General features: G+C 42.6%; 3 protein-coding genes and 1 long non-coding RNA gene across 11 annotated transcripts; 1 reads left to right on the plus strand and 3 right to left on the minus strand.

Moving 5' to 3' along the window:
- Positions 1 to 2,748: 2,748 nt before the first annotated feature.
- TCHH (trichohyalin) lies at positions 2,749 to 9,858 on the minus strand. The gene is made up of 3 exons (XM_025452954.2): positions 9,824 to 9,858; positions 8,565 to 8,734; positions 2,749 to 7,592 (listed from the first exon to the last, which is right to left on the minus strand). The coding sequence occupies exons 2-3, from the start codon at positions 8,700 to 8,702 to the stop codon at positions 2,886 to 2,888; spliced, it is 4,845 nt and encodes a 1,614-aa protein (XP_025308739.1). The 5' UTR covers positions 8,703 to 8,734; positions 9,824 to 9,858; the 3' UTR covers positions 2,749 to 2,885.
- A 1,423-nt stretch (positions 9,859 to 11,281) lies between these two features.
- On the plus strand, positions 11,282 to 63,468 carry LOC112663936 (uncharacterized). The gene is made up of 3 exons (XR_003139447.3): positions 11,282 to 11,436; positions 61,011 to 61,508; positions 63,175 to 63,468. It is a non-coding gene; the product is annotated as an uncharacterized LOC112663936 (long non-coding RNA).
- On the minus strand, positions 39,352 to 45,062 carry RPTN (repetin). 2 transcript variants are annotated; one of them, XM_049095319.1, is made up of 4 exons: positions 45,026 to 45,062; positions 43,622 to 43,779; positions 41,887 to 42,922; positions 39,352 to 41,778 (listed from the first exon to the last, which is right to left on the minus strand). In XM_049095319.1, the coding sequence occupies exons 2-4, from the start codon at positions 43,757 to 43,759 to the stop codon at positions 40,103 to 40,105; spliced, it is 2,850 nt and encodes a 949-aa protein (XP_048951276.1). In that variant the 5' UTR covers positions 43,760 to 43,779; positions 45,026 to 45,062; the 3' UTR covers positions 39,352 to 40,102. The 2 variants fall into 2 exon arrangements, with proteins under 2 accessions (XP_048951276.1, XP_035556639.1); XM_035700746.2 differs by having other exon boundaries at positions 39,352 to 42,922.
- A 35,057-nt stretch (positions 63,469 to 98,525) lies between the features above and the next one.
- Positions 98,526 to 107,228, minus strand: LOC112663935 (hornerin). 7 transcript variants are annotated; one of them, XM_049095758.1, is made up of 4 exons: positions 107,184 to 107,228; positions 106,154 to 106,313; positions 101,558 to 103,971; positions 98,526 to 100,933 (listed from the first exon to the last, which is right to left on the minus strand). In XM_049095758.1, exons 2-4 carry the CDS (start codon positions 106,289 to 106,291, stop codon positions 99,466 to 99,468), a joined length of 4,020 nt encoding a protein of 1,339 aa, XP_048951715.1. In that variant the 5' UTR covers positions 106,292 to 106,313; positions 107,184 to 107,228; the 3' UTR covers positions 98,526 to 99,465. The 7 variants fall into 7 exon arrangements, with proteins under 7 accessions (XP_048951715.1, XP_048951714.1, XP_048951713.1 ...); XM_049095757.1 differs by having other exon boundaries at positions 98,526 to 100,805; positions 101,196 to 103,971; XM_049095756.1 differs by having other exon boundaries at positions 98,526 to 100,844; positions 101,196 to 103,971.
- Positions 107,229 to 119,366: the final 12,138 nt, after the last annotated feature.

Below are 119,366 nucleotides of genomic sequence, written 5' to 3' on the forward strand. Positions count from 1 at the left end.
AATAAAGGTCATCACATTAAAATACAGATGTTTCCCTAGAAACATAACCTCATCTTATATGATATATTAGTTTGCTAGAGCTATCAGTACAAAATGCCACATGCTGGGTGGCTTAGCCAACATAAATTTATTTTCTCACAGTTCTGGATGTTAGAGGTATAAGAAGATGTTGGGAGGGTTGGCTTCTTCTGAGGGCCATGAGGGAAGGATCTCTTCCAAGGATCTCTATTCTTAGCTTGTAAATGGCCATTTTCTTCCTTTGTCTTCATATCATCTTCCCTCTCTCCATGTCCAAGTTTTCTCTTCTTATAAGGACAGCATTCAATTGGATTAGGGCCCACCTAATGACCTCATTTTAATTTCATTACCTAAATAATGTATCTCCAAACATGGCTACATTTTAATGTGCTGAGGGTTAGGAATTCCCATATGAACCTATAGGAGGGACATAATTCAGCCCATAAAGTGGAGACCAGCTTTTCCATTACAGATCATATATATTCAACTCTCAACCCCATTTCCCAGTAGCAGCCAAGGTGATGTTAATAGAGCTCCCAGTTTATAGTTAAGCAGCCAGTTGCCCAATAGCCTCAAGGTTCTGCCCATGCACGTACATTATTTAGGTGGTGCAGGAAGGTTGGCTTGCCAGTATGATCTCCTGCCAATGAATAAAAGAAGAGCCATAGGGCATGTACTGGCTGACATTTTTTTTCTAACTACATGTTATTATAACTGTGATGAGACAATACTTTCTTCTTTGGAAATTGGCCCTTTCCTCATCTTGTAAAGTGCTGCAAGAAGCCTGTGGGCTTTGATTGTTTTTTATTATAGGTGAATTGTAGCTTATATGATGAGTATATATTTCAGGAGTATCCTGGGGCTGATATTTATAAGGAGGTGCCCATTGAGAGGATCCTGGAGAAAGCCAGTGAGGCTCTTCCAGGGTTTCCAGGAAGACTAAATAAGGAAAAGTTTACACTTGCCTTAAGAGAAAAGTAGTTTTGCAGTTAGAAATCATTTGAAAGAGATGAAGTTCCAAGGGCATCAGGGATTCCCAGGTTCTGCCTTTTGTGGGTATCTACTGTTTGTGTTAAAGTGAGGGAGACGCTAGTGCTCCTTGCAGAAATTGTCACCTTACTCTAGCAGAATGATTCTCAGGAGCTATAGGCTTAGCTTTTTTCTCTCCACCATTGATCAAAATGTTAAGTAACTTCGAACATCTCACCTGGGACCCTCACAATTAGAAACGATCCTATCCTGGATTAGGGTCTTCTTGGACTTATTCCTAGTTGCTAAGGTATGAATGCTGAATATAGACTTCAGCAGGTGGCAGAGGGGTGTTTGGATTTTTAGATAACAATTTTATACTTTGGTCTGATTAGTATTAAGCATCTTCTGATTGTGTCACCTCAGGGATATGCTGCTTAAGTCAACAGGTCACCTACAATTTCTGTAATATTGAACTGAACTTTCAGGCCATTTTCTACTATTGGCTTATCAGACATCAGAGACCAAGAAGCTGCTGTATTCTCAGAAGGAAGAATTAACAAACACATTATACAAACAATTTTATATATCATGACTAGTGAGTCCCTGAAAGAACGGAAAGCTGTGCAGTGAAGAATAAAAACCCCTGGAAAGAGAATTGTAGCTTGGAGATGGAAATAATGTAGGGCTCACCCTAACAGGAAAAAATGGTTGGGGAAAACAGATTTTTCCCCCTTTTTCATATTTAGACATAGATAATAGTAGCTAAATACCCTTAAATGGGAGCTTACATCAGTTAAAAACCATTAGATCTTGAGTTATTTAATGCTTAATAAAAAGAGACAAAAATAACTATTTGCCAAACTTTTATTGTTTTTTATATAGTCCACTCATTTCAACAAGAATGTCTCCAGCGTAGTATCAATAGGCCTCAAAGGATTGTGGGCTGATGGGTCTTGGCTCATCTAAGGGCCTCTACAAACTTGTCTTTCTGTTCACAAATTTTCCCTTTCCCTCCCACAAAATGCTGTTATCTTTTATTACTTTAAAGCTAAATATATGTTTACAAGATCCTGAGCAGGCTCCCTCTCAGTTAAAATGAACAAAGGTAGTAATATTCTTAACCTCATCAAAGACTGGGGGCACAGAACTGAGCACTACAGACTACGTAGACAGTTTTAAAATTTGAACTCTGGAGTTGTTTGAGAAACACCTTGCCTTTGCTTCATGAGATTTTAAGTGCTTGTGTATGAAAAAATTCTAATTCAAATTCCAAGTCTTGAAGCTAAGCCTTCTTCATAATAGATATTTCTTCCAATTAGGGGCAGATTTTATAGGGAATTTTCTGTAGAAGTCACTCCCCCTGTGCTACTCAAGGATTATAAAGATTCGGTCCCCTTGCAGAATCTGTGCTAATTATACCACAAAAGCGAGCCTATTTGGAGATAAATATTAATGTAGTTAATGTTAATTATCTGCGGGAAATGCCAAATGGAACATTAAAAATATCTAAACTCTCCCAAAAGATGGACTATTAAAGAAAGACCCAAATCTTTTGAATCCTAAATCATATTCTTGTTACTCTTGAAAGCAATAAATTAACGTTCCCCAAACAAAACTCCTTAAACAAATTAAATGATTTATATTTTTAAACAATGCACACCACATCTGCACCAAAGAGTAAAGACACCCTGCAGTAAAGAATTACTTGAGAAAGAATAAAGGCAAGGTACAAGGTATATGAAATGACTATAGTTTAAAGTTTTGGAAAAAAAAGATTTTGAAACATCAGAGAGTTCTCCCACAACCAGAAACATCTTGAGTTATTTGGTATCCAGTGTTTCCTCATTATCTTTTGCTGGAAGCTTTGGCAGGTGTCAGGATATTGGTAACATCTCTTAAGGGCGGTACTGAGATCTCTGCTCTTGGATGTACTCATAGAGAGGGCTGGAGCGCACCGGGACACTAGCAAACGGACGCTTGCCGGGCTCCAGAGCCTGCCTTCGGCCTTTGTCTCCTTCTTCCCAGACTTGGCTACGGCGCCTCTGATCCTCTCTCTGCTGGCGGCGCAGCTGCTCTTCCCTTTCCTGCAGGAGCTGTTCCTCCTCACGGAACTTCCTGTCACGCTCCTGGCGCAGCTGCTGCTCACGTTCCCTCCTGCGCAGCTGCTCTTCCCTTTCCTGCAGGAGCTGTTCCTCCTCACGGAACTTCCTGTCGCGCTCCTGGCGGCGCAGCTGCTCTTCTCTTTCCTGCAGGAGCGGTTCCTCCTCACGGAACTTCCTGTCACGCTCCTGGCGCAGCTGCTGCTCACGTTCCCTCCTGCGTAGCTGCTCTTCCCTTTCCTGCAGGAGCCGTTCCTCCTCGCGGAACTTCCTGTCACGCTCCTGGCGCAGCTGCTGCTCACGTTCCCTCCTGCGCAGCTGCTCTTCCCTTTCCTGCAGGAGCTGTTCCTCCTCACGGAACTTCCTGTCGCGCTCCTGGCGGCGCAGCTGCTCTTCTCTTTCCTGCAGGAGCGGTTCCTCCTCACGGAACTTCCTGTCACGCTCCTGGCACAGCTGCTGCTCACGTTCCCTCCTGCGCAGCTGCTCTTCCCTTTCCTGCAGGAGCTGTTCCTCCTCACGGAACTTCCTGTCGCGCTCCTGGCGGCGCAGCTGCTCTTCCCTTTCCTGCAGGAGCCGTTCCTCCTCGCGGAACTTCCTGTCACGCTCCTGGCGCAGCTGCTGCTCACGTTCCCTCCTGCGCAGCTGCTCTTCCCTTTCCTGCAGGAGCTGTTCCTCCTCACGGAACTTCCTGTCGCGCTCCTGGCGGCGCAGCTGCTCTTCTCTTTCCTGCAGGAGCGGTTCCTCCTCACGGAACTTCCTGTCACGCTCCTGGCACAGCTGCTGCTCACGTTCCCTCCTGCGTAGCTGCTCTTCCCTTTCCTGCAGGAGCTGTTCCTCCTCGCGGAACTTCCTGTCGCGCTCCTGGCGCAGCTGCTGCTCACGTTCCCTCCTGCGCAGCTGCTCTTCCCTTTCCTGCAGGAGCTGTTCCTCCTCACGGAACTTCCTGTCACGCTCCTGGCGGCGCAGCTGCTCTTCCCTTTCCTGCAGGAGCTGTTCCTCCTCACGGAACTTCCTGTCACGCTCTTGGCGGCGCAGCTGCTCTTCCCTTTCCTGCAGGAGCTGTTCCTCCTCACGGAACTTCCTGTCGCGCTCCTGGCGGCGCAGCTGCTCTTCCCTTTCCTGCAGGAGCTGTTCCTCCTCACGGAACTTCCTGTCGCGCTCCTGGCGCAGCTGCTGCTCACGTTCCCTCCTGCGCAGCTGCTCTTCCCTTTCCTGCAGGAGCTGTTCCTCCTCGCGGAACTTCCTGTCGCGCTCCTGGCGGCGCAGCTGCTCTTCCCTTTCCTGCAGGAGCTGTTCCTCCTCGCGGAACTTCCTGTCGCGCTCTTGGCGGCGCAGCTGCTCTTCTCTTTCCTGCAGGAGCTGTTCCTCCTCACGGAACTTCCTGTCGCGCTCCTGGCGGCGCAGCTGCTCTTCCCTTTCCTGCAGGAGCTGTTCCTCCTCGCGGAACTTCCTGTCGCGCTCCTGGCGGCGCAGCTGCTCTTCCCTTTCCTGCAGGAGCTGTTCCTCCTCGCGGAACTTCCTGTCGCGCTCCTGGCGGCGCAGCTGCTCTTCCCTTTCCTGCAGGAGCTGTTCCTCCTCGCGGAACTTCCTGTCGCGCTCCTGGCGGCGCAGCTGCTCTTCCCTTTCCTGCAGGAGCTGTTCCTCCTCGCGGAACTTCCTGTCGCGCTCCTGGCGGCGCAGCTGCTCTTCCCTTTCCTGCAGGAGCTGTTCCTCCTCGCGGAACTTCCTGTCGCGCTCCTGGCGGCGCAGCTGCTCTTCCCTTTCCTGCAGGAGCTGTTCCTCCTCGCGGAACTTCCTGTCGCGCTCCTGGCGGCGCAGCTGCTCTTCCCTTTCCTGCAGGAGCTGTTCCTCCTCGCGGAACTTCCTGTCGCGCTCCTGGCGGCGCAGCTGCTCTTCCCTTTCCTGCAGGAGCTGTTCCTCCTCACGGAACTTCCTGTCGCGCTCCTGGCGCAGCTGCTGCTCACGTTCCCTCCTGCGCAGCTGCTCTTCCCTTTCCTGCAGGAGCGGTTCCTCCTGGCGCCTCCTTTTCTCGCGTTCCTCCCTCTGCACCTGCTCTTCCTCCCTCAGCTGCTCCCGTTCAGCTGGCTTGGCGTACACTATGTGGCGGTGCCTTTGGCTTTCTTCATCGGGTTGCCACCTCCATTTTTGGTCTCGGCGCTGCTCCTCCTGGCGTAGCTTCCTCCCTTGATCCTCCTGGAAGTTCTCCAACCGGAGCTGCTTCTCCTCCTCACGGACCTGCTGCTCCTGCCCCCTCTCGAGTCGTCGGCGCTGCTGCTCCTCCTCACGGAACAGTTCCCGCTCCTGTGGCTCCTCCGCTCTTAGCTGCCTCTCCCGCTGCTCCTGCAAAGCGGGCCTGGCCGACAGCCTCTGGCGGCGCCTCTCGCTCTCTTCCTCCGCCTGCCACTGCCATTTAGAGTCGCGGCGCTGCTCTTCCTCCGCCTCCAGCCGGCGCACCTGCTCCTCCCGTTGCAGCCCGCGTTCGCGCTCCTCTCCGAGGGGCCGGGCCCCGCGCTGCCACTGGGCGTCCTCCTCCTGCGCCCGCAGCTGCTGCTCGAGCTCCTGGCGCTGCCTCTTCTCTTCTTTCTGCCTGCGGGGCCTGGAGTAAACTTTGCTCTGACGAGCTTCCGCTTCACTTTCCAGCTGCCACTGCCACCTTGGGGTGCGGCACTTGCCCCGCTCACGTGCCTCTTCCTGCTCCACCTCCTCCGCCAGCTGCTGCTCGCGCCTCTGCTGCTGCTCCAGGCGCTGCTCCTCGCGTCTGAGCTGCTCGCGTCTTTCCTCCTGCTCGCGCCTCAGCTCCTGCTCCAGGCGCTGCTCCTCGCGTCTGAGCTGCTCGCGTCTTTCCTGCTCGCGCCTCAGCTCCTGCTCCAGGCGCGGCTCCTTGCGTCTCAGCTCCTGCTCGCGCCTCAGCTCCTGCTCCAGGCGCGGCTCCTCGCGCCTCAGCTCCTGCTCGCGCCTTAGTTCTTGCTCGCGTCTTTCCTCCTGCTCGCGCCTCAGCTCCTGCTCCAGGCGCTGCTCCTCGCGTCTGAGCTGCTCACGTCTTCCCTGCTCGCCCCTCAGCTCCTGCTCCAGGCGCGGCTCCTTGCGTCTCAGCTCCTGCTCGCGCCTCAGCTCCTGCTCCAAGCGCTGCTCATTGCGCCTCAGTTCTTGCTCGCGCCTTAGCTCCTGCTCACGCCCGAGCTCCTGCTCCTCGCGTCTCAGCTCCTGCTCGTGTCTTAATTCTTGTTCGCGCCCCAGCTCCTGCTCCAGGCGCGGCTCCTCGCGTCTCAGCTCCTGCTCGCGCCTTAGTTCTTGCTCGCGTCTTTCCTCCTGCTCGCGCCTCAGCTCCTGCTCCAAGCGCTGCTCATTGCGCCTCAGTTCTTGCTCGCGCCTTAGCTCCTGCTCACGCCTGAGCTCCTGCTCCTCGCGTCTCAGCTCCTGCTCGTGTCTTAATTCTTGTTCGCGCCCCAGCTCCTGCTCCAGGCGCTGCTCCTTGCGTCTCAGCTGCTCCCGTCTCTGCTGCGGCTCGTCGCGCCGCGGCTCCTGCTCGCGCCTTAGTTCTTGCTCGCGTCTTTCCTCCTGCCGGCGCCTCAGCTCCTGCTCCAGGCGCGGCTCCTTGCGTCTCAGCTGCTCACGTGTCTGCTCCTGCTCGCGCCTTAGTTCTTGCTCGCGCCTCAGCTCCTGCTCCAAGCGCTGCTCTTTGCGCCTCAGTTCTTGCTCACGCCTGAGCTCCTGCTCCTCGCGCCTCAGCTCCTGCTCCAGGCGCGGCTCCTTGCGTCTCAGCTCCTGCTCGCGCCTTAGTTCTTGCTCGCGTCTTTCCTCCTGCTCGCGCCTCAGCTCCTGCTCCAGGCGCGGCTCCTTGCGTCTCAGTTCTTGCTCGCGCCTTAGCTCCTGCTCACGCCTGAGCTCCTGCTCCTCGCGTCTCAGCTCCTGCTCTTGTTCTTGCACACGTCTCTCCTGCTCGCGCCGCAGCTCCTGCTCCAGGTGCCTTTCCTGGCGCCTTTGCCGTTGCAGTTGCTCGCCTTCCTCCTCGAGTGCCCGCTCGCCTTGCTCTTGGCGCTCCCGCCTTTGCAGATGCTCTTCCTCTTGCAGCTCCCGCTGCGCCTGCCTCTCTCGCCTTTGCTCTTGATCAGGAAGTGTCTCTGGCTCTCGACCCTTGCGCCTCTGCAGATGCTCTTCCTCTTCCAGGCGCCTTTCCTGTTCTCGCCTCTGCAGTCGCTGCTGCTCCTCCTCTGCGAGCTCCCTCTCCAGTTCCTGTCTCTTCTGCCTGCGTTCTTCAAATTGTGTGTCCTGGGGCTCAAATCTCCTTTGGTCTTCTTTTTGCCTGGGATCTTGTAATGGGTTATCCTTTCCCTCACAGTTGGCCCCCTTCTCATCTAGCCCGGCAGCCTGGCTGAGGGCGTAATAACAAGCTTGAGCCACCTTGAAAACGAACAGGAGGAATTCGTTGAAGTCAACCAGCCCGTTACAGTCGCGATCCAGAAGTTCCAGGATCAGATCTACTGTCTCAGGGTCATGTGGTCTCTATGAAAAAAATGAAGACAAAAATTTTACAGTGCACTATTTACAAGTAGTAAACTTTCAGTCATAGACACAATGAATATTTTGTGATATGCTGACACTCAAAATACATTAAGAGCAATTAGGAAAACATCCAGTGTGTATCAAGTCTGGTCCCCATGTAAAATGTGAACACTTCATTTTAAAGCATACATTTGTTGAAAATTTTTGTAACTCGTAATTTAATGCTGATCAAAAGAATCCATGTTCTCTTAAGCTGGGTGAATAAGAATGAACTAACCTTCAAGAGAGAAATACAACGAAAATTTGTGAAGTTTAACAGCAGCTAGTTCTGTCTGAAATAGCCGGTACCCCTGCTTGATTTTTATCCCATGTTTGAAGACAGAACAAAACACTTATGTTTTGTTAACATGTTAACATCATTTTACTAGAGATCAGGCTGATTTTAATTGTTAAAATTTGGAAGTAAATTTAAGTTCCTTCCAAGTTTAGTTCGATCTGACATCTTTGGTGATAACTTCGCATGAACAGTTCATTCACAATGATGTTACCATCAAGTACATGAAATAGTTGCTAGCTACTTCCTTAGTATTCAGACTACAATGCCAGTTAAGTACCTTTAAACTCAGGAATGAATAAGGGTGGAGTGCCTAAGTGTCTCAGTGGGTTAAGTGCCAGACCAGACTCTAGGCCTCCACTCAGGTCATGATCTCAGGGTTGTGGGATTGAGCCCACAATGGGCTCCATACTCAGCATAAGTCTGCTTTCCCCTCTCCCTGTCTCCACTTGAGCATGTGTGAGGTCTCTCTCTTCAAATAAATAAATAAAATCTTAAAAAAAGAAAAATGAATAGGGAATGCAGTGTGGGGCTGTGATGGTATAAAATAGATAAAAGGTCATTATTCTTTGCTATGACCCCTACTGAGAAGACGTTTTAAACCCTAAATCAATAGATTTTCTTTTCTTATTTCTTACCCGAAGGACATCTCCAAATTCCCTTTCAAGGAGGTTCTTCAGGTCTTTCTTGCTTAGTGCTGCCCCATCACAATCATGTGAGGCATATTGATTAAACATTTCAGTGATATTGAAGATGCTTCTCAGAAGTGGAGACATTTTTTTTTTCTTTCCTTCACGTTCAAGTAAATCTAGGAGAATAAGAAAGGATCCAGAATCAAAACTCTGTTTCTGATCTTGGAGAGGCTTCATCCACACTATTTTAGTCAGAGCCCCAAATTTACAACAGTAGTTATTTTTAACCTTGGCTTTCAAAGTTTTTTTTTTTTTTCAATCTTTGAATACTTAGAATGGGGAAGACAGATTCTAAGAAATTTTAAGCCAGGAAATTACTTTCAGACTATCCTGTAGTCAGCTTTTGATTGTCCACTCAATCTGGATTATCCATATCATTTCCTTCTCTCTTTTCCTACTCCCTAGAATATTTCAGATCAGATAGTGAAGAACAGAAATTTAAATTTGATATGTTGCTACTCATAAGTATCTTCCTCTAAAGTTGAATAAAGAGAATAAGTGAAAGCCAAAAGGTAAAGGAAGATTTGAAAATATTTAAAAGTGAATAGAAGCCATGTAGATCTAATTGTGGCAGCAAAACATTTGGTGGTACTCAGAAAAATTAACAGGGAATATGGATTATTTTCCAACATTATAGAACATACAGGATCTACATGGATAATTCATAAGTCACCAGTTCTAAGATTAAACACCACTTCTTCCTAGTCAAAGATGGCATTATAATGCTCAGATATAACAATGGGGAAGATAGAATACATGTTATCTGCATCAACTCAGATATGTTGCAAATATTCAGTTATTGGCTGGCTTCTTTAGTTACTTCTCAACTCCAATACCTCAGATGTCATAAATACATGAAGATGGCCCATAGAGAGTAGAACCAATATAAAAAGAGTACTGAGGATTGGTGACTTTTCGAGATGACAGTTTTTAGGAAGATGAACCCCCTTAGAGTCACACATGACCATCCTCCAACCCCTGATGTGCAAACAAATTTATAGAGCTCAGAGCCTTGGGAGAAGAGCCATGTTTTCATTCAAGTGATGGTTTCAGCTATAAGATGGCATGGAGTTAGTTGGAGTATGACATCACTGTAAGATGCTGATCCTTTCTGGCACATAGACCCTCCTCATCCCCACCCAACATCTACTACAGCTGGAAAATGAATCATGCAGAAGAAGAAGATCCCATTGACTGGGACTTACCCACTTCACCAAAGGAAGCTGAGCCCTCGCTGACACTGCTGGCAAGTGTACTGGGCAACTGGGACCTGGGCCTTTTATAGGGGATTTAATTGTGCCTTGAAGAGCAACTTGGGAAGGAGACACCCACTCTGTGGGATGGCCTGATTCATTCCTAACCAAGCCCAGCTCCACCTCTGTCTCCATGAAGGACTTGTTTATCTCACTATTTGCTCACGTAGCTATTTGGCACGAGGTTCACAGACCTTGCTTTCTGACAGTTAAGGTACTCGTTCCACCTGACATGAATGGATAGAATATTTGACGGAATCTGTCATTTTCTTAAAGTGCTAAAATTAAACGATCAAAGAAATTAATGTTCAGAATCTTAATTATGACTTCATAAAAAGTAGTAAAATCTAAGCCATTTACTATATAAAAAATATAAATTCTAGAGTGGAGTTAAACAGGAACTTTAGCATAACTGATGAGAACCAATTAATATAGCAATTCTAGGATGAGAGGGTGTAAGGAATTGGTTTCAGTTTTTTTCTCTAAAATGCAAGTGGGGGGGATCCCTGGGTGGCTCAGCAGTTTAGCCCCTGCCTTTAGCCCAGGGAGTCATCCTGGAGTCCAGGGATTGAGTCCCCGTCAGGCTCCCTGCATGGAGTCCGCTTCTCCTTCTGCCTGTGTCTCTGCCTCTCTCTCTCTCTCTCTCTCTCTCTCTCTGTCTGTCTCTCATGAATACATAAATAAAATCTTAAAAAAATAAAATGCAAGTGGGAAGAAGTTTGCATTTGTATTTGTGGGTCTTATGATGATTTTCCTACAGATTGGGAATTGCCTCCTTGGTAAGCAATTTTGGCATCTGAAAAATATATTTTCATTAATTGTTCATAAGAGAACATGAAATCTATAAAATTTCATTCTTACATCTAAATGAAGTTTGCTCATTTCTTTTCTCATTAACATATCGATGCCCCTAGAGAAAAAGAGCTGGTGTAATGCATTATTGTAGATATAATCATCCTACTCAGCCTAAGTTGCTAATGATTATGACACCTAAACACTTGACTCTGCTTCTCCTGGAAGCACATTAAGATAATCGGTCATTCTAGCCCATTATATCTGTCAGGGCTTTCTCAACTCTGGTGATCATTTGCAATTCTCAGCATTGTTTTATTGTAAGGAACTGGATTTTATCCCTGGTGGTAGTGACTTCCACCCTTACATTTTAGACTATACGAAACTTTGGTTCACAATAGGTTTATGGAGACTATTAAATGATTCAATGGCTTTCAGCATTTCCATCTTCTCCTTTGTCCAATATAACCAACTATTGGTTTTCTGAATTTTGAGGAGACTCTGTAGTGCCCTTTAGTAGAATGTGAAGATTTATAACTTTAATCTTGGTGGCTAGTACATTATGTGCAGATTGGTCCAAATGGAAATAGAGTTGACTTCTATTTCTCCCCTCAGTTACTGCTATCCCAGAATTGGGTGAAGAGGAAAGTGGAAGTGGTAAGTCACCAGAAGACAATTGTAAGCCTGGCTCATTTCTGCATCCTTAAGGACTTCAGCACTGAATCCTATGATCTAGGAATTTTCCTGGAAATGTCACCATTTCTTGGGATCAGGTAGTAAACTTCATATAGTAGCTTCTTGGTGAAGAGTGAACATTTTTCTTTTTTCCTTTCTACTTAGGGGTTTATATAGTTCTCTTAATATTTGGATTCTAAGAAAGAACCATCACGAACATTGTGTACAATGTAGCCATGGATAATCTCAGAACCTCTTTTTGTCACAGAGGGATAGCCTTTTTTATGGGTGTCCTTCAAGGAATTCCCTGGACAAACCCTGTTTTATGTCTGATTCTGTTGTTATCTACCAGTGTGTGATCTGTTGGGAACCTCAGCCCAGGTGGTGGGATGCATTTGTCTGATTGCATTATCTTCCTGTAGTCAATACACTCAAAAGGAGACTAGACAGTAATCAAGCTGAGAAAAAAGGGAAAATATTAATCATTCTAAAATCATGGTTGAGCAAGCAAAATAATATAAAGGCAAACTTCCCAAAAAAGTGCCTATGAAGAGTCTTGAAAAAAATGGCTGAAATTGCTTTCATAGTAACAGAAAACTCCTCCCCCATTCTGATTGAAGCTTGATCTTTAATCCAATGATGGATTTTTACCCACTTTTGTTTAAAGTCAACACAACATAAGGCAAAATGTTTAAAAACTTGAAAAACCTAGGAGAATTAGTCTATCTTTCTTAATGTTCTTTGTACATCATCAGAAAAAATATAAGTGGATTCAAATGCTAAATTCTAAAATCAGATTTGATATTATTCTAATGAAGTGGCCCTCATTACTATATAATGTTCTTTTGTTTAATACAATATCATTATTTTAAAATCCTATTTTAAAAGAAGCTTCTGACATAATGTTTGAACAGGGAAATAATTTTTGTTTTCTACTTCCTTAAAAGGTTGGTAAATGCCAAAGAATGTAGAAAATTATCAAGTCCTAAAAAATTGCTTCAATCTATTTTTTTAAAAGAACAACTAGGAAAGGTAGCAGTGTTTACTCATCATGGTTAATCAAAAAAGAATAATCTGAGGATCCTCATTCTTTTTATAGACAGGAAATCTCATTATCTTTCTTTTATAAGACTGTACAAGGAGGCACTGAGAGGTCAGATAATAGTAACTATACTGACTGGCCCAGGAAGAACCCAAATGCCCCTGCTCCATTCTGCAAGAATGCCCTTCTTTATTAAAAGTTAATGCTGTTGGATTTAGAGCACAGTTACAGTACTGTACTGTTACTTGGCTTTGAGACTTGGGCTCTTCATTAGAGAGGAATTGAAAAGAGAAAATAAGATTCATATCACTCAGATGCTTTAATATGATGTCAATCATGAAGCCTTGTCCATGCTGAAATCTCTCAGGGTGGAGCTCTGCTGTATTAACAGAACTAAGGAAATATTAGATTTTCCTTGTCTTTATCCCAAGGGTGTTTGTCCCATTTTCTGTTGTCAGAACCCAGAAAAAGTCAATAATAGATTTGACATTCTGTGGCATTCTACTAGGACCAGGCAACCAAACCACCTGTCCTGGTTTTACTGGAAAACCACCAAAGTGGAAATTTAGATAAAGCATAGAAGGTACTAGTGTCACTGTCAGCCTAATGGGCTTCTCCAGAACACAATATGAGCCACAATAAGGAACTCTGAGAAAATGTCTAAGGAGGGTGATTTTATTTGTTGATTTATTTTTTACTTTTTAAAAGATTCATGTATTTATTTTAGAGAGAGAGCGAGCGAGCGAGATCGAGAGAGGGTGCCTGTGGGGGGAGGGATAGAGGGAGAGAATCCTTAAGCAGACTCCCTGCTGAGTGCAGAGCCCCACATGGGGCTCCATCTCATGACCCATGAGATTGTGACCTGAGCCAAAACCAAGAGTCTGTCACTTAACTAACTGACTGAGCCACTCAGATGTCCCCAAGTAGGGTGATTTGAGATGGCTTTAAAAAAATAAGATTTGTTTGGTAAGCTCTCTAAACATCTCTCCAATGAAGACTTTTTTCTTAAGATTATGTGTTAAACCTTTCAAGTTTTCCTATTGTTTCTTCTAATTCACTGATTCACTCAGTGGGACCCCATCTCTGCCAGTCTAAGACCTATGGTATTTTCTTTGAGGCCCTGTACAAGTTCCATCTCTTTCTTGACCTTTACATATAGTGATCTTGCAATTAAAATAATTTTACATAGCAAGCATTGTCAGCATCATACAATCTAGCACTAGTTAATGTGTATTTTCCACATTTTTTCCCTCTAATTTAATGGAGCCTTGTTTTGTCTTCTCAGTTAGGATTTAAATTCCTTGAAGGCAATACTGTATCTTTTACCTTGACTAGGTGTTTTGTAAAATCCTTGTTGGTATAATTTTATTGCATTGAAGCAGTTTAAATGGCTAGCAGGTCAGAATGAGATGGATTGCTTGATTTGGGATGGATTTCTATGGGTTTGGGGATGAAGGCACACACCATAATAGGAGTCAGCTCTTTTAGGGCCTTTCTAGTTTCACCATGTATGGGACAGGTGATGGAAGAGGCATTACCACTCCACTCCTTTCTGCCTTCCCACATGCCCATCACTTCACCCCTCTGTTAAGTGAGGAGATGTAAGATATGAATCCCTTCCTCAGAGGACAGCTGTGATAATTACAGCTTGTAAAGCATTTGTGATTCTTAGATATAAGAAGGCTAATTATTATGATCATTAATAATTCTTAATTTTTATCTTCTTTAAGGTAAATTATTCTTACTTTAATTATACCCCCACCCTGGTGGTAATTATACCTCTTAGAGTCAGCAGATGCTTTCATCTTACATCATGCCATGCAGGGTGACTGAGCATGGGTGCCCAGGGAGGGCACTTCTACCTTCTGCTCACTCCTGCTCTCAACTAGAGTAGTCAAGGACTCCTGGCTTTCTTTGTCATTAAAGTGGTCATAGATTTCAAGTGACTTGTTTTCCCTGTCCTGTAACTATATATCTTAATCTGTAGCTCCTCAATTTCACAGTGTTGGGATTTATCAAACGATACATTGAATAGGAAAAATGAATTTAATTTTCATAATTTGATGAATACTCTGAATAAAGGAATCAGGTATCTTTGGTTGGGCAGTGGAGACTTTATGAGAGAGACTTATAGAGAGACTCACAGCCACCAGATGAAAGAAAGGCCATAGCTTCTTAGGGGTCAAGGTGCTGTGTGACATTGTCTTTTGGACTTAGATCTGCTCTAGTACAGTAACAAGACATTCTTTGGGGTGAGATAAGAGGATTTGTACCTAATGAACTGAAAAAAAAATTTTTTTTTAAGAGAGAAGTTTTGCTTTTCACGGTAAGGTGTAACATAGAGGAGACTGAGAACTGAGGCTTTACACTTAGTAGAAGCTTTGGGAGTAAAAGTCGCAGCCTCCCAAAGGTGCAAAAGAACTGTCAGCAGAGGCAGGCATGCTCCAGTCTGCCTTAGAATGTTTTCTCCAGGCCCAGACATTCAATAGTCACTTGTGTCATGAGATAAGTACTGAGCTCTTCTCTTAGGTGTGTTGGTACCCTGAATCCCACCTCATCCTTGAAGTAAGGATGGAAGTGGAACAAGGAGGAGGCCAGTAATCAGAATTTTTTGGTTTTCATTCTGATGCTTCCCCTGCAGAGGGGCACATTGCTTCCCTGGTTAGCCTCTGCCCCCATTCCAGCATCCTTTCAATTGCCTTCCTTTGCTCATTTCTCTTCTCTTCTTTTGAAAATCATTTCCATTTATCCACCTCATCCTCAAAACCACTCAAAACTCAAGTAGGGAAATAGGAGTGGGTTGAAGGAACTTGGAGGGGACTGGTCATGGTTCTTGTCCCTTTGGCCCACAAGCATTAAGTCCTTGTTCTGTACCAAGCATAGTGCCAGACACTGCAACTCTAACCACCAGGTGCTCCACCCATCCCGTGATGATTTGGAATGGGACATGTTAATTCCAAAATAAATAAATAAATAAATAAATAAATAAATAAATAAATAAGTCTATGTATTAGTATTTGCTTGTATACTCAAAAAAGGTTTTTCTAAGAACACACAAAAAAACTAGTGAGAGCAATTACCTGTGGGAGATAGATGAGGAAGTATCTTTTTTACTGTCTACTTTCTTAGACTTTTTCGTATTTAAACCATGTGAATGTGTTATCTATTCAAAACTTAAATACATTAAAGGAACCTAGCTGGCTCAATGGTTGAGCATCTGCCTTTGGTTCAGGTCATGATCCTAGGGTCCTGGGATCGAGTCCTGCATAGGGCTCCCTGCAGGGAGACTGCTTCTCCTTCTGCCTATGTCTCTGCCTCTCTCTCTCTGTGTCTCTCACGAATAATTAAAATCTTAAAAAAGAATTAAGTACATTAAATCCCAAAAACAAAAGTTTAATTCCAAGAGTAAAGAGATGAAACAAGGAGAAGGCAGCTAGCAGAATATGAGATAGGGGAATTGAACATTTTATTCTAAGATGTAAAAGAGCAGAAACAGGAGAGTTTCTGGAGTTGACACTTTTAGGAGACAAGAATGCATATCATGTACTCAGTTGGTATTGCATCTGGCAAGATACTTGGTGATTATTTATTTATTTTTTTTACGTGCAATGCAAGGAAATAGCCTTTCAAATATTTGAACTTTAAAACTCATGAAAGTGGTTGCACACTAAGCATTTCATTTCATTTTAGCCTTTGAGCTGTTCTGTCAGATGTGTAATTGGAAGTTTTCAGATGGTTTTCTTTGAGGCATTCCTTATCTGCAGATGAAGAGTGCTGTGGATGCTACTTCTCTGGGTGTCTAACCAACCCCACCTGGCTCTGGGCTCTCAGTTGGCCTGCTCTCAGCTCTGGTCAGAGAGCGCATCATTAATGGCTCATCTATAACTGCATCGTTTGAAAGCATTTCCCAAATTACAAGAAAAAGTGCTTTCAGCAGCACAAATTAATTGAAGTGAACCATATCCTCTGTAGGTGTTGCAAATGGGGAATAATTGGGCTAAAGAGTCAGTTTTTCTGACATTAATGTAATTCCTCCTTTCAGTGCCAATATATTTCTAAGGCAAATTTGAGGGTTCTTTTGTCATACTTTTCATGGTGCAAAACTCTTTGAAAGTCTCTGAATGCAAGCTCTAAAAGAGTGCTTGTATAACCTTACCTTCCCCATGTATGTCCATAGCACCTTGTTCCCAGCTGATGAAAAACTTTCGGTAAAAACTTATTAAAGGGAAGACACTGTGCTAGATGAAAAGAAGACATCATCCTGGGCATTCAGAGACTATGATATGCCTGTGAAGTCTTCTTACAATCCACACATGCTCTATGGGTTAGAGAAGGAAGGCACTCCTGCTGGCTAAAATAGTTTGGGAGGGCTTCTGGGAGGAGATGGTGCTTGTTCTGAATAAGATGAGTGGATTTCAGGGGCACCTGGGTGGCTCAGTTGGTTAAGCAGCTGACTCTTGGTTTCGGCTCAGGTCATGATCTCAGGGGGGTGGGATGGTGCCCCTTGTCCGGCTCTGCACTCTGTGTGAAGTCTGCTTGGGACTCTCTCTTTGCCCTTCCCTCTGCTGTCTCCAAAATAAACAAAATGCATCTAAAAAAAAAAAGATAAGTGGATTTCAGGTAGGCCAAGTGGAATGAGGAGGCATTCTAGGCAGTGTGTGGAAAGCTGCAGAGTAGGAATTGGCAAAGTCTATTTTGAGAAAAAAAGCTGACCAGTCAGACTATATTGGAGAGTTTATCTCTCTTTGATCAAGGGCTGTGTCTAACTGGTTCTCTCATCTTTTATACTTACAGAAGAAATGTTGGTTTCATCCATCCATCCATTCGTTGTGGAAGGAATTGAATACAGTATCATAGAGGTTCCATATCTGGTTTGTTTGCTGCTATATTCCTAATACCTGTTATAGAGCAGGCACTCAGGAAATATTTGTTGATTGAAAGAGTGAATGATCTGCATTTATGTGTCATATACAAGACCATATGTAAGTGCTATGATCAGAAAGTAGCCCTGTAAGAGTTCAGAAAAAGTCACTTTAAAAATTATTTTTTATTTAAATTCAATTTAATTAACATATAGTGTATTAGTTTCAGAGGTAGAATTCAGTGATTCATCAGTTGCATATAACACCCAGTGCTCATCATGTCACGTGCCCTTCTTAACGCCCATCACCTAGGTACCCCCTTCCCCACCAACTTCCCCTTTAGCAGCTCTCAGTTTGTCTGCTAGAGTTAAGAGTCTCTTATGGTTTGTTTCCCTCTCTATTTAGAAGTCACTTTTTAGTACTTTAGGAAATTAGGAGGAAGAAGAGCACATGAGAGAAGTTGGGATGAACCATGAGATAGGAGGGAGTGCATAATTTTATTTTTTAAGTTTTGCTGGAAGTGTAAAATGGGTGGCTGGATTGTCCAGGACACAAGGAAATAAGATGGGAGGGCAAGAGTAGTGACAATAAAACTAATATCCTAGTTCTTTCTACACTGGCTTAGTCAGTGGTTTCTTTTGGAGAGTTGAAACAAAGGTTGAGAGAAAGAAATGATGTTCACCAAGGGACTAATTTCATATCTGTAATTTAAAAGCAGTTCCAAGAGTATCACCTGAGCCAGTCTGAGCTTCCTCTGCTATTATTATTCAGATGAGAACTTGACTAAGCAGAAATTGCAGCAGTGAGGAAAATTGCCTGGAGCCCCAGCCTAGGCAAGGCTTAAGTGGACTGGCTTTGCCCATATTTAGACAATGGTTCATGGAGGAGGATTCATCTTTCTAATCCAAGCATCTGCTGTACTTCAGCTTGATCTTCTGTACTCAGCATCATATAATCAGTTAAGTATAACTAAATTTACTGAGCACTGGCCCAGGTACTGAGAATGAAAATATGGATGAGAGATGCCTCTGTTCTACACCTCCAGTTTGGTGGAGTTTGGTCTATGTGGCATGGTGGAGAAGAAGTTATTTTGTATTTCTGTGACTGTCACTACTGCCACCATCAACATCACTGTGAGCCAGACAAGATAACAGCTGTAGTCTCTCATTCTTAACTAGTCTTGTGTGGTGAGCATGCTTATTCTCATTTTGTAGGTGGGGAGACTGAGGGTTTGAGATGTGAAGTGACTTCTCTAGGGCCGAAGAGCTGTCAAGTGGCGAAGCTGGAATTTGAATACAGATCTATCTGACTCTAAAACCCATGCTCTATACCATCTTCAGTACTCCTTTAATTCTTTGCTGCCTATGTGGAGGTGACAATACTTTGATACAGAAAGTAAGATATCAAGATAAAAGATCTTCCCTTTACCACTCCCCATCATGGTCAGCTAATGCTCTTGCCCCCTGCCCCCGCCCCTCCACCGTGTGGTTAGAACAAACACATGCTATGGGGCAGCCCTCTGCAGCAGATGTCAGTTTCCCGAAGGCTGTACCCTCAGCCACGAGTACGCAAAGTCGCGGTTTTTGTGGGGAGGTTGTGAGGATCTTGTTTCCCATGAGACATGGTGGTGATTAGACTAAGACAGCTTGACTTCTGTGCTATTTTCCTCCTGACAACTTTGTGTGAGGACACCAGAGGTGGCCTAGATCAGTCTGTGCAGCTGATGCACTGAGCCTGAGAGTGTCCTGTTATCAGATACCAGCACAGTGACTGCTGAATGTCATGTGCGCACCTTGCAGACTTCTAGCCATAGCTTGATTATAATCATTAAGATTTTACAGGACTCTGAATGTATTGCCAAGTGGCCAAGTGTTTTATGACCTTCTTTTTATTAGTTGTTCCCCATCCAGCCTAGCCTGACGGAAGGGCTGCCGCCTCTGCTTTCCTGATGTGGAAATAGATAGGGCCATGATGAGGTTAAGGTTTTTGCCAGAGGTCACCTGGCGGCTGAGCTGGTGTTCCGACTTGCTGGCTTGGCCAGATGTGGTCTGCTTCTTTGGGCCAATTTGTTGATGTGGGAATCAGGGAAATTTAGAGCTAATGAAATAATACTTTGGGGGGTCTGGAAGGTAGTAGGATGCATTGTTTGAAATTTGTCTTCCAGTATGAATTTTGGTTTTGGTGTCCAGAGTTGATGAATCAAAAGTAGAAGAGCTGTCATTCTTATTCCACTTTGCAGTTCTCACTTTTTTATGTGCTAACTTTTCCTTTACAATCTAAAAGAAAGGTTTGATCTTCAATAAGTGATTTCAAGTTCCAGACATTTACAGAGGGGCCCATGTTGTGGGTGGTTATGGTTGTGCAAATTACTGGGCACATGAGAATCACAAGGTAGCTCTCTTTTGTTTGGAGATAACATTCTCCTATGGAGAACTAGGGTCTCTAGTTAAAACATTGGTTTCGTGGAATCTTCCTAGGGAACCAGGTACTTCAGGCTCTAACATTAATACTAATTGGGAACTCCAAGTTAAGCAAATTGAAACACATTATTTATTATTTTTGTATGGTAGGACTTCTCAAAGCCTTGTGTGTTGTGAGTTTCCAAAGGAAGACTCTAGCAGAAATCATATCTGAAACTCAAAGACCACCAACTCTATTTTTCCCTTTGCTCTGTCTCCTGACAATGACATTCCATGCAATACCCCTGAGGAGATTCAAGCTGATATTCTCAAGCACACCCTGCTCAGATGTGAGCTCAGATGTCATCTACCTCTCAGGTGGTATACAGTCCCCTTCCTTCTTTCTGTGGCTCCTTATGGGACTTTATTGTGCTCTAGGAGTTATGGGAGGGGAAGAAATGCTCCCATAATTCTTTGGGAAGCATAGGTGAATGCTTACTCCACAAACCTTCTAGACCTGTGATCCTTCCTGTATGTACCTTCTAGGCATGAACTTGTACCCAAGCCAGGAGATGAACCACACATCTCCTGAATTGAACTTTTCATTTTTGCCCTTGCTCACTATGCCAACTATAATGTAATAAATAAGTATTGATTATGGGGTACGTGTCTAGACATAATTTATTATACAGGTCTTTGGAGTGCAGATCATGCAGGTTGTACTATATGATGAGCAACATTTTGAAATCATTTGTGCCAGTAATTTCAACACAATGGGAATGGCCTTGTGTTATCCCCACCAAATTTCCTCCAGAACTGTGCATTTAGATATTTTTGGTACATAGTAGTGTCAGGGGGTAAGAATGTGTCTTTTTAAGGAATAGTTAATTTTTAAATAGCTTCTGTCCGGCCATAAGGTAATGTGGGAGCTGTCAGGGTGGGGGCCAGGGTTCCTGCTGTAGGTCCAGCTTAGACATTGGTATTCTCTATGACCTCAGGTGAGTCACTTAAACTCACCAGGTCCTGGGTGTCTATGTATAAAATTAAGATAATGACTTCTGCTTCCTCCCCCTCTTGGGGGTAGGGATGCTAGAAGAAATGAGATCATATAAGCTTTGAGCCTAGAGAAAAAAAAGCAAGAAGAGAATTTTAAGTATCTCTATGTTTTTTTTTTTCTTCCCTTGACATCTATATGCAGAATCCTGGGAATAGATCCTTGGAAATCAGATCTCAAGAGGGAGAAATGAGGTCAAGAAGAGATGTCTGCACATAGAGTTGCTTATGGGCCTTTATAGACTCTTGCTTTCACTAAGTGTTGCCCGAAACATTACCTTCCTTGAAAGCACAGTGACTTGGGAGATTTGCTTCTCTGTTCTTTATCTATCTGCCTCTCTGTCCTTTATCTCTGCCCTTTATCTAACAGTTTATAATAATCGTCTGTAATTGTGGGGTCTCATTATCTTGTATTTCTGCACTAAATCTTTTTCCTATTATATGTCAGGATTCTGGCAAAGTCTCTTTTTGAAAATTGCCAAAAAAACCCACTTGCTGAAAGTGAGACATGTTTGTCGGATATTTGTTCTGCCATTGGCCTTTTCTTACCATGTGCCCAGGACATCTGGTGTTTTAGGTTATCTCTGATCATCAGGATCTGGCGTCTCAGAAGCTTTTGGCTCTCAGGAGCCTGAACCATTTTAGTGTTCTGCTATGTGCATGTCATTATGATGCCCAATTTCCTGAGGATGACATGGAGACAGAGATGTGATGGACTTGCCTGGGGCCACAGGGTGACTCATGAACACAAGGGTGAAGGAGAACACGAGGGAGAGATTCTTCTTCCCTGACCTCACTCTCAGTCCCCACGCTGTCCAGCCCACTCTCTTCTATGAGCTTGCTTGCTCAGAAACCCGGTTCCAGAGGCATTTTGTTGCCTCCTCCCATTCATCATTTATATTTGATGTAATTCATTTATCTAAGGCATTATTTAGCCCATTATCTCTTTGTGATGCTCACTTGGTTGCAAAGAATTTCCCATCTCTTGTTCTACTTAAGTCTCAGTAAGTGCAGCTCTCTACCTACCCTCCTTTTCTCTGGGCTCTGGGCTCTGTATCAGAAGCTTGGGATCATATCTGTCATCAATAAGTGCAGAGTGGTTGCTCAGAAGGGAAGGGAAACTATAATTTATTGAATGCCTTCCATTTGTCATGCTCTATATTAGATACAAAAATAAAATAATAAGTCTATGAGTATGTATTCATATTTGGCAGATGAGGAAAATGAGGCACAGAGAGGCCAAGTGACCTGCCCAAGGTCACATGACATTCAGCCCACATTATTTTTCAAGATTTTAATTGAGGTGTAAATGACATACAATATTATATTAGTTTCAGGTGTACAACAATAGTGATTTGACATTTGTATACACTGTAAAATGATCACCACAGTAAGTGTAGTTACCATCTGTCACCTTACAGAGTTAATAGAACATTATTAATGATATTCCCTGTGCTGTACATTACATCCCCATGACTTATTTTATAACTAGAAGTTTGTAATTCTTTTTTTTAAGATTTTATTTATTCATTCTTGAGAGGCACAGAGAGAGTTGGAGACATAGGCAGAGAGAGAAGCAGGCTCCATGCAGGGAGCCTGATATGGAACTCGATCCCGGAACTCCAGGATCACACCCTGAGCTGAAGGCAGATGCTCAACCTCTGAGCCACTCAGGCATCCCTGGAAGTTTGTACTTCTTGATTCCCTTTACCCATTCTGTACCCCCTGATCCTCTGCCACTTGACAACCATCAATTTGTTTCCTGTATCTATGAGGCTGTGTTTTGTTCTGTTTTGTCTTTTAGTTTCTACATAGAAGTGAAATCATGAAGCATTTGTCTTTCTCTGTCTGACTTATTTCACTTAGTGTAATATCCTGTAGGTCCATCCATGTTGTCTCAAATGGCAAGATCTCATTCTTTTTTATGACTGAGTAGTATTCTGTTATATAAAACAGAATATATATATAAAATCTATATATTATGTATATAAAATAATATAAACAAACATATAAAGTGAACATATATTTACATATATCTACACATATGCACATATACCATATATACCATATCATCTTTATCTATTCATTCATTGATGAATACTAGGCTGTTTCCATGTCTTGGCTAATGCAGTAATGCTGTATATTATATTGTAATATAGGGGTGCAGATATCTTTTCAAATTATTATTATTATTATTTTAATTTTTATTTATTTATTTATGATAGTCACACACACACACACACACACACACACACACACACACGCAGAGGCAGAGACATAGGCAGAGGGAGAAGCAGGCTCCATGCACCGGGAGCCCGACGTGGGATTCGATCCCGGGTCTCCAGGATCAGGCCCTGGGCCAAAGGCAGGCGCCAAACCACTGCGCCACCCAGGGATCCCCATATCTTTTCAAATTAATGTTTTTGTTTTCTTTGGCTAGATACCCAGGAGTGGGATTGCTGGATCATATGGTAACTCTATTTTTAATTTTTTGAGGAAGCTCTGTACTATTTTCCAATGGCTGTACCTATTTATATTCTCACCAACAATTCATGAGGGTTCCCTTTTCTTTACCTCCTTATCGACACTTGTTTCTTGTGTTTTTGCTACTAGCCATTCCAACAGGTGTAAGGTGATATCTCATTGTGGCTTTGATTTGCATTTTCCTGATCGTGAGTGGTGTTGAGCATCTTTTCGTTTGCTTGTTGGCCATGCGTATATCTTTTCTGAAAAAAAGTCAACTACTTTGTCCATTTTTAAATCAGATCTTATATGTTATTGAGTTGTATGTTGTTCTTTATGTATTTTGGATATTAACCCCTTATTGGATGTATGATTGACAAATATCTTCTCTTATCTAGTAGATAGCCTTTGCATTTTGTTGATTTTTTTCCTGCACTGTGTAGAAGCTTTTTAGTTTGATGTTGTCCCATTCAGCCCATTGTTTTTGTCCCTTGCTCTGCTGCTTTTGATTTTACTAAAAATCCTTTGTTGTCTACACTTTTTTAATTCACATGGTCTTAATTTTTTACATTTGTATAGTGATCTATGGCTTCAGAAAGTTATTACAAATTTTATTTTATTTTATTCTTGCAACAGCCATATGAAACAGGTACCACAGGTAATAATACTCCAGTTTTTTAGGTTAAGAAGTTGAGGCTCATAGAGCTTAGTGATTTGCCCAACATCCCACTATCTGGTGTCCAGTCTGTACCATATAATCTATTATCAAAATATTTTTCCTCAAGTACTATTTTTATTATGCTAATTTTCTGATTAAGAATCTTACAGTGGCTATATATTGCTAAATATACAATTAAAAGTCAGTTGTTCAACTCTCTTTGCCAGCTGGCCTTCCCCATCCATCATTCATTCATTCATTCATTTATTCAACAAACCTTAATTAAACACTTGTGATGTGTGAAGAACCAAGGATACAGAGAGGAATAATACCTGGTCCCAACCCTTGTGGAGATTACAGTGTGGTCAGGGAGTCATGCAGTCAAGCCATTATTTTAATCCAGGATAATAAAAGCTATGGTAGAGGGTGTCATGGGAGCATACTGAAGGGGCACATCACTTAGACAGTGGGCTTGAGGAGGCTAGCTTAGCGAAGGTGCAAGCTTGTACCAAATCCTGTGGAACAAGCCCCACAGGGTAGGGTGTGGGATAGAGGCAGGGATAAGAGGTGAAGGTGGGAAAGCTAAGCAGGGAAGATAATGAAGGATTTTGTGGGCAGAAGTAAGGAATGTAGACCTTATCCTATAGACTATGAAGAGCCATTATAGGATTTTAAGACAGGAGAGGACTTGACATACTCAGATTTGCATTTTGGAGAGGTTACTATGACAGAAACACTGAGAATGGGTTGAGGGAATGCTGGATAGGAGAGAGCAAAGTTATTTAGGTATCCATTAGTGAAATAGTTGAGAAATAAAGGCTTAAATCAAGGTATTTACAGCTGGGCTGGAGAAAATCATTTGAATCAGTTTTTAAGAAGCAGAAACACATAAAACCTGCTGAAATATTGGTTACAAAAGACAAGAAAGAGGAAGGAATCGGGAGGAGATCTGGATTTGTTGGGAGTCCCTGGATAGATAGATAGCAGGGAGAGGGAAATGACAGGAAGAGATCCATTTTGGCCATATTGAGTTTGAGATACCAGATAAGGAGGCACATGAAGCAATAGGACACATAGGTTTGGGAGCCAGAAGTGAAGTCTGGGCTGGAGACAGGGATTTCGAAACCATCAGTGGGAATGATATGGTGTAGCCTCAAGAAGAGATGAGATTGAGTGGGCTCTGTGTGTGTGTGTGTGTGTGTGTGTGTTTGTGTGTGTAGTACAGTGGTGCTCACCTGGGCTGCACATTATTAGAACCATGGCAGGGTGGAGGGACTTTGACAATCCAGATAGCTTGAGTCTCATCACAGTAACATCAGAAATTCTGAGAATGGCATACAGGTGCCTCCTCCCCACCCCCCTTTTTAAGGACTTGCTAGATGTTGAAGTGGCAGCCAAAGTAGAGAAGCACTTAGCATACAGAAACAACAGAAAGAGGAGTGGGAGGAAACAGAAAGGGAGGACCAGTTTCTGAAGGAGCCTAAGTTTCCTGAGAAGGAGAGAAGGGGTCTTGGGTGCTAAGTGTGTGAGGGGTCTGGAAGAAGGAGTGAACATCCTCTTTCACAGAGTCTTCAGTCACTTCCTAAAATGACCCTTTCCCACAAGTGCCCAATCTGTTAGTTATTTCTTGCATTAACTTGGGAGATGCTCCTCTGTATCTCTGCTCAAACCACTCCAGATACCCAGATTCCTGCCTTTTGCCAGGATGCCAGTCCACTTCCATTCCATGTATAAGACTTGGTTCAAAGCTCCTCCTCCAAAGATCTGATTAATTTTGCCAGATTCTAAAGACTTCTCTTTAAGTAGTCCCTTATACATTTAGTGATTCATCAGAGATGGCCCAGCTCTGGGACAATGCTAAGAGTTCTGGACTTGGACTCTGAAGATCTGGGTTCAAATCCTTGCTCTGCTACAAGTTAATTAGCTGACCTTTTGGGAGAAATCATTAAAGCTCACTAGTTTTGGGGCTCCTGGGCGGCTCAGTTGGTTAAATGTCCACCTTCAGCTCAGATCATGATCTTGGGGTAGTGGGATTGAGCCCTGTGTCGGGCTTCCTGATCAGCAGGAGCCTGCTTCTCCCTCCTCCTCTACCGGTACCCCCCCCCCGCCCCCACTTGTGCTCAAGCTCTCTCTCTGTCAAATAAATAAATAAAATATTTTTAAAATTAAAAACCTCACCAGTTTCTTTATCTGTAAGGTACTCATAGCTACAACTACTTTGAAGGGTTCATGTAAAATTTGTGTGTGAGATTATAAGTAAGATATACATATGGTATAACATTTTACACTTGTGAATATGTTGCTTTACAAGCAAAGCCTATGTGTGTGTGAGCATTCATTTTAATTTTTCTTTTTTTTTAATTTTCATTTTTATTTGCATTTATTCTATGCAGAATTTACTCCTGGGCCATAAGTTTTTGTTTCTTCAGGTCTTCTGGGATATCTTTTTCTTCTGTGCAACCTCTTATTCTGGTTTAGGAACAATCTGCTCTTTTTCAGTAAGAATCATCTCAATGTGGCAGGGAGAACTCATGCATGGGTTAATCCAGCCATGAGCCCTGTAGGTTCTATGTCACATCTTGGGGGCTTTGTTCACCTGGATATGCTCAATGTCCAGAGTATCTACATCTAAACTCTTAAGTTCAGCATTACTCTCTGTGTTTTTAAGCATGCGCAGTAAAAATTCAGCACTCTTCTTGGGCCACCCTCCCTGTGTCCAACTCCACTGTTTGGCCTGCGCACACCTACCAACTCCACCATTGTAGCGTCGGAATGGCACATGCTGCTTCTACGAAGTGACATCTTTCAGATACTTGGTGGCTTTTTGGATATGCGTACCCTTGATGGCCTGGGCAGTTTCACGCGTGTTCTTAAAGTGAACACAACAATTTGAACCTCTCGATTTGCATAATTTTGTAGGGTTTTCTGGGTCCAGCGAATATCGAACTATTTTCAGAGGTCACCTCGGGCCGCTCGGAGGAAGCGTTCATTTTAATTTTTTCTAATGGGATTACAAATTCCTCAGAGTTTATACTAAAAGGGGGTTTAGTGTTGTGGTTAGGCAGTCAACACCTTTTGTGGGATCATGCTGGTTAACTTCAATATCCCTGAGGATGTTGCTCCCTGATGACAGGTCTTCTGGACCTTGTACAGGGACTAAGCAGTCAGATGACAGCCTGCACAGGCATAGGATGCTATCTGAGTCAGTATCATCCAGTCCAGATCTGTGGGCTCCAAACATTTAAGAGACAAATCCTAGGTGTATGCAGGAAGTGGGAAAGGATTGAGGCAAAACCATTTGATGGCTCTCCAGCTTGCCCTGAGGAAAATCTAAAATCCTTAAGCCTCCCCAAACCTGCATGGTTAGTGGGTATGCAGAATGACTTCTTGAATCTCATTTTCTGTGACTCACCCCTTCCTCATTTTGTATCCACTTGTCTCTTTGCTGTTCCTGAACTCACCTGGCATGCTGCTGTCTCAGGGCTTTTATAGCTGCTATTCCCTCAGCCTGGACTGCTCTTCTCTAGGTGTTCATTTACTCCACTTCTTTAGATCTTTGCTCTGATGTTACTTTCTCAGAAGACCTTCCTTGACCACTTTATTTAAAATCATGACCCTCAATATGCCTTATCTTCCTCCACTGCTTTTCTTCCCTGTAGCCCTTGTAATCTGATGTAATATGGGTTTTATTTTTTTTCCTATTGTATCTCCATTATGATGTAAATTCAATGAGGACCATGTTTTTTTTTTTTTTTTTGTCTATTTTTTTCAGTATATTTTTCAAAGCTTCTGGGTCCCTGGTGCTTATGTGGTTCTTGAACATAGTAGGTGCTCATTATTTGTTGATGAATGAATAAAATTTACTTATCAGTGGGCAAGATATTTTGAATTGGTGGAGACCCAGTAGGTCAAGAAATCTGACTCCTTTCCTTACTCTGGTTTCCTCTTTGTTTCTTTATTAGGTTTTATTTAATCAATTATGGGGAAAAACTCTTATTAATTCCTGTGGACCAGTGGCTCTTTAGTTTCTTTTTTTAAATTTGGTTTTCTTTCAAGGGGAATAAATCGTAAAGAGGAGAGGGCTTTGGTAGTTTATTGAATCGTACTTCAAACTCTTTCCTCTTCTATCTTCTAAATGTGGCTTCTAGTCATCTGGAAATTTCTGCCTTTTTTGGGAGGGAATTTTCTAAAAAACAGTGGACCGCTTTTTTTGAAATTTAAAGTCAAATGAAGAGAGAAGAATTAGGACATTATGATGGTTTATAAATATGTAGGATTAACTCTGATGAGGTTGATAGGGTTGGGAGTGCAGTTTTTTTTTTTTTTTTTAATCCCAGAAGAGCCTGGACAAATTTGCAGAGGGGAAAGCACAATGAGCTACTTGTGAACTAACATCCTAATGTGTGTGGACGCTGTTCTCTCTGTCTCCACCTTTTCCATAGTGAGCATACGAGTAGTGACTGCATGGACCACTGGTCATACCCAAAGGAGCCACTGTGGTGTGTTTCACAAGCCCCTGGGTGCTATTCTCAGACACATGGAAAGCCTAAATGTGAAGTGTGGCTTCTTTCATTTCTCATCTGACTCACCTCTACCTCATTCAGCTACAGTATAGGTGGGAGTAAGGCACATGAGTGAAAATATCTCAGAGCTTTACCGTTTTTTAAACCAGGCTTTGACAGAGTGTGGGAAACCATTTGGCAAGGAGGCCAAGGCAGATATTATTTCTGCCTTATGTGTATATGTAAAATGATTGCCTTATATCACAGAATCTTAGAATTGGGTCCTATAGTTCAGTTTAGAAATCACCCAACTCAAGATCCATCTACTGCAGAAAAGCTTCTGCAGTGTGACCCTGACTGATAGTCACACTGTTTCTTCTTAGGCAGGGCTGGTGATGAGCAGATCACTACCTCCTAAAGCAGTAGACTCTGTTATAAATATAAGAATATTTCTCTTTAAATTGGGTAAAATTGCCTTCCTTTTAACTTTTGCCTATTGACTCTAGTCCTACTCTCAAGCAATGTAAAATCGTTCCTTATTTTATGTGACTGCCTTCAGATACTTGCAAATTCCTAATATCCTTTTAGATATTCCTAGGAGAGAAGTCCTTATCTTACTACTCTGGAAAGACTCAATGTTGCCCTGCTTCTCATTATGTCTGAACTGAGCAGTGCAGGGCAAAGAGTTCTATTTCCTTCCTATCTGGACACTACTTCTGTTAATTTAACCTAAGATCGTTTTACTTTTTTTTAATTAAAAATTTTTAAAAATTTAATTGTGGTAAAATATAAACAACATAAAAGTTACCATCTTAATTATTTTTAAGTGTATATAGTTCAGTACTGTTAAGTATATTCACATGTGTAACTATGAATTTGACTACTCTGGGAACCTCATATGAATGCAATCATACAATATCTCATTAAGCTTACTGTCCTTGAACTTCAACCATGTTGTTGTATGTGTCAGAATTTCCTTCCTTTCTAGGTCTGGATAATACTCCATTGTGTGTATATCTCATTTTGTCTATTCATTCATCCATCAATGGACACTTGGGTTATTTTCATCTTTTGGCTATTGTGAATAGGGTTGCTATATCATGAATATACAAGTATCTCTTCAAGATTCTATTTCAATTCTTTTATAATATCTGGATCATATGACAATTCTATTTTTAATTTTTTGAGGAACTGTCATACTGTTTTCCGTAATGGCTGTACAATTTTACATACACATTAGTAACGTACAGGGTTCCAGTTTTTCCACATCCTTGCCAAAAGTTGTTATTTTCTGTTTTAAAATTTTAAATAGCAGCAATCCTACTGGATGTGAGATGTTATCCCATTGTGCTTTTGACTTGCATTTCCCTTACGTTTAGTAATGTTAAGCATCTATTTGTTTGGCCTGCTGTCTGTTTGTGTACCCTCTTTGGAGAAATGTCTTCTCAAAATTTTACACACTTTTTAGTTGGATTGTTTGTTTGCTTGTTTTGCTATTGTTTTGGAGTTCTTTTTGTACATTTTGGATATTAATCCCTTGTTAGATATATATTTTGTAAATATTTTTTCCCATTCTGTGGGTCACCTTCCCACTCTATTGATTGTGCCCTTTGATGCACAGAAGTTTTTAATTCTTATGTAGTTCAATTTACCAATTTTTACTCTTATTGCCTTTATTTTAGTGTGGTGTTTTAGATGGTTTAATTTTTTTCTTTTTTTAAAATTTTTTTTATTTTTTAATGTTTTTGGTTTTATTTTTTCTTAAAGTAATCACAGTTCATTACTTTCCTGTTATGATGACAATCAATTAAAAGCCCAAGTCAAAAAAAAAAAAAGCCCAAGTCAGATGTATTAAGCCTGGTGACCTTCATTCTATCTCCTTACTTACATTTCTCTAAAACTTACTCATCCCTAATAACCCAGACCAAATGCTTCTTTCAGCCAGAATCCCACCAGTATTCCTCAGTTGGATGTAATTTTTTCTTTCTCTGGAACTTTGATTGATTATAAGCCTGTTATAGTATTATTTGGATTAAATGTATTGGTTTATATGAATTATATCCTTCAGTAGACTTTGAACTCACCAAGGGCAGGAACAGTTTTGTTTGTATGTGCCCACTATAGTCATAGCATTAAGTCTTATTTTAGCAAAGATTGGTGAACTTGGCATTTATATGCTGGATTCTGTCCATGAATTATGGAACTCATTGGGTAGGCTCTTTTCAATGGCTTGAGAGTCAATAAAGTGATTTAAAAACATGGACTCCAGAAGTCAGGCCTGGATTTGAATTCTTCTTCCTTTTTTTTTAAAGATATCATTCATTCATTCATTCATTCATTCATCATTCATTAGAGACACAGAGACAGAGAAGCAGAGACATAGGCAGAGGGAGAAGCAGGCTCCATGCAGAGACCCTGATGTGGGACTCAATCCTGGATCCCGGGATCATGCACTGAGCCAAAGACAGGCGCTCAACTGCTGAGCCACCCGGGTGTCCCTGGATTTGAATTCTGTTCTTATCATTTGAGGAAATTACTTAATCTTTTTATGCCTTGGCATTTTCATCTGTAAAATGGGGATGATAAAAAGAACCTAACTTATGAGGGTGCATAAGAGGCCTGCATGGTATAGTTGTGCCCAGTGCACACTAAGGGCTCTTGTGAGTTATTGGCTATTTTTCACTTGGATTTGCAAGCAGTTGTTTGTTCTATTGGACCCATCACATGGAATTGCGATAATCTTCCTGCCCCATAAATTATGAATTCTTGATAATGGACACCCTATCTCTGTAACTCTCCAATGCCAGCGCAGTCCTAGCAAATTATAGTTATTAGTGTTTGACTGGATGAATGAATGAATGAATTGGTGACTTAAACTGCATTCCCCATGTTCCATATGTAAATGCTGCTGTTTTTAGTAGGCATTGCACTCCGAGGTCTTATAAATGAATACTATGATTCATTGTATTCCCTGACTTGAGGGAAGTGTGTGGCAGACAGCATGAAAGATAGACTTGGAAATTATGAACTTTAAATTAAGCAAAGTAAATTAGAATAGTATAATAGAGGAATGAGAAAAGTAGGTGCACACAGGTGATTTGAAAAGGACATGACAAAAAAAAAGAAAAAGAAAAAAGAAAAGGACATGACTAGGGATCCCTGGGTGGCGCAGCGGTTTGGCGCCTGCCTTTGGCCCAGGGTGTGATCCTGGAGACCTGGGATCGAGTCCCACGTCGGGCTCCCGGTGCATGGAGCCTGCTTCTCCCTCTGCCTGTGTCTCTGCCTCATTCTCTCTCTCTCTCTGTGACTATCACAAATAAATAAAAATTAAAAAAAAAGAAAGAAAAGGACTTGACTAAACTATAAGGAGTGGCTTTATGGAGATGAAATTTGAAGTAAGAGTTTAAGGATGAGATTTTAAAGTTTTTAAAGGGTTGAATAAATCCATCTGCCTATTTAAATCCTAACCATTTATTAAAGTCCGGGGCAGAGACTCCCTGTGCCATGAAGACATTTATCTTGTCCCACCAGCATGTGATCTGCCCCTCCTTTGAGTCTCCGTGGTGTTTTACTTCTTATCACATACCACCTTCTGTTATAGCCCTTGGTGTGCATGAGGTGATAAAAAATGTTGTACATTGAATCATTATTACTTATATGCTTAGCTTAGTACTTGCCGCTACCCCTGGCTGATTGCAAGCTCTCTTAGAGTATGAGTTTGATATCCACAGTTCTTTAACACCTAGAATGTGCCGGGCACTATGCCGGGCACTCCACATGTCCTTATAGACATCCTATGGAGAAGATACTATTATTGGAATTTTATTTATTTTTATTTTTTAATTTTTATTTATTTAAAACAATTTTTAAAATAATAAATTTATTTTTTATTGGTGTACAATTTGCCAACATACAGAATAACACCCAATGCTCATCCCGTCAAGTGCCCCCCTCAGTGCCCGCCACCCAGTCACCCCCACCCCCCGCCCTCCTCCCCTTCCACCACCCCTAGTTAGTTTCCTAGAGTTAGGAGTCTTCCATGTTCTGTCTCCCTTTCTGATATTTCATTGTGGTTTTGATTTGTATTTCCTTGGTGGCAAGTGATGCAGAGCATTTTCTCATGTGTGTGTTGGCCATGTCTATGTCTTCCTCTGTGAGATTTCTCTTCATGTCTTTTGCCCATTTCATGATTGGATTGTTTGTTTCTTTGTTGTTGAGTTTAGTAAGTTCTTTATAGATCTTGGAAACTAGCCCTTTATCTGATACGTCATTTGCAAATATCTTCTCCCATTCTGTAGGTTGTCTTTGAGTTTTGTTGACTGTATCCTTTGCTGTGCAAAAGCTTCTTATCTTGATGAAGTCCCAATAGTTCATTTTTGCTTTTGTTTCTTTTGCCTTTGTGGATGTATCTTGCAAGAAGTTACTGTGGCTGAGTTCATTGGAATTTTAAAATGAGGAAACTGAGGCTCAAGTCACACAGGAACTTAAGTGGGGGACAAGATTGGAATTCACTTCTATTGGACTCCCCAAGTGCTGTTCTTCACTCCATAGCATGCTGTACAATGCAGATACATTGCATAGTTAGTGATGGTAGCTGCTGTAGTAGAGACTGATGAGGAGTCCATTTGACAAGTCTTACTCATTTACTGGGCAAACAGCGCCATATTATGACTATTCCCTTCTCAACAGTCTCATTTTTTTTTTCTCTAGACACCTCAGAACACAGGAAATCCAGTGATCAGTAGGTGGCACTAGAACCTCATCTGATATTTTTTCCAGTTTGCGGTCTAGGTGTTTTGCAGCCTCTGGAATATTTATTTACTGTCTTTAATCAGCTTGGCTGATTCACCTAGACATTTAGCTATAAAACCAGAGCCGTACAAGTTGAAGGAAATCTACATTGTAAATTGTATTGTGTCAACTCCTCATTTTAAGGATGAGAACACTGGAGCACATTATCAGGACAAAAAAATACCCAGTCAACGTGGCGTTAGTGGCAGTTCAGGACTGTAACTCAAGTTTTCTGATTCCCAGTTCGATGTACTCTTTCTCTGAGACTGTTGCTATCTATTTAATAGGTGTTGGTGGTGCCCTTTGCTCTCAAGAATGCAAGTTGCTTGTATGCAAAATGTATTTTGACAGTAGGTACTCAAAAAATGTTCAGTTCAAATTAGGCTCTAGCTGCTTGAGTAAGTCTCCCAGTAAGTTAAGCAACACCAGTGGCTGCAAATCCATTGTGCTGGGTTTTCAAAGGAGCAAGAGACTCATCGGCTTCTTAATAGCCTCGTAGCTTCAGTGGAAAGGATGAATGACAGCTGAAGCAACAGAAGAACATTTATGTATGACTCTGTCGGAAAGCAGAGGGCACATGGAGAAGCCTGAGTATATGAAAGTCAATAGAGCACCGAGGGAGGAAAGATTAGAGGAGTTGAGTTTGGAACTGATCCTTTGAGTTGGTGGATAGGTATTGTTAGGTTTGAATTGCAACGGAGAAGGGGGAAGGTGGAGTGAAGAGTGAGAAAATAGAATGGCCACAGTCTGGGACCCTGAAAATCATGGAAATTGTTGGTGCTCAGGGTAGATTATGCACCCCTCTGGAGTTCTATTTCAATGGGGCTGTGTCAGGAGGAGATGGGCAAAATAGGGGAAAGGGATAAAGTACAAGCTTCCAGTTATACAATAAACAAGTTACAGGGATGAAAAGTTCAGCCTAGGGAATATTGTCAGTACTATTCTAATGACAATGGTAAAAGATGGTGACTCCATCTTAATGATGGTGATCATTGTGTAATGGATAAAATGGTCAAATCCCTAGGCTGTACATATGAAACTAATATAACACTGTATGTCAACTATACTTTAATAAAAATATAGGAAAATAATAAATGGGGCTTGAGCAGGGAGGCACAGGAAACCTGAGAGAGAGAAAGGCCGGATCCTGGGTTGTGAAGGAAGATGGGAGGGATGCTAGCACACTAATAGCAGACTAGAACAAAGAGGACAGAGTAGTGGTGCCAGGCATGGAGGGAAAGAGCCATAATGTAATGGAGAGTCCATTCAGTTGAATTTAATTCAACAAGAACCCACCAAATACTTATTCTGAATATTCTGGGAGCTAATAATGATGTAAAGAATAAAGTGTGGACCTTTTACTGAAGGAACTTCTAATATAGTCAGAGAGTGAGAATGTTCACTGATACCTATAATAATGTAGAATGTGATGATGATCACAGAAGCTTTCCAAAGATGTTTGAAGACAAAGAAGAGGTTTACTATTGTCTAGAAAGGAAGGGAATCAAGGAAGGTTTCTTGGAGGAGCTGGTGCATAAGCTGGGCTTTTCAATACTATGTAAACATTTATTAAGGTTCTATTAAAAACAATGTCAAAGGGGAGAAGATGGTAAACACTAACTAAATAAGCAACAAGATATCAGATAATTTACTACTTTATATATGTCATCTCAACTTATTTTTAAGCAACTACTGGAATTTTTTTTAACTACTAGAATTTTTAATCCCGTTTTACAGATGAGAGAACTGAGATTTAAAGAGATAGAGAAGCTTTTCTAAGTTTTCTGAGATTGTGAAATCAGTAAATGGTGGATCTAGGTTTTTAAATACAGGTCTTCTAATTCTAAATCTCTCTCTTCTTAAAGAAGTTTATCTATCTATCTATCTATCTATCTATCTATCTATCTATCTATCTATATCTATTTATTTATTTTAGAGAGAGAGAGTGCGTGTACATGTGTGCAGTGGGGTGAAGGGCATAGGGAGAGGGAGAGAAAGTCTTCAGCAGTCTCCACACGAGCCCAAAGCCCAATGCACTGGGCTCGATCTCATGACTCTGAGATCAGGACCTGAGCCGAAGCCAAGAGTTAGATGCTTAACCAACTGTGCCACCCAGTTGCCCCTAAATCTGTCTCTTTACATATAGTTGGTCAGTCACTGTGCTTGGTGTCATAAATACAACTGAATAAGATGCAGTTGCTGCCTGCTAGGATCTCGCAGCTTGGTGTGGGAAATGTGCAATGTGATAAATTCTGCACTACTAATAGCTCCAAAGAGATGCTGTTAATTAATAGAATGGATACAATTTTGCCAGGTGGAGGCTTAGGAGAGTAGAGTGTTCCAGTGGAGGAAATGGTATAAGCAGAGGTGTGGAGGCTGGGCAATTGTCCAATTAGGCTAGAGTCTAGGTGGCATGTAAGGGCATATGGGGAATCAAGCTGGAATGTAGACTGAAGCCAGATTACAGAGGCCTTCTCTGAGCATTTGGTGGACACTTACACTCATTGGGCTTGCACCTTGAGTGCATACTCTTTTTGATGCAGAGGGCACGATGGTAACAAGACAAATAAAATCTGTGTCCTTATGAGCCTTAAGTTCTAGTAGAGGGAAAAAGACAATAAATAGGTAAAAAACCCCAAGATTACAGATATGAAAAATCCTGAGAACAACAAGAGAAAGAGGAGAATGTGACTGAGGACTACTCTTATGGACAAAATGTCAGAGAAAGCTTATTCTGGGAGGTGACTCTTTAGCTGAGACTTGAATGAAATAAGGAACCAGTTACACAAAGCTGGGGAGAGGACCCTTCCAAGCCAAAGAAATTGGTTCAGAGGTCTTGAGGTGGGAACCAGCTTGTCCTGCTAGAATCACAGGAGGAAGGCCAGCATAGTTGGAAAACAGCATGGAGTGGAGTGGTGTATGATGGAGTGTGGCAGAGCCCCATCCTAGGAAGCCTCTGGGAGAATCCTGGATTTTATTCTTAGTGTAATGAGAAACTGAGCCTTTTACCCAGGGGAGTGATCTGATGTGGTTTCCATTTCACAGAGGAGTAAGGAATCCCATCAGGAAGCTGTTGCTGGGTTCTAGGAGAGAGACAGTGGAGAGAGGGTTGAAGACATGGGAGATGACAAGAATGATGGGATCTAGTCTATACTGTATTTTGAGATAGAAACAAAGGGACTCGCTGAGGAGTTTGATTTGGCAGAGAGACTGACTAAAATAAAGAATGTCTCTCCTAGACTTTCACTTGAGCAATATGGATGGTCCTACCTAAACTGGGGAAAATTGAGGGAGAAACAGGTTAAGTCAAGACTCCTGTTTGAGAGTGCTAAGACTGAGATGCTATTTGATGTCCCAATGAATATGTCAACAAGATAATTAGATATACAAGTCTGGGATTTGGGAAAAAAGTACGGCTGGAGAGGAAGACCTGAGAGTCTTAGAAATAATGGCTATATTTGGAGCTGTAGGACTAAACAAGATAATCATAGTTAGAAAAGAGAAGGAGGCTGAGGAGTGAGCCCCAAGGGGAAGATGACTTTTACAAAGGAATGGCATCTTTCTGGTGTAGGTAGATTTGGAGGTCATATTGTGAATTAGCTTCTTGGTGTGCGTGATTCAGAGTTTAAGAGTAGAGACAGGGCTTAAGGGGGACGATCTTCTGTTTGGTCATTCCAGTTGAGGAAATTTGGTGGGTTGCTCTCTGGCTTAGATCCAGAGAGCTTCTTTTTTGCCTGCTGCAGAGCAGTCAGCACAGCTCAGTTGGATGTCTCCCTGCTTTCACACCTTTTTAGGGTGCACCTCCTTTCTTATCTTTTAGCCTGACGGCCTGGTTAGCCCCCAGTCCATGCTTATGTTGTACCTATGATGAGGAGTTACCCATATAAAATTTACCTAACTCCACTCCTGAAAGTAGCCATTTATCTTTATTCCAAACATCTCTCCTACTGGTTTTCCTCTTGTTTTCTACACAGAAAACTTTTGAAGCTCCTACTACTAACAGAAAAAATTCCAAACTCTTCATGGTGGATTTTGAAGTCCTCTGTGATCTGGTTCTGTTTGTCCTTCCAGCTTTGACTGTCTGCTTTCTTTTTTTAGTGTTCCCCTGAAACTTCCTTCACCATGTGGCACTCGTGCTGTTCTGCCTGCCTACAATGCCTAAATCCCTCCCATTCTTCACTGCCTCACTGACCCACTGAGAGCCTCTAGGAATCCTTAGCAGCTTATAGATTTTGAAACCTCTCAGCTTTGGGTTTATTCTCCATCCTCTAGTTTAGCTTTCTGGGGAGGGTCTCAGTTATAGAGAGCATTTGTGAAGAAAGCCCATCTTACCCCTGAACAATTATGCCATTTAAACAGCAGCCAACAGGGTACCTGGGTGGCTCAGTGGTTGAGCATCTGCCTTTGGCTCAGATCATGATCCTGGGGTCTTGGGATTCAGTCCTGCATTGGGCTCCCCACAGAGAGCTTGCTTCTCCCTCTGCCTGTGTCTCTGCCTCTCTCTCTGTGTCTCTCATAAATAAATAAATAAAATCTTTTTTTTAAAAAAGGAGCAGCCAATATATGAGCATCCCCACTGAGCCTAAGGCCCAAGGTAAGCCATGACCCTTCTCATCCCCACTCCTCCAGGATCATGACCCTAGCTTAGATGCTTTCCTCCATGCAAGCTTCTTTCAGCCCTTCTACATATTTACTTACTCCCTGCGTGGTGTCACGACAGCAATTTTCTTGTACTTATGACTTCTTGCCTTATTGAATGGTTGTTTGCTGTACACATATTTGTTACTAGATTATAATAATCTTGAGGAAAAGGGCTGCTGTTATAAGTCTATATATCCTTCCTATAGTGAATCCAATGGCCCTCAACATCCATTTTTATCTCCTTTTGTATTTTCTAGACTCCTTTGAAGCTAGGGTTCTGGATGTGAATTATGTGTTTCCAACTAGATGTGTTTACATGATATTTGGAAGGTACAGTGATTTTTGCTGTTTCTTTTGTAAACAGAGTTATGAAATATGGTTGTTGACTGGCAGATTTGGGAGCAATGCCAGCAGCTTCTGGATCCCAGGTTTCTGATTGCTGGATTACAGTTCTGTGGATGTCTTGAACAGAATAGTTCTGGAGTTCGCTTGCTGATTTCTAATAATCCAGATGTTATAATTCTAGGAATTAAATGTCCTATTGTTTACAATATCAAAAAGATTGCTGTTTCATTCATTGAGCTTTGACTGAGTAAGGGTTAAATTTAGCCTCTTTTGTTTGTTACTATGTAAATGTTACTATGTAAATGTTTAGTTGAATTTTTTCCTGAAGCCAGACTAATTTCCTCCATCTGCCCATCTATTCAGCAAAAGATTATGAGTGCCCCTGGACCTTGATGGCTGCACTAAGTGCTGAGCCATGCATAGTTGAGTAAGTTACAGTCTCATTCCCAGTTTGGTAGGGGTGGTAATCACAATAGTTTGTGTGCAAAAATGAGTGAGAATGTAGAGGAAGGAGTACTTGGAGTGTGCAGGAATGCTGCTCAGAAAATGAGATGTTTTAGTTGGGACACTGAGGATGCCCAGGTTTTTACCTGGCAGAAGAGGGAGATACTCCAGGCTATGGAATGGTATATTCAAAGACATGAATTAATGAAAAGACCATGGTATACTGAGAAAAGGTCAAGTCCTTGGTATAGCTAGAGCACTGGGTCTCCTAGTAAGGGCCTTTCATGAGACTAACCCGGGTAGGTCATCTGAGTCAGGTAACGAAGGGCCTAGATGTTATGCTAAGAAGTATGAACTTCATTCTAAAGTCCCTGGAAGCCACTGAAGAGGAGGGAAATTAAAGGCAGTGGAAATGGAGAAGTGGGAAGAGATCCAAGAAGTATGAAGGATGTAAGTCTTTGGCAAGACTTAATGACCATTTGCATGTGGAGGTGAATGAGGGCAAGAGTCAACTTTGACTCCTTTGTGGGAGAAGGAGATAAAAATATTTAGATAAATTTCCTTCGACTTTTTTTTTTGATTTGTTTTATATTGATTCCTCTTTTTCTTTTTCCTCTTCCTCTCCCTTCACTTCCTCCCCTTATCCTCCTCCTCCTTCTCCTTTTCCTTCTTCTTCAGTGCTCAGGAACTCAAAGAAAAAGGCATCTTAGAAGTCAAGAAATGAGGTCTTATTCTTGGAAAATGGCACCAAAGTGAAGACAGGGTAGCATGTCCCCATCATGAAGAAGGAAAAGAGTCATTGAGATCATTGCTCACCAATCATTTATTGGGTATATTAATACAATTCCACAGATTTTCTTTGAAGGGTTTTCAAGAGCTATGGATGGACAGTTTTGGCTTGTTGGAATTTGTAAGCAGATGACATATGCTTTCTGTTTTATATGATCAGAAACTGGGTAAGTATGGAGCTGGAACCAGTCCAGTCAGCTGTAGTGATAGCAGCTCAAGGGACAGCCCCTGTGGCAAAGGATGGGAAACTTGGCATGTTATGGACTTCAGAGATGATTCTCCTAGAAGCCTCTCACCATGTTTCATTGTAGTGTAGGCTATGAGGTTTGCAATTTCTGGTGTTTTGTTCACAGGAACCCAAGATCATCAAAGCCCAAGTGTCTTGTCTTCAGGCTATAATATATATCTTCAGAATACTTTTCCTGTTTCTGAACTTTTGGGAGAAGTTTCTGCTATTCAATGATCCAACTATGACCCACCTAAACAGAGGGAAAACCAGGAAATGATTTAAATACCCAAACTAACCAAAATTGGGATCTGATTATGTCTCCCAACTTACCACTCAGATTTAACTTAATAGAATACCCTAGAATTTCTACTCAAAGAATGAAAATGCCCTAAAAGTGAGTACTAGTATTCAAAAGCATCCTTGCAAATAGATATAGGAGGGAAGGAAGACGTACATTTTCAATCTCTTAAACAGAAGTAAAGATAAACTTGACATGTAGATTTCTTCTTTGGCTTCAAGTTGCTTTAGCTGTGGTGTGTGCACAGCCTAGTGCTGATTCCTTTTCTGATCTTGTACATAGTCATAGAGGGGATTGGGAGCAGGAGCTGCCTTGGTAGGGTAACTTCCACCCTGTTCTCTCCTTGGGAGCCTCCCACCCCTCTGGGTGGGATGGAGGGTCAGGTTACTGGGTCTTCCCTGGGAGCCTTGCCTCTGGCTATTCTCATTCATTTGAAATTTTTCTCTATTAGCACAGCCTTGCTCAGTCCCATAAGATTGTCGATCCTGGGACCCTTGATACCTTTCTTCCTCCTTAAGGGTTTGCCTATCCCATTGTTGCTGACAGTTTTGATTCTTGTCATCAGTTTCCCTGTCTCGACGCTGATAGGTGTGTTCATCTTCGTGAGTTTGTCTGTCTTGTGGTTGACGAGCCTGTTCATCTTCATGGGATTGTCTGTCTTGTCGCTGTTGGGTCTGTTCATCTTCGTGGGTTTGCCTGTCCTGCCTCTGATGGATTTGCTCACCTTCACGGGTTTGCCTGTCCCTCCTCTGATGGGTCTGCTCATCTTCGTGAGTTTGCCTCTCCTGTCCCTGATGGCTTTGTTCCTTATCATGGGTTTGCCTGGCCTGCGTCTCCTGTGGAGTTTCTTTATTCTCACAACCATGTCTGCCCCAACTTTGGCGGCCCTGCTCTTCTTTGGCCTGGTGGCTGTGTCCATCTCCATGACTTTGCCTGGCCTCGGCCTGTATGTGGTCCTGCTCACTACTACATGATTGCCAGTCACCCCTTTTGTAACTACATGGCCTTTCTTGCTGGATTTGTGCTATGAGTTTGTGTTGGTGGTATTGGCTATCCTCAGGCTCCCATGCCTGATGGCTATTCTGTTGCCCTTCCCTAGACTGGAATCTCTGCCCTTGATTTTGGGTTACTTCCTGCCCCAGAGTCTGTTGACTTGGTCTCCCTGACCTTCCTGATTGCTCAACATATGAGTCTCTGTTTGTTCCCTCACTCCCTTGGTGGTAACTATTTTGTCCTGTTTCCCTAATCTCTGACTGACTATAGTGAGAGCTCAAGCTCTGTCTGTCTGACTGATCATAATGATAACCCTGGCCTTGTCTGTCTGTCTGGCCATAATGAGAGCTTAGGCCTTGTCTTTCTGTTTGGCTATAATGATAACCTTGGCCTTGTATGTCTGTCTGACCATGGCCATGGTGAGAACCCTGGCCTTGTCTGGCTGGCTGACCATAGTGAGAAATCTGGCCATGTCTGTCTGTCTGGCCATAGTGAGAAATCTGGCCTTGTCTGTCTGTCTGGCCATACTGAGAACCTAGGCCTTGTCTTTCTGTCTGACCATAGTGAGAAATCTGGCCTTGTCTGTCTGTCTGACCATAGTGAGAAATCTGGCCTTGTCTGTCTGTCTGGCCATACTGAGAACCTAGGCCTTGTCTGTCTGTCTGGCCATAGTGGGAACTCTGGCCTTGTCTGTCTGTCTGGCCACACTGAAAACCTACGCCTTGTCGGTCTGTCTGACCATAGTGAGAAATCTGGCCTTGTCTGTCTGTCTGGCCATACTGAGAACCTAGGCCTTGTCTTTCTGTCTGAGCATTGTGAGAAGTCTGGCCTTGTCTGTCTGTCTGACCATAGTGAGAAGTCTGGCCTTGTCTGTCTGTCTGACCATAGTGAGAAGTCTGGCCTTGTCTGTCTGTCTGGCCATACTGAGAACCTAGGCCTTGTCTGTCTGTCTGGCCATACTGAGAACCTAGGCCTTGTCTGTCTGTCTGACCATAGTGAGAAATCTGGCCTTGTCTGTCTGTCTGGCCATACTGAGAACCTAGGCCTTGTCTGTCTGTCTGGCCACACTGAGAACCCAGGCCTTGTCTGTCTGTCTGACCATAGTGAGAAATCTGGCCTTGTCTGTCTATCTGCCCATAGTGAGAAATCTGGTCTTGTCTCTCTGTCTGGCCATACTGAGAACCTAGGCCTTGTCTATCTGTCTGACCATAGAGAGAACTCTGGCTTTTTCTGTCTGTCTGACCATATTGGGAGTCCAATTTTTGTCTATCTCTCTGACCATATGCTGATTCCTGATCCAAACTCCGAGACTGTCCATAATAAGAGCCTGATTCCTGTTGGTTTATTTGGCCATAATGAGAATTGTGAATTTGTTTCTCACTCTGATTTAAGGCAAAGATATATCCTTGTCTTTTAGACTGACTACTGCTAGATTTATGACCCCATCTTTGATCATCACAGGAGTCTCTATCCTGTCCTTCAGACTGACCATAGCGGGAGTCCCTACGCTGTCTCTCAGACTGACCATTGCTAGAGTCCCTATCCTGTCCTTCAGATTGACCATAGTGGGAGTCTCTATTCTGTTCCTCAGACTGACCATAGTGGGAGTCTCTATCCTGTCCCTCAGACTGACCATAGCGGGAGTCCCTACGCTGTCTCTCAGACTGACCATTGCTAGAGTCCCTATCCTGTCCTTCAGATTGACCATAGTGGGAGTCTCTATCTTGTCTCTCAAGCTGACCATAGTGGGAATCCCTATCCTGTCTATCAGACTGATCCTGGTGGACATCCTGGTTTTGTCTCTCAGACTGAGTACAGTGGGAGTCCTGCCTTTCTCCTTCATGCCTCTGCCTCTGTTGTCTACCTCTATTTCCTGGAAACTTATGGTCTCGTGTTCCCTCCTCCTCTTCTTGCTGAGAGATTCTATCGCCATATGACTTGTTATCCAGTTTATGATAGCAGGCTTGGGCCAATTGGAACACCAACAAGAGATATTCATGAAAATCAACATATCCATTTCTGTCTTTATCCAAGAGGCTCAGGATGGTTTCCACTGTGTCTGGGTCATTTGGTCTCTGTGAAAAGATTAAACAAAGAGCAAAATCAGCTGTTCTCCTGTAGATACTAAGATGTGTGCCAGTGTCTACAACCCAGCCTCTTCACTTCTGTATGAGCCTTCGTTGGTTGGAAATCATTAATCTGAAATGGCTTGGGCTTGGTTCTAGTCTTTGATCAACTGGTCCTCAGAACCTCATCCCTTGTTGGACCAGTTGGGGCATGATTATCCCATCCCATCACATGCTATATTGTAATTATTTTTTACTGTCTTCATTCTAACCACAGTGTGAGATCCTAGAGGGAAGAGAAGCTGGTTTTATTCATGTCTGCATCCCCAGTGCCTAGGAGGGTGCTGGACTGGAATAGGTGTTCAATGACTCTTTACTGAATGAATGAATGAGAAGACACGTGGACAGAAATCAAGACATGAATCTAGAATTTCTTCTGAGAAATGATTTCTGGTTGGAAGTTGTATTCCCTCCTATTAAGCTCAGCTATAAGAAGGTGTGTGTGTGTGTGTGTGTGTCTGTGTGTGTGTGTGTATGCCTGTGAACACGTGTGTCTGCTGGGAGAGAAGTACTGAGGAGCTGCCTGAAAATCATAGCTACAGGGTAGATGGAGCATGACCAGATCAAACAAAAAAAACATCAAGCCCTCGGATGCAGGTATCAGAATCACTCACACTTGACTTCATGGGGCCAGAGTCTGCATCTTACCCGGAGGATATCTCCAAACTCAGCTAAGAGCAGCTGCTTCAACTCCTTCTTGCACAGCAATGTACATTCCCCATTCTCTTTAGCGTATTTCTGGAAAACCTTGATCACAGTGAGTATGCTGTTCAGAAGTTGAGCCATTTTAGCAAAAATGAGTGAACCTAAGAGAAGAAGGAAGATTCTTTCTGTGTTTAAGATGAAGACCTGAAGACAGCATTCCCAGAGGGAAAGTGGCCCTTTTTGGTCAGGGAAAGAAATTTTAAAAATGACAGAGTCCCTTCTTATCCATATCTCTCACTCCCTTTGACCCACATTTAGGCTCCAAATATCATGCACTGCAGTGGGAGATGGGTGCAAACTATGGATCCCTGACTAGGAAGTAATAATTTCCTAAAAAGGAAAAACCTATGGTAGGTGGTTTATATATGCCGCCCCCCCACACTCCAGGTGGGACTTGATTGATTGAAACTCATTTTAGAACAAAAAGGAATGGGGGTCAGGAGATCCATAGAGGCAGGTCCAGAAGCCAGTATAGTAAGACAATTTTCCACCAGCTAAATAGACCTCACTAAACAGTCCTTAGTCTTCAAATGACTCTTGCTCAAGTGGAGAAGAAGGCTAGAGTCTTTTGCCATGGTTCAAGCAAACTCTCTGGGGGGCTAAATTCCAGCAAGCACTTTTGGCCTGGATGGTCATTTGGGATATGCTTATAAAATAGAATCAATTAGTATAAAAAGTATTACAGATAAAAATGGCAACCCAAATTAACTGCACAGATGATAGGAAGTGTATATAATCAGCTAGATTCCCATTAGCCATGTTGGAAGACTAAGGTCTTTTAGGATCTGGATCACATGATATTTCTTCCTGTGGCATAAAAATTCTAGTTACTGCGTTTATAAGCCTCCAAGAAGCCCTTATCTGCAAAGCACATTGGACTTCCAAAAGCATGCAGTGATGCCTATATGGATGCATGGCAAACAATGAATGGGACATACTGAGTTTCTTATGGCAATTCACCGCAATGAAACTTGAATGTTACTGTGGCCCTGTGGTCTAGAGCCTTAGACCCAAAGAGCCCTAAACTTCTAGGTCTTGCCTTACTTGCACGAAAGGTCAATGCTCCGCTATGGGAGACTAAGCTATCCACTGATAGTTCTAGCCCTCCGTTTTGGGATGCCCAGGACACGCTGAAACAAAGGCATGTATATTTTACAGGCTCAGAAGTGGGCCACCTCAGCTATCATCATAGTCTCAGATAGAGCCAAGAAAAGGAAGCAGGGTTCTACTCAAGCCTTTCATGCACAGACCTCCCCAGCCCAGCGCATTATAGTTGCCATCAAAAGCCTTGTGGATATTGCCATAACATATCCTCTCTCACACCCCCTCCATGAATGTTTTCCTTACCTGCTTGAGAAGGAATGAGCAGAAGATTGAGAAGCCAGAGAGGATACTGGAGACTTGAAAACCCATCCTATTTATAGGGGTTTTAATTGTCCTGCTAGACCATCCCAGGAGACACCCATTCTGTGGTAGAACCTGAATCACTCTGGGCCTGGCCCCAGCTCAGCCCAGCTTGACCTCTCCCTCTGTGGACTGTTTGGTTTATTTACTTCCCCTACTTACTCATGAACCTGTTTGTCATTCGATAGGTGATACTGTTCAGGTCTCAGCCCCATTTAATTAGGGGAGTGTGTGTGCGAGTGCATGCTGCGGGGGTCCCAAAAGATAGGTGTAGATTGCCTCTCTTTGTTAAGATTCATCCTTAACATCCTTGGTGTCACTTACCAAGACTAGTGGAGGTAAACCATACTGAAGAAGGATATTGATATGGGTCACTTTATAACCTGTCAGTGTAGGGTCTAGTGATTCTAGGCAAATAGCTACAATATAGTTCCAGGAAGAGATTTGTTTTAGGCTATCTTGCTTGTGTAGGCAGATATGTATATTTTAATCTGTTGACCTATTTTAATTAAAGCATTTTAAAAAAAATTTAACAGCTTTACTGGCTAAAGGGAGAATTGGATTCATGACCAATTTGGGGAAGGAAGGGTATGATGATGATGGAGCTGCCACCTTTTAAGATCTTCCTAAAAAAGTTACACGTGAATGCTATGGACTATGTGAATGCTATGATATCTGTGAGGAAGGATGCTACCGGGGACCTGGGTCACTGCTTATTCTCCACCTCTGTTCCTGTGATATGTCAGCAGTGTCTTACACATAGGAAATTCTCAGTAATTTTTTGTGGAGTAAATCAATTACTGATTTATGGAAGCATTGGAGAATCTTGTGTAAAGTGCAAAAACTCCTAGGTTTATCCCTACTTTCTACTTTTGCCTCACGTCTAGATTCCTCTTGGATTTTTTCCTATGTGTCCATACATTAGTCAGTTATTAGTGATGACATTTGTTGTTATTGTCTACATGTTCAGCATTCTGCAAGGCAGTCACAAAAGTGCAGAGATTTTAGTTCAGTTGGAATAAAGAAGCTTCATATAGGAAACGATTTTGAACAGCAGGAGCAGAACATGAGAAGTGTTGAGTGTCAGAACCTTGGTGTTTGTGTGGAGTCTTCATGGAGTAGGCCCAGGCTCCCTTTAGCAGGTGGGCTTTTTGTTGTTGCTATCAGAGTTCAGGTAGGCAGAAAAGAAAGCAGAGAAATCCTGGTGGAGAGAAGGGAAAAACCAAAGGTACAAGGCAAAAATTTATAGGGTGTGTTTGGATTGCAGTGAGCTGGTGAGTCTGGCTGGAGTGGAGGGTATACAAAAGAACAGAATTAGAGAATTTTAAAGCTGCAAAGGAAATCTAGTTACAGCCTCTTAATTTTACAGATGAGGAAACAGGTTTAGGGAGATGGAGGGACTTGCCAAGGATCCCACAGAGCAATGACGAAATCTAGGCTCAGAATCCTTATTTTCCAACCTCCGCCCAATACGCGTTCTTATATATTCTCTGAGACAGATTTGGGGTCTGCTTTAGGGTTACTTTATTTATTTATTTATTTATTTATTTATTTATTTATTTGAGAGAGAGAGAGAGAGAGAGAGAACAAGCAGAGGGAGAGGCAGACTCCTGCTGAGCAGGGGGTCCAATGTGGGACTCCATCCCAGGACCCTGGGATCATGATCTGGGCCGAAGGCAGATGCTTAACCTGAGCCACCCAGGTGCCCCTTTAAGTTTACTTTAAGTTTAGTTTTAATGGGAAATGGGAACCAGGGAACATTTTGGTCAGGAAAATGACATGGTCAAGAATTGTCTGAGAGAAGATTTTAATCTGCCTGCAGTAAGATGGCAAGCTGTCTCAGTTTGTCTGGGACTAAGGGGTTTCCTAGGACAGGAGACTTTCAGCGCTAAAATGGGGAGAGTTCTGGGCAACCTGGGACAGTCAGTCACTAGAGACTGTAGCACACAGGATGAATTGGAAAGAAGAATGTCTGAGCAGGAAGACCAGTTAGGAGTCTATTGTGTGGCCCACGTGAGAAAGGATGAGAACTTTGACTTGGAAATGGCAGTTCCAAACTACACGACAGTCGCTGGATGACAAAGGGAAAGAAAGGGTGCAGTTTGCAGCCAGATTAGATGAGGGGCAGGGAAAGTGGAAAAGTAAGGAGAGACTCAAGGCTTTAGGCCTGGATAGCTTGGAGAAATGTGGTGTGCCGAAGGAATGTGACTTCTGACAGGAGCCCGATGGGGTTTTATATTTGGCACTCCTTCCAGCATTCCACAGACTTTCTGCCTCTGGGAGCTTGCCATCTTCCCTCCTACTTGCACCCTCTGCTCTTTGGGATCTTTTGGCACTGGTTAAGACTTGCTTCAGTCTGTTTCTATATCCCGAGAGTGGGGTATATTAAGATTCTCTTTCTGCTTTTGAACCTCGACTTGTGAGTGCTATTCAGGTATGTCTCTTCTTACCTATTAGGAGAAAAAACCAAGATAAGATTTGGTGACCACAGAGGCAAATAAGGGAAATGGTAGTGGGATGGGTAGGGAGTAAAAGACAACAGCTATTACAGTATAATGGCAAAGTCGAGGACCCCAAGATGTTGGCATCTTCTAGGACTCCCTAGAAACTATTTGTTTTGGTTAGATGGGCAGTTCTCTGCCTGAATCTGCAGTGGAGAGAAAGATGATGTTCTTAATAGTAGGGTCTGCTATGTATGCATTCATTCAATGCTTAGTAAGTTCCTACAAGATGAGAGGAGAGCTGTGTGTCGCTAAGTCAGTCAGTCAGTGGGGATGTGTGAGCACGTGGAGGGAGGGCTCTTTTGTAGGCACTGAGACACAGGCACAGCCTTGGTTTTCTTTTTTTTTTTCTTTTTGTGTATTTTTTTATTGGAGTTCAATTTGCCAACATATAGTGTAACATACAGTGCTCATCCCATCAAGGCCCCCCATCAGTGCCCGTCACCCAGTCACCCCGTACCCCTGCCCACCTCCCCTTCCACTACCCCTTGTTCATTTCCCAGGGTTAGGAGTCTCTCATGTTCTGTCACCCTCTCTGATATTTCCTACTCATTTTCTCTCTTTTCCCCTTTAATCCCTTTCACTATTTTTTATATTCCCCGTAAGAGTGAAACCCTATGATGATTGTCCTTCTCTGATTGACTTACTTCACTCAGCATAATACCCTCCAGTTCCATCCATGTCCAAGCAAATGGTGGTTATTTGTCGTTTCTAATGGCTGAGGAATATTCCACTGTATACATAAACCACATCTTCTTTATCCATCCATCTTTCGATGGACACCGAGGCTCCTTTCACTGTTTGGCTATTGTGGACATTGCTGCTATGAACATTGGGGTGCAGGTGTCCTGGCGTTTCACTGCATCTGTATCTTTGGGGTAAATCCCCAGCAGTGCAATTGCTGGGTCGTAGGGCAGATCTATTTTTAACTCTTTGAGGAACCTCCACACAGTTTTCCAGAGTGGCTGCACCAGTTCACATTCCCACCAACAGTGCAAGAGGGTTCCCCTTTTCTCCACATCCTCTCCAACATTTGTTGTTTCCTGTCTTGTTAATTTTCCCCATTCTCACTGGTGTGAGGTGGTATCTCATTGTGGTTTGATTTGTATTTTCCAGATGGCAAGCGATGTGGAGCATTTTCTCATGTGCTTGTTGGCCATGTCTATGTCTTCTTTGGTGAAATTTCTGTTCATGTCTTTTGCCCATTTTATGATTTGATTGTTTCTTTGCCATAGAGTTTAATAAGAAATTTTCAATCTCACTGGGGTATGTCATACGTAGGCTCCTTCTCTGGTGTTGAAATTGCTGCTGTTTGATAGGGCATTGGGAAAGTTTGATTAGAGGGAAGAAGGGCAGGATGCAGAGACTAGAAATAACACCCATTTGAAGAAATCATGGAATGTACTGGGCAATTTTAGGCAAATTGCTTAACCTTGTTGTCTTGTGTTTCTTTCTTTTTTTTTTTTTAATGATTTTTCAGGCAATGTCCTTTATTTTTATTTATTTATTTTTTAATAAATTTATTTTTATTGGTGTTCAATTTGTCAACATACAGAATAACACCCAGTGCTCATCCTGTCAAGTGCCCACCTCAGTGCCCGCCACCCAGTGACCCCCACCCCCCACCGACCTCCTGTGTTTCTTTATCTGTAAAAGGAGAGGGCTGGATTGATCTCTAAGCATTTTCTTTGGCATTAACATTTTTAAGATTCTGTGACTCTAATCTTAGAGTTAGCAGGGGCTTTAGAGGTTTTATTTTAACTTTTCTATATTCATGAATATATTAAAGGCCTTAGAACTTTGTGTTTCTCAGTCTTCCTTTGTGGAAAAGGTAGGGGGATTGTGAGTGCTCTGTCGCTTACTTAGCATGTGTAATTTGCATGAGGATTTCCACTGTTTTTGTTCATTGTGTTTTGCTGCTTTTGTGTTTGTGTTGGAATGTGGCCTGGTGGTCTTAAAGGCAAGATGTTTTTCAGCTACGGTTTATTGAGGTCTTATTGTGTGCTAGGCTCTATGTGAAGCATTTTGTATATATTATCTTGCTTAATTTCCACAACTCCATGAGGCAGAGAATATTATCATCAATTTTCAAACAGAGAAACTGAGCATCAGAGAAAGATAAATAACTTGTCCAGGGTCATGCAGTCTCCAACAGTTGAGCTGGGGATTGAAGCCACACCTTCCTGGCTACAAAGCCCTTGTCCACAACCTTTATGTTTATACCATCTTTTGGAACAGGACTGGTGATTGCCCACTCTGAGAAAAATAGTTTTTCACAAAAGCTGAAGTAAGAATAAACTAACTTCCTAATGACATGCTCTGAAGGAATCCGACTTTGAAATGAGACCCTTCTGATGCTTAGCCAGTCAAATATTTATTATTTTCTCATGTTTCTTGCCTACCTAAATGGTTCCAACATGGAAGGAGCTTGTAATCTATTTGGAGAGACAAGACAAATACTTATAGTTAATTCTTTATAAAACCTACATATAAAAAGTACCCTTCTGTCTTTATAGTTGACAGGATAAGATGGAAGAAGTTCCATGTGTTGCCCATTCCTTTCAGGTCCTGACCCTGTTAAAGCCTTTGCTGTTCATTTCTCATGGGATGTGGATGTGCCTAATGGGTGTGACAGCTACTATTTTGAACTAATGGAGTTTTCAGGGAGTCTCCTTGCATATTTTGACCAAATCATTAAGGATAATTATCATGGAACTCTTAGACTTCCTTTATCCTTCTGTTGAGAAGTTGGGTGCCTATTTAATGAAACTAAATCCTCAGGACCCAGGGAATGGCTGTTTATGTGACAAAGAAAGGCCCCGTGTAACCTTGGGGCAGGCTCTCCATTCCTGCTTAGCTTTTGGAATGAAACAGGTAGATAAACTGCAGATGGGGAAAATGATCACCTTACCTGGAGAGGAGTGGGACTAATTAATAGGCATAAAAGTCTTTGAGATTTCTTGATATTAAAGGTCATTTCTTATCATATGCATAAAGAAGTTCTCATTTTAAAATCTTTCCTTGCAGGTGAATTACCCTCCTGTTAATTATAGGCCATCTCTTTATTAATGACATCTGTGAGAGTCAGTGGTTTTTGAAGGTAACACTAGTCTTAGTGATGTTTTAATGCTGTTGGAAAATATGTTGTGAGCCAGAGGAATGAGATGTTGGGTTCTTGGGGGTCTAGTGCACAGGTTTGCTTCTGGAGCCGGGCTTCCTACAGCCAGCCTGTAGCCCAGCTTTTTCTTCTACTGTAGCTTTTGTTTTTAGATACAAGAACACATCATCTCCCACCTTCCCAGTGTTTCAGGCCATGTTCTCCCCATGAAATGAACAAGAAAGTGTCATAAGTTATTGGTGAGCACAGCCTGTGAAGTTTTAGATAATTCCCTAGATTATAGTTAATCATGCTACAGACCAAAACAGATGTCCCCAAAGTCTTCCACCTGTGACCAAGATTGGATCATTCTGGTTAGGTTTCCAAGTTTTTTTTTCTTTTTGTTAAAGAGCTTTATTGAGTTGTAATTCATATGCCATACAACACACCCATTTAAAGTGTACCATTCAGTATTTTTTAGTATTGTGTAATCATTATTAAAATCTCATTTTTAGAATATTTTCTTCCATTGCCCCCCTCCCCCCAAGAAGTCCTGTGCCCATTAGCAGTCATTCCCTATTCTGCCCTCTTCTATTCCATGGCAATTGCTGATCTACTTTCTGTGTCTTTAGATTTGTTTATTCTGGAAATTTCTTGTAAATGGAATCATAGAATACGTGGCCTTTTTGGATTGGTTTGGTGCACCTGGCGTAATATTTTCAAGGTAGCACTGTGGCCATGTGCCTCCCTGGGGGGCTTGCACAACACTTGCAACCCAGTAGCCACCAAAGAACTCACAATAGTAGGCACATAATAAAGGTTTGTTGACCAAAAGAATGAATGTGTCCTGAAGTAAAGTGGGAGTAGAGGAAATGGGGTAAGGGAGATACATAAGCTTTGTAGTCTGTGAAGTTTCAATGGTATTTTAGGTATGATTAGCAAGTCACTTGGGGTTCTATCAAGGTTTTCCATTCCCTGACCTCCACCTCCTACCCCTATGTCAGCTCTTTCAGGATGGGAGGAGGTGAATTTGGGAGTCTGGGTATGTAGAAGTCAGTGCTCAGGCTTCCGCCTGTTCCCTTGTAAGAATGGTTAGATCTCCTTCTACTTTTCCCTACAGCTTCTCCTGGCCCCACACCTTGGTGCCCTAGAGAGTGCTTGGACTGAGAGTTGGAGACCCAGCTTTCACTGTGAACTTGGAAACAATATTTCTATTTTGTGACTATCTTTAAATGAGATGGGTTTGAAGCCATGACTGGTTGAGCCAGATGCCTTCCCACCTCTACCTGTCTGTGCTCCCTGAGGTCTCCTGGTACTGAGATTCTGTCCTAACTTTCTTTCTTTCTTTCTTTCTTTCTTTCTTTCTTTCTTTCTTTCTTTCTTTCTTTCTTTCTTTCTTTCTTTCTTCTTTCTTTTCTTTCTTCTTTCTCGATTTTATTTACTTATTTGAGAGAAAGAGCATGACAGGAGGGAGGAATAGAGAAAGAAGCAGACTCCCCATCGAGAAGGGAGCCTGATGTGGGACTCCATCCCAAGACCCGGGGATCATGATCTGAGCTGAAGGCAGACAGTTCACCGACTGGGCCACCAGGTGCCCTATCCTATCTCATTTCTTTTTATTTATTTCTTTCTTTTTTTTTTTTCTTGCCTCTCCTGGCCTCACCTCTGCTCTGGCAAAGTCTCTGCTCAAGAGAGGGACTTGCTTCTGTTTCCCAGGGCTGCTGTGCAGCTAGCAACACACCACCCTACCTCTAGTCTTCCCTTCTAATTTATTCTTCACACTATTCCCAGAGGAATTGTATCTTCTCAAGGAGGGGTACAGTTTCCTATAAGAAGAAAGGGTTTTCAGTTTTCCATAAGAATCAAGTTCAAAATTCTTAACATGCTCTTTGAGGCCCTCCACAGCAAGCAGATCTGTGGTTTCCTAACCACTGTGGACTTCTTGGGTTTCTCTTACTAAACCTTATAGTGTCCTTTCTATTTTTATTCACACTGCTTCTCCCCCTGAACCCACTCCCCCCTATTTCTATTAGATTTCTACCCATTTTATTAGTTTTTATTTAAAAAAAAATAAAGTAAATTCTATGCTCCACATGGGACTTGAACTCATGAGGTGCATATTCTACTGACTGAACCAGCCAGACATCCCAAAATTCTGCCCATTTTAAACACATTTAAATAGTTACCTTTTCTATGAAAGCATCTCCAACTCTTCCTCACCATAATTGTCTCCTCTTTGCTCACCCCCGCCTCGCCGCCTGCTTACTCTGTACCCCTTGCTCTCCGTGTTTGCAATGTTCTTTGGTATTCTGCAAATGGCTGTGTCTGTGTTTGCCTAGCTCACTTGACTTTGAGCTCTATGAGGGAAAAGATGGTATCTTAATTCCTCTGCCTGTCTCCTACAAGCTCTGCTTTGCCATTCAATTTTTAAAATGGACTCTTGGTGGCTTCTTTAGCTCCTGTGTCCCCTGTAGAATAGGATTTTGAAACACACAGTTAACCTCTCATTTTATGTCATCTCTTAGCTCTGTGTGCTGTTTCCTAAGTATATGTCTTACTTCTGAATTAGATGATGAGTTCTCTGTGGGCAGGGACCTTGACTTCCCTTCTTTGGCTCCCACTGTGTGCCCTGCCACAGTTGCGAGGCCCCCAGTGGGGCTGAACCAGACGACCACCTACCTCTGCAAGTCTGTGCTCCATGGGGAACTCTGTGTGGGATTTAGACCTCCTTTAGGTTTGGCTCTTGGGAATAAAGAGAATACTCTGAAAATTATAGCTCCATACAGTGTGGGGCAGGAATATGGGTTTGTAAGCTGTACTGGTGATGGACTATGATAGTTTCAGGAGTCCTGCAGAATGGCTGCTGGTATCTTGAAGGATTTGACAGAGAAAGAACAGAGGAGCAGTTTTAGTTTCCTCAGAAATAGCTGGGTGCCATGGATCCCAGGCTCAGCTAATGGGGTAGGATTTGGGCATAGCCTGGGAGCTGCAGCTCTCCCTAGTAGCTGAATGTATCTGTGATGCTGGTGAGCATATGTGAATCAAGTTCTAGAGCAGGCTGTGTGAAAGCAGTGTTGGGTGGGTGAGCATCAGACTCATCAGGCCTCCAGAGGTCATCTTGCCCTGCCTGGGCCCCAGATGGTCAGTGCCCAGGCCATACTCAGCAGGTGTCCATCCTGAGGCTCCCCAGAGAAGCTCATCCCTGTTTCTCATTTCCTGAGCTGCCAGGTGCCGTAGGATGCTAGATCCAGGGTCCTGAGAGAGCAGACAGAGAAAAGCAGGTGATCGTGGGGAATTACTACAAAGGCTTCAGTAAAGGGGAGTGATCCTTCAGGGGCCTTTGCTAGCAGATCACAGAAGGAGTTTTGGAGGTCACTAGCTCATGGCCTAGAGGCTTTGGTGGAGATTACCTGGGAGCAGGGAGCGGTGCTGTCCCCAATCCTCTGTGATTTGCTGTCTGGTTCCCAAAATGAGGGCAGTTGGTGCTTGAATGATACACCTATTTGTCACGTCCACCTAGCAGATTCTTGGCATAGTCAGGAAACAAGAGAGATTGAAAGCCAAGCCAGGGTTTTCTTCCTTATTTGCTCTTTCCTCTCTTCATTTATTTATCTTCTTGATAAAATGTTAAGTGAAGAAGACAGAGCTGTTAACAATGAGAAGGATTCTAGGAAAGGTTACAGCAGAGCTGGGGGCCAGGGTTAGGGAAAAGCAAAGTTACTATCATTAGTTCTCTCCCCACAGTGGGACCAGCCCAGACAGCACTCCTTTTCCCTCTGCTCCCATCTGCAGTGCCTCACCCCTTCTGTGTGCCCCAGCCCGACTCAGCTGCATTACCACATCCCTTTGCCATGGGTGCCTACCATCCCCTTTAATCCCTAACCTCTTTATTGTGGTCACAGATGCTCCACGTGGCCCCAGCACCCTGCAGGGAAGGAATCATTAGTTTCTTGCAGCATCCAGAAACAGCACACCTTACTATTTGTCAAAAGGAACAGAGAAGAGGGATTAGAGGAGGAAAAATGGCAGCAGAGGGAGAGGCCCAGGCAGGATTTTGTCTTGACACATTGCCAGATTGATCAGAGTCAGGAGGAGCCTGACTGCCTATCTGAGCATCTTGCATCTGTTTGTCTATGCAGAGTGCCAGCCTGCTCCTGCTAGTATGTAAGAGAAGAGGTTGGTAGTCCCCTTCACAAGGTGCCCTGGAGCCTGACTCTGCCATGCTGAGGTGGGCTGGTGAAGGTGAGCGCAGGGCATTTCCTGCCATCTGGAAGGACCAAAGCCCCTATACTGTGAGCCTCTCGTTTCACAGAACAGAGAGCTTCAAGTGCCCATGGCCTTCCTGCTTCTGAAAAGGGAAAAATTAAGGTTCCCGGAGAAGGTTGTGAATTTTACAAGGTCACATAGCAGCATGCAAGAAAGTCAATAGTGAAGCTAGAACCCAAATGGTCTAACACAGGGTATGACACAGGATCTTTCTTGTCCTGAGATTATGTTCTGTTCTTCTCTCTAATTACATTTACTAACCCAACCAGGCAGAAAGAGCTAGGGTCCAGGTCTGTGTGAGAATCCTAGTTTTGCTCAGGCTTGCTTTCTCACCCAGCACCTGGCTCAGGGGAGGTGCTATCAGTGGGTGTTCTGATCTCCTTCCTAGTGACCTGCCCATCATTTTCTTTCTGGAAACTTGCTGGGCAGCAGAGGTCCTGACCTCTTTGGGCACAGTGCTGACTATATTTAGGCCTCCATTTATAAAATGTTTCAGAAGCTCAAGTACTTTATTGGTAGAGATGAATTATTGTCACGATTTATCTACTACCCACCCACGGTGGGGAGATGCTGCTCTGAACCACCTGATTTGAGACGCAATGGAGGAACTTTGTGAGACTAATAAGGTCTGTGCTATTAATTTGAGTATTGCAGGTGTGGATTATGGAAAGTAGACCGTTTTAGAGAATCTGTCTCATACTATGCTTTCACCTTTGCCCCATAACCTGGTCCTTTGCAGTACGTTCCTAGCATCCCCTGTCAGGCTCTCATCAGATATGTCCTAGGAAGCCACACATCCTGCAGAGGTGGAGGTAGGTGGTTTCCACATGCAAATATCATGATTGTTGGATTGGGAGGACAGAGGGAAGCAAGGGCAGATTGTTTTCATCCTTGTTCAGTGACGATTATGATTTTGAGAGACCATCTCTTTAGTTCAGAAAGAGGATGGGAAAGGGACATGGATTTCACTTTTAGGCAAATGCAGGGTAAACACTCTTAGTGGGGAGGTGCATGAATTGCACTGTAGGGGAGTAAGGTGGCCCTGGAGTTAGAGGAAACGGCTTCCATTCCTGGGTCTGTGCACTACTGGCTGTTTGGCACTCGTAAACTGGGAGAACCCCTTCTGAGAAGGGGCTGATGTGTGTGCTGCAGCTGCCATGCACCAGCTGCTGGGCACCAAGTGTGTGTGCTCTGACTGCGGGGGCTGCATGTATTGACTCAGATGCAGTCGGCCATGTACCTGTGACCCTCCCATTCCACCCCCTGCCCGGGAGTCCAGGTCCAGATGCTGGATGAAGGGAGATTTGTGCCACTGGCAGCCTCTGCTTCATGTGGAGGCTCTTCTTTGGAAAGCAAACTACTGTTTGATTTTGTTATCAAACCCTGGCCCATGTCGATGTTCCTCTGCCTCAGTCTTCCCAGACGCAAGGAGCCTTGTCCACAAAGGCATCCAATATCTTTGTTCGAGGCTTATCTCAAGACACCCAGTAGCTGCCTTTTCTTTTCCTATCACTTAGTAGACGTCCACCTTTAGATTGTGAACACACAGAGGCTAAGGCAAAGTCCTTGGAACTCTGCTGGCACATAGTCAATCCTCGAGACATGTTAGCTGCTTTTAATATGATTTTTCTGTCTGTAAAAAGCTAGGCATGATACTTGGCACATGATCAATTGAACACTAACCCAAGTTATCCATAGGGAGGAATCGGCTCAGTGCTGTCCACATGATGTAGGAAGGGAGTCCAGAGGTTGCTGCAATGTTTCTTGAGGATGCACCTCAGCATGCATGTGTTGGGCAGCCTCTGCCTCTTGCATTGTATCCCAGCCTCCTCTGCTGAGCCGGCCTCTGGGTTGTACTCCCGCAGCACTGCATGTAGGCTTGCTTCTCCTTGCTGAACTGCAGGCCTCCTGAGGGCTCCATCTGTGGCTTATTTGTCTCTATGTCCCTCACTGTAGCACAATGTCTGGCACAGGGCACTTCCTCAGAATGAATAAACTTAAAAGGAGACCTAAAGGATGAGTGCCACTGAAGTATGTGCAACAAACGAACCAGGGACACTCACTCTTAGCCTGGGTTTGTATGCTGGCTCTGGCGCTAACGAGCTGGCTGAACCTGGCAGTGACTGGCAAGTAGTAGGCACTCAGTAAATGTAAGCTGTGATTATTTTTATCTTCATTAATATTAGGAGTCATTAGTTCCTGAAATAGCGAATGCAATGTTGGTCTCCACACTTTACATAAGAAACAATTGGCAAATTTCTACAAAAATTTAACCTTTGTTAACTAGGAAATGATGATAAAGAAACTCCTGTCTGACGGCCTCTGTCCCTGTTGTTCCCACCACCTGGAATGCTCTTCCTTCTGATAGCCATATGGCTTAATTCCATATTTTATTTAGGATTCTGCTCAAATGTCAAGTTATCAGAGAAGCCTTGCTAAGCCGCCCTGTAGAAAATAGCAAGTCATCACCTAATTTTCTATTCCCTTACTCTGTTTTATTTTTCTTCTAAGCACTTATTACTGCCACCTGGTTTGGTGAACATTTGCTCATTTACTATTTCTCTCCTCCACTAGAAAGTGAGCACTTCATAGCCCTAGTGCACACAGTACATGCTGTTAATGCCTGTTGATGTGATCAAATGGCAAAATTAAGTCTCTTCATTTACAGAGGATGACGGCAGGAGGGGGCATTAAGTGGAAGATTGTAAGATCAAGAAAGGCATATATTATATGAATATAGTCATGTCCACAAACACCTAACATAGACTTGGTCCCCCTCCCTTTAAAGCTTGAGAAAGAGAAAGGAAGGAAGAGAAAGAGAAAGAGAAGGAAGTCCTACTTCATACAACAGGCCATCATTTGGGGGAAACTCCTTGCTCCAAGAAACGATGCTAGCTGAAAAATAAGAATCTGTTCACAGATTTCCAGCAGCTCTGGGTACCATTTCTAACTGTCTGGCACTGGGGTTTCCACAGCTCCCTGCATAAAACTCTGGTGCCTTTGTTAGGGGCAGGCTCTAGGACGAATATATACACGGCTGCTTCCCAGCTGGCCATTTCAGATGATTCTGTGTACCCGGGTGACAAGAGAGAGAAATAACAGGGCAAGGGATCAGTGCTGCTGAAAGCAAAGAGGAGTGGAGAGTGGAGAAGAAGAGATTGCATTTCCTGTGGGTCTTCACGAATGGGAGACACAGGGAAAGAACCTGGAGGGAGTGTTCACATTTGAAAAGTTTGGAAGACTACTATAAGCCTTGAGCTAGAGTGGTTTATTCCTTCCATGGTTCCTTATTATCGAACAGGCGTTTATTGATAAGCTTGTTACACATCAGGCACTGTTCTAGACATGGGGGTCACAGCAGTGAAATCCTGGCCTCACACAGCTTCATGTTCTAGGATGGGGAGACTCATAATAAAGTGAGACACATTCCTAAGGTGTCAGCTGGTGCCAAGCACTGTGGAGAGAAAGATGCAGGGGAGGGGACAGTGTGTGGGGACGGTGGAACCCTGGTCAGGGACAGGTTGGGATTGTGACCGGCTAGCTGGGGGAGGCTGCTCGGAGAAGGTGACACTTGATAATGGTCTGAAGAAGGAGAAGTTTTCTGTCTGGTCCCAACCAGAGGTCCAGACAGTTCTCAGCAGCCTATTTACATTAGACTGTGTGCTTCTGAGCCTTGTTTCCTCCCTCCGTGTTTCCTTCTCTGGCCAGGCCGTCTAGTTTACTCAGTAAACACTGGGCACGGGGACACACCGTGAACAAGACAGACAGGATCTGTGCTTCTGTGGACCTTTCAGGCTGAAAGAGGAAACAAGTAAATGGTTACCCAACAGTGTGTGAGGTGCTGCCTTGGATGTTTTCAGGGTGCCGGGGCAGTGTGGAGCAGGGAGCCATCCCAGGCCTCCCTGCCGAGGTACAGCTGGGCCCAGGTTGGTCTTTTCTTCATTTCCAACCCTCTCCCCCTGCCTCCTTCCACACTTTCCTGTCTCAAAAGTCTCCCGAATTTCAAGTTGTTTCCCATCTTACATTTCTTGTTGTCTTAGGCATCATGACTGATTTTTCTTTGGCCTTCACTTCTCAGGTGAACCTAACAACTGTTGCCATCCATATGCTCACAAGAATGCAGGAGTGTTACAGCGGATTAGTGGCATTTTAGGATTAAGGACAGGATGGGATTTTAAAAGCTTTTAGCTCCTCCTAAATGAGGGAAGCTGCCTGACACAAAGCATTGTTAAGCCTCACAGATTTCCCTGTGGCAATACTTATGTTTCTCTGTGTGCCCCATACTGGCTACTGTTTGGGAAATTTGGGCACGACTGCTTTGGGTGTCAAGCACATATCTCTTGGACCTCACCCTTGCTCCCTTTTAGGGCCTTGTGACCACAGAGCTCAGGTATGTGGCATCTGATGAACTTGCAAGGGATGTGGCTAGTGTCAGGGACGTTTGTGGAAGGTCATCCACAGCTGCAGTGGGACGCGGTATAGATGCCTCTGTAGTTCCTGTCTTCTGCAATGTACCTCACTGATCAGGGACAGGGGCAAGGAACCCGGGGGCCTTGCAGCAGCTCCCCTTTCTCTGTCAGTGTCTCCGTATTCTGACCTAACTCCCGTTTCCAACTCCACCTCCCCTCCGGAATCCCCCTGCTCTGTTAGCATGGCATCTTTGCTGAGCCCTGGATGTACTTCCACACCTTCACTCAAGCAGCAAGCCCTCTGTGAAATGTTACCTCTCTCTTTCTGTAAATCTACTTTCACCCGTGAAACACCCCTGAGCCCTCCTTTGATCTCTCCCTGAACTGGAATTAACATAAAAACTTTAAAATATATATTACACACATTGGCACACCTTATCTAGCACAGTGCTTTGGTTCAGCAACATCTAGCACTGTAGAGGGGCCTCACCCTGGAACCAACCAGCACTGCATTGACTCTAGCCCAGTGGTTTTCACACTGTGCTCCTTGGAGCCTGGTAGAGGCCTGGTGGGAAGGACTCTGGTGCTTAGGCCCATTCGACAAGCTTGTTGTGAGCATCAAATGAGATAATGATGTGTACTTATTTATTGAGTTCAATAAATAAGTACACATCATTGAGCTCAATTATTGAGCTCACAACAAGCTTGTGAGACAGATAATATTATTACTCTCACTTTATAGACAGGAAAGTAGAGCTAAAAGATGTCAAATACTTTTCTGAGGTCCTGGAAGTAGTAAATAGCAATGGCAAGATCTGAACCCAGGCAGTCAGACCCCAGAACCTAGGGGCTTAACATTGCAGACATGCTGAGCTCCTATTAGGTTTAGAGACAGTCATATTATGTATTATTTACTTGCTGATTCCTTCACCAAATACTTATTAGGCACTGACTATATTCTAGAGACCTTAACATTATTAAAAAAATGTGTTAAAACTGCCTCACCCCTTTGGTGTCTGTATGTGTCAGTCAGGTCTTCCCACCTGGACTGCAGGCCCCTTGAGAGCAGCCCCTGTGTTTCCTATCTCTTTTTTGTCCCCTGCCTTTCTTTCTTGCTCACCCACTTAAATGGCTAGCAGACTGCTGAGTACAGATGCTCATCCAACTTGTTAACTTGATTGCATGGCAGCATCGATAGCCTGTGACATATGGCACAGATTCCCAGATTCATGGGGAGATTAGAAGTGATCTGGATCCCTGACCTCAAGCAGCCCTAACTACAACTACACCATTCAAGGAAATATGATCATCTAATTTAGGGTTTGGCAAACTATGGCTGTGGGCCAAATCATGCCTGCAGACTGTTTTTATAAGGCCCATGAGCCAAGCATGTTTTTTTATATTGTTAACTGAATGGAAGCAATGGAAAGAAGAACACTATTTTGTGATGTATAAAAATAATATGAGATTCGAATTTTAGTGCCCATAAATAGTTTTATTGGAACACAGTGATCTCATTTGTTACATATTGTCTCTGGCAGCTTCACACTGCTACTGAGCATGCTATAAACTGTGGTGCAGTTGTAACTCCGCAGTGTTTTGCGGGTCAAGATGATGTTCTTTATGTAATATCTCATTTCATTTTCTATCACCAGTGCACACGCATCATGTCTAAAAAAGGAAAAAGAAGAAGATATAAGTGAACTTCACAAGTCCTACTTTTAAGGTGCAGAAGAGCATAGCTTGCTGTCCTCGTGATGGGATTAGAGGGCAAAGTATTACATTTATTACACAGTGATGCTGCTGCTGTGCTAAGATAATATGATCTGAATCTGTATTGATGTTATCAGACTAAGCACCCATCACAATGTTCCCAACTCACAAGAAACAGAGGTCAGAAATATTAGGAAACTGAAATTGAAATATTTTATCACAGCAGAATTTCTTTACAAAAAAGTATAAGTGAAATCACAACTGAAGTAAATTTTTGAGCAGCTCTTTTGTTAGCCAAGCAAAGAGAACTTTTACAGTTGGCGAGTTAATTAAATCATATTCGGTTGCAGCAGCTGAAGAAATGTGTCCAGAGGAAAAAAACTACTAGCCTTTTGGCAAAGAGTGAGGACATTGTGAACGTCAACATCAATTATAAAAAGGTAAATAGATGGTTTTGAGTAATTTTATTTGGTTTTTGAGGAGTTGACAGATGTTTCTGATACAGTTCAGTTGTTTATTTGGATAGTTAACGCGGAGTTTGAAGTGACTCATGGATTCGTTTCTGGGGATAGTCTGTGGAGCAACTGCCTTCAAGGATGTTTTCAAAGTGGAGAAAATACTAATCCCCTAAAGTGGAATCTGCTACAATATATTACAACTGATGGTAGAAATACAATTGGAAAAGAAAAGAGCTTAGTCAGAAATTAAAAAAAATATTTTTTTTATTGAAGTTCGATTTGCCAACATATAACACCCAGTGCTCATCCCATCAAGTGCCCCCCTCAGTGCCCGTCACCCAGTCACCTCATCCTACCTGCCCACCTCCCTTTCCACTACCCGTTGTTTGTTTCCCAGAGTTAGGAGTCTCTCTCATGTTTTGTCACCCTCTCTAATGTTTTTAAAGCTCATGAAATTGTGGTGTTTAAAGTCTATGATTAATCATTGTGTTATTCATCAGCAGATACTTTGGACAAAATATTTTTAGTATTTTATGTTATTGAACCAGCAGTGTCAATGGTGAACTTCACTTCCTCTTGTGCACTTAATCATTCTCAGTTCTGTCATTTTTGGGGTCAGAAACAGAGACTGAGGAGACTTGCTTTATTGCACAACAGTTTGACGGCCTAACAGTGACCAAATTTTGCTGTGATGTTTTGAGTTCAAGGCTGAGCTTGAAATTTTTATAGAATGAGGAGAATCATCTTCATCCACTATTTTTTAACACAGATGGTTTTGGTGGTTAGCTTTTGTGGCAGACTTGATAATGTTTCTTAATGAATTCAATCTAAATTTACAAGACAAAACAGCTCTTTTTTTATTTTTATTTTTTTTTACAAAACAGCTCTTAAATGTGGAACAAATACTGTGCAAAAGTTGTTTCTGAGACAACTAACACTGTTTGAATCACAAGTAATGTCAAAGTGTTTCATAGACTTCCTATGTGTCAAAAGTTAAAATAAAAAGTGGAGTCTTACTACTATGCAAATTTGCGGCAGATGTACTTCTGAGCTCAAACTATAGTATTGGCAGCAGGGTTTTTTGGAACTTGATGCGAGTACAAAGGAAATTTCCATTATTCAAATTCCATTTGACTATGCAATGGAAGATCTTTCCTGTTAACCTTCAATTGGAAGAAATTAATGTAAATTAATTTAATGTAATAGCATGTTATAAGGCAAATATCAAGAGATGAATCTAGTAGAATTCTATAAATAACTTCCAAGTGATGACTATGCTGAATTAAAATCTTATCTATGGTTGACATCATATTTGGCAATATCTGTGTGTGAAAAGACATTTTAAAATATGGAATATGTAAGATCTCTTTATACATCAGCGTTAGCAGTATAACATTTGTAGTTGATTTGGACCACAGGCAACAACTCTGAACCTCCATTAGATGAATGATTACTTCTTAAAAAGAGAATTACATTTTTTTCTCATTGCAGATCTGTGTTACAAAAAATTGTATTCAATTATTAACATATTTTGAAATTTGTCAATAAAAATTGTGGAAATTTGTTTTCTCTTTTGTTATATACAAGTACCAATGTGATATCCTTAGGACACAAAAGCCTAAAATATTTATTATCTGGCCCTTTACAGAGAATGTTTGCCTACGTGTGATTTAATCTATACTGGAAATGTCCAAGGGACAACACAAACGAGCAGACAGTCACCAGAGGATCCCATTTCCTTTATGGTTTGTTTCTTGTCAGAAAATACATTTTCAAATCTCATTTTCGGGCTGGCCCTGCAGTTTATCTGATTTCCTTTGGTATCTGCCGTGTTGTCGCTGAAGAGCACGGTCAGCGGGTCATTGTGGAAATCAGTTTTAATTTGCTCTGAGTCAGTTCTATGCAACAGAATAATGGAGCCCTTTATTTGCAATAAAGAAACTTATGGGTTTAGTTGCCTGCATTTGCTAAACTGGTTTTCATTTATGGGAACTCTCTCCCTTTGAAGCCAGGAGGGTGGGGGGTGGGGTGGGAAGGGCGAGGTTGAGGACATCCCTTGGGGAGCCTGAAGTGGTTGTAGAGGGGAGTGAGTTCAAGGGCCCTTGGGCATACTTGCCTGCTGGAAAGAGAACAGAAGAGCCTCCTGTGCCAGTAGGGAAGACAGGGCTCTCAGCAGGGATCAGGTGACTAGAGCGCCTCTCAGTTCTTTCCCTGGTCTGGAGCTGCCTGTTTCTCCTTCTGTGTCCTGCTCACATTTCCTTTCTCTGTCCTTTTGTGTGTTTCTATTCAAGAAGGGGGGCAGAAGCACCTGGGTAGTTCAGTTGTTTGAGGCTCTGATTCTTAGTTTCAGCTCAGGTCATGATCTCAGGGTCATGAGATTGAGCCCCAAGTCGAGTTCTATGCTCATCACTAAGTCTGCTTAAGATTCTTTTCTCCTCCCTCTCCTTCCCCCTCTGCCCCTCTCTCTGCCACCTTACACGCGCTCTCTCTCAAAGAAAGAAAGAAAGAAAGAAAGAAAGAAAGAAAGAAAGAAAATCTAAAAAAAGAAGAAGGTGGGCAGTAACCCTATTTTACAGATGAGGAAATTGAAGCCCAGAGAAGCTAAGTAATTGACCAAGACAACATAGTCAGTGTAAGGTGGAGCCAGGACTTAAATCTAGGATTTCTACCTTTCAATCTTGTGCCCACCCCCCTGGGTAGCACTGTGCTGGCCATAGGAAAGGTTCTGAGCCCTTGTTGGTTGACTACCTGGAGGGTGTCCAAGAGACTTTCCTATTCAAACATTACTGTGCTGCCAACCCACCATTAGACTTGCTCACACTTTCTTGAGGTTTTCTCCCTTCCTTCCTTCCTTCCTTCCTTCCTTCCTTCCTTCCTTCCTTCCTTCCTTCCTTCTAATTTAAATTCCAGTTAGTTAACATACTGTGTAGTATTAGTTTTAGAAGAACAGTATAGTGATTCAGCACTTCCATACAACATCCAGTGTTCATCATGACAAGTTGAGGCACCTTCTTTCAAAATACGGATTAATATAGTAAGGCATTAACACTCTTAAGTGAGTTCTCCTTTCTTTCTTTCTTTCTTTCTTTCTTTCTTTCTTTCTTTCTTTCTTTCTTTCTTTCTTTCTTTCTTTCTTTTCTTTCTTTCTTTCTTTCTTTCTTTCTTTCTTTCTTTCTTTCTTTCTTTCTTTCTTTCGTTCTTTTCTTTGGTTACTCACACCCAAGCCAGGAAAATTAGTGTTAGGAATTTGGTGAATAGTCAGCAAAGGTTGTGAAAGGGTGAGTGAGAGGTATTGAAGTCAGATTTTTTCCCTCTCTCATCGCTTTGCTCAGGGTCCCTCAGGAATCATCACATGGGCGCTTGTCCTCTTCTGGGGCATAAGAGACATGAGTTTGAAATCTTCTAGGTAATCTCTCAAAAAGTGTGGGTTCATCTCTGTGCCCTTCCCCATAGCGGTGACCGGCCTATGCCTGGACATGCCCTTTGATCAAGGAGGCCCTCCACAGCCTGTCCCTTCCCAGGTGGTTCTAGCTTTGGGGAATATCTATCACTGGGAGATGCAATCTATTTGGAACCTCTGCTGTATGGTTCTCATTCTATCTTCTGGAACAATATAAGTCAAGGCTCATTAAATTCTTCTGCCATGTGACATCCACAAAACAGTTGCCCAGGTTCCCTCCTATACCTCCTATTCTCTGTCTCTACAAGTTTCTTTCTTACAACCTTTTCTCATGTGATGAGGTCTCCAGAACATTCACAACCCTGGCTGCCATCTCCAGATATGCTATAGCTTGTCAGCAACTCTCATGAAACATGGCACAGAGAACTGACTGGTGCCCATTCATTCATGTATGTTTATTCAACAAATATTTATGTGAGCTTGCTTTTTGCCAAACCCTGGGCAAGTGTCTGAGGATTTCTGATTTGTGGTACTTGATTGATACTCAAATAACCATATCCAAAAACAATAACAAGCTGTAATATATTCTGTGAAGGAGTGTAGCATATCTGGGAAGATTCCTGGTTACTGAAGGCAGCATTTAGGGTGATCCTGATGCCTCTGGCTGGCAAGTCCTGGGCTTTCACAGAGGGCCTAAGGATCACTTTGACTACCTGCTTCCACAGAGGGGGGAGCCATTTAGGTCCCTTCTGACCTGATGCTTAGTCATCACACTCATTCTCTCACCTCCACTCTCTGCCTCATCCCCTTTTCTTCTCTTTTGGGGAAGACATAGACAGAGATGAGCCAAAGTTGTATAAAAAGAATCTTTGGAAAGGCTCTGGTGATGTTTTGAGACATGGTTCCCAAGGCCCAGCTAGTTCTGGGAAATGTTTTGTCTGGATGGCTTTCATTTTTAATAGACTTCAAGGGCTTCCCCTAAGCATGATGTGACATTTGGTCAAGAAAGAATTTGAGATGTTTTCAGTGCCAAAAGGTGTTTTATTAAAGCATGGAGACAGGACTTCAGGGAAGGACGGAGCTGACTGAGATTATGAAGAGCAACTGATTATATACTTTCAGTTGAGGGGTGGGGGATAGAGAGAAAGGAAGTTTCCAAAAGGATTTTCATATATTAAAGCAGACTACCAGGATCCTGGATGTCTAGCTATTATCCAGCTGAGGTTGTTTATTCCCTCTTAATGTTAATGCTTTGGCATTAAGTCAGTTGCGTGTTTCTGGAGGAAGATCATACTGTCTTTCTCAGGTCTGTATCAATGGTCTGCAGGTTGTAAGGAAATTTAATTTTATCTACATTTCTTTTGCCTTTGTTCTCCTTATCAAGTAGAGACAGAGCTATGGTGTCCTCTCTTGTCTTTCCTATAGCCACAGAACACCACTTTGGGCCAAGGCTGGTTCCATTGTCCGAGGCGAGCCCACTGGCTGAGTCTGTATGCGCTGTGGCTGGGAGAGTGGCAGAGGTCAGCCAGGGGACAGACTGCACAGAGCACAGTAGTGAAGTGAGGCCCTGCTCTACAGTAACCTGGTCTCCTTTCCTTGGCTCACAAATGATAAGAGACCATCCAGTAACTACTATTATTTGTCACATTGTTGCCATTGTTATCATTATTGGTGGTACTACTATGCACTGATCACAGTGAAATCTGAAGAAGACTTTCATGTCACCCAGATACCTTGGGTCAGAAATAACCAGAAGGCATTATTGAAAGGGCCTACCATGAAGAGTAAGGCTTCCTTCAGATGAGAGTACAGGAGCTGGAGCAGATGGCAGGGTTCTGACCTCGCAGAGGATGGGGCATGTAAGGAAAGAGAAGGTTGAATGGCTGAATGCATAGACTTGAAAGGAATTTAATTTCAGCCCACATGGTGAGCCAGGGGGCAGGGGCCCACTCTCAAAGTTCTGTCTTGTCCTTGGCACTAGAGGCCTAGATTTGGGGTGGAAACTAGTTATTAGAAGGAAAGAGGATAAGGTGCAAAGAGCTGAGAATAAAATAGAGGCAAAAGATCTGGAAGAGAACATGAAGCCCACTTCAGTCCTCTTTCAGGTTCACCTGAAGTCAGGTGTAATGGGGGGAGGTGAACTGTTTGCTCCACCAAAAGCCTCCTGGGAGACAATTTATCCAGCTATGCTTTGGGGACAGTTGGGCAAGTCTACAGTGCCTCTCTGGAAGGAAGCACCTGTAAACAACCACCCTGAAGTGAAATCAATGCAAACTATTCTGTGGGCTTGGAAATTGTCTTATAAGAAGTTGTTAACATGGCGTGGAGGGATGTTGGAGTAACAAAGGCCAACAAAGAGGTTATTGTGATGTTTAAAAGAAAAGCAGAGTAGAAGAAGTTTGAATTTTTAGATTTCCATTAGCAGTATTCTGGGAAAGAGCATTCTGTTTCTTTAATTTAAAATCTCTCTCAAGGCAAAAATATTTTCTGTCCTGATTCCCTGTCTCCTGTAAGCGTGTGATAAGTGGTATTAGATTTCTTAGTGGTTTTACGCACATGGTAAGTATGTCCCAGTGCCTGGCCTGAAGATGAGGACTGGTGTCTGTTGTACGTGAATATTTGTGTTTGCCTCATCAGTCAGGAAATCTGAGTGTGGTTTCGGTGAATCAGACTTCTGGTGCTTTAAGACCCCAGGGGGGAACTCATGAGCTGGCTCCTTAGCCATCAGCTTCCGAGTGGAATACACTTCAGATTATCTCTCAAGGGTGGCTGCTATATTATGTGTTAGCTTCGTAGCTTTCTTGCTGGCCTGACCCCAACTGAAAGCTCCCACAAGTTCACTCTTATATTTGGCATTTGCAGTTTCTTGTCATGGAAATAGGCTTTCTAATAAGAGCCAGAAGAAATGGACTCACGTCCCAACTCCTGCATCGATGAGCATGGGGTGTTGGCCAGGACACTTTGCCTGTGTGTTTCTTAGTTTTCTCATGTGCAAAACAGTTGAGAGTGGGAAGGAATAAGGAGAGCATTGGTCCTGTTCAACTCTGTCAGTCCTGGCTCTATGATGTCCGGGAGGCGTACCTGTTCCTCCACATTAACCAGCAGCGCAAGCTCATGGAGTTGCTCTGGAGTCTGGCATTTTGAACTTGTCTTCCTGTTGACCTCTCTCCTGTGGTCTTCTTGTTGTGCCAGTTTTCAATCTGTTACAATTATGGTTAGAAATAAAATGAAACCATGCTTGCTTACCAGGTCCTTAAGAGACCCTTAGCAAGGTGAATGGGATGAGAGTTGTTCTCAGATCAAAGCCTAAGCTCTGAGGGAGGTAGCAGGAGAAGAGCCCCTAGGTAGTGGTGGTGGCACTGCAGCTGATGCAGGTGGCACCAGGTTAACTGGATTAGACAGGATATGTGTCACTTCTGTTCTAGCATAGAGAATAGTTTAGTATCTTGCTCAGGTCTGAGTGGAAAAGTGCTGAGTTGGGATCAGGGCAGCAGAACTACAAGATTGTATACTCCTGGGCATGAGCCTGCCTCAGGCTCAGATGCTTGCTTCTCCTGACTGCTTGTGACACTGTACTGCTACTGATCCTGGGTATGGAGTAGGCACATCCTGGCTAGTTCCTACAGTGGGCCTGATGGTGCTGAGTGATGTCTATTGGAATTGGGGGCAGTAAGTAGACTGACCTGCACATGGCAAGGTGGGCTCCCACAGAACAGGGTGGGGTTGGCCCTATTCTGGAGGGCTTAGTGAGAGGACAGTGGAAGTCAACACCTGGGGAAAACCTGGTTGAACAACATATATAGGTAATGCTGATACGGGAGAGCTTGGTTCTTGTCCCACGGAGCCGAAGAATGAATCTCACGGATAATGGAGAGTGAGTAAAGCAATAGAAGTTTGTTAAGCAAAGATATAGAGAAAGCTCTCTGAAGTGAGAGGGTCCTGACAGGTATACCACTGAGGGCTTGTAGGTTTGGCCTTTTATTATTTATTTATTATTATTATTTTTATAAAATATATTTTTTATTGGAGTTCGGTTTGCCAACATATAATATAACACCCAGTGCTCATCCTGTCCAGTGCCCCCCTCAGCGCCCGTCATCCAGTTACCCCATCCCCCTGCCCACCTCCCCTTCCACCACCCTTTGTTTGTTTCCCAGAGTTAGGAGCCTCTCATGTTTTGTCATATTCTCTAATTTTTCCCCACTCAATTTTTCTCCTTTCCCCTATAATCCCTTTTACTATTTTTTATATTCCCCATTTGAGTGAAACCATATAATGGTTGGTCTTTTATTGAAAGCCAACCAGGGAACCTAAATCTTTTTAACATATCTATTAATATCACCATTGAGTAAGGACTAGTGATAACATCTTTAATAGCTTACTTCCTTGTTAGGGTTCCATAATTCTCTGTTGGTCACAGATGATTGTCATAAAAAAGACACCTTCCCCATGCACACCCAGGGCAGGGGTGGTCTGGCTTGCTCCCTTATCTCTGGTTTCCTCACACCTCAGCATTTTGGGGATTTTTGTGGCCTGCTTCTGTGGCCCCCTACCTAGCCCTGCCTAGCCCTATTTGTTCCTAACTCAATGCGAGATGGGGGTGCAAAAACTAGTAACAGGTTTTCCACTGGGGTCCTCCCTGGTTCACAGTCCTTCAGGACAGGTGACTCCAAATCCCACTGTGTTTCAGCTATGTTTGAGCTGTCAATGAGCTGGTCTATGGGGCCCATCTAGCCAGGGTCCTGACTCTTACGAATGGAGCTCTGGTGTCTAGGCAATGCAGGGAGATGGAAATGAAGAGAGGACAGGGGAAAGGATGATGAGAAGAGGGAAAGGGGATATAAAAGGAACATGTATAAGGGATAAAGGAGGGAAGAATGGAGAAATGAAGAGATGGAAGGAAGGGGATGGAAGAGATTAGAAAGGGCAGCTGGTGATTCCTTAGGATAGTTGTACACAGTTAGGGGTGCCCAGGCCATGGATGTCTGTGTGCCTGTGACTGTTGGCTTCCTCAGATTGGCTCAGCTAAGCCTTACCCCATGTCATGTATTGTAACACCCATACGGGTCTTCAAACAGAGTCAGTGCCACCACTGGGGACATGTCTGCCATTTTCTAGGGAAGCCATTCCTTAGGGTAGACAGGTAACCATCCCACATGGACATAAAATCCCATATCTAGAATTCATGCATATCTCTCAAGTTTGTCACCACTGGAGCCAATTCAACAAGCATTCACTGAGCCTTCCTACATTTAAGTTACCTTGTGTGGTGCTGGGAATGATAGAAAGCCAAGGAACTTACAATCTGGTGGTGGTGGTGGTGGTGTTGCACTTGTGTAAACAGGACGAATGCGTAAATAGAAGAGGTGCGAGCCTGAACGTGCTGGACAGCCTCTGAGTTGCAGGTACCAAGAGTGCAGAGAAAAAAGAAGTGAATGTCTACCTGTAGGTTTTTCAACAGTGAGAACTGACAGGGGAAAGAGAAGTAGAAGTTTGCAGCTGACGACCTCTGCTGTGCCCTGAACAATGCTAACGTACTCCCGTGCTCCGGACATTAAAGGCACAAACAGGAAAACATATTTGGGCTTGCTGGAGCAAGCTGGACATTTCAGGGCTGAAATGAAGGCATCTGAAGGTATGACCAAGTACCAGCTGTGAAAAGTATCAGAGCCTGGGGTGAAGGCTCAGGGAAACAGAGGGGTGATTTAAATGTCCTTTCTGGGGGTGCCTTGGTGGCTTAGTGAGTGGTTAAGCGTCTGCCTTGGGCTCAGGCCATGATTCCAGTCCTGCAACAGGCTCCCTCCTCAACAGGGAGCCTGCTTTTTCCCTCCGCCTCTGCCCCTCTCTCCCACTTCTGTGCTCCCACTCTCTCTTTCAAAGAAAGACAGAAAGAAAGAAAGAAAGAAAGAAAGAGAAATAAGATCTTCAAAAAAGTCTCTTTCTGGATTCTTTTTTTGCTTGGGATGACTGAAGTGTTATTCTGTGAAGAGGTAGAGGGATGGGTGGTTTGATGGAGTCACATAATTATTTCCATGACATCTGTTTCCCTCTCTTTTTATTTGTATTGGAGTTCGATTTGCCAACATACAGGATAACATCCAGTGCTCATCCTGTCAAGTGCCCCCCTCAGTGCCCGTCACCGAGTCACCCCGTCCCCCTGCCCACCTCCCCTTCCACTACCCCTTGTTCATTTCCCAGAGTCAGGAGTCTCTCATGTTCTGTCATCCTCACTGATATTTTCACTCCTTTCTCCTTTATTCCCTTTCACTACTTTTTATATTCCCCAAAGGAATGAAACCATATAATGTTTGTCCTTCTCTGATTGGCTTACTTCACTCAGCATAATACCCTCCAGTTCCATCCATGTTGAAGCAAATGGTGGGTATTTGTTGTTTCTAATGGCTGAGGAATATTCCATTGTATATATAGACCACATCTCCTTTATCCATTCATCTTTTGATGGACACCGAGGATCCTTCCATAGTTTGGCTATTGTGGACATTGCTGCTAGAAACATTGGGGTGCAGGTGTCTTGGTCTTTCACTGCATCTGTATCTTTGGGATAATCCCTTTTTGAACTTGGTCACAGCAACTTCTTGCAAGATACATCTATGAAGGCAAGGGAAACAAAAGCAAAAATGAACTCTTGGGACTTCATCAAGATAAGAAGCTTCTGCACAGCAAAAGAAACAGTCAACAAAACTAAAAGACAACCTACAGAATGGGAGAAGATATTTGCAAATGACGTATCAGATAAAGGGCTGGTCTCCAAGATCTATAAAGAACTCATTCAACTCAACACCCAAGAAACAAACAATCCGATCATGAAATGGGAAAAAGACATGAACAGAAATTTCACAGAGGAAGACATAGACACAGCCAACAAGCACATGAGAAAATGCTCTGCATCACTTGCCATCAGGGAAATACAAATCAAAACACAATGAGATACCACCTCACGCCGGTGAGAATGGGGAAAATTAACGAGACAGGAAACAACAAATGTTGGAGAGGATGCGGAGAAAGGGGAACCGTTCCTCTTGGACTGTTGGTGGGAATGTGAATGGTGCAGCCACTCTGGAAAACTGTGTGGAGGTTCCTCAAAGAATTAAAAATAGACCTGCCCTACAACATCTGTTTCTCCTTCCTAGCCCTGGAGCAGTAGCTCATGGAGCGCTGGAGCTGAGCAGTAACCAGCCACTCAAACCTGGGCTCTAGTGGAGAGCCCGTCACGGATAAACCCAGTGTTCTTGGACTACTTCCGTCTCTGTTCCAGCTTCCATATTTGTTGACCAGGAGACCAACAGGGGAATCATGAGTGTCTATAGACACCTGGTGGCAGTTTAGAGGAATTACAGTCAGTATGCAGGTTCCTAAGGTATATCTCAGGCGTCCAAAAAACACTTCCTGGGTTTGGAGGCTGAGTCAGTCAGTCTGAGGGGTTCATCCTGGGAAGATGGGCTTCTTTTCTTTTCTTTTTTTTAATTGGAGTTCAATTTGCCAACAAATAGCATAACACCCAGTGCTCATCCTGCCAAGTGCCCCGCTCAGTGCCCGTCACCCAGTCACCCCAAACCCCCACCCACTCCCTTTCCACCACCCCTTGTTCATTTCCCAGAGTTAGGTGTCTCTCATGTTTTGTCACCCTCACTGATATTTTCACTCATTTTCTCTCCTTTCCCCTTTATTCCTTTTCACTATTTTTTATATTCCCCAAATGAATGAGAACATGTAATGTTTGTCCTTCTCCGATTGACTTACTTCACTCAACATAATACCCTCCAGTTCCATCCACGTTGAAGCAAATGGTGGGTATTTGTCGTTTCCTTTCTTTCTTTTTTTTTGTTATTAAGCAAATTGTTTTTTTTTAATAATAAATTTATTTTTTATTGGTGTTCAATTTGCCAACATACAGAATAACACCCAGTGCTCATCCCGTCAAGTGCCCCCCTCAGTGCCTGTCACCCATTCGCCCCCACCCCTGCCCTCCTCCCCTTCCACCACCCCTAGTTCGTTTCCCAGAGTTAGGAGTCTTTATGTTCTGTCTCCCTTTCTGATATTTCCCACACATTTCTTCTCCCTTCCCTTCTATTCTCTTTCACTATTATTTATATTCCACAAATGAATGAGAACATATAATGTTTGTCCTTCTCCGATTGACTTATTTCACTCAGCATAATACCCCCCAGTTCGATCCACCTCGAAGCAAATGGTGGGTATTTGTCATTTCTAATGGCTGAGGAATATTCCATTGTGTACATAAACCACATCTTCTTTATCCATTCATCTTTCGATGGACACCGAGGCTCCTTCCACAGTTTGGCTATTGTGGACATTGCTGCTAGAAACATCGGGGTGCAGGTGTCCCGGCGTTTCACTGCATCTGTATCCTTGGGGTAAATCCCCAGCAGTGTAATTGCTGGGTGGTAGAGCAGTGGTAGGTTCGTTGAGGAACCTCCACACAGTTTTCCAGAGTGGCTGCACCATTCACATTCCCACCAACAGTCCAAGAGGAACGGTTCCCCTTTCTCCGCATCCTCTCCAACATTTGTTGTTTCTCGTCTTGTTAATTTTCCCCATTCTCACTGGTGTGAGGTGGTATCTCATTGTGTTTTGATTTGTATTTCCCTGATGCAAGTGATGCAGAGCATTTTCTCATGTGCTTGTTGGCCATGTCTATGTCTTCCTCTGTGAGATTTCTGTCTTTTTCCCATTTCATGATCGGATTGTTTGTTTCTTGGGTGTTGAGTTGAATGAGTTCTTTATAGATCTTGGAGACCAGCCCTTTATCTGATACGTCATTTGCAAATATCTTCTCCCATTCTGTAGGTTGTCTTTTAGTTTTGTTGACTGTTTCTTTTGCTGTGCAGAAGCTTCTTATCTTGATGAAGTCTCAAGAGTTCATTTTTGCTTTTGTTTCCCTTGCCTTCATAGATGTATCTTGCAAGAAGTTGCTGTGACCAAGTTCAAAAAGGGATTTACCCCAAAGATACAGATGCAGTGAAAGACCAAAACACTTGCATCCCAATGTTTCTAGCAGCAATGTCCACAATAGCCAAACTATGGAAGGATCCTCGGTGTCCATCAAAAGATGAATGGATAAAGGAGATGTGGTCTATATATACAATGGAATATTCCTCAGCCATTAGAAACAACAAATACCCACCATTTGCTTCAACATGGATGGAACTGGAGGGTATTATGCTGAGTGAAGTAAGCCAATCAGAGAAGGACAAACATTATATGGTTTCATTCCTTTGGGGAATATAAAAAGTAGTGAAAGGGAATAAAGGAGAAAGGAGTGAAAATATCAGTGAGGATGACAGAACATGAGAGACTCCTGACTCTGGGAAATGAACAAGGGGTAGTGGAAGGGGAGGTGGGCAGGGGGACGGGGTGACTCGGTGACGGGCACTGAGGGGGGCACTTGACAGGATGAGCACTGGATGTTATCCTGTATGTTGGCAAATCGAACTCCAATACAAATAAAAAGAGAGGGAAACAGATGTCATGGAAATAATTATGTGACTCCATCAAACCACCCATCCCTCTACCTCTTCACAGAATAACACTTCAGTCATCCCAAGCAAAAAAAGAATCCAGAAAGAGACTTTTTTGAAGATCTTATTTCTCTTTCTTTCTTTCTTTCTTTCTTTCTTTCTGTCTTTCTTTGAAAGAGAGAGTGGGAGCACAGAAGTGGGAGAGAGGGGCAGAGGCGGAGGGAAAAAGCAGGCTCCCTGTTGAGGAGGGAGCCTGTTGCAGGACTGGAATCATGGCCTGAGCCCAAGGCAGACGCTTAACCACTCACTAAGCCACCAAGGCACCCCCAGAAAGGACATTTAAATCACCCCTCTGTTTCCCTGAGCCTTCACCCCAGGCTCTGATACTTTTCACAGCTGGTACTTGGTCATACCTTCAGATGCCTTCATTTCAGCCCTGAAATGTCCAGCTTGCTCCAGCAAGCCCAAATATGTTTTCCTGTTTGTGCCTTTAATGTCCGGAGCACGGGAGTACGTTAGCATTGTTCAGGGCACAGCAGAGGTCGTCAGCTGCAAACTTCTACTTCTCTTTCCCCTGTCAGTTCTCACTGTTGAAAAACCTACAGGTAGACATTCACTTCTTTTTTCTCTGCACTCTTGGTACCTGCAACTCAGAGGCTGTCCAGCACGTTCAGGCTCGCACCTCTTCTATTTACGCATTCGTCCTGTTTACACAAGTGCAACACCACCACCACCACCACCAGATTGTAAGTTCCTTGGCTTTCTATCATTCCCAGCACCACACAAGGTAACTTAAATGTAGGAAGGCTCAGTGAATGCTTGTTGAATTGGCTCCAGTGGTGACAAACTTGAGAGATATGCATGAATTCTAGATATGGGATTTTATGTCCATGTGGGATGGTTACCTGTCTACCCTAAGGAATGGCTTCCCTAGAAAATGGCAGACATGTCCCCAGTGGTGGCACTGACTCTGTTTGAAGACCCGTATGGGTGTTACAGTACATGACATGGGGTGAGGCTCACGGTGATATGGTATATGTTGACAAACTGAACTCCAATAAAAAAATGTAACCGTTACATGTATGTATTCCCTTGATTGTCCTTGTTGGGCTGGTCATTTCCTCTGATGTTAGTTATTCCAGAGTCTGTTTCATGACTTTTTGCAATATATGTATTATTTATTTAATATTTTTATTTCTTTTTTAAAAAAACATTTTATTTATTTAACAGAGAGACAGAGAGAGAGAGAGAGAGAAAGAGAGAGCAAGTGAGCGCACAAGCGGGGGGAGCAGCAGAGAGAGAGGCAGTTTCCCGCCTAAGCAGGGATCCCTATTCCTGGCTGGATCCCAGGACCCTGAGATCATGACCTAAGCTGAAGCCAGACACTGAAAGGACTGAGCCTCCCAGGTGCCCCTAATACTTTCTTTAAATCACTGATAACTGCTAACTTTACAACATGTTTGGAGCTAGAGAACATAATGCTAGGTGAAATAAGTCAGGGAAAGAGAAATACCATATGATTTCACTCATGCGTGGAATTTAGGAAATAAACAAGCAAAGGGGGAAAAAAAAAAAAAGAGAGAGACAGAAAGACCAAACAAGAAAGAGACTCAAATGTAGAAACACACTGATGGTCACTAGAGGGGAGGGAATGGGTTACATAGACGTGGGGATTCAGGAGGGCACTTGCTGTGGGGAGCACTGGGTGATGCATCACTATACCGTACACCTAAAAGTAATACAACACTGTGTGTTGACTAACTGGAATTAAGATACAAACTTAAAAAAGATAAAGCTGGTAAGCGGGACTGTTTAATTGCTAGAGGTTGATGTACCCATTTACTAGCTTAGTCCTGGATTTTTTTCGTCTTTAATATCCTAAAAATAAAACCAGATTTTATATATGGACACACAAAGAACTTACTCTTATACTTAAATAATATTTAAGATACATGGGATTTGTTGCAGCAGGTGTAGTTTTTGTCTAGCACGCGCAAGAATAAGTAAGTCAAACCCTGTTAGAGGTGTAGGTAGCAGCTCCACGCATCGCGAATCCTCCGTTTGGGAAACCAGTAAGTGCACCCCGATGTCCTGGGGGCCCCCGTGGCGGTGTCACCCCGCGCAGCGCACGTTATAGGCGTCCTTCAAGCTCGTGCACACACCTGTCCTGAGGTCTTTTATTAATATTTTAATGTGAATGTTTTTGCTGCTTTACTTAAACGGAAACATTTGGTTTTTTGCTTTGAAAACCTGTATTTTTAACACTTTTTAAAAATTTTTTATTTATTTATGATAGTCACAGAGAGAGAGAGAGAGAGAGAGGCAGAGACACAGGCGGAGGGAGAAGCAGGCTCCATGCACCGGGAGCCTGATGTGGGACTCGATCCCAGGTCTCCAGGATCGCGCCCTGGGCCAAATGCAGGCGCCAAACCGCTGCGCCACCCAGGGATCCCTGAAAACCTGTATTTTTAAAGGAAACTTACTTCATCTATAAAATGGTGACAACGGTGTCAGCATCAAAGGATTCAATGAAATACCACCCAAAGTGCTTAAAACAGTACGTGGTGTTACTGTTACTACTGTTACTGCTGTAGTTCTGGGAGGACCTGTGGCCCTTCAGAGGAGGCTCGGACTCTCTCCCAGAAGTTCCTGGAAACCTGACTTGCAGGCCAGCCCCCTTCCTGCTGTTTGTCCCCATGGCCGGGTGGTCCTCGCTGCCCTGGGGAGGTGTTCCGGCAACTCCATTCTCCAGGGAAAGGTCCTTTGACTGTGATTGCTTAGGCGGCAACTAAATAGAGCTGCCAGCAGATGGCCCCAGAGCCCCGTGGGCGTGTTTGCCCTTTGAGTCCTGTAATGTCACCAGGGCTTCTGGGACCCGCAGGATGGTACAGGTATGGGGGAAGGGGTGTAGGCATGCATGCAGCTGTGGGCAGGAGCCCTGGCCTCAGGGAGAATACAAATGATTTATTATTCTGCTCTTTTTCTTTCACAAGATTTTGGTGTCTATTGGACTCATTCATGTAATTCATTCGATAAACATTTATTGGATGCCTACTTTGTTCCAGACCTGTTCAAAGACTCGATGTACATCAGTGAACTAGAACAAAGATCCTTGACCTCACAGAGCTTACAATCTAGCAGGCAGCAATAAAGATAATAAGTAAATAAGTTATATAGTTTGTTAGAAGTCTTATGAAAAAGAAGAGTGTAAACTTGAGTGTATGGGGATGGGGTTGCTGGGATGGGCAGTTTGCAGTATTGAAGAGGGTAGGCTAAGAGCAACATTTGAGCAAAGATTCAGAAGAAATGAACTTAGCTAGGCAGAGATCTGGGGGAGGGGTGTTCTAGAGACTATGAAAAATTTGCAGCAGTTACACTATGTACCCTTTTATAGATAAGGTAGCAAGGCTCAGAGAACTGAAATGACTTGTTTAAGGTCTTAATTGGGGCTCCTGGCAAGTTGGTGTTCCTTACAGCCTCATTCCTAGCTCTGTGTTTATGTGTCAGATGACATTACTATTGTGTTTGCCAAGGTGATGGTGCCTTTTTGTAAAGCTGCACCATAACACAGCCTGCTTAGGTGATGACTCAGGTCAGCTTGCCATATTTCCACCCATTGGGTAATACCAGAACTGCCTGTGATCTTTCTTTTTAATACAATCAGTAAATATTTATTTTGTTGTGTGCTGTAGAGGCTAGAATTGAGGCATGGCCCCTGCAACTAAGGGACCAATGATCTATCCATAAACATTTTTGGTCTTCATTTCCTCTCTTCCATCTGCTTTCCCTATTTACCCCCAAACAAGTCCACTGATGATCTTCACTTACATCTTGGAATTGGAATTAGGTCTCAGACGTATTCACCCATGCCCAGACTCTACCCAGATTCCTTTTGCTGCTGGCTGATACACTGTGCCCCTCCTGGGTTAACTCTAGTCGTGGTTCTGCATTTCCTCCACAGTGTGTTGGACCAGTCTGTGAGACCAGGCTTATGCTTTGGCCTCTACTCCTAGCTTTGATTGGATGCCCTACTTTGACCCTTACTTAATTTTCCTCTACAACTGTGTCTTCACAGTTCTTGAGATGTGTCCACTTGACTGGAGACTGTGTCCTCTTCCTTGGAGACTGTGCTCCTTGGGCATTCTGCTTGGTCCCCTTGAACTGAGCCTGAGTCACTCTCTCAGCCTCCGGCCCTGGGAGCTCAGGACGTGTGCTGTGTCTCTTTCCTGCCCATTTGCCAGGAGATTGTGATCCCTGGTGTTAAAGTCCTGGGTATGGTGCTTGTGGGGCAGCAGTCAAGGACAGAAGGCTCCATGTAGGTAATTAATTGAGAACTAGTAGTTTGGAGGACAGGGGAGCTTGGTAAGCCTGTGGTGGATAAGAATGAGGAAGCCTGGGGTTGAGGAGCACGTAGAATTACAAGGTATAGGGGAGAGACCCACCAGGGTGGGGGGGGGGTGGCTGGGGTGTTGTGGGACAATGAGAGAGGAGCCTGAGTAGAACAGAGAGAGGGTGTGTTTGGGAGTGCTGTGGGAAGATGGTAGATAAGCAGGGCGGTGCTAGCACAGGGCTTGGAGCACCAGGTCAAGAGGGTTGCATCACAGCATCACAAACTATTCTTAAATACAGAAGTTCCCGGGAAGCTGGCATGAGGGCCTTAAGGACAACATGTCATTAGGACCTGTGTATCCACCTGCTTATCTTCAAGCATCTCCAATTTACTAGGTTCTTGAATGCTCCATATGAAAGACGTTCTTTTGGTTATCTTGTCACCATGCCCTGTTTCTTATTGCTTGCTTGTTTATTTTCAGTCTCATTCTAGCATGTCCTCTAATAAATGCTGCTAGACGGTAAGGATCCTGTCTGGTTCCTTTCGTGCCCCCAGAATGCAGTACAGCATCAGCTACTAAAGGCTCTAAAAATAATTGCTGATGGAATGAACACTGTAAGTATCTGTTTCTCAAATCTTGCTCTGTCTCCTTCTGGACGCTTGAATTCTGTTGGTGCTAACACCAGCTGTCTGGTCTGCACAGTTGGGAGCCTTCATGCAGACATGACTACAGAATCTGACTGCTCCTGAGCTTAACATGGGCCGTAGTCCCACTGAGACCTTGTTTTTACTCCATTATGACAAGATAACAAGGCACTCTGTTGCCTTTTAGATGTGAACACTAAAAGTATCAAATGTTTACATCGAGGGAAAAGGAGTTAGGATTCATAAGGAAGCAGGGCCAATGGCAAACTGTAAATTACATATATTTAACCCTGATATTGACTATTCTGATCTCTACAAGGGGCAGAATTACATAGTGGTTTAATAATAGTTTTGGCTTATGTTAGATTGCATGGGCTCAGATCTTGCTTCTGCCACTTACTACTAGCTTCGTGTCTTTGGAAAAGCTGCTTAACCTCTCTGTAGTTCTGTTTTTCATCTGCAAAATACGAGTAAGAATAGTACCTCACAGAATTATTGTGATTAAATTCTTAGCACATAGTAAGTGTTCTAAAAGGGATGGGTCTTATTAACTATTAATATTCACTTGGCATTTGAGATAACATACATTCTATAACCATTTTGAGCTGCTGATCTGAAACAGGCAGCCACATTTCAAAAGGGAATGAACTTTGAAAGATGTGACCGAGGGTCTGCTAGTGAAGGGAGGTTGGAATTTGTTGAGGGAGGACTGAGTTTCTGCAGGAGAGGTAGTGGCCAGGGAGAGGTCCCAGGCCTGGATGGGATCACTTTGGGCAGAATGCACATATGAATTCCCCAACACAATGAAGGAAATGTTACCACTTAGCTTTCTATATGCCAGGCTGTGCAGAAATCTAAGAGAACTCTGCTTCTACTCTGTTTTTGCCTTGTAGGGGGAGAAGGCAGCCATGTCTAAAGCCAGGCCTGTTATGACCTTGGTGGTTGGTGCCTTGTCAAAGCCCTCCTGTGTGTTCCCATCTTCTCCTTCCTCACTATGGCTCTCTCCCTGATTAGTGAACATAATGGGATGTTTCACTCTAAGAGTCGTGTTGGTGCCAAGGTGGGATGGGAGGGTTGGAGATTTTATCAAACTGGTTACCCATAAACCTTTCTTTTTCACCCCTGGGTTCCTTTGCCCCCACCATTTCAGGTACTCAAATATTGTCATCATCTCCTCTGATGAACAGAGCAATAGTGAATTTGATAACCAGTTATTTTATACTTTATTTATTTATTTTTCTTTAAAGGTTTTGTTTATCCATTTATGAGAGACACACAGAGAGAGGGGCAGAGACACAGGCAGAGGGAGAAGCAGGCTCCATGCAGGGAGCCTGACGCGGGACTCAATCCCGGGACTCCAGGATCACGTCCTGGGCCCAAGGCAGGAGCTAAACCGCTGAGCCACCTGGGCTGCCCTATTTTATACTTTAAAGTGATTTTCTTATGCTGAATTTTGAGATACTTAGAGATGAAACATTTTAGAGGTACAGAGACAACTATGGCAAATGTGTGCAGTATTGATGAGGTCTCTCCCAGGCCCTCTGGGCTTCCCACAGGTGTTCTCTGGGGCCCCCTCAGTTCAAACTGAGGGACTTGAGGGTGCAGACATCAGCATTCTTCTCTTCTAAATATGCAGGTGTGAGACGCAGACGTTTGTGAGAAGATGCTATGAGACAGAAGAAATATTTTTCTACTCCACCTCCATCCAGAATAGAAAAAAAGATTGCCTGAACATAGATGGAGGGGAGTTTGGAGAAGAGAAGAGCAGGATATAGCGTGTGAGGCTCAGGTCTTCTTCCCTTGCCCCAGGCTGAGTGTGATGGATGGTGATTTTTTTTTTTTCAGAAAGGGATTGATGTGTTTTCTGAATAAGGCCTTGATCAGTGTGGCCAGCTCTCTTTATACACATTCTATACTGCCCATAAATAAAGGAGTCTCTGTAAATGAATATATCCCGTATCAGTGAAGAACCCACTCTCTAAATATGGGCATGCCAGAGCTGAGAGGACACGTGCCTCCTTGTCTTAGCATTCCCACCATGCTCGCGAACCCTGTACAGAGGTGCTCTGGTTCTGTGGAGTAGAAGGTGGGTCTTGGCATGAGTGCTGGAGGAACTCAGCCCCTAAGTTTGCCTTAGCCTGAAAATGGTCTGAGAGGGCATTGGTGGATGTCCAGTGAGCCCTGCCTCCTTCCTGGGCTCTTGCCTGTCTTCTTTTCCTCACTCTGGTCCAGTCACTTTTCTGATTCTAAGAGGATGTAAGTCTCCTATATTGGTTCATCCCTGTCATGTGGGTCCACCCTGGACTCCTAACCTTCAAGTCTTCTTGGGTGGGCGCCTGTCTATTCATTCTTTGATATGTCTGCAGAGCTGTTGACGGAATCACAGTCAGTCACCTCTTCACCTTCAGTGTTCTGGAATCCTTCTACCTGCTCCCTCAGATCCTTTCACTCATTCAATGCAGACTTGATTTCCTGACTGTTTTGCTGATGTCTGGCCTGGTTTTGTGGTAATTTCTTTCAGCATTTCCTCCCCCCTGGAGTGCTTTTCAATACACGCCATCCCCAGTTCTTTGCTTATTTGTTTGCCAGTAAAACTTACCATTGCTCATTGATTGAACCTATGGTCTTGGATCATGGAATTATACCATTAGAATTTCAGTGGGATATTTGAGGTAACTATCTCTTCACCTAACTGAAACCAGGCTTTTCCTGAATGACACCGCTTTTCAGCGATTCCTGTGCAGGGCCCTCCTTCTCCCTCCACTATGTGTGGCCTGGAGATAGGCCGAGCATGTTTTCTGCTCACTGTGTGGCTTCTTTCAACTATCACTCCTCCACTGATGTACATACACTCCACCCTCTTACCTTCCTCATTTTTGGTTCAAGTAATCTCCTTGCCCTATAACCATATTCAATGAGAACTTTGGCACCTGTCTCTTTCCACCCTGGCTTTTGTCATCATTCTGGGAAACTTCAATAACCATGTTGATGACACATTGGATTCTTTGTTTCTTATACCCCATTGATTCCCACCTCCACTCTGTGTCAGCCACCCATTCAAATGCCCATACCCCAGACCTTGCTGCCACCCACGATCATTCCACCTCTGAAGCCATGAATCCTGAAATTCCAATTATTATTGTTATTATGTTTAAGTAGGCTCCATGTCCAGTGTGGAGCCCAACACAGGGCTTGAACTTACAACCCTAAGATCAAGACCTGAGCTGAGACCAAGAATTGTATGCTTAACTGACTGAGCCACTCAGACACCCCATCAAATTCAAATTATTGATCTCACAGCATGGCTTTCTAACTCTGTGACTCCCAGGTTCCCACTAAGTCCGTTCTTAAAAAATACTCTGTATTTTTGAGTAATTGCATGCCTCCCTCCCAGAATTAATACTAATATACATTTTGTCATATTTGCTTCAAGTCTTATTCAAGTGAATAAAACATTAAAGGTACCGTTATATCTCTCTCCTGTGTTCTTCCCCCAGGTTCTAATATCCCCTCCTCATCAAAAGCAGCCACCATTGGGATACCTGGGTGGCTCAGCGGTTTAGCACTTGCCTTCAGCCCAGGGCATGATCCTGGAGTCCCGGGATCCAGTCCTACATCAGGCTCCCTGCGTGGAGCCTGCTTCTCCCGTTGCCTGTGTCTCTGCCTCTCTCTCTCTCTCTCTGTCTGTCTCTCATGAATAAATAAATAAAATCTTAAAAAAACCCAAAACCCCAAAGCAGCCATCATCATGAATTTGGTGAGTGTGTGTGTGTGTGTGTGTGTGTGTAACATGTAGTATTGTTTTTTGTTCCTGTACATAATTTGCAACTTGATTTTCACTCAGTGTTATGTTTGAAAATCTACATGTATAAAACAAATAGTCCAATCCTTCTAAGTACTCCTTAGTGTCCCAATGTAAGAATATAGTGCAGTTTATGGATCCACTTTCCAAATTCACTACAAGGAGTGCTGCATTAAACAGCCTTGTAAACATCTTCCCACACAGATCAATACAGCTGTGTGGCTAAGGTGGGCCTACAGCTAGGCTGTATGGCACTGTTGTGTGCATTAGAGAGACTTCCTCTTTGCATGAACCTAGTTCTCTGAACACACAGCTTGGCACATGGAAGGTCCTGGGCCAAGAGGAAAGTTCGGAGGTGGATGCAGCTTTGTGCTCAAGATGCATTAATTGTTACATGGATGTGGATTGAGTTTCTTGGACTTACTCCCCGTGGGCACCTCTGGACAGGGGATAGACCTCATAGCCATGTTTTGTGACTTAGTTAAGACAAAACAAAACTTCATAGTCACACTTTGTGGGTTTAGATGCTAGCTATTTTGATGGTAGCAGACTTTAAAGCCTGTGCCTCACTGTGCTCATCAGTAAAATGTGAATATAGAATTCTCTCTGCCAAGGGTTTTTGCTGGCAATCAAGATGTTGGTTATACATAGCAAGAGGCGGGGCAGGATGGCGGAAGAGTAGGGTCCCCAAGTCACCTGTCCCCACCAAACTACCTAGATAACCTTCAAATCATCCTGAAAACCTACGAATTCGCCTGAGATTTAAAGAGAGAACTGCTAGAATGCTACAGTGAGAAGAGTTCACCCTTCTATCAAGGTAGGAAGATGGGGGGAGGTGAGAAATAAACAAAAGGCCTCCAAGGGGGAGGGGCCCCGCGAGGAGCCGGGCTGAGGCCGGGGCGAGTGTCCCCAGGACAGGAGAGCCCCGTCCCGAGAAGCAGGAGCTGCACCGACCTTCCCGGGCGGAAAGGGGCCCGCAGGGAGTTGGAGCAGGACCCAGGAGGGCGGGGATGCCCTTGGGCTCCCTGGGACACTAACAGACACCTGCGCCCCGGGAGAGTGCGCCGAGCTCCCTAAGGGCTGCAGCGTGCAGGCGGGACCCGGAGCAGCTCGGGGGGACTCGGGGGCGGCTCCGCGGAGGGGGCTGCGGGGCGGGAGCGCGAATCCAACAGCGCAGGCCCCGGAGCACAGGGCGCCGGGACACAGCCCGGGATCCGGCCTCCCCCGGGACAGGCAGAGGCCGGGAGGGCCCAGGACAGCGAGGACGCTCCTGCCCCGAGCTGAGCAGATCAGCGGCCCCGCCCGCAGAGCATCCAGACCCCTTCGGACTGAGAGCTCCGTAGTTACGGCAGGAGCTAAATCCAGGGCTCCAGAGCTGGCCGCCGCCCCTGTTGTTCCTCCTGGGGCCTCACGGGGTAAACAGCCCCCACTGAGCCTCACAGTGGCCTCACTGGATAAACAGGTTAAACATCTTTCACAGAGCCCTGCACCAGGCAGGGGGCTGAGCAGCTCCCCCGCGTGCTAACACCTGAAAATCAGCACAGCAGGCCCCTCCCCCAGAAGACCAGCTAGACCGACAGGGGAAAAACAAATTATGGACCAAGCAACACTGGAAAGTTCCAGGGGAAGTCAAGGGATTTACAGTATACAGAATCAGAGGATACTCCCCCTTGTTTTTTGTTTTTTGATTTCTGTTTGCCTTCCTCCCCCTCGTTTTTCTTTTTTCTCTTCTTCTCTTTTTTCTTTCCTCTTTTTTTCTTTCTTTTTCTTTTTTCTTTTTTTCTTTTTCTTTTTTCTCTTCTCCCTTTTTCTCCTTTTCCCAATACAATGTGCCTTTGGCCACTCTGCACTGAGCAAAATGACTAGAAGGAAAACCTCACCTCAAAAGAAAGAATAAGAACAGTCCTCTCTCCCACAGAGTTACAAAATTTGGATTACAATTCAATGTCAGAAAGCCAATTCAGAAGCACTATTATAAAGCTTCTGGTGGCTCTAGAAAAAAGCATAAAGGACTCAAGAGACTTCATGATTGCAGAATTTAGATCTAATCAGGCAGAAATTAAAAATCAATTGAATGAGATGCAATCCAAACTAGAAGTCCTAACGACGAAGGTTAACGAGGTGGAAGAACAAGTGAGTGACATAGAAGACAAGTTGATGGCAAAGAGGGAAACTGAGGAAAAAGAGACAAACAATTAAAAGATCATGAGGATAGATTACGGGAAATAATTGACAGCCTGAGGAAGAAAAATCTACGTTTAATTGGGGTTCCCGAGGGTGCCGAAAGGGACAGAGGTCCAGAAAATGTATTTGAACAAATCCTAGCTGAAAACTTTCCTAATCTGGGAAGGGAACCAGGCATCCAGATCCAGGAAATAGAGAGACCCCCCTCCCCCAAATCAACAAAAACCACTCCACACCTCAACAGTTAATAGTGAAGCTTCCAAATTCCAAAGATAAAGAGAAGATCCTTAAAGCAGCAAGAGACAAGAAATCTCTGACTTTTATGGGGAGAAATATTAGATTAACAGCAGACCTCTCACAGGGACCTGGCAGGCCAGAAAGGGCTGGCAGGATATATTCAGGGTCCTAAATGAGAAAAACATGCAACCAAGAATACTTTATCCAGCAAGGCTCTCATTCAGAATGGAAGGAGAGATAAAGAGCTTCCAAGACAGGCAGGAACTGAAAGAATATGTGACCTCCAAACCAGCTCTGCAAGAAATTTTAAGGGGGACTCTTAAAATTCCCCTTTAAGAAGAAGTCCAGTGGAACAATCCACAAAAACAGGGACTGAATAGATATCATGATGACACTAAACTCATATCTTTCAATAGTTTCAACTCTGAACGTGAATGGGCTTAATGACCCCATCAAAAGATGCAGGGTGTCAGACTGGATAAAAAAGCAGGACCCATCTATTTGCTGTCTACAAGAGACTCATTTTAGATATAAGGACACCTACAGCCTGAAAATAAAAGGTTGGAGAACCATTTACCATTCAAATGGTCCTCAAAAGAAAGCAGGGGTAGCCATCCTTATATCAGATAAACTAAAATTTACCCCGAAGATTATAGGGAGAGATGAAGGGGACACTATATCATACTTAAAGAATCTATCAAACAGGAGGACTTAACAATCACCAATATATATGCCCCAAATGTGGGAGCTGCCAAGTATATCAATCAATTAATAAGCAAAATTAAGACGTACTTAGATAATAATACACTTATACTTGGTGACTTCAATGCAGCGCTTTCTACACTCGATATGCCTTGTAAGCACAACATCTTCAAAGAAACAAGAGCTTTAAATGATACACTGGACCAGATGGATTTCACAGATATCTACAGAACTTTACATCCAAACGCAACTGAATACACATTCTTCTCAAGTGCACATGGAACTTTCTCCAGAATAGACCACACACTGGGTCACAAAACGGGTCTGAACTGACACCAAAAGATTGGGATCATCCCCTGCATATTCTCAGACCATAATGCCTTGAAATTAGAACTAAATCACAAGAAGAAGTTTGGAAGGACTTCAAACACGTGGAGGTTAATGACCATTCTGCTAAAAGATGAAAGGGTCAATCATGAAATTAAGGAAGAATTAAAAAGATTCATAGAAACTAATGAGAATGAAGATACAACCGTTCAAAATCTTTGGGATGCAGCAAAAGCAGTCCTGAGGAGGAAATACATTGCAATACAAGCATCCCTCCAAACACTGGAAAGAACTCAAATACAAAAGCTAACCTTACACCTAAAGGAGCTAGAGAAAAAACAACAAATAGATCCTACACCCAGCAGAAGAAGAGAGTTAATTAAGATTCAAGCAGAACGCAATGAAATGGAGACCAGAAGAACTGTGGAACATATCAACAAAAACAGGAGTTGGTTCTCTGAAAGAATGAATAAGATAGATAAACCATTAGCCAGCCTTATTAAAAAGAAGAGAGAGAAGACTCAAATTACTAAAATCATGAATGAGAAAGGAGAGATCACTACCAACACCAAGGAAATACAAACGATTTCAAAAACATATTATGAACAGCTATATGCCAATAAATTAGGCAATCTAGAAGAAATGGACGCATTCCTGGAAAGCCACAAACCACCAAAACTGGAACAGGAAGAAATAGAAAACCTGAACAGGTCAATAACCAGGGAGGAAATTGAAGCAGTCATCAAAAACCTCCAGGGCCAGATGGCTTCCCAGGGGAATTCTATCAAACGTTTAAAGAAGAAACCATACCTATTCTACTAAAGCTGTTCAGAAAGATAGAAAGAAATGGAGTGCTCCCAAACTCGTTCTATGAGGCCAGCATCACCTTATTTCCAAAATCAGACAAAGACCCCACCAAAAAGGAGAATTATAGACCAATATCCTTGATGAACATGGTGCAAAAATTCTCAACAAGATACTAGCCAATAGGATACAACAATACATTAAGAAGATTATTCACCATGACCAAGTAGGATTTATCCCTGTGATGCAAGGCTGGTTCAACACTTGTAAAGCAATCAATGTGATTCATCATATCAGCAAGAGAAAAACCAAGAACCATATGATCCTCTCATTAGATGCAGAGAAAGCATTTGACAAAACACAGCATCCATTCCTGATCAAAACTCTTCAGAGTGTAGGGATAGAGGGAACATTCCTCAGCATCTTAAAAGCCATCTACGAAAAGCCCACAGCAAATATCATTCTCAATGGGGAAGCACTGGGAGCCTTCCCCCTAAGGTCAGGAACAAGACAGGGATGTCCACTCTCACCACTGCTATTCAACATAGTACTGGAAGTCCTAGCCTCAGCAATCAGACAACAAAAAGTCATTAAAGGCATTCAAATTGGCAAAGAAGAAGTCAAACTCTCCCTCTTTGCCAATGACGTGATACTGTATATAGAAAACCCAAAGACTCCACTTCACAATTGCTAGAACTCATACAGCAATTTGGCAGTGTGGCAGTATACAAAATCAATGCCCAGAAGTCAGTGGCATTTCTATACACTAACAATGAGACTGAAGAAAGAGAAATTAAGGAGTCGGTCCCATTTACAATTGCACCCAAAAGCATAAGATACCTAGGAATAAACCTAACCAAAGAGGTAAAGGATCTATACCCTAAAACTATATTAAAACTATAGAACACTTCTGAAAGAAATTGAGGAAGACACAAAGAGATGGAAAAATATTCCATGCTCATGTATTGGCAGAATTAATATTGTGAAAATGTCAATGTTACCCAGGGCAATTTACACATTTAATGCAATCCCTGTCAAAATACCATGGACTTTCTTCAGAGAGTTAGAACAAATTATTTTAAGATCTGTGTGGAGCCAGGGGAATTTTAAAAAAGAAAACCATAGCTGGGGGCATCACAATGCCAGATTTCAGGTTGTACTACAAAGCTGTGGTCATCAAGACAGTGTGGTACTGGCACAAAAACAGACACATAGATCAATGGAACAGAATAGAGAACCCAGAAGTGGACCCTGAACTTAATTGTCAACTAATATTCGACAAAGGAGGAAAGACTATCCACTGGAAGAAAGACAGCCTCTTCAATAAATGGTTCTTGGAAAATTGGACATCCACATGCAAGAGAATGAAACTAGACCACTCTCTTTTACCATACACAAAGATAAACTCAAATGGATGAAAGATCTAAATGTGAGACAAGATTCCATCAAAATCCTAGAGGAGAACGCAGGCAACACCCTTTTTGAACTCAGCCACAGTAACTTCTTGCAAGATACATCCACGAAGGCAAAAGAAACAAAAGCAAAAATGAACTATTGGAACTTCATCAAGATAAGAAGCTTTTGCACAGCAAAGGATACAGTCAGAAAAACTAAAAGACACCCTACAGAATGGGAGAAGATATTTGCAAATGACATATCAGATAAAGCGCTAGTTTCCAAAATCTCTACAGAACGTATTAAACTCAACAGCAAAGAAACAAACAATCCAATCATGAAATGGGCAAAAGACATGAACAGAAATCTCACAGAGGAAGACATAGACATTGGCAACAAACACATGAGGAAATGCTCTGCATCACTTCCCATCAGGGAAATACAAATCAAAACCACAATGAGATACCACCTCACAGCAGTGACAATGGGGAAAATTAACAAGGCAGGAAACCACAAATGTTGGAGAGGATGTGGAGAAAGGGGAACCCTCTTACACTGCTGGTGGGAATGTGAACTGGTGCAGCCACTCTGGAAAACTGTGTGGAGGTTCCTCAAAGAGTTAAAAATAGACCTGCCCTACGACCCAGCAATTGCACTGTTGGGGATTTACCCCAAAGATACAGATGCAATGAAACGCTGGGACACCTGCACCCCAATGTCTCTAGCAGCAATGTCCACAATAGCCAAACTGTGGAAGGAGCCTCGGTGTCCATCGAAAGATGCATGGAGAAAGAAGCTGTGGTCTATGTATACAATGGAATATTCCTCAGCCATTAGAAATGACAAATACCTTCCATTTGCTTCAACGTGGATGGAACTGGATGGTATTATGCTGAGTGAAGTAAGTCAATCGGAGAAGGACAAACATTATATGTTCTCATTCATTTGGGGAAGATGAATAATAGTGAAAGGGAATATAAGGGAAGGGAGAAGAAGTGTGTCGGAAATATCATGAAGGGAGACAGAACATAAAGACTCCTAACTCTGGGAAATGAACTAGGGGTGGTGGAAGGGGAGGAGGGCGGGGGGTGGGGGTGAATGGGTGACGGGCACTGAGGGGGGCACTTGACGGGATGAGCACTGGGTGTTATTCTGTAAGTTTGCAAATTGAACGCCAATAAAAAATAAATTTATTATAAGAAAAATAAAAAAAAATAATAAAAAGGAAAATTCAGGGATCCCTGGGTGGCGCAGCGGTTTGGCGCCTGCCTTTGGCCCAGGGCGCGATCCTGGAGACTTGGGATCGAATCCCACGTCGGGCTCCCGGTGCATGGAGCCCGCTTCTCCCTCTGCCTGTGTCTCTGCCTCTCTCTCTCTCTCTGTGACTATCATGAATAAATAAATAAAAAAATCTTTAAAAAAAAAAAAAAAAAAAAAAAAAGGAAAATTCATATCCAGTCTGGATTCCATAATCATGTGTTTGAAACTGGACCCCAGTCATGTTATAGGGAATTGGGATTGTTCTGAAGAATGGGAAAGCGTCATAAAGAGGAGCAAGGCAAGTCTCCCAGGCTGCTCCCCCAAGGGGGCAGAAGGAAAGGCTTGGATTAAGGGTGCAATAAGAGTGAGCTCTTTCTGCCAGGCATGTGGACTCTCCTTACCTAGATGGGGCCTCCAAGTCCCTTGAGAGATGTCTCGTATAGCAGTGCTGAGTGATCTGAGCTCATTTTCTTCCTCTCCCTTCCTTCCAGCCCCCATCTCCCCATGCACACACTCCTTCAGCCAGCAGTCTGATACATTTATTATTAACAGCTGCTTCTTGGTTGTTACTTGCTGTCTTCTCTCTGCTAATTCTCCCACATTATGCTTTTCTCATTTTCTTCAATTGTGCTGCCAAAAGTGTCCCTATATTCTTAATTCTTTCTTAGAATACTCCCTGAATTCTCTTGTTCTACTAGAACTCTGGATTTACTGTCGTCTGTGAAGTGGAGCTTAGTTGCTCCTGGTGGGGTCTGTGTGGGCTAGTGGGTGGATGGTGAACAAGTCTGCAGCCAGTCACACTTGAATTTGTATCTGAGCTACACCAAGTTTAGGACTGTGTGTCCTTGGCCTCACGACAACTTCTAAAAATCTGTTTGTACACCTTGTTTAAGGATCTCTGCTCCAGAGAGTTGAGAGGTAACAAAAAGGGATAAGTAACCTCACATTGATATATAGCTTCTAGTAGATTCCATATTGTTATTTACCTTTCCTGAAAAGCTGCTGCTACTAGCAAGCACCATCCTTAGGACAGTAATTGGAAAGTAGAGGAAAATGTGGCTGTAACTTCATCCCTCTCTCCACACACATAAAATCTGGGCCCAGGAGAGGCCCTGTATAGGTGTCCTTCCCTTTCTCCCATACCTGTACCCCTCACTAAGGATTGTTAAGTGTCCTTGAACCCTTCACTTTTCCTTGCACCTGCACTGTCAATTCCAAACCCATGGTTAACTTCATTTTCATAGTTATGTCTTTGCTTATTTTTACCTCCTTTTTGTCTCAAGAGTGTAAGGTACCCTGTTCTTTTCAAGGCTGATTTCTCTGTATCTGTTCTTATCATTTCTTTTTGATCCTTGAGCCAGCAGTGAAATCTCCCTTTCTCTGGTACCAACTGTCTCACTCACAATCTCCTTCCTCTTAGCTTACCAATATTATTCACCAATTGAGTAAATTTTTATTTGGTGACTTGTATATTTCCAGAATGTAATTTAATTTCTTTTTTTAATAATAAATTTATTTTTTATTGGTGTTCAATTTGCCAACATACGGAATAACACCCAGTGCTCATCCCGTCAAGTGCCCCCCTCAGTGCCCGTCACCCATTTCCTTTTTTGTAAAGGAAAATTCCTCTTCTTCTTTCCTCCTGTCTACTTTTATCCTCTTTACTACTGAACTTTTTGAAGGAATCTTTCCTTTGCATATTGATTTTTAATAATGATTACAACCACAATAACAACAAATAGTAATAAGGATAGCCACTGAAATTTATTGGTTGATTACTGTAGACCAGACACTTTTCTAAGTGCTTTATATATTGACTGTGTAGCTGATACTCCACATATCAATTTAAAAATATGTATATTAGGATCTGATTCTGGACTATTTATTCAGTTATATTGATCTGCATTGTGTACTCTTCTAATACTCTATGGTATTGTTTATTATAACTTTATTAACTACATTTAATGTTCACGCTCATTACTTATTGGAATGCTCATTTTGGCCTCTGGAACACCCCTTTTTTGTGCTTGTCTTCCTATTTTGATTCATCTTTACTGATGACCTTCACTGGCTTTTCTGCTTACCTTAACTCCATCTAAAGCCCCTTAGAACTTGCCTCCAACTTGCTTTTCCAGCCACAGTTCCCAATCCTCTTTCTTTGCCCTACATGTTTCAGCCAAAGACACCTTCTCTTTGGTCCTGAAACACATATTTCTTCCATGTCTTTGCATACAACATCCCCTGTTTTGCTGTGAAATCTGGTCAAGTCACACAGCAGATTGTCCCAGCTATGTGCCTCAGAGTACCTGCTGATTTAGGATCTTCAACATCTGGAATGCTCAGACTTTGTAGATAAGGACCATGCAGCAGCTGGGAGGGCTGCTTAGGGATCTTTCACCTCTGGGGTAGAGCACACCGGGTGGGGGAGTTAGAAAGCACAGGAATAGGTAGTGGGGCAAGGTGGAAATAGGGAATTCTGGCTGTTGGGGGCAATGGATATAGGATCTTCATCTTTTAAAATGTGCAAGACTGTGGGTGATTGTTTTTAATTAGTTTATAGTGAACTTCAAATGAGGCATGCTTAATGCTAGGTCAGAAATGCCACCCTCTGGAATTAAAGCTAATAAGGACCATTAAATGTGATGAGATAAAATGTGAGGGTGAGTTCTCTGCACCAGGGAGCCTCCCTTGGAAATTGTTCTTAAGTGTGTTGCTAATGAGTGAGGGTGTTTTTCAAGTGTCCCTCAAGGACATTAAGTATCCTTGCATTGAGGGTGGGAAAAGGGGAGTCAAGAGGATGAAAATCAGTTAGTGTGTCTCCAGCAGTGCCCAGAAGAGGGTGCTGCTCTGGTTTTAGATGTTTGATTGTACAGTTGCCCCTTGAACAACATGGGTTTGAACTGCACAGCTCTAATTACATATGGATTTTTTTTGGATAAATGTAGCATAGTACTGTAAATGTATTTTCTTAACATTTTCTCTAGCTTACTTTGTTGTAAGAATATGATATTTTATACATATAACATACAAAATAGGTGATATTTGAATGTTTATGTTATTGGTAAGACTTGTCAAAGGTACAAACTGTTAATAATTAAGTTTTTGGAGGATTCAAAAGTTATATGCAGATTTTCAGCTGTGCATGGAGGGGAGAGGTCAGCATGCCTAACCTGGGTGTTCAAGGGTTAACTGTAGTTGTGTAAAGAGAAATATTACTAGAGTAGAAGACCTTCCTGGTAGTAACACATGTGCTTCAGTGTCAGACAGATCCGGTCTCAAACCTGGCTCTACTAAGGTAAGGAAGTCACTTGACCTTCCTGAGTCTTCTTTTCCTCTTCAATAAAATGAATATAAAACAACTCTAGTGCAAGGTTATGAGACTGAAACTAGCAATAAAAAGTATATTAAATAATATATATAAAACACATAATTTTTAATATTCCCAACTCACATCATACTCAATAAAGATGTTAGTTTCGTAGTCTTTCCCTTTTAGGACAAATTGTTAAAATTGTCAGGTTACCATAGCATGATAGAGCAACATTTTGAGGATAAGACTCTTTGCTCTAAAATTCCTTTAATAACTCTGGTATCTCTTAAATGAATGTATCCAGTGGGAGAGAATACCCCATGGTAGACAACTGATTCCTTTTCCCAAGCATATATATTTTGTAGTTAGTAAATTAGATCTTAAGATTGATTACTGTGAATATGTCTCTTAGAATTTGGTTACATCTGAGTGTACAGGAAAAAAAATTGATTTTCTTCATCTTCAAAAGTGAGATCCAGACCTGGACAAGGTATTGAGACCCTATAAGATTCTGCCTAAAACAATGACCTTACTGCTTTCTACCTTTAGATTTTATAGTCAGGACAAAGAGAAGAGAAACACATGAAAAACTGGCTTAGCTATGCAACTAGAGCATTTATTTGAAATTTCTTTGCTTTCTCTTACTAGAATAATTTTTTTACTCCAGAACTCTTGAAATTTAGAAGAAGCAAAGAGTAAGGTTGCCTGAAAAAGGGGTCAGGGGCTTGGTCATCATCCTTGTAGACTCAGATGGGATACAATCACGTGGCAGAGTTTATTAGACTTAGGAAAGCTGTTTCTTTGTAAATAAGCTCACCAGGGACTGAAATAAGAAAACTGAAATCCCAAGAGAGACTTCTGATTAGAAAGTCAGAAATGCACTGCCAGAATTATTAGGTATCTATGCTAGTGAATGACTAGTGAATGCTTTTTCTTTTTGGGAAAATTATAGGAAGCTAAAATTTTCAAGGCTCCCTGGTGAGTTTCAAGTCAAACCAGATAGTTGATTGTGTGATTCAGATGATGAATATCATTAGGCACTGATGTACTGATACATATATTTCAACGACTGGGCAGGGCTGGGCCAGATAGTCTGTGGACTAGCTTGTCAGAGTACTTTCTCCCTTGAGCAGTCCTTGATGGGCATTCTAACACAAATCTTTGTGTCTTCTTTTTTCTTGTGAAATAATTTGAGTTATATAAATAAGTGTAGGTGATAATATAATAAACATCTTTTTGCTTAATGGGTTGCCTGGGTGACTCAGTAGGTTAAGCAGCCGACTCTTGGTTTCAGCTCAGGTTGTGATCTTAGGGTCCTGGGATCCAGCCCCACATCAGGGCTCCACGCTTAGCAGGGAGTCTACTTGTAGATTTTCCCTCTCCCTCTGCCCCTCCCCACGTAGTGTGCTTTCTCTCTCTCTCAAATCAATCAATCTTAAAAAAAAAATGTGACCTTGTTTATTCTTTTTTAGAACGAAGTTTATTTCTTTTCCTTTCTTTCCTTTTTTTCCCCAGAATTTATTTATTTGACAGAGAGAGAGAGAAAGCACAAGCAGGGGGAGCAGCATAGGGGGATAGAAAAAGCAGACACCCCACTGAGCAGGGAGCCCCAACAACGTAGGGCTTGATCCCTGGATCCTGAGATCATGACCTGAGCCAAAGGCAGTCTTTTAACTGACTGAGCCACCTAGGCACTTCCTTTCTTTCTTTTTTGTTTCAAATTTTTTTGAATTCTAGTTTGTTAACATACAGTATAATATTAGTAGAGTAGAATTCAGTGATTCATATAATACCTAGTACTCATCTTGATAAGCGCCCTCCTCAATACCCAACATCGTTCTCCCCAGAGGTAACCACTATTCTGAATTTGGTGTATAACATTTCCATAAGGATTTCTATTTTTACCAATTATGTATTAACTACAAATAATATATGGTATTATTATGTATGTTGTAAAGCTAAGTAAATGGTATCACCCTACATATACACGTCTTACAACTATTTCACTCAATATTCTGTTTTGGGAGATTTTCCATATTGAGATAGATAGATAGGTAGATAATCAAGTAGAAGCAGGAAACTTTTCCTTTCTTCCCTTCTAGATTCTTTGCTTGCCCTAATAATTAAATTTACATAAGATAGGTAACAGGAGAAAAATTTAATTTTATATGTATGGGAACCCAGTAAAACTATGAGACTCAAAAGCAGTCAGGCGTTTAAGGCTTGTGCACCACCCTGAGCTAGGGAGATGCAGGTCTGGGGCTTCAGCAAGGAGGAAGGCAGTTCATAGGAATATGAAGAGCAAATGGTTGCTACGCTATGCAGATAAGTCCTTCTGATATAAAAAGTGATCTCTGGTAATAGCTGTCTCCCTTGTACAGGTTTCCCATCTAAATTCTTTTGGGTAGTTAAAGTGGAGGGACAAAAAACTCTTCCTGAGCCTGCTAGGCCTTGATTGTCTTCAGCTCAAAATAATCCACACGCCAAAGTTTCATAGTTTGGGGTGTTGTATTCCGTCCTCTTCATGTACATGCCATCAATTTTAATTGCTGTATAGCATTCTAATATATGGATATTTCTCTATCTATTCTTCTGTTGAACTTTTAAGTTTGCAGCATTTTGATGACTCTTGTGTGGTCACCAAATTGCTTCTTAAGTGGTTACCAGTTTTGACCTTACTGTTCCATGTCATCCCCAACTCTGGATATTGTCAGAATTTAGTTTTTTTCAAATCTGATGGTTACAAAATGATATTTCATTGTGTTTTAATTTTCTGTTCCCCTGAATATCATTTTAAAAATGGCACTTGGCTATTCAGATTTCTATTTTGGATAATTTTCTAAGTGTTGCTGTTTTTTTCTAATTTGATATTTGTAAGTTTTGTACAATCTGGCTATTAACCAGTTGTTCATAAGCATTACAAAAGTCCATATATCCTAGTCTATGTCTTGTCTTTTTTATGTTTTAAGAGTACCTTTTGATTTATATACATTTAGAATTTAATTGTAGTAAAACTCATGAATTTTTTAATGGTTTTTATATTTCTTGTTCAAGACTTCAATATACTCTGAAATCATAAAAATATTTTCTTTAACATGTAAAAATGTTTGACTTATCACATTTTAGGTCTTTAATTCACTTGGATTGATTTTGTGTAGACCGCAAAATGGAGGTATAATTTTTTTTCACATGGAAAACCAGTGATTGTGGCACTATTTATTTATTTATTTATTTATTATAATACATTTATTTTTTATTGGTGTTCAATTTACCAACATACAGAATAACACCCAGTGCTCATCCCGTCAAGTGCCCCCCTCAGTGCCCGTCATCCATTCACCCCCACCCCCCGCCCTCCTCCCCTTCCACCATTTGCTTCAACGTGGATAGAACTGGAGGGTATTATGCTGAGTGAAGTAAGTCAATCAGAGGACAAACATTGTATGTTCTCATTCATTTGGGGATTATTTATTTATTTATTTAAGATTTTATTTCTTTCTTTATTCATGAGAGACACACAGAGAGAGGCAGAGACAGGCAGAGGGAGAAGCAGGCTCCATGCAGGGATCCCGACACGGGGAACTCCGGGATCACGCCCTGAGCTGAAGGCAGATGCTCAACTGCAGAGCCACCCAAGTGTCCCTGTGGCATAATTTATTGAAAAGCTTTTTTCTTTCCCCACCGAGATGCAGAGCCATTACTGTTATATGTCAGGTGTTTATGGGTCTGTTTCTGAATAGTCCACTGTTCTAAGTATTTGTTCTTAAAACAGTTCCATACTGTCCTAGATAATATAACTTTTTAATATCTTTTTTTTTACTTTGTAATATCTTTTGATATCTGATAAGATGACATTCCTCTTCCTTATTTAAAAATTGTCCTGGTCATTTTTAATTCTTTGCTCTTCTATATAAATTTTGGAATTAGTATGTCAAGTTTCAAAAAAAGCCTTATGAAGACTTTAAGCAAAATCACCTTTATTGAGGTATAGCTTTCATCTGATAAAGTACATATGTAGAATAATTCTATCACTCTTTTGCTCCTTTGTGTTCCTCTTTCTAGCCAATTCATAAGTTCTACTCCCATTCCTGGTTAACCACTAATTTACTTTCTGTTTTTTTTTCTTTAGTAAGTTTCATGTAAATGGAATCATATCGTATGTACTCTTTTGTGTATGGCTTCTTTTGATTAGTATAATGGTTTTGAGATTCATCCATGTCATGTATATCAGTAGTTCATTCTTTTTTTCCTTCCTAAATAGTGTTTCATTGTATAGCTGTACCATTGCTTGTTTGTCTATTCAATGGTTGGTGGACATTTAGGTTGTTTCTAGTTTTGGGCTATTATTATTAAAGCTTCTATGAACATTCATATAAAATCTTTATATGGAGCAGAATTGCTGGGTGATACAGTCAGGTATATTTATTTAATCTTATAAGAAATTGCTACACTATTTTCCAAAGTGACTATGTCATTTTATTTTTCCACTTGTATCCACACTTGTTGTTGCCAGTATTTTTACTTTTGGCCATTCTAATGATGGATGTGTAGTAGTGTCTCATTATGTTTTTTAAATTTATTTATTTATTTATTTATTTATTTATTTATTTATTTATCTTTTTCTCATTATGTTTTAACTTGCATTTCCTTAATGCTTAATGACATCATGCATCTTTTCATGTGCTTGTTGGCCATATGTTCATTTTTTTGTTGTTGTTGAAGTGTTCATCAGATCTTTTGTTCGTTCTTAAATTGAATTGTCTTTTTTTAAAGATTTTATTTATTTATTCATGAGAGACACACAGAGAGAGAGAAACAGAGACATAGGCAGAGGGAGAAGCAGGCTCCCCACAAGCAGCCTGATGTGGGACTCGATCCTGAACTGGGATCACACTCTGAGCCAAAGGCAGATGCCCTACTGCTGAGCCACCCAGGTGGCGTCCCTTGAGTTGTTTGTCTTATCCTTAGATTTTAAAATTCTTTATATATTCTGGGTTATTTGTGAAGGGCAGGACCTTGGAAAAGAGCTTTTTGAGTTAGTTTCTAGTCTGACCATCTATGTGTGAGAAGTGAAATCAAGGAGAGATGAGACAGACCTCAGTATTTGATTATTAATATTTATTATCAATTTTAATGCAATCCAGTTATTGGAATCCAAAGACTTCAAACAAATATATTATAGTCAAACCAAGGAACTATATAGCAGTGGCAGATAGTCTTGCTTTCCATCTGGGCATAAATGATATTTTCCTGTTTGGAAAGACCAGTGAACTACAAAAGTAGGTTGGAGACATTGTATTTTCATGCTATTGCTCTTCCTTTTTAAACCTGGGGCAAATTCTTAGGAGTAGAGGGCAAGAACATTCTTGCTGAAACCAAGTTAGAGTCTACATTTGGATCCTTTAATCTCAAAAGGGTCCATCCCTGATCTTTAAGAAAGAATGCTTTCACTAGTGGCAAGGGAGAAGCTCCAGGTGCCACTTTTTAAATGCAATTTGTTAACTTACTGATTAAAGATTTACCCAAGAATAAGGTATTGGTGGTTTTGATAAGTAAAGAAACAACTGATGCTGCATTTTTGCTTTTAGAATATTCTTCATTCTTTCACCATCCAATGTGGGAGATACCAAAATTATGGTCCATGTTGCTATAAGAGAGGCTTTGGCTCCAGAACTGGTAATGCATTTCTAACACTTTGTTCTTTAGACTTTAGATGAAAGTTTGGCTTTGATAATATAAATGAGTAATGAGTTCTCAAAAAGATACCTTGACTAAACCCCATGCTCCTCATATGCTTTGTATGTTTTTTCAAAGTTACTCCCACACGTAATTTGTTTAACTCAATATTTCTTAACAAAGTGCCCATATACCCTACATTCTTCTGAGGGAACCTTAATAACAAGGAATAGAGTACATGTTTAGAAGAAGAAATATATATACCCACTCTTAAAATAAGTTTTATAATGAATTGCTTATCTATATTCATTTTGTATTTTCTTAAATGGATACTTAAATTAATTTCACTTCTATTTATTATTCATCCTTAGAATTGGCACCGCTGCTCTTGGACATATTCATAGAGTGGCATGCTGCTAAGGACACTGTGGGAACTTGGGCAAGTACTTTTCCCTCCACTGTTATCCCCTTGTCTCTTATAACAATAGTCATCTTGTTTATTACCCTCCTTGCAAATTAACAATGTATTGGTAGTGTTGGATCTAGACTGTCCATATGAGGGTGTAAACTGCCCAAAGCCACAACTTGAGGAACTTTCTACTTTTCTATAACTGCTTCTTGATTGCCCTTCATTACAATTTGAATGTATACAACCAGATTCCAATGGACCTTGGCTCCATCCTTGGCTTTGTTTCCTACATGTTCTTGACTGTCCATGAATACTCTCATATCCATCATGCCCCTTATCTGATAGGCCATAACTCCTACCTCTTTCTTTTTGGCCACACTCTGACCATTCCTGGCTGTTTCTTCTTGATTGATTAGGGACTAAGCCCATTTCGGGTCTACTACACTCATTATGAGTTCCACTTGAACTTGACCTACATCTCCCTTGTATTTCATGTTGCTCATAGTTAGAACACAGGCCAGATCCAGAACCACATTGTCCTGAGCTAGATGAGTGGCATGAACCAGATCTGTACTGTTCAGAGCCAGAATATTGACCAGATCCAGAACCATGTTGTCCAGAGGTAGATGATTGACATGAACCATACCCATATTGTTCAGAGCTAGAACACTGACCAAATCTAGAACCACACTGCTCAGAGCTAGCTGAGTGACACGGGCCAGACCCATATTGTTCAGAACTAGAACATTGACCTGAGCTAGATACATGTCGGCTATGGCTAGAAGATCTACTTGATCCAGACTCGTGTTGACCATAGCTAGAAGACTGACCTAATCCAGACCCATGTTGCCCAGAACCTGAAGACTGACCTGAGCCAGACTCATGATAACCATATCTAGAGGACTGACCTGAGCCAGATCTGTTTTGGCCATAGCTAGGAGACTGGCCTGATCCAGATGCATGTTGACCACAGCTTGATGTCTGTCTTGAAGCAGAACCATATTGTCCATAGCTAGAGGATTGATTTGAGCCAGACCCATACTGACCATGGCCAGAAGAATGTCCTGATCCAGACCTATGCTGAGTATAGCTAGAAGATTGACCTGATCCAGACCCATGATGCCCAAAGCCAGAAGACTGACCTGACCTAGACCCATGTTGGCCATAACTAGCGGGCTGACTGGATCCAGATTCATGTTGCCCCAAACCAGAAGATTGACCTGAGCCAAAGCCATGTTGGCCATAACTAGAAGACTGACTGGATCTAGACCCATGTTGTCCAAAGCCAGAAGACTGACCTGATCCAGACCCATGTTGTCCAAAGCCAGAAGACTGACCTGAGCCAGACTCATGTTGGCCATAACTAGAAGACTGACTGGTTCCAGACCCATGTTGCCCAAAGCCAGAAGACTGGCCTGATCCAAACCTATGTTGACCAAAGCCAGAAGACTGACCTGAGCCAGACTCATGTTGGCCATAACTAGAAGACTGACTGGTTCCAGACCCATGTTGCCCAAAGCCAGAAGACTGGCCTGATCCAAACCTATGTTGACCAAAGCCAGAAGACTGACCAGATCCAGACCCATGTTGGCCATAACTAGAAGACTGACTGGTTCCAGACCCATGTTGCCCAAAGCCAGAAGACTGGCCTGATCCAAACCTATGTTGACCAAAGCCAGAAGACTGACCAGATCCAGACCCATGTTGGCCATAACTAGAAGACTGACTGGTTCCAGACCCATGTTGCCCAAAGCCAGAAGACTGGCCTGATCCAAACCTATGTTGACCAAAGCCAGAAGACTGACCAGATCCAGTCCCATGTTGCCCAAAGCTAGAGGACTGGCCTGATCTAGATGCATGTTGAGCACTGTTTGATGACTGTCCAAAAGCAGAACCATGTTGTCCATAGCTAGAGGATTGACCTGAGCTAGACTCATGTTGCCCAAAGCCAGAAGACTGACCTGATCTAGACCCATGTTGGCCATAACTAGAAGACTGACTGGATCCAGACCCATGTTGCCCAAAACCAGAAGATTGGCCTGATCCAAACTTGTGTTGACCAAAGCCAGAAGACTGACCAGATACAGACTCATGGTAACCATATCTAGAGGATTGACCTGATCCAGATCCTTGTTGACCACAGCTTGATGTCTGTCCAGAAGCATAGCCATGTTGTCCATAGCTAGAGGATTGACCATATCCAGATTCGTTCTGTCCAGAGCTTGATGATTGACCTAAGCCAGATCCCTGCTCAGTGCCAGAAGACTCTCCTGAGCTAGACTCATGTTGCCCAAAGCCAGAAGACTGACTTGATCCAGACCCATGGTGACCATATCTAGAGGACTGACCTGAGCCAGATCTATATTGTCCATAGCCAGAAGACTGGCCTGATCCAGACCCATGATGACTGTATCTAGAAGACTGACCTGAGCCAGATCTGTTTTGGCCATAGCTAGGAGGCTGGCCTGATCCAGATCCATGTTGACCACAGCTTGATGTCTGTCCTGAAGCAGAACCATATTGTCCATAGCTAGAGGATTGACCTGACCCAGACCCATACTGACCATGGCCAGAAGAATGTCCTGATCCAGACCTATGCTGAGTATAGCTAGAAGATTGACCTGATCCAGACCCATGATGCCCAAAGCCAGAAGACTGACTAGATCCAGACTCATGATAACTGTATCTAGAAGATTGACTTGATCCAGATCCTTGTTGACCACAGCTTGATGACTGCCCAGAAGCAGAGCCATGTTGTCCATAGCTAGAGGATTGACCATATCTAGATTCATGCTGTCTAGATCTTGATGATTGACCTAAGCCAGATCCCTGCTCAGTGCCAGAAGACTCTCCTGAGCTAGACTCATGTTGCCCAAAGCCAGAAGACTGACTTGATCCAGACCCATGGTGACCATATCTAGAGGACTGACCTGAGCCAGATCTATATTGTCCATAGCCAGAAGACTGGCCTGATCCGGACCCATGATGACCATATCTAGAGGCCTGACCTGAGCTAGATCTGTGTTGTCCATAGCCAGAAAACTGGCCTGATCCAGACCTATGTTGGCTATGGCTAGAAGACTGAGCTGATCCTGACTCATGTTGCCCAAAACCAGAAGACTGGCATGCTCCAGATCCATGTTGTCTGTGGCCAGAAGATTGACTTGAGCCAGACCTATGTTGTCCATAGCTAGAAGACTCTCTTGAGCCAGACCCATGTAGGCTGTGGCCAGAAGATTGACTTGAGCCAGACCTATGTCGTCCATAATTAGAAGACTCTTGTGAGCTAGACCCATGTTGGCTGTGCCTAGAAGACTGACTTAAGCCAGATCCATAGTGTCCCCAACTTGATGACTGTCTTGAAGTAGAACTATTTGGTCCGTAACTAGAAGATTGACCTAAGCCAGACCCATGTTGTCCAAAACCAGAAGACTGACATGATCCAGATCCATGTTGTCCACAGCTTGATGATTCACCTAAACTAGATCCTGAACTAGACTCATGGTATTTCTGACTAGAAGACTGATTAGAACCAGGTCCATATTTTCCATAATTAGAGGACTGGCCTGACCCAGAGACATGATTTTGTCTTCGACAATTCCCTGAATGACCATCTGAGTTGGATTCATGATATTTTTGCCTAGAAGAATTATTGGAGCCAGAATCATATTGTTTATAGCTAGAAAGCTCTCCAGATCCAGACTCTTCATGGCTACAGTTAGAAGACTGTCCTGAGCCAGACCCATGGTGACCAGAGGCAGAGGACTGATCTGAGCCAGATCTATGCTTTTGTCTTCCATAACCTTCTGATTGATGACCAGTCCTCTGGGTAGAGGACTCATAGGAACTTGATTGATTTTTGCCTTTGCTTATGGACAGGCCTGATTCAGACACATATCCCTCATAGCTTGAAGACTCTTTTGATTCAGAACCATATTTTTGTTGTCTACTAAGTCCTGATTGACCACTTGAATTGGATCTATATTGCCTCTGACCAGAAGATGGACTCCCAGACCTCTCTTGCTGATGAGAGCCATGCTTGTTTGTCTTACAATCTTTTAAATGGCCTGAACTTGTCTCTGTCCTTCTTTCCCCAGAGCTTTGCCTGTGTTCTGAACTAGACAAGCCTCCTTGATGCTCCATTCTTCTGTAGCTGGACCTAGGCCTGTATTTAATGCTTCTCCTGGAGCCCCTGGAATAGGAATTATTCTCTCCTGTACTTGACCTTGAATGAAATTGTATTTTGTCCTCCTCTTCTGTTTCACTTTGTTCCTCTTGGTGCTGGTGCTGATGGTCTCTCTGCTTTGACCCTGAAGCATGGCAATAATCTTTGCCGATGATCTTATTGCAAGCCTGAGCCAGTTTGAATATCATCAGAAGATACTCAATGAAATTCACTTTCTTGTCATGATCTTGATCCAGATTTTGCATGATGATATCTACAGTGTCTGGATCATCTGGATTCTGTAGAGGAACAAGGTAGAAGTGGCAACTATGTCACTGTAGACTACATACCCAGCTAACCATTTGAAAGAAGACTGTAGAAATGTGAATGTTTGGCTTACTTAGGTGGAGCTCAACCACCTAGTTCTTTAGACAGGACTGCTCTATCCTGAGCAAAAAGAAAGAAAGGAATATGTAATGAACAATATAGTGAGGAATTGCTAGAAGATGCAACTGGAAGATGTTAGGGAATAAGGAAATTGATTATATTTTGCATGAAATGGTCAAATATGAATGATTAGCTAATTTATAAATAGGAATTTTAAAAAATGAAAAAAGTGTAGGTCAAATATGAATGATTAACATAATTGCATATGACCTTTATTTGCCCAGCTATTAATTCATTAATTCATTTAGCAAAGATTTATTGTGCACCTACTATCTGCTTAACATTGAGTTAGGTGCAGAGGATAAAGCAGTGAACACATTTGTTTTCTGACAAAATGGAAGTTAAAGTTTCGTGGCCCAGACACACAAACTTAAAATTACAGTGTATTGTGATAATGTTTCTGAAAACAAGAGAACCAGTAGGGGGTCAAGGAAGGTTAATGAGAGGAAGTGATGTTTTTTGAAGTATGGATTGGACTTTGCCAAATTAAGGGGTAGGAAAGGAGGGAGGGCAGCCCGGGTGGCTCAGTGGTTTAGCACTGCCTTCAGCCCAGTGCCTGATCCTGGAGACCGGGGATCGAGTCCCATGTCAGGCTCCTTGCATGGAGCCTGCTTCTCCTTCTGCCTGTGTCTCTGTCTCTATCTCTCTCTCTTGTGTGTCTCTCATGAATAAATAAATAAAATCTTTAAAAGAAAAAAAAAAGGAAAGGAGGGAAAGGGGCAAAATGTTGTCCAGGCAGAGGGAACAATTTGAATAAAGCTGAAGGTCAGAGGATGCATGGCTTATATGAGGAACTGAAAGAAATTCAGGATTGTTAAATTTTGAGGCTCCATAATCAAGAGATATTGCTAGAGAAACAGATCAGATTATGCCTTCTAAGTTGTGTGAAGAACTTTGAACTTTATTTTTTTAAAAGATTTTTAAAAATTTATTCATTCATTAGAGAGAGAGAGGCAGAGACACAAGCAGAGGGAGAAGCAGGCTCCATGCCCGGAGCCCGATGCGGGACTCGATCCCAGGTCTCCAGGATCAAGCTCTGGGCTGAAGGCGGTGCTAAAAAACGCTGAGCCACCCAGGCTGCCCCTGAACTTTATTTTTAAAAGCTGTGAGCATTTGGGGCACCTGCGTGGTTCAGTTGGTTAAGCATCTGATTCTTGGTTTCCGTTCAGGTCATGATCTCAGGGTTGTGAGATGGAGCTTAGCATTGGGATCTGTACCAGACATTTGAAGGATTTTGAATTAAGTTGTGATATGATTAGATTTGCACTTGCAGCTGAGATTAGAAGTAGAAAAAGGTCGTCTGAGCCAGAGGACTAGCCACACTGATGGAAAGAAATGGCTGTTTTGAGACTATTGATGAATTAGACGGAGGGTAGAGGGTGGAGTTACTTGCTGAGATAAGTGGAACCAGATTTCTGTCTTGGGCAAATAGAGGATAGAGTTTAGAAGGAAAATGGTTTCATATATGACACATTGAATTACACCCTTAGGAATCCAAATAAGAAATATTTAGTAAGAAGCTGGATATAATGAATTGATGATCCAAGAGCTAGATCTAAGTTCCCAAATATTTATTTTTGGAGCTGACATTTTAAGATGGTGGTCACCATGTTTTATAAATTAGGAGTAAGATGCTAAGTTCCTGAACTCAGAGGCCTTGTGATATCACAATCTCAGAAATGAGCAGTGGTCAGGACATTCTGGACTAAAGAATGACAGAAAAAGGGAAAAAGATACATTTTACCTATCTTTTTTCTGAGAACCATCTTAGTTTTTTATTCCTTAAGAATTACTTACATAGATAGAATATTATATAATTTATGCATTTTGTCTATTCAGTAGGATCACTTCCCTTGGTCATATTTTGGAAATCATGTGGGTCAACTTTAGATCATATTTCAAGCCTTTACCAAAACCTATTCTCTATCACCAAGTAGAGAGAGTCCTGTAGGAGTTTGACAGATGTGACAAAAAGGCAGGAAGGAGTGAAGAAGAGAATTGCAGCTGTCTTCCATCCTGACCTGGAGTTCTTACCTTCAGAATTTGATGAAACTCATTTTCTAAAAGCTCTTTCAGTTCTTCCTTGTTCAACATGTCACACTCCCCATCCTGGGTGGCATATTGGTAGAAAACATCAATGACAGTGACGATACTTTGTAGGAGTTTAGACATTTTTTTTTTTTGTAAATTTAACCTAAAGGAAAAAAAAAGGAGAGAGACCCACCTCTTATTATTCCTTTCTCTTGCTTAAATACATAAATAGTTCCAATCATTTGTGATATTAGTTCAGAATTAATGGGGCATAATTAATTTCATATTTTTGAAATCAAGAACCAATCCAGAGTTGAAAGTCTTGTTCAAGCCATGTAGCAAGAGAGTGATGAAATTAGGAACAGAATCAATATCTCTTATTTTCATTCCTGAATGAATGTAGGAGCAATGACTTTCTGTTTTGAGCTCCATGCCTCACCAGGGGTAATTTTATGAGCATTGTCCTGGAGCTAGAGAAATCCTGGGTGTGCCAATCCACCCACTTCCTCAATTCTTCTCTAGGTGCCAACCATCACTGAGGAGGGACAGGTCCATCATGCGCATGGTATGCCTGACTCCAACCAAGGGATGCTAGTCGTGAAGCTAGACCCTTAAAATTTGTAGGCCAGAGAAAGTACACAAAATGAGCAATTACAGGCCTAGGTGTTATGGAGCTGGAGGCAGCTGCTATCAGGCCTGCTTCTGTTGTTGTTGTTGTTGTTGTTTTTTTTTTTTCATTCTCTAAATAGGGACTAACTCTCAGGCTTTACTGATTACATAACAGAGAAAAAACTCAGTAGTCCAGCAACCTACCTAATGATAATTAGAGCCCTGTGATCTTTGAGGAAGTGATCCTGAAGAAAGATGGTACCATCATTCCAAGTCATCTCTGTATTTTCCTTCTCAATAAAGTTAAAATTATATCAAAGTCCCCAAGGTACATTAAAAAGAAACTTGTATCCAGTGCCTCTTTGCCTTAGAGCACATGCTGGATCCTCATGATTTATAGTCCAAAGTACTCCTGTTCACTTACCTAGTACACCAGAGGAACAAGTAGGATGGAGATTGGAAGAGCTTACAGGGTGCTGCTACCTGGGGATAGTGGCCTTTTTATAGAGGAGATAATGGTCCATCTTAGGGAGGAGCTGCTGAGATGTCCTGATTCACTCTCAAATAAGCCCAGCTCCACCTCCACCTCCACCTCCACCTCCACCTCCCAGGTGTTTGCCTTCTTATTTCCCTACATGTTCACCTGAGATTGCATTAGCAATTCCCAAATCTGGGCTAGTATCAGCCCCACCTACCAGAGTCTCCGGACACTGCAGAAAGACCTCTTTGGATATTCAACAAAGAATCTAGCATAATGCATTAATAACCAATTATATGGACTTTAATTAAGTTGAATGGAATGTGTGCAGGGACATTAGGGACCAAATGTCCAAAAATTAATCTAGTGTTTAAAAGGAACCATAGGATCATCCAGTCAAAGTCTCTCATATTGAGCTACATTTTCTTACATGGATTTCCAAAGTATCCATGTATCCATGTATTTCCAAAGTAGCCAAAGTATCATCCATGATATTATTATCCATGATATTATTACCATTCCTCTTGAATTGCTAATGACTGTAGAGGCCTTCTTGTCTCTTTACCTAACCTTTTTTACCAGACCTTAGTGGCCATTCATCAATGTAGCTTTCATTTTAAATGCTATATAACCTTAGGAAGAAATCCATGCTCTTTAGCATGGCATCCTAGGTTATTCATGATTTGGGCTGTGGTTTCCCGCTAGGCCCATCTCCTCTCTCCCTATTCTTTTTACTTCACCAGTAATTAATTACTTAAGCTTTCCTGACTATACCATTCTATTTCATATTTTTTCTTGGCATCTCTGTCCTCATCTGCCTAGTGAACTGCTATTCATTTTTAAAAACCTACTTTAGACATCCTCTAGGAAATATTTCCTAAATTACTCAAGAGAGTTATAATTGTATACTTTATTCATAGTTTTATTATAATATCTGTCATATTATATTATAAAATCCTTTGCAATTATTTTACTTGTAATGTTTAATATAAATAATTAGAAAATACAGATGAGCAAAGCAAATGAAATATCTGTAACCTTCTTATCCATAAATAGCTACTGTTAATTATTTGGTGTCTATCCTTTCTTGTGCATTCATGTATGTGTGCAGACACAGACACATACTATATATATGTGTCTATACGTGTATATCACTTCTATACTGTGAGCTCCTTGAGAATAGGGAATGGGAATTATTATTACCATTGTTACTGGAGGACTCAGAGTATTGCTTGGCACATAAAAGTTCCCAGTAAATGTTTGTTGAATTGAATTGAAAGAAGAGTTAGTGTCATTCCTATAGACCTTCTGTCTTGCCATCTTCACCTCAGAGGACATGGTTTCACCTGAATATAAAATGAATCTTAATATTGGGAATTAACAAATGGCTTTATGCTTATCCCTGTGACCTTGCTCTGCATTTCATCATTATGAATTATATAATTATGTATATGTATGTTATGTATGTATTATTATGTATAATATACATTATGTATAACACGAATGCCACTGAAGCTGAGTGAAGTCACATAGACTTGAAGCTTAAGCTTGTGCAATAACAGTCATCAGGATTTAGGAAGGAGTGGTAGCAACTATTGGTAAATGATAAATTATGTGATTTCAAATTCAAACATTATGACTCTCTGTGTTTTCCTCTAAGAACTACTTAGAGGGCTGGAGAGTCAGAATCCATTCTGTGGCTGTGATCCTCTGGATGCCTTATTTGGGCCAGGTAGTCACACTTCCATCAGAGGAGTGAGCTTTTTGAAGGTGTGACTAAGACTGTGGGAGTGCAGGGGAGGTAGAGTTTGCTGAGTGAAGACTAATTTCCTGCAGGAGACAGCTGTTGCCACAGAGGGAGGAGGGGGTTGCTGGTGAAGACTATTTCAGGTGAAATATGCCCTTGGAGCCAGTGTTCTCCTAAATGAGGGGTTGGCAAAATTTCCTATAAAGGGCCAGTTAGTGTATATTTTGGGCTTTGTGGGACAGTCTTTTTTTTTTTTTTTCAATTTCTCAGCTGTGCTCTTTTAGCATGAAAGCATCCAGAGATGATGTGTAAACAAATGAACATACCTGTGTTTCAGTAAAACTAATTTATTGACAGTGGCTTATTGACAAGTTAAATTTCTTTTGATAAAAAAACCTTCTTTTAAAAATATTTTATTTAAATTCAATTTGCCAACATATAGTATAACACCCTTAATTTCACATGTCATAATGAATGAATGTGAATCCTGACCCTCTTCTGCATTTGCTTGTCAGGAAGATTCTCCAGGAGACGAGAGTCTCTGAGGAAAGAAAAGGGATACGAAGTGTAGGGCAGCAGAACCACAAATCCCTGTGGGAGAGACAAGTGTGAAGGTCTGTTTGTGAGTGTCGGTGTGCATGATGTGGTAGGGAAAGGGAACAGAACAAGGGACCTTTGAGCACTTGTAAAAGGGAGGTAAATTTTGACTTTTTGTAAGGAAGAAATTTTAACTTCTGCATTGACTGAAAAATCATTGACCTCTTTACATATAATTGAATTTATTGTGAGGGACATTAAAGAAATTTCCATATATCATAGACACAGTTTAACCCTTTCAGGGCTTCATATTCTTTCTTTTTTTAATTTATTTTTTTAATAATACATTTATTTATTATTGGTGCTCAATTTGCAAACATACAGAATAACACCCAGCGCTCATCCCGTCAAGTGCCTACCTCAGTGCCCGTCACCAATTCACCCCCACCCCCCGCCCTCCTCCCCTTTCACCACCCCTAGTTCATTTCCTAGAGTTAGGAGTTTTTCATGTTCTGTCTCCCTTTCTGATATTTCCCACACATTTCTTCTCCCTTCCCTTCTATTCCCTTTCACTATTATTTATATTCCCCAAATGAATGAGACCATATAATGTTTGTCCTTCTCCGATTGACTCATTTCACTCAGCATAATACCATCCAGTTCCATCCACATTGAAGCAAATGGTGGGTATTTGTCATTTCTAATGGCTGAGGAATATTCCATTGTATACATAAACCACATCTTCTTTATCCATTCATCTTTCGATGGACACTGAGGCTCCTTCCACAGTTTGGCTATTGTGGACATTGTTGCAAGAAACATCGGGGTACAGGTGTCCCAGCGTTTCATTGCATCTGTATCTTTGAGGTAAATAGCCAGCAGTGCAATTGTTGGGTCGTAGGGCAGGTCTATTTTTAACTGTTTGAGGAACCTCCACACAATTTTCCAGAGTGGCTGCACCAGTTCACATTCCCACCAGCAGTGTAAGAGGGTTCCCTTTTCTCCACGCCCTCTCCAACATTTGTGGTTTCCTGCCTTGTTAATGTTCCGCATTCTCACTGGTGTGAGGTGATATCTCATTGTGGTTTTGATTTGTATTTCCCTGATGGGAAGTGATGCAGAGCATTTTCCCATGTGCATGTTGGCCATGTCTATGTCTTCCTCTGTGAGATTTCTGTTCATGTCTTTTGCCCATTTCATGATTGGATTGTTTGTTTCTTTGCTGTTGAGTTTAATAAGTTCTTTAGGGATCTTGGAAACTAGCCCTTTATCTGATATGTCATTTGCAAATATCTTCTCCCATTCTGTAGGTTGTCTTTGAGTTTTGTTGACTGTATCCTTTGCTGTGCAAAAGCTTCTTATCTTGATGAAGTCCCAATAGTTCATTTTGCTTTTGTTTCTTTTGCCTTCATGGAAGTATCTTGCAGGAAGTTACTGTGGCTGAGTTCAAAAGGGTGTTGCCTGTGTTCTCCTCTAGGATTTTGATGGAATCTTGTCTCACATTTAGATGTTTCATCCATTTGAGTTTATCTTTGTGTATGGTGAAAGAGAGTGGTCTAGTTTCATTCTTCTGCATGTGGATGTCCAATTTTCCCAGCACCATTTATTGAAGAGACTGTCTTTCTTCCAGTGGATAGTCTTTCCTCCTTTATCGGATATTAGTTGACCATAAAGTTTAGGGTCCCCTTCTGGAATCTCTATTCTGTTCCATTGATCTATGTGTCTGTTTTTGTGCCAGTACCACACTGTCTTGATGACCACAGCTTTGTCGTACACCCTGAAATCTGGCATTGTGATGCCCCCAGCTATGGTTTTCTTTTTTAATATTTCCCTGACTACTTAGGGTCTTTTCTGATTCCACATAAATCTTAAAATAATTTGTTCTCTCTGAAGAAAGTCCATGGTATTTTGATAGGGATTGCATTAAACGTATAAATTTCCCTGGGTAACATTGACATTTTCACAATATTAATTCTGCCAATCCATGAGCATGGAATATTTTTCCATCTCTTTGTGTCTTCCTCAATTTCTTTCAGAAGTGTTCTATAGTTTTTAAGGTATAGATCCTTTACCTCTTTGGTTAGGTTTATTCCTAGGTATCTTATGCTTTTGGGTGCAATTGTAAATGGGATTGACTCCTTAATTTCTCTTTCTTCAGTCTCATTGTTAGTGTATAGAAATGCCACTGACTTCTGGATATTGATTTTGTATCCTGCCACACTGCCAAATTACTGTATGAGTTCCAACAATCTTGGGGTGGAGACTTTTGGGTTTTCTATGTAGAGTATCATGTCATTGGCAAAGAGGGAGAGTTTGACTTCTTCTTTGCCAATTTGAATGCCTTTAGTGTCTTTTTGTTGTCTGATTGCTGAGGCTAGCACTTCTAGTACTATTTTGAATAGCAGTGGTGAGAGTGGACATCCCTGTCTTGTTCCTGATCTTAGGGGAAAGGCTCCCAGTGCTTCCCCATTGAGAATGATATTTGCTGTGGGCTTTTCGTAGATGGCTTTTAAGATGCTGAGGAATGTTCCCTCTATCCCTACACTCTGAAGAGTTTTGATCAGGAATGGATGCTGCATTGTGATGCCCCCAGCTATGGGCATCTGGTCCAGTGTATCATTTAAAGCTCTCGTTTCTTTGGAGATGTTGTGCTTAGAAGACGTATCGAGTGTAGAAAGCGCTACATTGAAGTCACCAAGTATAAGTGTATTATTATAGTATGTCTTAACTTTGGTTATTTATTGATTGATATATTTGGCAGCTCCCATATTCGCGGCATATATATTGAGGATTGTTAAGTCCTCTTGTTTGATAGATCCTTTAAATATGATATAGTGTCCCTCTTCATATCTCATTACAGTCTTCGGTGTAAATTTTAGTTTATCTGATATAAGGATGGCTACCCCTGCTTTCTTTTGAGGACCATTTTAATGGTAAATGGTTCTCCAACCTTTTATTTTCAGGCTGTAGGTGTCCTTCTGTAAAATGTGTCTCTTGTAGACAGCAAATAGATGGGTCCTGCTTTTTTATCCAGTCTGACACCCTGCGCCTTTTGATGGGGTCATTAAGCCCATTCACGTTCAGAGTTACTATTGAAAGATATGAGTTTAGTGTCATCATGATATCTATTCAGTCTCTGTTATTGTGGATTGTTCCATTGGGCTTCTTCTTAAAGGGGAATTTTAAGAGTCCCCGTTAAAATTTCTTGCAGAGCTGGTTTGGAGGTCACATATTCTTTCAGTTCCTGCCTGTCTTAGAAGCTCTTTATCTCTCCTTCCATTCTGAATGAGAGCTTTGCTGGATAAAGTATTCTTGGTTGCATGTTTTTCTCATTTAGGAGCCTGAATATATCCTGCCACCCTTTCTGGCCTGCCAGGTCTCTGTGGAGAGGTCTGCTGTTAATCTAATATTTCTCCCCATAAAAGTCAGAGATTTCTTGTCTCTTGCTGCTTTAAGGATCTTCTCTTTATCTTTGGAATTGCAAGCTTCACTATTAAATGTCGAGGTATTGAACGGTTTTTATTGATTTTAGTGGGGGATCTCTCTATTTCCTGGATCTGAATGCCTGTTTCCCTTCCCAGATTAGGAAAGTTTTCAGCTAGGATTTGTTCAAATACATATTCTGGACCTCTGTCCCTTTCGGTGCCCTTGGGAACCCCAATTAAACGTAGATTTTTCTTCCTCAGGCTGTCACTTATTTCCCTTAATCTATCCTCATGATCTTTTAATTGTTTGTCTCTTTTTCCTCAGTTTCCCTCTTTGCTATCAACTTGTCTTCTATGTCACTCACTCGTTCTTCCACCTCGTTAACCCTCGTCGTTAGGACATCTAGTTTGGATTGCATCTCATTCAATTGATTTTTAATTTCTGCCTGATTAGATCTATATTCTGCAGTCATGAAGTCTCTTGAGTCCTTTATGCTTTTTTTCCTAGAGCCACCAGTAGCTTTATAATAGTGCTTCTGAATTGGCTTTCTGACATTGAATTGTAATCCAAATTTTGTAACTCTGCGGGAGAGAGGAATGTTTCTGATTCTTTCTTTTGAGGTGAGGTTTTCCTTCTAGTCATTTTGCTCAGTGCAGAGTGGCCAAAAACAAGTTGTATTGTTTAAGGAGAAAAAGAAAGAAGAGCAAGAAGGAAATAAAAAGAAAAAAGGAAGAAAAAAAAAGAGAAAAAAAGAAAAAAGAAGAAAAGAAAAAGAAAAAAGTGGGGTGAAGCAAACTGAAATCAAAAAGCAAACAAACCAACAAACAAAAAAAAAAGAAAAAAAAAACCAAAGGGGGGTGGGAAACAAGGGGGAGTATCCTCTGATTCTGTATACTGTAAATCCCTTGACTTCCCCTGGAACTTTCCAGTGCTGCTTGGTCAATAATTTGTTTTTCCCCTATCCGTCTAGCTGGTCTTCTGTGGGAGGGGTCTGCTGTGCTGTTTTTCAGGCGTTAGCACTTTGGGGAGCTGTTCAGTGAAAGATATTTAAGCTGTTTATCCTGTGAGGCCACTGTGAGGCTCTGTGGGGGCTGTTTACCCCGTGAGGCCCCAGGGGGAACAACCACAGTGGCGGGGCCAGCTCTGGAGCCCTGGAGTCAGCTCCCGCAGTAACTCCGGAGCTCTCCGTCTGCGGGGCCTGGATGCTCCGGGGCGGGGCCGCTGATCCGCTCAGCTGGGGGCAGGAGCGTCCTCGCTGTCCTGGGCCCTCCCGGCGTCTGCCTGTCCCGGGGGAGGCCAGATCCTGGGCTGTGTCCCGGCGCCCTGTGCTCCCGGCCTGCGCTGATGATTGGCGCTCCGGCCCCGCAGCCCCCTCCGCGCAGAGCCGCCCCCGAGCCCCTCAGTGGTGCTCCCGGGTCCAGCGTTGTGCGCACTACAGCCCTTAGGGAGCTCGGCGCACTCTCCCTGGGGCACAGGTGTCTGTTAGTGTCCCAGGGAGCCTGAGGGCATCCTCTCCCCTCCTGGGGTCCTGCTCTAACTCCCTTGGAGTGCCTTTCAACCCGGGATGATTGGTGCAGCTCCTGCTTCTCCGGGTCGTGGCTTTCCTGTCCTGGGGACACTCGCCCCGGCCTTAGCCCAGCTCCTTGCGGGGCCCCTCCCCCTTGGAGGCCTTTTGTTTCTTTGTTTCTTTTTCCCCCGTCTTCCTACCTTGACAGAAGTGCGAACTCTTCTCACTGTAGCATTCCAGGTGTTCTCTCTTTAAATCTCAGGCCGAATTTGTAGATTTTCAGGATGGTTGAAGGTTATCTAGGTAATTTGGTGGGGACAGGTGACTTGGGGACCCTACTCTTCTGCCATCTTGCCCCTCCCTCCAGGGCTTCATTTTCTAAATATAATCCAACATCAGAGATTTGTTGAGCTTTAGTTCCTGGTTCGTGTTCTGAAAACAAGAGGCATATTGAATGTGCATTTTGGCTTCTTCACTCCCTTTTGAACATTACTAATGTAAGAGTTGGACTAGATTATCACAAAAATCCTTTCCCAAACAGAGAGTCATGATTTTACCATAGTACATGCTCCATAGTAAAAGGGTAGGCATGAAGATTCCCCCCTCATAAGTCTGGTTCATGGTTTTCTCCTTGGAGATGACAGTGTTTGGGAACAGAGATTTTTTATGCTATGTGTCATGTTCTAGGTTTTTTAGTACCTCTATGTTTTGGCAGAAGAAAATTATGTTCTCCTTTATGCCAAGCACAATGCTTTGCACACTTACGTTCATCATTTTATTAATCCTCACAACCGTATGACATAGGATTCTTTTTTTTTTAAGATTTTTTATTTATCCTTTCATAGAGACAGAGAGAGAGAGGCAGAGACACAGGCAGAGGGAGAAGCAGGCTCTATATAGGGAGCCGGATGTGGGACTCGATCCTGGGTCTCCAGGATCACACCCCGGGCTGCAGGGGCTGCTAAACCACGGCACCACCAGGGCTGCCCATGACGTAGGATTCTTAACTCTATTTTGCAGATGATACAACTGGGGCTAATAGAAAATATGTAACTTGTTTTAAGTCACTTAGCTATTAAATGGAGAAGACAGTGTTAACACTCAAATCTGCTTCTTCCTAGCAATAGCCAGGGAATAGGGGACTATTCATATCTTAGAAAAGGCAGGGTTTGGGGGCAGTTCTTGAGGAATAGAGTGTTTGACCTAAAAAAAAAAAAAAGCCAGCAAAAAACAACAACCAACAAGCAAAACTGTGGGTATAAACAGTGAAGTTCTCTTCCCACCCCAGGGTACTCACTTTCGCCCTTGTCCAGAAGCCAGTGTTCTTATAGCACCATCTGCTGGGTCTTAGGAAAATTCTACAGAAAGTGTTTTCCTCCTTGCCCTTTCTTTCCTTCCTTCACACCCCCCATGCAGTTCCTGGCAATTCTTCATAGCTTAGTCTTTATGAATGAGGAACTTACATAAAAACCAGGGACATAACAAACAGAGAATGTTGATGCTCATGACTTTGGGTTACGAGGAGTCAAAAGAAGTTAGCTAAAACCAGTCAACAGGCATTTCCCCTCCATATTCTTCTTTCTAGGTACAAGGGTCATTTTTCTCTTATCTCAAAAAATCAAAAATAAATGTGATATAATTTTATAGCTTAGTAGCTACTCCCTAGGGAGTGGGGGAGAAATGGTGATATATCTTTTAGCTTCAGCTCCAGGCCCTGGTACACACTCTGTTTGAGTATTGGTTTTCCTCTTCAGCTATTTCTCTCTCTCCTGTTGGTATTTTTCCTTTGCTCCTCAAAGTTCTAAAAAATGATCTAGATGCTGGGAATCCAGAGCTCGTTCTTACTTGTATTGTCTTATTTATTATTTCAATATCTTTCTCTAGTGTGTGTTCATCTTAACTTACTGTCTGATGCTCATACTGGTAGGACTATTTATAGTCTGTATCTTTTGTTGCTACCAACCTGAGGCTTTCTGCATGCAGGCCTAGTCCATCGTAGCAGGCAGTTGGAGGAGAGTGATGGAAGTGCTCCTCAGGGGACCCTCCAAATCTTATATGGGTGATGAAGAACACCTGTTAGCATGGGCGATCTTGGAGTGACAGCTGAGCCTCAGATATGGGAAAGGAAGAGCTAAGACTTAGAGCCCTTGGTTGTTGGAAGTCAGATCTAGAGCCTTTGCCTGTGTGTGTGCGCATACACACGAGACAGACAGAGACAGAGAGAGACAGAGACAGATACAGAGAAACAGAGAGAGAGACAGAGGGAGGATACTTTTTAAAAAAAGTTTTTGTTTAGATTTTAGTCAATATACAGTGTAACATTAGTTTCAGGTGTACAATGTAGTGACTCAGCACTTCCATACATAATAACCCAGTGCTCATCATGAAAAATGTACTCCTTAACCCTCACTACCGATTTCAACCATACCCCCCACCCACTTCCCTTCTGGTGACCATCAGTGTGTTCTCTATAGTTAAGTCTGTTTCTTGGTTTCTCTCTCTCTCTTTTTCCAAGAGGGATGGATACTTTAGTGTGAATATGATGAGTATGAAACAGATCAGGCCCCATTTCCTCTCTGACTTTCCTCCAGCTCTCTCTCTCCTCATGGAATCTTCTGAAGCCATACTGCTTTCTTGCTATTCTCCAAAACCTCCAGGCATACTCTTTACTTAGGACTGTTTCCAGGAAAGCTTTCCTCCCAAATATTCACTTGGTTTTATCTTTCATGCCCTTCAAGTGCTTGCTCAAGTATCACTTTCTCAATAAGGCCTACCCTTCATTTGGCACATACTTCTAACATATTGCATAATTGGCTTGTTTATTATGCAGGGTTTTGAGCAGGGGAGAGACACGACATGATTCACTACCATGGTGATGCTTGACCTTAGGTAGATGAGGTGAACAAGAAAGATCAGTCAGGTGAGAGGCAAGGAAATGGGCATAATCAAGGCTCTGGCTTGGGTGTCCATGTATATGGTGGTGTACACACTAGGAAAACCAATAAAGGAGAAAGAGAGGGCTTGAGATGAGGGCACCGATGATGAGTTGTCATCTAATTTATTCCCATCGTCTAACTCTTTCTATCCCTTCATACTCTTAACTCCTTAAAGAGCAGTGAGCACTCCCCGTCTCTCATCTTGCATTTACTCTTGAACACTTTGCAATCTGATTTTCATACCCTCTTTCAGACTTTTTTGAGGGCTCCTCTTCCTTGGGTAGTGCTTAAATGTTTTTGTTCTCCAGAACCATGTAAGTTTTCTGCATGTTTAAGATCAATTTCCAGTCTTACCATTTATAAATTTTGGTAATGGAGCAGAAAAGAGGCAAGACATATTGTTCATGATTTTTTACTGGCAATTTTTATGCATCTGCCTAGTCGGAAACCAGAGACTTGGAAGCTTTTGGTCTATAAACTCAAATGATTGCTGTCACAGTGATGTGATTATTCTGTAATACCTAATACATCTCCTTAAATAGTCATGTGTAATATTAAAATTTGCAGAAACATTAGAACTTGAACTTTTATCTTTAACATTCTAATGAATCCCACATAACAAGATTTTTATAATATTATTAAAAATTAACATATGCTAACTTAGGAGGACAAATATATCTTCTTTAAAAGAAGATTGGCACTAAGTAGAAGGATTAAAGTAGATTTACATTTTTTCTTTTTTTAAAATTTAAATTCAATTAGCCAACACATAATACATCATTAGTTTTAGAAGTAGCTTTCAATAATTCATCAGTTGCATATAATACTCAGTTCTCATCCCATCATGTACCCATTTACATTTTTAAGAAAAGGGGAGAGACGTAACTGTCCTCAAAAAGAAGTTTTTAGGGGCAGTCTAGCTCAGCGGTTTATTTACTTATTTATTTTTTAAAGATTTTTTATTTATTTATTCATGAGAGAGACACAGAGAGAGAGAGAGAGACAGAGACACAGGCAGAGGGAGAAACAGGCTCCACGCAGAGAGCCTGATGTGGGACTCGACCCAGGGTCTCCAGGATCACGCCTTGGGCTGCAGGCGGCGCTAAACCGCTGAGCCACCGGGGCTGCCCGGCTGGCTGGATCCTGGAGGCCCGGGATCGAGTCCCATGTCAGGCCCCCTGCATGGAGCCTGCTTCTCCCTCTGCCTGTGTCTCTGCCTCTCTCCCTCTGTGTCTTTCATGAATAAATAAATAAGATCTTAAAAAAAAAAAAAAGAAGTTTTTATGGGCCGACCTGGTGGCTCAGCGGTTTAGCGCCTCCTTCAGCCCAGGGCGTGATCCTGGAGACCAGGAATCGAGTCCCAAGTCAGGCTCCCTGCATGAGGCCTGCTTCTTCCTCTGCCTGTGTCTCTCCCTCTATCTCTCTCTCTGTGTCTCTCGTGAATAAATAAATAAAATCTTAAAAAAAAAAGTTTTTACAATAAATCTTGTGCTTTATATTTTTCTTCTCATGTCTTCATTTAGGTCCAATTCGGGGTCTTAAGATAATGATCCCTTTGTTCATAGATGTATTTATAGAGTTGAATGCTGGTATAAAAAATAAAAAAAACTATTGTTTTTTGCTTGCTTCCATTGCTACCAGTTGTCTCAGAGCTGCCATCTTGATAAATATCCTCATTCTGTCTGTACCTTCCACTGTCCCTCAGCTGACTATGGCCAGATTCTTGTCTACACACCTTCCACTAAGTCCCTTGGTTTTGATACTAAATGAATAGTAATAGTTGTCTTCTCCTATTCTTTTTGGGGCTTTTGCTGTCACCAGATTGGTAAGAACTGGACATGTGATCTCCACTTTTGTGAACTTTATTGCCTTTTGTTCATACCAAGATCACCTGGAGATTAGGTATTATCATTTTGCTTTCTTTTTTTTAATTTTTAAAAAGATTTTATTTATATATTCATGAAAGACAGAGAAAG

This window comes from Canis lupus, chromosome 17 (assembly GCF_003254725.2).
Source record: "Canis lupus dingo isolate Sandy chromosome 17, ASM325472v2, whole genome shotgun sequence".
NCBI classification, from domain to species: Eukaryota; Metazoa; Chordata; class Mammalia; order Carnivora; family Canidae; genus Canis; species Canis lupus.

Bases quoted from the DNA above. Each gene is read 5' to 3' on its own strand.
- TCHH (XM_025452954.2), bottom strand. From the start codon at position 8,702: ATGTCTCCACTTCTGAGAAGCATCTTCAATATCACTGAAATGTTTAAT. The intron at 7,593-8,564 runs GTAAGAAATAAG...TTTTTTTCATAG, and splicing joins AATTTGGAGATGTCCTTCGG to AGACCACATGACCCTGAGAC.
- RPTN (XM_035700746.2), bottom strand. From the start codon at position 43,759: ATGGCTCAACTTCTGAACAGCATACTCACTGTGATCAAGGTTTTCCAG. The intron at 42,923-43,621 runs GTAAGATGCAGA...ATCTTTTCACAG, and splicing joins AGTTTGGAGATATCCTCCGG to AGACCAAATGACCCAGACAC.
- LOC112663935 (XM_049095752.1), bottom strand. From the start codon at position 106,291: ATGTCTAAACTCCTACAAAGTATCGTCACTGTCATTGATGTTTTCTAC. The intron at 103,972-106,153 runs GTAAGAACTCCA...GTTCCTCTACAG, and splicing joins AGTTTCATCAAATTCTGAAG to AATCCAGATGATCCAGACAC. The intron at 100,806-100,961 runs GTCAGTCTTCTG...GGTCTGGATCAG, and splicing joins CCAACATGAGTCTGGCTCAG to GTCAGTCTTCTGGCTTTGGA.